Here is a 144,179-nt window from a genome sequence, read left to right as displayed (position 1 = left end):
CAATTTCAGCATTCTCATCCTCTATTTCAAGGTCCCAAGGAAAATCTGAGTCATCATTGGTATGGGTACCTTCTTCAGGTTCATTATTCCACTCAAGGTAAGCCATAAAGAATGGCACCTCTAGATCGATTGGTTCTTCATGTGTGAGTAGAGGATGTACCTGTAGCACATTAGCATCAATCTACAAGAAGATGGGGTCTAGTGAATGGCAGTTGTCGATGGTTGCAAGTGTTTTTATCCAGTTATTTGCATTGCTTTGTGAATCGCTCGCTATGGCATGTTGTTGCAAGGGAGCTAATTTGCTTGAGATTGTCGTTGAAGATGTGTCATCCAATGCTCTAGGCACAATTGGTTTTATAGCTCCTATCCCCACATTCACCCTGACTACGGTGTCTCGACGATTTTGGATTATCAGTCTATCAGTTCCCTAGTCATGGAGGACTGATGCTTCCCGTAAACAAGGATGTCCCAGTAAGATTTGATAGGATTTTTTGGGGAGATCCAAGATTGTGAATTGAAGGAAAAAGTGGACTCCTGTGACCTTTGTGGACATGCCATTTACTATTCCCAAGGGTTTAGCCCGTGAATCATCAGCAAGGCGTATGTTGAAATTAGCCTTTTGCATTGGTGGGAGACCCCATTCTTCGTAGAGCTCCTTTGATAGGACATTTACACCTGCTCCACCATCCACTAAGGCTTGGACTTCATTATATGCCTTATGGATCAAAGGCACAGTAATGTTGCATATGTCATCTCTCTCACCCATCCGCATAGGGATATCTTCAATGTGGTTCATAGGTGGAGGGGGATTTGGGAGTTCAATCCATCCTTTGAAACTCTCCTAGAGAGTGGGACAATTCCATAGGAGGATTGCGATTGGAATTGACACAAGGCAACTCAGGATGCTAGAGAGTGCGGCTCCTTCAAGTTGACATGGCGATACATTATGTTGTGGAGTCTGTTGTTGGAACAGAGGCTCGAGTACAGTATTAATACTTTGTGGGGCCAAGTCATGGATTGGGTCTTGAGCTTGTTTCTCAACCTCAAATTGAGCTTGTTCCTTTTGTACCCATTGTTGAAGTTCCTAAAAACGAGCTTTCTCCACCTCTGCATTTGGATATGGAGCTTTTTTCATTTAAGGCTCAGGGGTTGATGTGGATGAGCTCGGCTGCACATTGCTTGGCGGATGTGGAGGCACTTGTGCTTTCTTTCAAAGACGTAGCTTTGGTTGCATTGGATTGTTAGGGTCCTTGGTGGCCTCTTTCTATTCGCGTGTAATTACATTCACAGGTTGTGATATTACACTTGTCGGCGAACCCTCCAGATCTCTCTTTTTATGTTGAGTCAAGGTACTCTACCTAGATAGTCCTCCAAAATGAATGGAATAAACTATTGTGTGTTTTGTAAACACCTCTGGTCACCATATGTAGGCCATGTGTATGTGTTTTGCTCCATGGTACCTCCTGCAGACATTGTGTGCATGTACATGTAGGGGAGATAACCATTGGAAGGTCTTATGTATCCCTTTTGTTTACTTCACACCCTTGGGAACCCTTGCTAGCGGGAGATCCTAGCCATAGATTTATCCTTGACCACCATGAGATGGCATGAGAAACTATGAGACTAGATGTATCCTTGACATAGCCTGAGGCATTCCCTTGAGGGGGGGTATGATGGGATATCTCAAGGTGTATGCCCCAGGCACACCTTGGTTTCTATGTGTGTGTGATAGAGGTACAGTCAGGTGCCCATAAGCATTGTTAGGTGGTGGTAGATGCCACATAGGATGATTGAGAGATTCTAGGAGGTGATTGAGGAGATGATTGTGGAGCTTGGTGGCTCATGTAAGAGGTGCCTACATATGGACCTCACCTTTCTTCATTCCATAAGCAAGCAAGCATTCTCATTTCATGTTCAGCTTCATGCTTTCCTTTCAGTGCTTCAACACTTGCAGCTATCATAGTATTTGGAGTTGTAGCTTGTGAAGTACTTGCCTTTTGCATTTGAAGGCGGGGTTTATTTTTTAGGGCTCTATTTGAACTGCTCTAGATCACCCTACTTCTTCTTCTATTGCCTTCACTTCAAGTGTACTTAATGGCTACTATTGTTCTGTTATCCCATCAACTTCATGCGTTACACCATCTAAACCATGAATGAGAGATGCATGTGCCTGTCCTGTCTCATCTGATGCATGTCGTGACTCAGCCAATGCAATTCATGTCTCATCTGTAAATCCCTTGTAAGCATCCATGTGTACAAGACCCTCATCCAATGTTACATGTTCTATCTCATCCACTCTATTTCCCCTCTCATTTGTATGACCATGAACCAAGTCTACATGGCGTGTCTCATCCCTTCCTTTCTCATGTGTGGATTCTTGCATCTTAGGTGTCTCATGTGTGGATCCTTGTACCTTAGGTCCCTAGAATGAAGTTAAACAGTGTTCTATGGCACCCTGAAAGTATTCAAGGATTATCTTTGAATGCATTTTTCTTGCTTCGTCAATGGGAAATTCCTCCCACACATGCTGGAGGATCTCCAATGCATGCACCAAATCAGGAAATCTAAGTGCGTTTGGAGGCAGCATCACAAAGTGCTTTGCATCTTTCTTTGAAAGAAGAAACATTCTATTGCTCATTCTTGACTTTGTGTAACTCATCATTATATTGTTGTCTTTTTCAATTTTAATTCCGAGCAAAGTGCCCCCTTGAATCAAATTGCTCTTTGAGAAAGATACATCCCATGCCTCCTCATCTTTCTCCAACTCTCTCTTTGTCATCACTAAAATGAGATTGCCTTTGCTTTAGTACCAAGAACCATGCTTTCTTAGTGGTGTCAGCAACGGTCTAGTTTGCAAAGTCCTTTGGGACGTAAACTTTTCCATTGTACTTCAATATCATACCGTTGACAAATGCTGTAGCCTCAAGATCCATCCTATATTAAAGCATAATACAAATTTTAGATACAAATAATATATTATTTTTGCATGAAAACTATAATTAATTTGATAAATAAAAAGTACAATGAGTCCCATTGATACACCTCAAGTTTTCATTCTCCCCAATGGTATAAGTGTCAATTTCATGCTTTGGGAATAGCCTAAAAGGCTTTACAAGGCTTCGATAAATGCATAAATGAGGGGGGGGAAAATAAGGATTTACAATGAACTCATGGATAGTGTGAAATGAAATAAAGTACAATCAGATATAAATCTAAAGTCTGTCTAATACAGGTGCAATTGCTCTGTCCACTCCCACAATTGGTACAACTGTAATTTGTTCTGTCCACTCCCACAACTGATACAATTGTAATCTGTCCTGTGCATTGATACAACTTCCAATCATCTCGAAAGTTTTAAAACTTTGATCGTTGCTTAAATGGTAGGGTTGTGAGTGTGAAACCGCATGTGAGCAAATGGACTGACTCTGATTAGGATCTAGTCATCCGAAAATTTTGAGCATCGCTTTGATTGGTTTTTTTGGAGTTCTCTCCTCTAAGGATAAAATAATCTATGCTAATATAGACTACACCAACCATCAAAGCGAATAAAAGCAAAAAATAATTTCTTTTCCATTGTTCTTTTTAATATGCTTAGGTTGTGAGTTTAAAAAACACAATTATAATTAGAAAAAAAATTAAAAATGAGACAATATTTTTATTTACAAAAACTAATTTACTTACAACTAATAAGAATTTAACATTCACATTAATAAGAACTCAAAATTTCAATAAATTTAAATTTGACTTTATGAAAAATAATAAAAACTACAATCTAAAATTAACTGCAAACCCCAAACTTTAAACCCTAACCCCTAAACCATAAACCCTAATCCTCATCTTCTAAACCCAAAACCCAAAACCCTAACTCCCAAATCCTAAACCATACAAACCCCCAAATCCTAAACCTAACCACCAAACCCTAAATCCTACACCCTAAACACTATCCCCTAAGTTAGGGTTAGGGATTAGGGTTTAGGGTTTAAGGGTTAGGGTTTATGGGTTAGGGCTTAGGAGTTAGGGTTTAGGGGTTATGGGTTAGGGGTTAGGGATTAGAGTTTAGGTTTTAAAGGGCCAAGATTAGGGTTTAAGGTTTAGGGATTAAGGGTTAGGATTTACAGATTAGGGTTTAGGAGTTAGGGTTTAGGGAGTAGGGGTTAGGGGTTAGGGATTAGGGGTTAGGGTTTACAGGTCAAGGTTTAGGAGTTAGGGTTTAGGGGTTAGGGGTTAGGGGTTCGAGGGCCAAGATTAGGGTTTAAGGTTCAGGGATTAGGGGTTAGGGTTTAGGGTTTAGGGTTTAGGGTTTATGGGTTTGGGTTTGGGTTTGGGTTTGGGTTTGGGTTTAGGAAATTGCTAATTACTGAATCCTAAATCCTTTGTTGAAAACACTAATTTCTAAATAAGACCTCCCATATTTCTAAATAATTAATAAAGTAGATTATTGAAAACAGAATAATGTTCTTTAAAATGGTTATTACAGCTTGCTTGCAAAGGAAGCTCACAAAGGAGATGGCTACAAATTTTATTCCAGGGATGGAGGTGATTCTATGTTGCAAAAGAGAAGTAGTTGCATTTGCTACAATCCAATAAAGTGATCCAAATTCTATATGTCACTTCAGAAGACTTGGCGAAGATAAGGTGGCAGTTATCGTATCAAAGATTCTTAGTGCACATGTTGAGCTAAAGCATAAGTGTGGGAATATGGAAATCCTTGGAGATGTTATGCCTTATAATACTTCCAACAAAGCATTTATTGCATGGGGGGACAAAGATGAGACTTATCCAACACATGTCATCATGAATACAAAGTGCATATCTTTGGATTTTAGAGTGGGAGATACTTTACAAATGATATCATTTGCAAATAAGAACATAGTAGGAGGTCAAGTCTTGGGATTTGAACAAGTGGAACACTGGACATTTGCACAAAAAAGTTACTAATGATGGTATGGATGATAACTCAATCTCATTGGATGGTCCCTACTATGAGGTAGGTAAGGATTTGATATGGAGCATGCAATTTTTAAAGATTGGAAAGACTCAGCATGTGGTTTTTATTGATAAACATAATGTATACTACAATATCAAAGAATTGAAAGAATATGCCAATGTACCAAGCTCTATTCCTTCAGAGATGGATAATTCTAATGCACTCAACTATAGCACTGACGTCTTATCAGGAGTCGATGAGTTCATTGGTACCGAGAAAGAAAAAGATTTCACAAGTGATGCCTTATCTAGAGTGGTGGATGAATTCATGCACATTGAGAACTTGGGCAAAGATGTCAAAAGTGATATCTTATCAAGAATGGATGACTTCATGGATACTGATAAAGTTCTTGGAGTCAAATGAAGTAACTATGGAATTATGGAAATCATGCACGACGATATAATGAGTGATGTTCTCTCAGGAGTAGAGGAGTTTCAAGAATATGGAGTTATGAAATCCATAGAAGGTGCATCAATGAGTGATGTTCTCTCAGGAATAGATGAGTTTGAAGATCATTCTGGGGACACTCTATCGCCACTATGACAGTTAATGCAAATGGTTCCACGATTGTATCAAAAGTAGGGATGAGATCAACAAAGGACTATTCGGTATTTGACTTTGACTGTGATAAGATCAGGATGCAACCTCCCATGAAACATCTAATGTAAATGGTTCTACAGATGTATCAAAGCAGGGATGAGACCAACAAAGAACTATTCAGTATTTGACTTTGATTGTCACAGTGATAAGATCAAGGATGCAACATCCCATGAAAACAAAGTGACAAATAAATCTTACAAGGAGAACTGCACAAATCCAAATAAGGATGTACAAAGGGCCCAAAAATGGACATACAAATGCATGAAATGAAAGTGAGTTTAGGCACATCTAGAAAAGCAACCAAAGAGAATAAGAGTAATGAATGAAGATGTTATGCTAAATGCAATGCGATCTACATGTTGTAAGCATAGATGTATGAGATCCATTAACTTACATAACATCAAGGGCTGTAGGGGACATGTCTGGCAAAGGAGAGGGAGAAAAAGAAATGAATACCTACTCACGAGACTCTCTTGCTTTCTTGTAAATGACAGAAAAAGGGAAAGTTCAGGACAATAGATACGGCCTCTTATAAATGGAAAAAGTATTTGCAATAATGCATACAGGATTATCACATGGCACATATTGGAATTTGGCTAATAAAGCAAAGTAAGGAGTAAACTTTAACATTCATGGAAACACAGGAAGGCCCAAAACAAGAGCCTCAATGGTTGCAACAACAACAATTTTGAAAGACTACATTCATGAAAATGCTTTACCTCAACCCCATCTATTTGAAATGCATTTTCCGATAGGTTTGACAAAAAAAGAAGTATTTAACTCTATTGGAGAAACATAGAGGCAAAGAGGGCATGCTCTGGCATCTTTTCATACTTTGTATACTCTTTGGAAAAAGAGCTTTTGACATGTTAAAATCCCAAAGAGGCAAAAAATGTCAAAGTGCAATGACTGTGATGACGTAAAGCGAGCACTTGAGAGTGCAACATCTCCAAAACAAAAAGAAGCATACAAAAAAGAGAGAGAATTTCATCATGGACTTGTTTGACATTCTAGAATAACATATGCATTTTGGAAGGAGCAAGCTATTTCTCATCCAAATGAGTACATGTGCGTTATTGTAGATGGTATGGATCAAAATACAACAACATTACCTTGATTCATAAACACTCCACCTAAGCTACAAGGAAAATACTTTTTGAAGACACATCTATGTGGAGTGTTAGTGCATGGATTTAAGTTTTTTGCAGACATATGGATTGATTCATTGCATCTACATGATAGCAATCAAGTTGTAACATCCATTATGAAGGTATCTCACAATGTACATGCAGAAAAAGGTCACCTACCAACAATTTGTGAGTACAAGTAGACAATTGCGGATGAGAGAATAAGAATGTACTCTTCTTTGCATTTTGCTCAATGCTAATTGCTCATTGAATCTTCAATGAGATTGAAGTTGGGCTTTTGTTGGTTGGGCACACACATGAGGATATTGATCAGGTATTTAGCACAGTCTCAAGAGAACTGAAACACAAGGACATGGAGATGATGGATGACTTGATAAGAAAATGTGGGAGGCAAGTTGGTGGCTACAAGGAAGGTACAGTATGCTCAATGGTTGAAAGGATGTATGATTGGAAGAGCTTTATTCTACCTTTCATCCAAAAAGGTGGTGATGTCCTGATAGGTCATGGCACTCCACACTATTTTTGCTTTTTCTTAAAGGATGAAAACCAATGATGCAGTGGCAACACTATTCTCTTGATACAAAATGGGAACCTAAAGAACCTTATTGTCTCTTAACTTCAATTCTAAGCAAAGAAATGCATGTGAGAATATGATTTTGGCCAAATGCTGGTAACAACTTGCGCCCAATATGTGGTCTCTTTGAAAATGAGTTTGAATCGCTACTCCCATGTCCATATTATGGACCTAAGAAGAGAGAGTTTATGCCACAAATAGACATAGATGTCCATTTTTTTGTTGTAGTTCGACCATCGGATGATGAACATGAGAACGTGAAATTTTGGGTTGCAAAAGTAGTGGGTATGAGCATGGATAACCAAGGGAGAGCTACAACATTTACATTGGCATGATATGAGCCATGGGGTAGGAAGGAGAACTAAGATAACAATGCATTGTATAGTAGTTGTTTGAAAAAGGAATGGGTCCCAAACCATGATGCAATTTCAAAGCTTTCCACAGAGACATTCATAGTATCTTGGAAATCAAGGATGAAGAAAACAAAGAAGCACATGGGGTATGATGTAGAAGAAAAAATAAAATTACCACAACCAATTATTTTGCACATTACAAAGCTCATAAAGATGCTCACCAATGAGGAAGTAGAAGGAGATAGCACAAATGAAGAATGCCCATGATAACACCATTCAAACATCGAGAAGATTGAAGGTGATGGTGGCCAGATGAGAGTGAATGAAGATGGCACCCAAGTGACAAGTGACGGTAGAAAGGACATTTGAACAAGCAAATGTTTGGATCACCCATTTCTACTTAACTCACTATGAAGGCAGAATTAAATTATTGAAAAGGCCATGGCATATCCTTTCATATTTGGATCGCTTTGTACTTAACTCACGGTAAAGGTAGAATTAAATTATTGAAAAGGCCATGGCACATCCTTTGTACAAAGACTCATCCAACGCCATATTTATTGTAAACTTATGATAATGTAAAATTGCAAGCATAGCTATTGCTATTTTTAAGAGTACAAAAGAGGCTTCCATGATGTCTCCTGTCTATATAAACCCTTTCATTTCTTGAATATTCAAGAGTGTTATAGTTTTCTGCATTGAAACTAAAAAGAGTCTTGCAGGTCTCTTGTGTATACCTTTTTTAAATTTTGTGAATCTTAAAGAGCATGGTTTTTCATGGATTTAAACTAATAAGTCAAGGGATTTTTTAATTTAAGAATACAATTCTCAAAAACAAGAAATACAAAAATTAGGCTTTAATAGTAGTTTTTGCATTATTAGTGCAACATTGTAGAGAAATGTTCTGAAATGTATTATGTGGAAATGACAGTGCTAGAAAGTAAACTTTTGATTCTCAAATGACATTTTCATAAAGTAAACTTTTCATTTGGGATGGATTTTAAGGATTAGTCTAAAAGTAGACATATGAGTCCAAAATTAATTAAATAAGTGTTCTTTTGAGAAATGGGGCATAGATTTTATTGGCCCTATAAGCCTAGCAACAAAGGGAACGGGAGCCAGATATGTCATCTTGGCTATCGATTATTTCACCAAATGGGTGGAGGCTGTGGGCTATAAAGAAAGCTAATATAAGGTCCACATCTAAATTTTTATATGGACAAGTAATCTCACGATTCGGATGTCCCTTTGAACTAGGTAGCGATCAAGGAACCCATTTCCTTAATGAAACAATAGCGATCGTGATTGGCGAATTCATGATCATACATAGGTAATCTTGCCATATTACAATAGAGCAAATGGCCTAGCTGAAAGCTTTTTAAAAATGTGTTGCATAATTACGACTTGTACAATTGAAGCCAATCATACCGACTAGTAGCACAAGCTCATCGCAGCACTGTGGGCCTACCAAAACATCATACAAAGTGACAACCACTGCACCCCCTTTACCTTATCCTTCTAGGTAGAGGTAGTTATGCCAATGGAGTACATAGTGCCCAGTCTAAGCATTGCAATTAAGGAGGGGCTCACCAAAAATGCTTTAGCTGAGTGCCTAACCAATCTTGAATGATTAGATGAGGCAAGATTGCACACAACATATTGCCTTCGATTGGAGAAGGCAAGGCACAAAATATGGTTCGAACGCAATCTCAAGGACAAGGACAGAGAAGAAGGGGACTTAGCACTCCTCTATAGCATCCACAACACCAAGCTCAAACTTAAATACAGGGGCATGGGTCCCTACCGTGTAGTGGAGATCACTCCACCAGGTGCACGTAGAATAGCCACCTTAGACAGGGTTGAGATGGTAGCAAATTGAAAAGATGTTAAGGCCCCCTCACTCTACAGACCCTCCAAGAAATACACCAAGAGAAAGAGCTTAAGATCGAGGTAGCCTGGATGAAACGCCAGGCCATCGAAGAGGCCAAGATATGTAATGCTAAAATCAAACAAAGGAAACAAATAGCTCTATTTAAGGCTACAATAGAACACCTAGGCCCGATTGATGAGTTAACGATAGATCTCGCTAGGTTGAGTATTTATTTGTAGGGTCCCAGTACAAGGGTGAAGGTGCTTGTGGATCTAGGAGCGAGTCATAATTTCATCTCCCATGAAGTATGGGAAGCGCTGAAGGTACTACTAAGCCTCAATGTTGCTTCAGTTTGGGTCATTAATGTCCAAATTTTAAATACATTGGGTTATGTGGATTTGAAACTAACTGTTGCCCACCATGTGGTAGATACTTGGTTTAATGTTCTTCCTACAGAAGTGTCAGACGAACAGATTTTTCTTGGGAGAACATGGTGCTACGCCATCAATTGCCAAATCAACTGGAGACCATGCACCTCCACTCTCACGTATGGTGGATGTACCTCAATGATTCTGCTCTATAAATAGGACACCACTTCCCCTACAATGCAACCACCTTTAGAGGGTAAGGCAGTTTTGAAGGAGGGTAATCCCAAAGCTAAGGAGACATCCCAATCCCCCATTCATTGTCCCAAGAAAGAGTCCCACCCCCACTCCGCTCAGTGCCATTACCCTAACCACAATGCAAGCAAACCGTCAATGCCAACTACTCTTCCACATCTTCTTCCCATGCCCACTCCCATCGGTAGGACCCAGATGTCTTGTGAACAATGGACATCTTCTATGCACAGCGCTATTACAAAGGAGGGCAACAATTCTAGATTCCCAAAACCATGAGAAGGTTTTGGACCCCTCCTCGCCCCATTCCCAAATGGACAACTCCCTCAAAGAGCAAAGTCCAATGTCATCGATCACCATGCCGACAAAGGCAATTGCCAATGCTCCAACTACAGAAGACTCACCCACCTTGCATCACAAGGAAGCACTTGGAGGCCAAGGCTGCTACCAAAGCAAACATTATATTTGGGTCACAAAACTTCCAAGCACACAGAATCCATGAGCTCATGACATTTGGATTCATGAGGTAGTAACACAAGAACTTGCGCCCACCCTTGATGCAGTTTCACAAGAGCCTATCCCTAATTCCAGAATGAAGAAGGCTGCTTAGAGCCAAGCAAGTACCATGATACCATGTGTAGTACGGCTCAAGGAAAAAGACAGCAAGGCCATCGAGGGAGAAACACAAGAATCAACCCCTAAAAGCTGGAAAGTTACACAACACCTCAATCAAAGCCTATGCGACAATCATCAAAAGTCACCATGCCAAGGGTAACACCTACAATGTCGGTTGGTCCTACTTCCACTACCAAGACAAAAGCCGTAGTACCACAAGAACCTGCCTCTGCAAGGGGTGTAGCCACACAAAAACTTGCGTGCTTTGTTCCCAAAAGTGACCATCAATGACAACACAGTAGTGCCAATCCATAACTGACAACTAAGCTCACGAGCAGGATCAACACATGCTCTACCTGGCTAATGACAAAGTATGCTATTGTTTCAAATTCAACTCCATGACAATCAACATAACAAAAACTGCATCAGGTGCCCAACCATCAAGTACAGGTCTAGGTAAGTCTATACGGTGGGCATCTCACGAATAGCACCAACAGCTCACAAGTCCTTGTCAATCATTACGCACCCACATAGTTAAGTTCGGCATTAAGTGAATACAAATAGTACATTTATGCACTAGGGCATGCTAACCTCACGAGTCTCCACTGTCCACATTGTTGGGTCTTGCTCTACCTGGCCTAATTGGCACCCCGATGCCTTAGCCAGGTATCCCTCTAGATCGGTGCCTTAGCCACCTATCCCACCAACCGATGCCATACTAGCAAGCCTTCGACCCAATGCTATAGCTATCCTTCCGAATTGATGCCAAAACTCGTTATGCCACCAGCCATTGCCATTCTCTGTTAAGCCGCCGAGTCATCACCATTCATTCTCTATCAAGCCATTGAGGAGTCGCCATTTGCCCATCCCATCAAGCTGGTGACATAGTGCTATCCCCTTGGTTGGTGGGATACTAAAAACTATAAAAGGACCCCCTATCCCACTGGATCATCGCTTTAGCAAAGACACCAAAACTCTATCAATTTTTTACCTAAATTTCTACAACTTCTTGCAATCATTCCAACTGCCAAATTGCCTTCAAAGTAGCCATGGAATGTCCTCTGATTCCTCCTCCTATACCAATTCATTCACTACTTGCCTACCTTTCTTCTTCTCGATGGATCCCAATAACAAATTCTATCATCTCTAGATAGAACTCGACCTACACCCCAATTATCCATTACCTGCTAATCTATTACCCAGTGGTCAGTCTAAGTCCCAGAGTACCAGCTCAGTATCCATCTAGATGCCTTTCAACATCCCTCCAGTCAAACTCCAAATTGAGGAAGAGAGAAGTAACCAATACACCCCTTAAGAGCCAACAATAGCAGGCTCCACCCCGTCTAGCACACACCAGCACCAGCCTAGGGCGACGAGTACAAACTCATCAGGACCCTCGTGCACTCTCTACTCAGCGAGGCCTCTGACTCTAGCAACTAAAGGACTGCACCATCCACTCTAGTTCATCTATGAGGGTCGGGACTATACACTTACCACAATGCAATGGCATACCAAGCTCTCAAAGACCAGGAGGTGTAAGCCTCATTGGTAACTACATGATTAAAGTCAGTAGCAAACCGACTGGCTTGCCAACTCAACATGAAATTGCTCGAAGAGTTCATCAACACATACAATACAAATATGCATGGGTGCATACTTAGAGACACGGCAAGAACCCCCCACACCCACCACCTCAATGTGGTTGTGGTGCGAGCTGTCTTTGGTTTACCAGTGGTCAAGGACCAATATATGCACCAAAAGAGGCTTAACGAGCCCCTCAACAAGATCTGCAATTACAACAGAAAGAAAAGCAAAGGTGGGATCAACTTCTCTGAGCTCACGATCCCTAGGTTGGAGAGATCCATACAGGTACTTTAACTGCTAACCCAAGTAAAGCATACAGACCACCACTAGGCTATAGCACCAAATATCCTTGCCAGCCTCACTAAACCTCAAATCACAAATTGGGTAGATTATTTCTATGCACAGATGAGGGAGGACTTATGAACCCATGGAGATGTCTTGGGCAACCTGATGCTCTATATGCCAATCATCTACCATATGCTAGGATAGCAGCCGCCAGCAAGATTTGGACTAGCCATCAAGGAAGCCATAGGGAAGATCCATGTAGAAGAAGAGTAAGTGGTGCCCGTTCCCAAGAGACTCAAGCTTTGGACTAGCCATCAAGGAAGCCACAAGGGAGATCCATGCAGAAGAAGAGCAAGTGGCGCTCGTTCCTAAGAGACTCAGGCTTAGCATGAGCACGACCTCATCAAGTTGAAGGCCAAGCAAGGGATCAATACGAAGACTGCCAAGTGCGGGAATTTTCGAATAGACAGAGACACCTCAAGGAATTCAACCATTGGTCAAAAGACAAGGAGAGGTTTGAACCCCATTGATGTAGAAATTTTCCCAGGGGCAGATGTAGTCCATATTGACCTTCACCTTGGGGCAAAATCAGTTCCTCCCACATGTTTACCCCCCAAGCTACAACCACTGCTCCCACCTATGCCCAGGAGCCATCTTCCTTTGCCACTGACACCTCTTCCTCTCTCATAGAGGCCCTATAGTTTTGTACTACACTGAAATACATCACACCTAGGCATGATGTCCGTAGAACAATTGTTGAGAGTGGACAATATGGAACTCCAGCTCCTTGATGCCATGGCCCAGCTCCCTTAGGTACTCCGTGAGAGTGCTCTCAACGGAAGTAAGAACAGAAGAGGGAGAGAGAGAAACAGAGAGCCACACAAGTTTTTGGTGGATGGAGAACACCCTAATCTTCTTTTTCATTCACTTATATATGTGTTTGAGCATTGTACATAACAGGGGTAAAGGCACAGTGACCTTTAAGCCCCACAACCTCCCACTTAAAGGACAATGTGCCTTTAAGGGAGAACAACCACGGAGCATACTATCCAATGCCCATCAATACATGACAATACTCAAACCACTGACTAGGTAGACTCTTCGTCATCATATCTGCAAGGTTATCAACTGTATGAACCTTGACAAGCTCTTTGCACTTGTCCTCAAGTACCTCCTTGATGAAATGGTACGTAACCTCAATGTGTTTGGTCTTTGCATGAAAGACCAGATTCCGTGCTAGCTGAATAGCACTCATGGAATCACTATGCAATGTCGGTACACCTGTATGAATCCCCAAATCTCCCACTAGCCGATCAAGCCATATAGCCTCCTTGCAACCCTCTGTGGCTACAACATACTCAGCCTCTGTGGTAGACAAAGCAATGCACTTCTGTGCATGAGACATCCACGACATTGCACCAACTGCAAAGGTGAACACATAACCAGAAGTGGATCTCCTACTATCCACATGCCCTGCATAGTCTAAATCTGTGTACCCAAATACACACGTGTCTCCTCTACCAAAGTAGATGCACATCTCCTTGGTACCCTTCATGTACCTCATGATGCACTTAGCTGCCTCCCAATGCCTCTTGCCTAGATTAGCCATATACCGGCTAACAACTCCCACTGCAAATGCAATGTCTGGTCTAGTAGCTATCATAGCATACATAAGACTCCGAACCACTGATGCATAAGGAACCTTGGCCATCATGGCCCTCTCCTCATCTAATTTGGGACTATCTATATGACTCAATTTCACATATGGAGGCAATTGAGTACTCACTGCCTTCCCCCCTTCCATATTGAAACACTACAATACTTTTGTAACATACTCCTTCTGTGAAAGCCAAAGGAGTTTCCTACTCTGATCACGCGTGATGTGCATACCAAGAATATGACCTACAAGTCCCAAATCCTTCATATCAAAGGCCTCATGCAACTTGGCCTTTAATGCATCTAGCTCATAAGTATTCTTGCTAGCCAATAGCATATTATCCACATATAGTGCCAGGATTATCAAGCTATTATCCTTAGCCCTTTTATGGTAGAGGCAGTGATCAATTTCACTCCTTCTAAAACCCTGGGACCGAATAAAAGCATCAAACTTCTGATACCATTCTCTATGCACTTGCTTAAGACCATAGAGACTCTTCTTTAGCTTGCAAACTAAATGCTCTTAGCCCTTTTCTTCAAAGCCTTCTGTCTGCACCATGTAAATTTCCTCATGCAGATCCCCATGCAAGAAAGCTGTCTTGACATCCATTTGCATAAGCTCCATATGCTCTGCTACCACTAGTCCAAGCATGCATCTAAGTGTGGTCATCTTCACAACTAGAGAGAATATCTCATCAAAGTCCACACCTTTCTCTTGCTTGAACCCTTTAGCGACCAAACGGGCCTTGTACCTAGGCACATCATCACATGTGACCATCTTGTAGACCCATTTACATGGCAATGCTTTCTTTCCATGTGGCAAAGAAACCAAGTCCCGAGTCTTATTCTTCATAAGTGAACTTATCTTTCATTGCATATTATACTCCCACTTGCATTGATCCTTGCGCATTATAGCCTCTTTGTAGCAAGAAGGCTCCCCGCAATCAGTAAGCATCACATAGTCTATCCCAGGAACGAACCTATCAAGGAGTCTAAATGCTCTAGATGATCTTCTCAAGGGCATTTCAGCTTGTTGTCCCAACTGCATATCAACCACATTTGGCTCATCATTTCCACCAATAGATGATTCATCATCTACCCTTGATTGTATACTTGTGGGAGTACTTGGTGGTACCATTTCTTGCACATTTGGTGCATGGACAGCTTGTTGTCTATCAAGATATGCAGGTGGATTCACATCCTAGAAAGTGATTCTCCTCATTTCCACATGCCTTATGCATCTTCTTCTCATTGAAGACTACATCATGGCTGCGTATGATCTTCTTTGCTTCTGGATCCTAGAGAGGATAGCCAATCTCTCCACTTTCACCATAACCCAGAAAGATGCATTTCCTAGACTTAGGATCTAGCTTCTTTTGAAGCTCTTTTGGCACATGTGAATATGCCTCACACCCAAATATATGCAAATGAGAGTAAGAGGGCTTCTTGCCACTCCATGCCTCTTCAGGAATACCACCACCCAAACTCTTACTAGGTGATCTATTGATCACATGCACTGCAGTCTTCATTGCCTCAACCCAAAAACCAACAGAAAGACTTGCATTGGAAAGCATGCATTGCAACCTATCTTGAATGGTACGGTTCATCTTTTCTGCAACTGGATTTTGCTTTGGAGTACGAGGGGATGTGAGCTCCCTCTTAATCCCAGAAATGCTGAAAGTCATGAGAGAGATACTCTCCACCATTGTCAATTCGTAGGCATTTAAGCATTCTACCTGACTGATTCTCAACCAAGGCCAACCATTTCTGAAATACTTGGAACGCATCACTCTTCTGAGCTATAGCATAAGCCCACACTTTCCTAGTTGCATCATCAATGAATGTCACATAGTATTCAGCCCCACCTAATGACCGTGTAGGCATGGGACCACATACATCTGAATGCACCAAATCAAGCTTTTCAAACTCTTTCTTTCCCCTTCTTTTATGGGCTGATTTATTCTACGTCCCATAGAGACAATGCTCACAAAATTCAAAATCAAAGATACTTAAATGCGGTACATAACCCAATCGGCATAAGATTTTCATCCCATTTTGGCTCATATGGCCCAATCAGTAATGCAATAAAGAAGTGCTTGGCTGCTCGGTTATTGCAACAACATGATCAAACACCCCTGATACATGTAAGGGATACAAAGTCCCACACTTGGCACACCTGGTCAAAAGCATAGAGCCCTTCTGAATTTTCCAATTCCCAAAACAAAAAATGGTCTGAAAACCAGCATCATCTAGCTGACCCGTTAAAATGAGACTCTTGGTCAGCTTAGGCACATGTCTCACATTTTTCAAAATAAATGCAGACCCATTTGCAAAAGAAAACTTTATGTCACCTACTCCCACTATGTCACATGCGGTCATTTTCAAGATGCACACAACCTGTCTTTCCACTGTCATAAGTGGAGAACCATTCCCTATGGGGAGTAACATGGAATGAAGCACCAGAATCCAAAATCCAATCCTAGGAATATGCATCATCTGAAGTGGTAAGCAACTCTACAGATAAACTAGACATGAAGAGAATGTCATTGTCACTATCATGTGTGACTGCATTGATCTCCTCGATCTTCACTTTTCCTTTGCCCTCCCTTGGACTCTCTTCCTTCTGATTTACACCCCAATTTGCATTCTTTTTCTTATCCTTTTGCTCTCTTTTCAGCTTGTAGCAATCCTTTTTCATATGGCCCTTCTTGCCACAGTGGTAACACTCAATGTTCCGTACCCCGGATTTGCTATGAGACTTCCCTCTTTGTTGGGACTTCCCCCTGAACTGTGATCTGCCCCTTTGCACATTTAAGGTTGCATCCTGCTTGTTGCCATCCATAGACTTCCATCTAATCTCCTCAGCCAACAAGCTACCCACAACATCATCAAACTTCAGTACTCCACCAGGTGCAGAGTTACTGACAACTGTACGAAAGGTATCCCATGAGGATGGCAATGAACATAAGAGAAATATTGCCTTAGTCTCCACATCAAAATTCATCTTCTGAGCCTGAAGCCTAGCTGAAAATAATATTGAATTCATTCAAGTGAGAAATAATGGAGACCCCTTCCTTCATTTGTAGCTCAAACAACCACTTCATGCGGTAAACTTTATTAGAGGCAGTTTGCTTCTCATAAGTGGCACACAATTTCTTCCACAAATCTTCTGTAGTCTGCTCATTTACTATTGTGAAATAAACTGAATTTGCAAGATGAAGTCTAATAGTAGACTTTGCTAATGCATCCAACTCATTCCAATCATCCTCAGACATATCTGCAGGCTTAGCTTCAATCCCTGCCAAGGGTTTAATCTACTTCTTTTGAATAAGCACATCCCTTAGCTGTTCTTTCCACAAAGAAAAGTTTGTCCCATCAAACTTTTTAATGCTGAAAAACTCCTTTTCAGACATGGAAGAGGATGCCATGATGCAAATGAAGCAAAATCCCAAATGCTAGTACCTGCAAGAGAGAATCACACTAAATACCGGGTGCACCCAAATGTGTATGCCACAATAGAGTGAAATATCACCAAAACTCAAAGCTCAAAGCATCAAAAGATGCAGCTGACTCATGTGCATGTACTATGCATCCATATCTGGCCCAAAAGAAAATGCCAACTGCAATGGCAATCCAAAATGCCAATAAGTGCCAAATGGCTCGAGCATAAACACTGTCCATGGGCATATGCATCAACAATATCTCATCCAAGAGAGCATAACACTATCAGTGCATCACTTGTAATGTGTCAAAGCTGTCCCTCAGCATAAAATAGCATCGATGCCTCAAAATATGGGCGCCATTGCATAATCACACTCAGCAAGACAATCTGCAAATATCTCTCTTCTGCTAAAACTCCAAAATCCCAACCGATGAGTGAGAAATGGGAGTCAACACTTATCCGCTGCCATGTGGCATAAATCTAAGGTTTCAAAACCTTAAAAGAAAAAATGCATAATAGAGAGATGAAATCCAATACACAGAGATCTATAACTCTGAAAATATTCCACTGAATCATGCAAGAACTGACAAGTAGGGGTTTTTAGGTGTCCGAAACACAATGGGACAGACGGTTTTAGAAACCATGATCTCAATCACTGGGTCTAACACACGAACTGAAAAATGTTTTTGGAAACAGAACTATTTGTAAACTCCACCGGAGTGTGAATGATGAGCAACATAGAAGTTTTAGGACCTCCTGAGTCCACCGAAACTGACAGATCTGCAAATGGTTGCTCCTAACTTGAGTTCCAACACCCGAGCAGAAAAACGTAGAAACTAACACAGTGAGTCAAAAATCCATTGAAATGATCCCAAATTCAAGAATAAAGGTGTTTCCAAGCTCCTAAAGTGAAATGGACACCAAAAGCAAGCAATAGTTGCCTCTACAAGTCAATACGGAGTCTATCATTGAACGGAATAGGGAAAAGCTTAAAAAACGAATTTTTCTTTGAAAACACTTAACAAGCTCTCAAAACCACTTCGCAAAACCAAAGTGACTTTCCAAAGGTTCCTTCAAGGTCTTTGCGCACTCAGATGCAAGTAAAATCACCCACAAAGCTTTCCACAAAGCTTCTCCTTCCTCCTATAGAGCTACTGAGCTTCCAAGCATTCACGCACGCTCAGCTAGATCACTTGGGCTCTGATACCAGTTGAAAGTGCTCTCAACTGAAGCAAGAACGGAAGAGGGAGAGCCAGAAATAGAGAGCCACATAAGTTTTTGGTGGGTGCAAAACACCCTAATCTTCTTTTTCATTCATTTATATATGTGTTTGAGTATTGTACATAACTAGGGTAAAGGCACAGTGACCTTTAACCCCCACACTTCATCCCATTTTATAGCAAAGGAAGGAGCACACCACCCAGCTGTCATCCTCTCTACTGTGGACCCAAGTCAAGGCCTGTGAGAGCCATACGCACATGATCACCACACAAGCCATCGGGAAAACCGCCCTGAAGAGAGCGGAAGAATACAAGGCTAAGGTCAAGGACTTGGAGTTGACCATCACGAAGCTCATGGATGACCTCTCCGCGAGCGATTCCCTGGTTCACACCATGATGGACCAGTTCGACAAAGCTGAACCAGCCTCTGAACAATGGAAGAGCAACTTGAGAAAGCCAAAGCAAAGTACAAAGGCACTAAGATGGTTGTGAATGACAAATCCAAATGCTCCAGGACCTCCTCTCATAGAAGCGAGATCTCACCATCAATTTACAAACGAGAATGAATAGCTTCGCACCTCTGGCCAACCAGAGGAGTCAACAATGGAATGCAGGGAGCATCAAGACTTCACCATGTACAGAGAGGTCTCCGTACAGCTCACCACTTACACCCTCTTCCCATGCACTCCTCCAAACCATCTAAATGCACTTCGACGCACTTCATGCAAAAACCCTCATTTTTCAAATTGACCTCCCCACCCCTCTCTCACCCAACACACTCCCTACCATCCTTCACTGGAATCCCAATCACTATCGCCAAATTATCACTATCGCCAAATTATGGCTATGTCTTTTGTCTTGATCTCTAGCCTGCTAGCCTATCTTTAGCTTGCGCCATTATGTCGTACTTTTTTCTTGATCTCCAACCTGCTAGCCTATCTTTAGCCTGCCCCTTCAACCTTCAGACTCTCATTTCTCATCCCATCATGCTATTAAACTTCCAGGTGTGGTGTAAAATAATCACTAAGTCCATTAATTTTCCACAGGACGATGAAGTGATGCAGCTAGCCAAGCCCAAAGAATTGCGCCCATGGGTATGTATTCCTGACTCAAAATTTGAGCTGACATCGACTAGATGTAGACCTATGGCCACGCTTTGGCACTTCAAGCTCAAATTCATTTAGCTGCCTATCACTCCACAACCTACCACCCCCTCAAATCACTGTTTTGTTTAACAAGGTGCTACAACTCTCCAAGACTCGCAAGAGTCCTTGGTTAATGATTTTGAAACAATTCATGTAGCATATACCAGAGTTGTAACCGAGGATGGTCAGCAAGCCATCTCAATTTTCAATGCGACTATCCCACCCATTGACATTCCTAATCCCAATTCCACCGACCCCACAAACCGTACAACCCCTCCTCAACCACTCGCCAATCCCGTCCCGCCCCCCTTCCCTGCATAAACCATCTTGAGTACTCCTCCCACACATCCAACACCATAACCCACAACACAAGACCTCCCACTCCATGCCCTCCAATGCTCCTATGGGCTTACCCGACCAAGATCTCAACATCTTGCATGTGGGGCCGTCTATTCTACTGGACAGACCCATGGACTTTTCCACTGCAAGATGGGCAGAGGAGGAACCCATGCCAATTCTTGATGATGATCTTCCCTCGACTCCTTCCTCATCCCCGCCAGAAGATGTACACTGGAGACTCATTCCAAGAGTTACCTGAGAGCGCTCTAATGCATCATTGGAAGGCTTACCTCAAAGGCTCCCACCTTCATTTGTATGAGATAATGGCAGTACGCTCCCTCACCACCTTCATCACCCGATTCTTCAACGATTGGAGGTAGGCCAACCCCAAGCGCACATCTGGCGGCCTCTCCTTAGCTCCAGACATGCCCGTCCCCATCAATCACATGGATGTAGGTCTCCAACCCCGCTAGCGCATCCGTTTTTTAAGAAGGGGCAATTTTGGCGCTATTACTGTAGCGCACGAGGTGCATCCATCCCCTCTACATGTCCATAGAATGATGGCGGCCCTAGGCCCAATTCAGAGAGCTGCAGAAGGAGGATCCCAATATTATATACGACTTTCCTAATTATAACTTCCCCAAGGAGATGACTCATGAAGGATTTTGCTTTTTCCTCCACTCATTCAATGACACCTATGCCTCGATACCCGACCCCATAGTGGTAGCCGTAGTACACTTTAGCTGCCTTATCGTCCTGTTGCTCCAAGATCTCCCTGCCCACAAATGTTTAATCAATGAAAAACTTCACAATCTCACCAATCAGATTGTCTTTGACCCTGACATTGTCCCCTCCCAGTTCCAAGACCTGTGCCTGTACCTTCACGTCCGCAATCTACATGGCCATCACGTTCAAACTTTCGAAGACATGCACACCACCACTATGCCATGCTCCAAACAGTTCTCTCCATTCAATTACCTATTTTGTTATGTTCATCCTCTCTGACATAGGATTTTCTTGTGGCGTTCTTGGAGTTGTCTTTGTACGGCCTGCATATGCTTGACACTTAGCTATTTAAAAATACATTGATTAAGGGTAATCTATACATAGTTGCCTCTAGGCCTCTATACTATGACATCATCCAATGACAAAGTATTTATACGAGTTGGCCTTTGAGATATCAAAATTGCCCTTGTTGAGACAGTGGGCTCGATCAACCATCACCAAAAAGGGCACCACATTAGCAAAGGGATAATCTTCATTCTAAACCTCAAATTTGCCTCATGTAGATTGTAGCTCAAAATCCCTCATGCCCACAAGATTTGTCAAGCAAATCTATTCTTGTAAAGTATTCTATTGAATGCTGACCATCCAGAAGTCTATTAAATCCAAAGAGCATCTATATCTCGCTCCTCAACGAAAGTCTGAAGAAGGTGATGAGCCAACCTCCAATGGTAGGAGAATTGAGTTTTGTCTCTCCTTTGAGACCTCAAGGTAACCCCCCTTCTTAGCACCTCACCTATTCCTACTTTGGTCCTCTTCTTTCCCCCTTTGGAGATTTCTTGCCGTATGATTCCAAAGATGCATCTAGTGGGACTATATAGGGAACAAGATTGGGAAAGAGGTAGGAATTTGCCCATTTAGACTTTTGTATTCTAACTTGAGAGCAGAGGGCTTGATTTTTTCAAAATCACAATTTATCTCAATGACTAAGATTTTCTTTGAAAGAGACTCAAATTTTGTGGACAGTGTGAACGAGATGAAAGAAGCTTCATCCTTATTGTCAGTGGAAAACCTAACTATGTGATAGCATTTGTATTTCTTCTCATTGAATTGAATCCCTAGCCACATAAAATAGAAGACTCTTATCCAAATACTCAAGGAACCATTTGTTATGAGGCTATTGGTGGATAGTATGTGCATGGAGATCTTCATCTAGGTATTGCTCTACTACCACGAGCCTTTATAAAGGTAATTTAGGGTTTATAAACCCTCTTTGTTAACAACTAGAGGTAACTTAGAGTCCGTAAGCCCCCTTTTTTGATGACCAAAGGCAAATAACTGTGACTTAGTTGTAGGCAATTAACTTTTGTTCTTCTCTTGTTTACAACCTTGTAGGAGTAGGTTCACAAAGAAAGCCACTAGGGGATCACTTTCAGCAGCACTCCCTTCTTGTGTACAATATTTAGCTTCAATGGTCTGCATAGAGGAAAGGAGACAAATTGGCAATTGATGCAAAATCCATTATAAATACTAAATAGAACTACAACTGCTCTAGAATATAAACTTTCTAAAGGCAAAGAGACTATTTTTGCAAACAAAAACCTAGTGAAAATGGGGGGGAAATGAAGATTCTATTAAAAATGATAAGAAATTAAAAGGAAAAATACCATCAACCATGGGTGAATTGATCTTGAGGATTAAATTAGAATGAAATTCCAAAAAATTACCATAGCATAATACAAATCCAATACTTGGGGTCAAAATATTTGGCAAACTCATGCAAAGTCGATCCCAAGGATCAAAAAATCATGTAATCTCACAAGAATCCTATCCTTGGGATTGAAATTTTGTAAGCCTGAAGAATGATCTCCAATCTCAAGGATCACATTAACATCAAATGTCATGTTAATCCGATCCCAAGCATCGGATTAGCATGAAGGATCATGGAATTTTTATTGGAATAAAATTTTAAAAATTATTTTAAAAAAAATGCTTTTCTGTGAACATATTTTATACAACAAAAAAATTAAGAATTTTATGGAAATAATTTACAAGATAACCAAAAAGTGTTAAAATGGAATCTTGATATTCTACTCCTTATTTGGATTTTTGGCCATCTTATCTTCAATTGTGGATTTGGAAAGTTGTCTAGTGTTGGGAGTAGGGAGATGTCAGCTCTAGAGAATGGTGAACAATGAGCGATTAGGGAAAAGCCTTGGGATCTCCTTGGGATTTATAGACTGAAATAACAAGTTCAATACTAAAATTTTTGAGTCTAGGATTTACATTTTCTTAAATAATATAATTATACTCTCTCGAATATGGACCTCAAAAGCCTATTTTTTCTCTTAGTTTAGTGCTTTTTGGATTTTATTTTTAGGACTGAGTGAGAATGTACATTTGCTATTCTATCCTTATCTTTATATAAACCATGGCTTCTAGTCATTATTGTGAGTGTATCAGTTCCTCTTTGTGTCTATTGTGATCTTTAAGACAGTCTCAGTCTCAACTTTCATCCTACAAGTGCATCTCCCTCCGTGTCATCACAAAATGTAAGCTTCATTACACCCTAAGAGCCTTCAGTCTCTTCATTAAAAACCTTAAAACTAGGTGTGGGGATGCGTTTATTACTTCATATGAACCTATTATCAAGCCAACATATCTTTTAGTGTCATCATATGAACTTGATTGCATGAGTTTCTGAGTTTCTAGGGTAGCTCTAACGTGCATTCTACTTCCACTCAGACTACAAATGGACCATGATCAGCATTGATTGTTTCAATCACACATGCACGTTCACCTTTAAGAGCTAATCATAGTGCATCTACTTCTTCCAAGAACCTAAGGAATTGAAGGTTGCACATTGATATAAGAATCACGAGTTATGGGAGGAGGAGGAGGAAATTCTTAATATCTAAGACTCAGCTTAGCAAAACATGCACTACCATGTGTTGTGTTCAAAATTGTTTAAGGAGAGTAGGGTTGAGAAAATTGAGAGCTGTGAGGACACATACTTTGGTTGGCATCATGAGGACTAAGATTATTGCTTGAATGCAACAATAACCCCTTTGAAGAATTATAGCAGGTAGAGTATCGTTTGGGGATTATGTAGATTTATAGATCAGCCTTTAAAACATTTATAGCTTGGGGAACACAAGGCTTGCATGCATGAAGAAGTGGACAAGGTGTTTTAGGAGTCCATATTCTATTGGGCCTATTGGATATATGGCCATATCATGGATGGAAAGCTTCCTTGCTATGAATGTAGAAGTGATGTCCACAATAGGAAAACTGCACTTGATAGATAACTACACAAGATTAAAGGTTTACACACTATACAAGAATGAGGTGTTAGAAGGCAATGAAAAATCTAGTAGCTATAGTCATTCTAGTATACTTATTTAATAATGCAAAGATACCCAAAAAAGTAAGAATTGGAGTATGTAGTATCTGTGTAAATCTCAAGAGTTGATGACAAAGGGCAACGATCTCAATTGAATGAAGTACCAATCTTTTTACATGTAGGCTGTTTCTCTCAAAGATTTTGTATATGTTGAATAATTTATGTGAGTTTTTACATGCAACTCATACCAATAGTGCTCATAGGCACCATAGAGAGCAACAAGCTCAAGAATGCTCAAAGTTGACGAAGCATAGAAGAAAGTGCTTGAAGAATCCCAACAAGCATCTTGAGATCTTTATGGATGGTATGTATCAAAAGAAGACCTATTTGCCACACTTTTGAGAGTTTGAGAAGTTGTGAAGAAAGAGACATCTATGCAAATGCATGTTGTAAGATGTCCATCATAAAATCTCCAAGTGAATGGACACGCGTATGCTTGTGGATAAGGGAATTGTTGTTGATAAGATCAAAGTTGGTGCTCTCATGATCAAATAGTCAAATGTTTAGTACATTCTCCAAGAATCTTTGAAGAATTGATGCCCAAGGTGTAGAAGGTGAGAAATGTTGTACCAAGAGATTGAATAATTTGAGCTTTCAACAACAACTTCTCAAAAAGAAAAAACCAATCAAAGAACATATCTGTATTGTAAGCAATGTGCCTCTTCTGTCTATTGAATGCTCATAGATGGCTTATAATTTTTGTCCTTTGTTCTAGTCCATGAAATTCATGCTTTGGTGTGCAAGAACCTTGATAGAGAGGAGAAGAAGCCACAAGATCAAGGCAGGGATGTTGACTATGAAAGGTGCATGTTTGAGAAGAGCAGTTGGATTGAGAAGGCAAATCGTACTCTAGAAGCTGAGATAGTGGAGTGCAGGGGAACACTTTCTTTGAAGACCAAGCCCTCATCCTTGATCGGTTTCTTTAAGAGAAACACTAGTATTTTGTGCAATCCTAGTGTTTCTGTAACAGAAACACTAGTGCTTTGTGTAATCCTTTTGCATGGCCAATGTCTTCTCCTCCATCAAACTAGCATGTACAACCTCAAAGTCATCCACTTGAGACAAAATCTTTAATCAATCTACTTGCACTAGAGATGTACAATCTTTAATCATTCTACTAGTGTTTCTTTAAGAGAAACACTAGTACTTTGTGCAATCCTTTTGTATGGCCAACATCTTCTCCTCCTTCAAGGGGGGATGAGCATTTTTTGAGCAAAATTTTCCAAGCGTTCGAGCAAAGGATCAAAAAAGCTTTGAACTATATAAAAATTTGGCAAAAATGGATCAGAAGAAAACATAGTTTCACTTAGAAATATGCAAAGTATTATAGAAATGCCTATTTTATACACAAATCTTTACATAAATCTTTGGGAATGGTGAGTCACATAATGGGATGGCTTTTGAAGAAACCCACATGTAGAGTAGACTTCTCCATGAAAATTCCCTTATGATCCTTGTTACAACTTTTACGTAATAGGGGGTGACATTGAAAAACCTCTCTCAACCTATCTTCATGAAAGGGTTTCTCCAAAGAAAAATCATTGAAGCAAGCCATCAAGGTAGTTTCGCCAACGAACCCCTTTGAAGTAGGCCTTCCTAGTAAAACCACTTTGGACAGCACTTTTAAAAGTTACATAACTTTCACATCTAATGTCCAAATATAGTCATTCAACCACTCAAATTGATCAAAAAATCCCATTTGAGCACATCCATGAAGTTATATTTTGGAAAATCTTGCATATATAGTATTAAATATTGTGTGTATTTTATGAGAGTGATATATAAGCCAAAGTTAATACTTATTTATAGTAACCTAAACTTCTTTATAAACATGTCCATAAATATCTTGCTATTTATGCTATAAAAACACTAGAAAGATATTGTCATATGATATAAATGTGTTTAATAAGTAATTATATATGTATAATATTATTACATTGAGAGTGATTATGAGGGATGTTTCTTAAAGGAATTATTTTTCAACCCTTTTTTTAAAGTAATAACAGAGGTACAAAGGCATGTCTATGAATAAGAAAATTGATGTTATGTAAAAATGAATGAGTTACTGTATATTTTTATGATAAAAGGATCTAGTTCTAGTGAAAATAAAGTGTAAAAAACATGTTTCCTAAAGAAATACAATTTTTGAAATCTCTTGAAAAACACGCTCGGATAAACCTACAAATAGGTTTTTGCTCGTAAAATTGACGCATCCTCCTTCAAGGTAGCATGTAAAACCTTTAATCAATCTCCTAGTGTTTCTTTAAAAGAAACACTAGTACTTTGTGCAAATCCTTTTGTATGCCCAATGTCTTCTCCTCCTTTGAGGTAGCATGTACAACTTTAAAGAAAACCACTTGAGACAAAATCGGTATTCAATCTACTGGTACAAGAGATGTACCTTGGTGCATGACAATCTTGCCAAAGATGAGAAGAGCTCACTAACATGTGCAAAGGTTTCATACCAGAACTTTGGATCCATGATTTCTACTCTTTCTCAAGAGGACCATCTCAAAGATCCATTCATACAAAATGGTAGAAATTCAAAAGTCTATGCAAGGGCACATGACTTTCATTGTTGTGCAATGGTTTAAGACTACACATGATAATCCATTGAAAGAACGATATGTTTTAGAGTTAGTTGTATGTCCAAAAAGGAAAAGTGCAAGAAGGGGCACCAAAAATGAGCCACAATTGGGTGTTCTTGATCTCGAAGAAGTAGTATGCTTTTCAACTTTCAAATGGTGAATGTGTAGGGAAGAAGACAATAGATATCCTCTTTGAGAAGTTACATCCTATGCCAGGCATCTTGTTTGATCCTCCTCTAGAAGGAGCATCTTCACACCAGCATTAGGCCTTCACTTGATCGTCATCGATTTATGATAATGACCTTGATCATGATGAAATTGTAGGTGTTGGTACAGAAGAGGATGCACTTGTAGAGCGAAAGAGTGCATGTATACTTTTTGGTTGTATATGTATAACAAAAGTTTATAATTTTTGGGATATCATTTTATCAAAAAATTGCACAACTTCTCAAGAAGTATTTACTTTTTATTTCCTCATTTGGTAGAAGAGGACATGCTATCACATTTGAGGATGATCATTTGGTACAACATGCATTGCATGAAAAAAAGTCTCAAAATGGCCCACAAAAACTCCTAAAAAAGAGGTAGAAAATATCCAAGGTTGAGGCTGAAAAATGCCATCTCAACCCTGTAGAGGACTCCAAGAAGAAGGGGGAGCCTGTCCATTCCCTAAGGAAAGTAACTCTCCTAGTAGAGGCCACTCGGGAGGACCCTTGCATGCTTCTCTCAGTTATAAGACCCCAAGAACCCACAAAATCATTTGGGTGTTAACTTTGTTAGCATGTACCCTTGTGAAGGTGATTGGAACACTCCAAAATGAGAGGACCCTCCTATTGCATTTCCATGTGCTTCACTCCTCCTTCCATTATGCTTAAGAAGCATTGATAGTCTCACCATTTAGGATACTTTCAAACATAACAAAATCTTTCTTTTAGCTCTCTCTTCAAAAGGGTAAGGCCAAACAAGTTGGTGCAACCATTCTGACCCTACAATTGATACCATAGAACTGAAGAAGGAAATTTGAAAGGAGAGGGGTGGGGCCTAAAGGAGAATGTTGTGTGTGGGAAGAAGAGGTACGAGCTTTTATCATGGAGGGGAGAATGCAGATCCACCCTAGTGTTGAATGGAAAATTTTGAAAATTAAGCTTTAAATTAAAAAAAAGAAGGTTTTAAAACCTACAAATTTCAAGGTTATATTTCATGAAAATTTCCACTTGAAGGTTTTTGTATGTGGTAACAGATTCCTACTTAGTAGGCGTGTCCTTGGAATCTATCTTTTGCTTGATCTTTTTTCGCTGCATGTAGCACGGGCCAAGATTGGTCGGCCAACTTTAGTAGGCGTCTCCTTGGAATCTATCTTTTGCTTGATATTTTTGTGCTGCATGTAGCATGGGCCAAGATTGGTTGGCCAGCTTTGGCAGGGTGGAACCGACCAAACTTAATATATACAACATTTTCATATATTTAAAAAGAATTCTTAATGTGATTCCACCTTCAAAGTAACTTCCAAATTGCGTAATGCGAGGCCTAAATACAAGTTGGATTGCATAAAGCACGGAAATGGAAGGGTGACGGACGCAAAATGCAGTAAAATCTCTTGTCTCTCAGTAGTGACGAGATCTCACTCACATCATCATCATTCCTTACAATTGTAATCTAGAACGACCTCTCCCGTTCGACGCTCGCACTTTGGTCGGCCTCGGCTTGCTTCTCTGTTAAGAAATGATGGTTTGACTTGATCGACGCCGGCAGCGCACAAGCAGCAGCAGCAGCTTCTTCTCTTCACCCCCTCCCAGCCATCCTCCATATCCTCCTCGCTTCCACTCTTTTATCTCCCCTCCTTGCCTCACCCAATTCTCGTTTCCCCTCATAATTCACATCGCCTGCCTCAGCCTCAGCTGTTTTCCTTGAGGTGCCCTTCTTTGCAGACTTCAGTGCCTCGTAGACCTCCCTCGCCGCGCAATCCACGACACATTCTTTGCTCTCTTCCTCTCAGCATAGATCTTCTGACGAAGCGAATGAAGTGGTCCCGTGGAGCTCCTTTTGTGTCCAGAGCTGTGCTGTTTAGATCGGCGACTCGATTGCTGCTACTGAAATTAGCTCTAGCATGGGGAATATGCGCGCCGGTTTTGTGGACTAGCGTTCGAGGGCAAGGTAGGCATCCGGATGCTTTATTCATGAATGATAAAAGCGGCTGCAATGTCGCCATGTTACTCACGTCAATAGGAACTGTAGTGTCAATATACAGTGTAGAGCTAACATGAAAAATGTAGCGTTGTTTGCTTTTGGCTAAAGGCAAGCTTGCTCCTCACATGAAATCAATATGCATCGATTTTGTTGAAAAAGCTATCGCTCTTGCTTCTTCTAGCTATTGTGGGACGCTTTAGGTGTTTTTCAAACAGCTTCCTATCAGTTCACTTGCACCAAGTTGTGATACAATTGGCTATACATGACAGGTTTGGCAGGACGTGTCCATACTTAATCAGTATTCCTGTTTGCAGATGACGGTTTTGTGAGCATCGATAGCGGGGCCTCTGCAGCTTATACGTCAGCTAATAATATTTCTTGGGTTCCAGACGGCACTTATATCTCGACAGGCAAAAATGCCACTATTGTCCCAAACGGTACCATCGCACGACCGTACATTACACTTCGATACTTTCCATCAGACAACCAAACTAAGCACTGCTACACATTAAACACCACAGCCGACATGTCCTATCTTGTACGAGCTAGTTTCTTGTATGGAGATTATGTGCCATCCACGAGCAAGAGGTTGCCAAGCTTTGAGTTACTATTTGATGCTACGCACTGGGCAACTGTTTCTATCTCTAATAGCTATGAGCTTGTTACCCATGAGATGATTGTTGCTGCCACAGGTAGCTCATTCAGTGTATGTGTTGCCCGAACTAACCTTTCTAGTGCTGATCCATTTATCTCATCATTGGAGCTCCGGCCACTTTCTGCAGATCAGAACATGTATTCACCTGTTCATCAAAATTTCTTGATGAAAACCAATTCAAGGATTAATTTCGGCCAAAATGACAGCACTCCCGTAAGGTAAATTTTCACAACATTGGACTCTTGCAGTTTCCAGAATGTTTTGAACGCTTGTGCATGACAAGGTGAAGCTCAGTATGCGCTTGACGTAGCCGCTTAAGTTACGAGGACGAATTTGTTTTTATAAGCCTACGGTGTTTACTGGGCCTTTTATAGTGGTGAACTTTTATGTACACAGTAAGTGCTTGCTTTTGAAAGGGCTGAGAAGTCTTAATGGGTGTTGAACTGAAGGTGAATCAATCTTACTGCCATGATATATTTTTGCAACCAAGTTTAGACAATCTATGGTCATAATCCTTTGTTATGCAATTTGTACATGAAGCAGCAACTACTTTTTTAACGTATGTGTAGAGAAATTGCTTTTGATCTGTCGAGCAGATCGGAATACCTGTGTGATTATACCCTCTTTGCTAGTTTCTTCCATTGTTCAGTAGCTGATTCATGCTAATTCGTAAAAAGCATTGATGTATAACTTGAGAAACGGCCCTTCATCACTTGCCTCACTCTCTTAAGCAACTTGAGCCTGTGTAGATCAACACACTTCGTCTGAATCACAGCTTCAGAACTGTTGCCATGTGGTCACTGGTGGAAAGAATCATAGAAGGTGTGAAGGGGAAAAACATAAAATGTTGTCCACTGATTGGAATTGAGGACATTATCTGTGCAAGAAATGACTTTGTGGTTACAGTAAGCTTCACAGCCCCCTGCAAATATATTTTAACCTGCATACATTGGGTGGCTCTCTGCTTTGCTCTGCAGGGAATTAGTAATGTCTATAGTTCTGGAGTCCTGCAGACATTGGGCACGTTGACAGAAGTCCATACACTTACAAGCTGGCTCTGATCTGATCAGTATGTCGAACCAAAATTTGGCAGGGGACCTTTCTGCAGGAGATAGAACAGCATATAAATAGGGTATTGCGTGCATGGAGGAATCTAAAGAGAGCCTTAAAGGTTTTGATGCATGCAATACCAGAGACCAACGATGCTGCAACAGTTAGGAAAAGCAGAAACACGAGTAAGGTTTAATGGGCTTCCTATTCTACTCCTCTTCAGATCAGCTGACTGCTTCTCAGAAGCCTTCCTACTGAATCTTCAGATCCTATTGCTTTGTTGCAGCTAGCCTTTCTGTGTGCTAGGGACAGCCAAGGTTGGTTGTTTTGCTGGTCTCTATTCTACCTTGACTCCCCTGGAAGGGTACCAGAGCTGCCAGGTTAGACTTGGCTGATTTGTTTCCTGCTAGGACTCCCTTGAAGGGTATCAGAGCTGCCAGGTTACAACTATCAGGCAGAATTGGTAGAAAGGATGCCATGGGATATTGCATTGGATTGGGATGCCTTTCTGAGTCTGATCCTGCTGCATAACAGGACGGAAGTGCCTGTGAAAGGATTATCCAGTTGGCTGATTTTGGATTGATGCACGGCAGTGCTTTTCTTGTATTTGGATGCCTTCTAAAGAAATGCTAAGTTAAGGGTCAATCTGGTGGCTGGTGCAGGATGAGGGCAGTCTAGCTCTTGGGTGTTGTGTTCTAAATTGTTTTGGTTTGCTGTGGGAATATCTAAATGGCTGAAAATTAAGTATTTGCTGGTTAATAATTGTTCAGCGCCCTTTGGTGTTCATGAAGGCCAGTTTCAATTAGGATGTGGAGGGCATCTAATAACTAGACACCTTGTAGAGGAAGGATGATGAGGCCAAGGGGGCAAAAAATACGTGTGTTCAACTTGCCACAGATAGCTGTGTAAAGGAGCTGGAAGAGGTGGGCAGAAAATAGGACATGGGAGGGGGAGTATAATAAGTGCTGATTTGGCCGAGATGTAGGGAAGAGGGAAGTACTATCAACAATAGTTAATGCCTTAAATGGAACAAAGTTCTTTGTATGCGTAAATAGCAGAAGGAAAGGACAGAGGGAAAAACAGAAATATCTGATGGGAAAGGAGCTCCCAACACCAGTACAAAAAAAAAAGGGAGTATGAGAGGGGCTCTGATGAAAATGATATTGAGATACAAGGCTAACCCTAGCCAACATAGTTACCAGAAACGGGAACGCCGAAACTGAAACGGCGTTTCTTTAAATAATGCCGTTTTGTAATCTCTTATATATATATGTATTTTTTGTAATCTCTTTTATATATGGCGTTTCTTTAAATAATGCCGTTTTGTAATCTCTTTTTTATATATATATATATATATATAAAAGAGATCACAAAACGGCATATATATAAAAGAGATTACAAAAAAAGAGATTACAAAATGGCGTTTCTTTAAATAATGCCGTTTTGTAATCTCTTTTATATATATATAAAAGAGATTACAAAACGGCATTATTTAAAGAAACGCCGTTTCAGTTTTAAATAATGCCGTTTTGTAATGTATAATCTCATATATATATATATATTGGTGTGGCCCTCTTTTGATTAAACTGTTTTTGCCTTCTTTTGATTAAAACGTTTTTAACCGATTCGTCGCCTCCGGTCATCGTTTCCGCCGCCTCCCGTGTTGTTGCTCTCCATCTTGCTGCTTTCGAGCCTCTCCATCACCTGCAGCCTGCTCTCTAGTCGCAGGCGTGACAGAGACCCCGACCCGATGACCGCAGCACGACACACGAGACATCGAGGGGACACACAGATCACTCTGGGGGACCTCTCGTCATTGTTTAGACTCGAGATACATCCCACAGGAGTCACGGTGGCTCTAGTCTTGCGTTGAGCCTCGTCCAGGAGACCGAGACGCATGACACCCCTTGATGGACGCCAACGTCCCATCACCGGCTATGCACAAGCCAGGGCGACATGACATACGGAGGTTTCCGCTCCGCTCTAGTCTTTTTTCTTTTCATTGTCACACTCAGATGTATTTGATTATGTATGATCAGACTTAGGATTCAGCACGGGTGATGATGCTCGTTTAGTAGCTCCATCCTTACTGTGATTTGTATCAGGTTTTCTTTCAGTCTCATAGATCCATCGGTCTTCCGAAGACTCTAATAAAATTTCTTTCCTTCTTTCTTTCTCCTCTCCATCCCTCCATCCTGCAGGCTGGTAGCTGCTCTCTGTCATATGACAAGAGAAATCACTAATCTGTGATTCGTAGACATTAAAACATTATTATTATGTTATACGCCAATGGTGTAACATGTATTTGTATTTATGATGGACACCGACCGATTTGTTATGGCGGTGGATCATCTGAGTAGATAGGACTAGTCGAGCTGGAGCCACTGCTTCAGACGGCATGGAATTTGGACAATGTGATACTTATTCTATTAATAAAAATGTGCACACACATGTCTAGGTCCTAGGGGCAATAGGAAGGGAAGGGTGCATTAAGGTGCATTGAATGGTAGATGCATGGGTCATAGGATAAGGGTAGGTGTAAATGGGAAGATGGAACTTGAGTGATCTCAAGGGACATTAATGAAAGGGTATCACCCTTTCATTGTGAATCTCACGTTGCATTCTCTCTGCCACATTGCATTCATCTGTCATATCTCTTCCACCTTGCATGTAGATCGAAAAAGAAACAAGTACTCTCACGAGGGCGCTCTTTCCCATTGGAGGGCCAATCAGCATTCAAATTCTGCATGCATTGCACACATTTGCATTCTCGAAAAGTGTGGTTTTTCACATTTGGTATCAGAGCGGTGACGATCCACGAGCGGGACGAGAAGAGGGCGATAGTTGCGGACGACGGAAGTCTCAAGAGAAGTTGCGGAAGAGGATCACGACCGACCGATCTCCGAGGTTCTGAGATAAGGGATTTTTCTGAAAATTTCTGGTCTTGAACGGTGAACGGGGTGTCCTCACGAGGTGAATCCCCCCCCCAATCATGTGTTTGTACCCTTAAAAGCCTTAAACCGTGAGGAAAAGGGATCCTCCGTTCTCCCGAACGGAAAGTCGGATCGGAATAAGATTTTAAGGGGGTGATCCACCCATCAAGTACCCCCTATAACGGTATCTAGAGCTCCAACCCGCTCAAAACAAGTAGCCCAAACGGAGCGTACCAGTTTACAGCAGAAATACAAGAAGAAAAGCTTGAAAGAGAAGGGAAAGGAGGTCATTTTAAGTGTCTTCTCAACACAAACGAAGCGGGAGTCGGATAAGTACCACCAACTCTACAACACTTGACTTTTGCTGTAAAATAAACCTCTTTTTTATTGAAATTACAGCAAGACATTTTCTCTCTTGTATTACAAAAAGGAAAGAATGGAAGGGGAAGGGACATATAACAATGAACTTATTCCTTTTCCTCCATTACCCCAAGGAGAGAGAGAAAGAACACCTTCACCCCCTCTTGAAGAGGATGGATTAGGTGAGAGTTAAACACATCTTGAGTATGATAACCCACAAATAGATTTATAGCAGTCTCTCCTTCAAGAACCTCTTGATAGGGAGTTCTCCTTTCGTAATGAAAGAAGAAATGAGACCAGCGAAGAACAAGTTGATGAGTTCACGCCTTCAACTCAAAGCCCAGTACACATGGATTATAATCCAAGTGCAAGAGGAAGAGAGGAGACTTCTGTTGATAAGCTGATTTTCCAGCCTAGCAATATGATTGAGTAGTCCATTATGACAAGATTAGGGACTAAGAGGACTTTAAACTTCGGGGATGAAGAGTTAAGTACTCCTTCTAAGAGGTCCAAATTCCAACCGCGAGAGAGAATTGAGTTCCCCAAATATGATGGGGCAAGGGAGGCTGACAAAATTCTCAATTGAATTCGTCATTTTGAGCTATACTTTGCCCATCAAGACAAGACCGAGCAAGAGAAGCTTGCTCTTGCCACATTGCATCTGCAGAAGGATGCTCTAATGTGGTGGTCCTTGTCACAAACAGGAAAAGAGCCTATTCATGAATGGGCTAAGTTCGTGGAGCAACTGAAAGCCAATGCCACCGAGGCATGAAGAGAACCTAACCTTCCGTTGGGAGAGGTTTAGGCAGTTCGATAATGAGAGTAATGTAGATTTTACAGCCAGATTTTGGAAACTCTCTCTAGAGTTACCCAAAAAGAGTGAGGAAGATAGGAGAAAGAAGTATTTAGCAGCCTTAAGTCCAAAAGTAAGGTACGAGGTTGAAATGTTTAACCCCACCACGCTTAAGGACCTCACTAAGTTGGCTGAAATAGCCGAGAGGAAATTGAATCTGCGTAAACCCTTCAACAAAGGAAATGAGAAAGCTATTGTACAAAATGTTAACAGCCAATCACGTCGTGGATGGATACCATTTCCTTCCATGACTGATGATGAGAAGAAAAAGCTAATTAAGAAGGGAAAATGTTTCGGATGTAAGAAACATAAGCCAGGGCATCCATGGCATAAATGTCCTACTCTATTAGCCAAAATTGTCAAAACCAATTCTGTAAAAGGGAAAGGCAAAGCATCCAAGCAGGAGGGTGAGGCTTCTACCTCCTCATCCCAAGACTCTACGATGAACATAGAACCAAGAGTAAATGCTATCCATTCAGCCAACACTGGTGTATGGATGTGTGAACTGAATAGAGAGTAGGCATATTCATTGTAGAGTATGGATAGAGAATAAATATTTTTCTCGTCCGTGTAGAGCGTCTGATAAGATAAATAGGGCTGAAATAGAAGAGTTGGAAAAAGAGATTGAAGGTCTATAGTTTCTATAGACTAAGTAGCTCTCCATTGCAAAATCATCCATAGCCAAGGTCTACCTAGTTCAATGAAAACATTTGGGTGAGAGAATCGTTTTAATACTGACCAATTTGTTGAGAATGTGTTTACGCTTATTGAGCAGGTTACTGTAAAGAGATTTCAGTAGCTAAGTATTCATAAGAGGATTCTGAGCATGAAGAGATACTGAAGAGGCACTGCAGTGGTACTTTTGCATTTTGAATATTCAGCATCAAGAGGAACCAGAACTTGAAGATGAGATTTAAGTTCAGATTCAGAAGAGATCATGTACTACCAGGAGAAGATTATTTGCAGATTATGAAGAGGAGATGCAAATGCAGAAGTAAAAGAGAAGCGTATGCAAGAGAAAAAGACGAGAGGATCCAGAAGAGGACTTCTGCCCATTCAAGCGCCCATTCAAGCAGGAGGGAGTGTCATGACAAGAGAAATCACTAATCTGTGATTAGTAGACATTAAAACATTATTATTATGTTATACGCCAATGGTGTAACATGTATTTGTATTTATGATGGACACCGACCGATTTGTTATGGCGGTGGATCATTTGAGTAGATAGGACTGGTCGAGCTGGAGCCACTGCTTCAGACGGCATCGAATTTGAACATGTGATACTTATTCTATTAATAAAAATGTGCACACGTGTCTAGGTCCTAGGTGCAATAGGAAGGGAAGGGTGCATTAAGGTGCATTGAATGGTAGACGCATGGGTCATAGGATAAGGGTAGGTGTAAATGGGAAGATGGAACTTGAGTGATCTCAAGGGACATTAATGAAAGGGTATCACCCTTTCATTGTGAATCTCACGTTGCATTCTCTCTGCCACATTGCATTCATCTGTCATATCTCTTCCACCTTGCATGTAGGTCGAAAAAGAAACAAGTACTCTCATGAGGGCGCTCTTCCCCATTGGAGGGCCAATCTCAGCATTCAAATTCTGCATGCATTGCACACATTTGCATTCTCGAAAAGTGTGGTTTTTCACACTCTCCATCCCTCCACTACCTCTCCTCTCTTACCTCTCCATCCTCCTTCTACCTCTCATCCTTCTCTGACTCCTACCTCACCATCCTCTTCTCCCCGTCCTCCTTCTACCTCTCCATCCTTTCTCGCCTCTCTTCCTCCCTCTCAAACTTCAGATTGTTGTAACTTCAAACTTGCTAGAAGGTAGAACTTAGAACTTAGTTCATGACACATGTTGATTGTTGACTTGTCATTCGTGGATAATAGATGATACTAGATAGATCAATCATCATAGGAATTTAGAATCATAGAAGCATGCATGATGCTTCAAGTATAGATAATTGTATTATGTATAATTTGCACTCTATTGATAATTGTATTATGTATAAAAAATATTTTTTAATACATAAATTCTACCATATTGCCGTTTCTTCCGTTTCCGTTTCGGCAAGGGCCGGAAACTTCGTTTTCTCGGTTTTTCCCATTTCCGTTTCCGCTGGCAACTATGCTAGCCAAATTGTGCCATGTCATAGCTTGATTGATGATCATGAAATATATCTCAGTCTTTATGGGTCAACCCTCCATGTTCAAGGTGTCATCCTCAAAGTTGCACTCCATGCGCTCTGGAGGAGTGTCTATTGTATTTTCAGGTTAAAGCAAATTCTCCCCTATATTGAGGGAGGGGCCCCTTAGTGGGTGCAAGGACCCAATCGGTTGTTGACTCCATTTCTCTATTCCTTATCTCTCCCCCCTCTTTGTGCTGAATACGCAAAGAAATTAATTTTAAAGAATGTCTTGTTGCGATTTACAAGATCATTAACCGTTGCATGTTACATTGAGTTACTCTTTGATTGTACTTTGTCTCATAGACCCGTGAGGCCTCCCAAAGACGTAAATATATATTTCTTTCTTTCTCAGCTCTAACAGATTTATCTCTAGGAAAGGCATTCTTGTGCATTTTCCCCTATCACAGACATGTCTAGGAGGAGTCACCAAATAGATATCGTGTACCATCCCATGTCTCTGCAACAACCACAAACTGTTGTAGGTCACACGGCCAAGCTTGCATGCCATAAATCTACATTTTTACAGTCACACATGCATTAGATGTATTGCTGTCATGTTCGTCCAGCTGGTACAAACCTTTTTTAAAAGTACGTATAGTGACTATCTGATAGTCCTTTTCTCTATTCTAGATAATGCACTTATCATTTTAAAAAATGACAGCCAAGCCTCTTTTCCCAAAAGAGGACATCTTTTTAATCCCTGGCACATAGAGGACATCTAGAAGGCATAAATCAGTCCCATCAATCGATGACAGAAAAATACTCCCAACTCCTTTCATGGGATATCAACCATTGTTGGCACAAGACACTCTTTTGCCACTAGGAGCAGGTTGCAAATCTCAAATAAAATACTTCATGGAAGTAATGTGTGGGAATAGAAGTGCAACAGCAAGAGAGGTACGGAGTCGACGAACTGAAAGTGTATTGCAGCAACAACACAACTAAATTGAAAGTACAAGCGTATGAAGGCTAACCCTAAACCCTCGTCTGGTCAACTCATGTTATAAGAGTTGACTTTGTTCAAAAAGAAATAATAATGACTAGAACTAACTAGTACTAGCTTACAAGGCCATACCAGATGGCTAAACCTAACACCTCCCTCCCCTCTCCCTGGGCCCCTGTCCCTCTCAGAACCCAGCCTAGGCCTCATTGAGTTCTTCCTTCCTAGGTCCTAGTCCAGTATCTTCTGCAGACTTGACTCTTCTCTTTCGGCTTCCAAGTTGCAAGCCCCACCGAGGCTAGCCACTCCCATGAGAGTTTTGGCACTTCGAGCCCTAGATACCAGAGAAGTACCCTCTTTCCTGGGAGAAGGCTAGAGTGAATATGTTCAATGGAGATGTAGATGATGACAAGGCAACTCACTTTTGAAGCGATGGGAGCCATGTTGGGTCCAGGGACCAAGAGGATGCTAGAGTGAAGATGTTTCATGGAGATGCAAATGATGACAAGGCCTTGGTTGCTTTGAGCAAAGGTAAGGCGAAAGATAAGGGAAGGCACAGAACGGATCAAGAAAAAGAAAGATAACAACGATTCTTCAAATGAGGACAAAGTGGAAGCAACAACAAAAAGAAAAAAGTGCTTCTATTATGCTAAGTTTGGACCCTATTCATGACAAAACCATGTGGGAGGCCAAAATTTACCCTTCTATATAAGCTTACATTAGTATCAGGGCTTGAAATTTTTTGTTTCTTGTGATTGTGAGTAGTAGCCAAAGGTAGCAGCCTCTTCACTCGATCCACTAGGAGCTAGATTGTACGATGTTGACGGGCAAGGAGAACTCCTCAATTTCCCATAGGAGGATGTGCTTGTCACATGGAGGCATTTTGTACCTCATCTAATATGTAGTGATGATGCAGATATTTTCTCATCAACCAAGTCATCTAGCACAAGAGAACCTTGGTGATCCCTTACCACAATGAGTGTAGAAACAAAGAGGCCAAAAAGAAGAAAAAGACTGTTTTGACAAGGAGGTTAAGGAAGGAAGAAAGTGCCTTACTTGAGAAGCCAAAGAAGCCTAGGATTGGGCGTTGCTTTGATCTCTCATATAGAGCATAGCTGCAGAGGCATTTGCACCAGTTTGGCCATTGCCAAAAGCTTCTTTCTCAAGGAAGCTCGTTTTTCATATGTACAACAAAAATGACGATCCCTTAGTCTCTATTTCTTGGCTTAAGTAGTGGGATAGCTATTGTCCGATTGTGCAAACAAATGACGTCGAGAAGTGCATTCTAGCTTCCATGCGCCTCTTAAGAGAAGTAGTCACCTGGTGGCCCAAGTGGCACACTAAACACTATGATTCCCATCTAGAGTGGCCTAGATATGGTTGGGAGATGTCATCAGCTACATCTATGCTATATGTTTGCCACCTCGGTCCTCAGCATGTGAACTGACTGAAGAGTCATTTATATCCTAGGGACCAAATGAGTTAACCATCACTATGCGAATTGATTCATATAAGCACAATTTTGTTATAGAGGGACTTGGAGACAAAGTCAATAGGTTCTCCATGGCCTACAATCACACATCCAATGGTAGGTCCAAAGATTTAGGTGAAAGGACTACAGTTTGGCATACAAGCTCATTGAAATGTTTTGGCTCATGGGCAAGGGTCAAGGAAGCAAGGATGCTCTCAGCAAATAGTACCAAGTTTCCACTTTTTTGGGGGTAAGCAGGTCCATTAGAAACATTAAAAACTTTGGAACAGGCCATGCTACCCCCTACCTAGCCGAACCTGCATGGCTGACATGGGGTTGACTTTTGGCCCAACTAGAACAGTCACCCTCACCCTGCCATGTGGCATCCCACTATTTGCTAGCCTACACATGGCAGTCCATTCACTTGTTCTTCAGATTTGTGTCCTCAGATCATGCAACTTCTTTGGCATTTTGCATGGCACATGGCTGGATCACCCAGGTTTCTATCGGATCTAATTGTGACATGCCCTTGGATTCACCTCATAGGGGGCCCTACAAATCAAGCAACTAAGAACTGAACTAGAAACCACAGGTGGAGATATCCAGCAAGTACATGATTGTGATTTTCAATGGGGTCTTTAGAAACCCAGTATAGCTGCTTATGCTTGGGCACTGATGATGACATAAGTGTTGCTTTGCTTGCTAAGTATGTCTTCCTTTTGTTTTTCATAAAAGTTTTTGTTTACCTCTTTTTTCTTCTCTTTTATTTTCTTTGTAGATTTTTGATCTTTAGAACAACAAAAATTCTATATTTGTATGATTGGACTTATTCTAGTCTTACAAAGGTATATTTTCATTGGAAAGTTGAGCCTCGTGTGCAACTACTTTGAGTCCTTCTGTGTGTGTGAGGTACTGATGCAAGGAGGATAAATGGCCTTTGGTTCCATCATGTTTAACCAAATGTGATGAGGTATTATTTAACCTAGTAGGGATGGGATTTTTTTGGATGGATTTCATTATTTTTAAAGCAAGGTCTGACATGGAAAATGGTTTTCAACTTTCAATCGAAGGATTGTCAAATGACTCCTTTTGTATAGGAGGCAAGAAAAGTCACAAGCCATTACTCCATTCTGTCTACCATCAGTGGACGAAGAGGATACAAGTGGGTAGGCAAAACGAAGCATGCCATGTGGTGGATTTTTTGCAGCTGTCAATTTTATGATAGGTACAATCAACAACATACTGGATTTCGAGGTATTCAGGAATCAAAACACTAGGATTATTTACACAGGGGTAAGATCACCCTAAGCAGTTCGAACACTATGCCTTAGTCTAGGTGTACACTATCTTGACCCATAAATCAGCAGGAGAGCAGGGCCTGACTAATGTGAATATATTCATTCAATGCTATTTATTATCGATTTGTATCTTCCTGGAATCCTTGAAAGAATGCATTCAGTTTTTTCTAAATTGCACTTGTATGATTAACTGCAGGTATCCTGATGATGATTATGACCGCATATGGGATTCAGATCTTGAGGTCATCAACAATGTCTCTCAGTACAATTCAAATTATACAAAAATAAATGTAACAAGCTCTTTCAGTGTAGATAAACCGCCATCAACAGTCATGCAAACTGCAAGGACCACTGCTCTTCATAAAAATATGACATTCAACATTAAAATGACAAAATTTGGCCCAGGACTGTACTATCTTGCACTTTACTTGGCTGAAATTTCAAACACCACCTCACAGAGGATCGTTGACATTTACACGGATCAAATCTTGACATTTGGGGGTGTCAACGTGTCTCATCCCTTTGGGCCCTTCAGCACTCTAGAGATTTATAATAAAGATGCATTACTAAGTGGCACATCATACAGTCTTCATTTGGCATCAAATGTAAGCTCGAAATTGGGTCCCATCATAAATGCAGCAGAGTCTTACTTTTTACAAAAGGCTGACATACAAACGGATGACCAAGATGGTGAGTTCTTACCCTGGCAGACAAAAATTCTACTTTAAAATATTCTGGTATAGTTGTATTTCTGGTTTGAGCAAGTTGATATCTTCCTTTGCTTCGATGGAAAGATTTGCTACAGTCTCTCCCAAAGGTACTTCATTTTCTGACAGGGCTTCTAGATAGGTCGTCATTCCATCAAGTTGAGTACTCATTTACTCATCCATTGTCTTCTTTAAGGCCCGCACTCTTTTCTTTCCCCTCTTGTTTTGAATGTGGCCGAGGAACCTGCTCTCTTCAATACATCAAGAAAATTAGGCAAAGGAAAGGAAATCAGTTACTAGTCTGCAGATGGGCAAGTGTTTCTCAGAGCTGCATTAATAATTATGCATTGTGTGCTTTGGAAAGGAAAACTCAGTTGAGGAAAATAAAACTAAATGTTTTCTGTATACTGACGTATAGCAATTGTAGTTACCAAGAACTTGCAACATCTGGAAATGCCCAAATTTTTTTGGGTATTTTACTTATAGCCTTAAGGCAGGCCATATTGTTTTCTTTTGGAAATCACTCTCCGACAAGATGCTGCTGTCACATATGCAAAGAGAAGAAGCTTTTTCAATGCAGGATAATACAAGGTTGGTAATGGTTATTGTATCTGGTACCACCACCATAAAATTCAAAAGCTACACCTACCTGTCTAAAGAGGGATAAGTGTAGCACGATCTGGTCGCCAGCATAAGATCCAACAGCTACACGTGCTCGTCTGAAAGAAATTTTGCTCTTAATAATGTCACCATGTCCTATAACTGCAGTAAAAGTTGGCATGCAATCTTCTGACCCTCTTAATCCCCAGTAAGTGCTTGCTGAAACCAACAATGTCTATTTCATCACTGTTAGCCATCACACCTGCAACGGAATAATATACCTTCAGCAATATTATTACCATAAATGACAACTGGCATGCAGAACACACCACCTATGTTAGAGAGGTCTCAGTTATTTCCATCACAAATGTGGGTGGCCATACTGCTTTTTTCTGCTAAAATATGTCTCACCCTTGTTTTTTTTTTTTGCGCAAAAAGTAGTGCTAGTTATATTGCTCGAAAATGAGAGTACAAGAGGGCCTAAAGGCCAGCGGGCTGCAATCACAAAATGGATACAGCCCGAGGAACCAAAATACTAATTACAAGCCTCTCAGAGCATAATCATCTGAGGGTGGACAAACAGCCACGGTGGGGGGGAGTAATGCCACTGAAGACTCTGAGCAGAGTGCTGGAAGAACAGCTCTCGGTGGTCCCAGTCGCGAAGGAAGCGCCGTCTCTTCTCCTTCCCTGCCTGGGACTCCCCCTGAATCTGATCCCACTGACCCTTGAGCGTGTGAATGATCGTGCTCCAAATGTTTGCTAGGGTCTGGGTAGCAGAAGAAGCCTGATCTCCTAAGGTCTACGCGCATCTGGAAGTCCAGATATGCCAGCCTGCAATGCTCCCTATGATCTCCCAAACTGGGTGCTGAGTCATCGCTCCTGCATCTGTCTTTGTCAAATGCCAAGGGAAGCTGTCCATGTATGCCCAGGTGGCCTGCGTGATGAAGAAAACTGGATCCTGCCTAGCAAACGGCTCCCCAAGTGACCGGTCCTAGCTCGGGTGCAGCCCTCGCTAAGATCCCCATGACTCCCTTCCAAACTGTCTGAGCATGCGAGCAGCTCCAAAGGCAGTGCTTCAGGGACGACTCCTCCTGAAAACACATCTGGCAGTGCCCCTCCTGCCCCATCTGCCTCAGCCAGCTGCCAACTGGTAGCCCCTTGTGGGCCACCATCCAAAGAAAGTAAGAGATCTTCCTCGGCCGCCAGCTTGCCCAAAGAGTCTTCTAGAATGTGCGAAGAAAGACCAGAGATATCCCTTGGGCATACCAACTATGTGCCTGTGTGGGTAGCCCGCACTGGAGAGCCCCAAGAGCACGCCTACCAGTACGCGCACTGTAAGAGAAGAAGGGGATAGGGTTCTCTGAGGTCTCCAATGGTGGCTAGCGCCACTCCCCTGGGTCCCACTCCACCTCTGTCAAGGAACGGCCCTCCCAGATCCAGAGTCTCCAGTCCTGGTCCTGCATAATCAGGGGGTCTATATGCCACGTTTTCCCTTGCAGCCCTATGATGCGAAGGCGCTGCCAGGGAAGCTGGGGGTCGATCACGGCCTCTCTGCTCTGGAGACGGCTACCATCGGCGACGGAGAAGAAGTGGATCGAGGAGTCCGAGAAAAGGTGTGCAACCACCAAAGGAATGCCACGGGGTGTGAACTGCCCTAGCCACCTCTCATCTCCCGAGAAGAGATGTCTGGTGATCATGGGAATCCTCCAACCTGCAGGAATGGCAGCATCGATCTCCGCTCGCCGAGCGTGGATCCCACGTGCCGTACCTACTGCTACTGCCAGCTCGCCTGGGCTCAGCTGGCTGTAGATGTCCCTCCAAACCCGGAGCGAGCGCGCGGGCCCACGCGCCCAAGGGATATGGGATCTCTCTCCGAGCTGGCGACCTATATCATCTGTCACCTGGCTGCTCCAGATCAGGGGCTGTCTAGACGTCTATCTCCTCTCGGCAGCTAGGGGGAACCTGGGAGAGGCTGTGTCGCAACTTCCTCCAGACCGAGACGAGGCTATGGAGGAAGGGGGAACGGGGCTGAGTCAGTGGGGCAGAAGTGAAGATCCACCGGATAGATGGCTACCAATCACCCCCTCTCTGGGGGGTACACGCGCTGAGACCATGCTGAAGCAAGAGCTTTCACATCTGCCCTCCTGGGGTCAGACCGCGGATGACTAACTTGCCAAGTAATGCCTGACTCTACAGTTCTGGATCTATGATGCCAAGGCCGCCCTCTGTTTGGGGGAGAATGACCGTCTGCCAGGCGACCCGGGCTCTGGTGGTGCCGGAACCATCTGAGCCAGACCAAAGGAAGTTCCGCACCAGTCTCCTCAGCTGGGCTACACACGATCTCGAGAAACACCAGCAAGAGGCCATGTACCAAGCGGTGGCAAGAAGGACCTGGTTGACCACAAGGGCCCTGCCTGCCAAGGATAGCCGAGCCGTGCTCCAGAAGGCTAGCTTCCGTCGTATGGAGGCTAGGACCGGTAAGAACTGCTGAGCCGGCGTGATGTCCAGGCCTACCTGGAATCCCAGGTAACATGTCGTCTGTCCTCTAGGGATCCAGCGAAACCCCAGGAAAATACCCACTGTGAGCTGGCTCCCGGATCCGTAAGAAAACCAACTGACTTATGCCAGTTGATTTTCGCCCCAGCGGCTAGGCAAAAAACCTCTAAGGACAGTCTCACTCACTCCAGTGACTCGATATCATCTTGCACATATAGGGCGTGTTGTCTGCATACTCGGAGTCCAGAAGTTCTGCATCGTCTCGAATAGGGAGGCGCATCCCTCGAAGACCAGTGGTACGGGCTCGTAGGAAGTGAGTCATGGCCTCCGCAAAAAATAGGAAGAGGTAGGGCGCAAGCGGGCAGCCCTGACGCACCGAGCGCTCGAGGGTGAATCTCTCCCCCATCCTGCCGCTGATGATAACCCGGCTGGAGGCCGACTTGTAGAGGCTAGCAATACCTCTGATCCACTCGTCCGGGAAACGGAACCGAGAGAGTGTACCTTCCAAGAAGGACCAGTCTACCCTGTCGTACGCCTTCTCAAAGTCAAGGAGTATGGCAAGGTGCTGGCCACTGTGCTGGGCCCACTCCGTCACCTCTGAGAAAGTGAAAATGTTGTCCAAAATGCTGCGATCTTGGACAAAACCAGTCTGGGTGTCATGGATCAAGTCATGTAGCATGCGGCTACTGATCATCTTGGCGAGGATTTTGTAGGCAGTCGGGAGGAGGGTGATAGGGCGCCACTGTCTGATCTCCTGACGGTCCCCCCCTTTGGGGCTGAGGCAAATCAAGCCTGTTGCAAGGCTCTCTGGCATCTGTCCGCTGGAGAAGATATGCTGGAAGGCTGCGAGCAAGGGCTGGTGGACCTGCTCCCAGAAGGTGGTGAAGAAAGCTCTAGAGAGCCCATCCTCACCTGGGCATTTCTGCCCATCAATAGCGCTCACCGCATCCTGCATCTCTGCCACGGTGAAAGGGGCGAGAAGGGAATCACTCATGCTACGTTGCACGAGCAACGGTGTATACCTCCACACCTCCTCCCTGCAACGGCGGCCACGAGGGTCTGGGGGCTCCTGCTGGAACAGGGATCTGTAGAAATCTGTCGCCAAGTCCCGGACCTCGTCTAGATCTGTCCTGACACTACCATCCTGCGCTCTAAGAGATCGGAGCTGTTCCCCTGCTGACCTCTGGCCATGAGTCTTGAAGAACTCTCTGCACATCCTGTCGCCTTTCCTAGCCCAGAAGGACTTGGAAGCATGAAACGAGAACTTTGAGCGTCGCTGGGTGATCTCCTCTAGCATGGCTCGGGCTCTAACCTCTTGAGCTCCTCAGAGCCTGGAGAAGACTGCTGCATCCGCTGTATCGAGGCGAGATCTCGTTTGAGACCCCTCTCCTTCGCCCACCACTGCTGCCTGACCTGAATCGCCTCCTGCTGACAGATGAGACTAGACTCAGCAAGCGCCTGAGCTACCTGTGCTGCCATATCCCCCATGGGGTCCCAATCCTGCTCCCACAGGTCCACTATCCTGCTGCGAACCGCTGCTCTGGAGTAGATGGAGTCTGGGATCCGGCATGAGCGTGGAGGTGAGGAGTGAGAGGCTGAGTCCAGGACTAGGATGACTGGGGCATGGTCAGAGAGTGTCGTCCCTGGAACCACTCCTGACTCTCCACCTCTGCCAAGTGCCCAATCGCTGACATAGAAACGGTCCAACCGCTCCAGAAGTCTGCCTCCCTCCCTCCTGTAACCCCAAGAGAAGTCCAGACTCCCTGTCCATCTGCAAAAGGAAGGCTCCCTCTAGCTGTCCCGACCTCCCACAGCGAACAAGAAGGAGTCCCAATCTGCTTGCTCCGCCTGAGCTATACCGAGGAACTCTGGGCCCCGTCCCTGCTGATCCTCTAAGGTCTCAAGGTTATTGAAGTCCCCTCCTACAATCCAAGAATCCACCTCTGGAAATAAGTCTGTCAAAGAGCTCCAAAAAGCGGCTCTCTGTCTGAGGTCGGTTGGGGCATAGATATTGAGGATGCCGATGCGGGATCCCTCAATATTCAAGCCCACCCAAAGCGCTCGTCTTGGGATCAGGGTGCCAAAACCACACACATGTTGAACTAGAGAAGCGTCGATTGAGGTACAGACACCCCCGCTCCTCCCCTGCTCGCCAATCGAAGGTTCCCAGTAGGTGTGGGAGCGTCCTGTGAGGACCTTCCCACAATTACTGGTCTGAGAAGCCGAAAGCTTGTGTTCCTGCAATAGGAGCACATCTACCCTTCCCACCAAGGCTGGTTGGAGCTCTTGTCTGAGCACCATCTTCCTGGGGCCGCATGTTCCTGATGAGTGGAACCCGTTGACGTTCCAAGAGATAATGCGTATACTCATGAAGAGGGGAGATGGGCCACAAAACAGCTGTCTGCTTGTGGTCGATGTCGAGGTGGTCGGAGGATGTCCAGTGTGCAGACGAAGGCGCTTCTGTGAGGGTTTCGAAGGAGAGGCCGGATCATCGGACCCATCCTCTAAAACCTTCAACAGAGGGGAGAGGCCCTTCGTCCCATGGTGGTAAGCTCTCTCTAACCAACTGGACGCCTCTGCCAGGGAAATACTGTAGAAGCCCGCTACCTCTGAGGTCCTCCACGGGCGGAGCCCTTCCGCGTAGACGCACTCCAGAGGCGGCCGAATAATGACCAAAACGCGGAATCGTTTGGCGTTGTGGCGCCATCTCAGACGAACATCACCCTCCTTCCACTGCTGCTGAAGAAGCTCCGCTGCTCTGCTACCGATCCAGTCTTGCACCTGCTCCTGGGACTGATCTCGAATCGTCTCCCAAACATTTTCATTCGGCCATTGCTCATTCCCGTCAGTGGTGATAGTGAAGGAATAGCTAGGACCATCGTGGGGGGCAAGGACGGACACCTTACCCTCCGCCCCCTTTCGGAGGAAGAAGATGCTGATGTCTAGGCATGCAGGGAAGGAGCCAATACCCGCTGCATCCAAATAATCCCAAGGTCTTACTCGGTAAAACTCTAAAGGTAGAGCTCTAGGAGCAGCCCTTGGGTGTGGGGACGAGGATGAGGAGTCTGAACCAGAGAGAGGGGTGCTGGCTGTCGAACAAGCTGGAGTGGTGCTGGCCATCTCCGGGGAAGGGCCTCTCCCCTCCGCCGGGCCAGGAGGGATAGGCGCGGGGGAGGTCTGTGCTGGCTTCGGGGCCGCAGGTGGCGCAGGCGGAGAGGGGGGTTCCCTCGAGATCATGCTCGAGGGAGAGAGGGGAGCAAAAACCACCGGTGCTGGGGGGGATCCTGGAGGGGGGGGGAGGTAGGGGGACCGAGGAGGAGGGGGGAGGGGAGGGAGGGCGGGGTGAAGGATGAGGGGGAGGCTGGCTGATGTTCTCCTTCCCTTTCTCCTTCCCCTTACCGGGCTGCTGCTGATTGGTGACGACAGGGGGGCTCTTGCTGTAGATGGGGAGGCTTTTTTGGTCCTGCTTTGTTTCCTTTCCGTTTTCTTTTGACCTCAGTCCAGCCTTCCCCTTCAGGAGGGGGTGTCAATGCCTGGCGGGGGGGATCCTGAGTTGCCTGGATGGGGGCCTTCTGAGGTTCTGTCCTCGTGAAGCGAGGGCAGGAGCGCGCCTGGTGCCCTAAGCCGTGGCATCTCAGACACTGATCTGGGCGACCAATGACCATAATGCGCTGCGTCACCACACCTGTGTCCGTCTCAATCTCGAACTCCGAGGGGATACTTTGCGGATCTAGGACTGCCACTTTGACACGTGGCACCCCTTGGGCTGCTGCTGCATCAACGAAGGTGTCCTGCATGATCCAGCCAAAGTGCGCCCCCAGGTCCTTGATGATCGGGCGAAGCTCGGTTGCGAGGCTTGGGAAAATGAGGGTAACTGGATGGCGAGGAATGTGGAAGCGGGCATCGAAGTCCGCTACACTGAAACCCCTATACCATGGGACCATAAGGATGATCTTCCCACCCACAGAAGTAGGGGATCGTCTGACCATATCGCTCGCAGCCTGTGCTGAGGAGAGCTTGAGCCAGAAGATACCACGTCCCATGAGTGCAACCTCCTCAATGTGGCTGTCCTCAAGGTAGAGGGTGGACTGCAACCAGTCCCTGATGTCTGCTCGTGAAGGGGCGTAGCCAATGACTCTCCCATAAACGGATGTCTGGGAGAAGTCCGTGGCGGCCTGCTTCACCAAGGAGACCTGATGCTCTGTCAGTGTTACGCGGTAGGCTGATGGAAGGGGGGGGTCCGTCTGGGCCACCGGTTCCGGGCTCTTGGCCGCCATACCGCACCGACAAACTGCGAACGCTCCAAAGGTGGGGAAGTGAGAAGGAAACGGCAGAGACGAAGGAGGGGGGGAGTGGTACGGAGGCGGGGGAGGAAAGAGGGAGGGATGGAGAGGTACGGGGAAGCGGGGGGGCAGAGGTGGTGGAGAGGGAGCGGGTGGCGGAGGGGGAAGGAAGGAGGAGAGAGAGGGGGGGGGCAGCGCAGCGCAGGGCGGGGAAGAGGAGGAGGGAAAGGGAGGGGGTGTGGCAGCGCAGCACGAGAGGGGGCGGGGAGGAGAGGCGAGGAAGGAGGGGGGGGCAGCGTTGCGCCGCAGCGGGGGGGGGAGGAGGGGGCGGGGGGGGTGGTAGCGCAACGCGAGGGGGGGGGGAGGCGGGAAGAGGACGGAGAGCGGAGAGGGGAGGAGCGGAGCGGGGGGGGACGGCAGGTGGAGAGGGAAGAGAGGGGGACGGAGGGGCGCGGCGGGAGGCGACGGCGAAGGAGGAGGGGGAGGGGAGAGGGGGCCGCGCAGCGCGAGGGGGGGGTAGACGGGAGCGGGGGAGGGGGGGGGCGTTCGCAGTATGTCTCACCCTTGTTGTTCACTCTGTTGGGGTTGTTATGGTCATCTCTGTTAGGAGTATAGGGTCAATGCCCCACCAATAACCTGCAAGTGAGGAGAGCTCAGGGGCTTGAGACCTCCATAGCATTGTGGTAGAGGGACCACTAGGGGGATGGGCTGAGGCTTGTCAAAGTGCAGCGGAATATACGAACAGAGATAGAGAGCAGATCTGCGAATAGAGAGAGACAGCAAACTGCGACTAGAGAGAGAATAGACTGCACATGAGGATACAGGAAAATCTCTGCATGTGCTATTGAGAAAACCTCCAAAGAATAATCACAAACCCAGGCCATTGGTGGACTGCAAACTGAGGCAGGACTGCACCTCCAACTGACAGAAGTAGGCTCTACACTGCACGACAGGCTCACCAGGAACTGCTGGAGACTGTGCAAGAAACTGCCCAACAACTATACAAAGACCAAACTAGCCCTATATATAGGGGCAGGGGGGCTGCTGATGTGGCCGACCATTTCTGCTGACTTGGCTGACCCAACTGACCTGGTCTGGTTGGTTAACCAGACCTGTTTTGGTCAGTTAACCAGACCTAGTCCGACACTCGTCCAGAGGTTGACCCGGCCCTGGCTAGGGTCCCAAACCAGCCCATAAGTGGCCTATAACTGGCCACAAAATGTGGCCGCTAACCAGGCCTGTACCAGCCTGAACCAGGCCCCATGACTTAGCGTCATAACCATGGCAATGTGTCTTAGCTAGATCTTCTCCTAACTTACAGAATATGCTGAGAAAGAATGAAAATGCTACACCTTTCTCTAGGTGAGCACACCCATAGAAGCCCTCTCTCCCTAAATGACAGCCAGGAGATGACTAACTCTAACAAGGCTGCTATGTGGGCAGCAAGATGGCTATTACATGGACAGCAGACACAGATCCCTGCTTAGTGTTGATTTGGGGCAGCCGAAAGGGTCACCAAAGTCTACCTTAATGGACTGGCTGTGGGGATGGAAAGAGCCCATCCATGAGTCCAAGTGGATGGCACAAAACTGCTGCAGTGCATGCTAAGGAAAGCACTAGTAGAAAGGCTGTGAGACAGAGAAGAGAAAGTCTGTACATCAAGTGCAGAAGTAAGACGGTACAGCAGCAGGTACCGACAGGAAAGTAGGCAATTGGAAGTGGAGGATCTATGGAGTAGACTGGTCGGCCATTTTCTGTCTCACACAGGACCTTATATAGGTCATGGATCCAGAGTAGCAGGTCGTCTGACCTGGCTGCTCACAAATGGGGTCAGTTGACCCTAGTCTGAAGATTATAGACATGCCAGTTGGCTGGTCTGTAGGACCAGTTGGCTAGTTTGGCCAGGGATTTTTACCTATAATGGGAGCTCCATCCATTTTTTGGGACCTCAGCCTGCAGATCATTCAGCAGCATTGAAGAGTAGTGGGAGTTCCCCTAGAGATCACCATCATATGGAGAGTACCGAGTAGGACTACATAGGTGCAGGCCTACACCCATAGGAGCACAAGGATTGCATGAAAGCGAGCTTTGTCTGCAGTACACATCAGAGCATACTTTTGCAAGAGTGCTCAGCTTGAGCAGCTACTGAAGCCAACATGGAACATGGCAGAAGAGGAGCTACCTGCATAGGGTGCCGCAAATAGAGCCTTATTTTGGCACCTTACCTCAAGGATTGTTTCTAGAGGTGTTGGTACATGTTGGCAAGTTTTTGTATGTTGGCTTTACATCTAAGTTCTCTTCCAGATCTGAGTTGCCCTCTTTACATTTTATGTAGGCACATGTATTTGAGTTGTGTCCTTTAAGTATCTTGTGATCTTGGGGTGAATCATCCACTGTGTATAAGAGTTGGTGTTTAGCAAGCAACTTCCCCCAAGGAGGGCATGGGTTGGTGCACCAGCAGCAAAAGAGAGGCTGCGATAAGGGCAGATCTGAGAGAGAGAAAGATTGGATAGTGGCTGCCATATGGACGGCATGGAAGTTTGTCTTATGGGCAGCACCCATGGTCTGGATTCAGGGTTGCCTATGTAGCTTTGTACAGCCAGCCATGGAAGGCCACATGGGCCTGGGACAAGATAGCATCAATTGCATCAGTAGCTTGGAGCAGAGCACCATGCAAAAGGCTAGGACACATGGACTTCCAAGGTAGTATACTGTATAGGCCTTGGTAGTGTTGGCAAAAGCAACAGCAGCATCATGTGGCAGTGCAGAAAGCTGTTGGAGATGTACTCTAGCAGGTCGGGCCGACAGGCGTCTGCCACGCAGCAGTTTGGAGCAGGTGTTGGTCGACAGTTTGGTGCAAACCTGGTCAGGCCAATCTGCAGACTGGTTGGCCATCTGGGTCGGCTATTTTTGAGGCATCCAACTCCTATATAAAAGGCCCTAGACTAGGGCTCTCATATTCAAAGAGCCTCATAATTGGATGCCTTGCAGAGCAACAGGGAGGTCATGAGTCATCTAGAGGTGTCTCAGCATTGGCTGCATGCAAAGCGTCAGGGAGGCCGAAGGATTCAACAGTCTAGTCTGCAGATCACCTTCCAGGGTGAAGAGTAGTGCATTGCAGAGGATCATTTAGGGTGTGCCTTGTGCCTCATCCAGTGGGTGCAGGAGTAGCATGGAGGTCAAGGAACAGAACACAACAGTACCTCACCTTTGGCTGTCCAGCAAAGCAGCAAGGAGGTTTGTAAGGAGAGCATCTACTCAGTCCACTTAAGCTCTTGGAGAGCAGGCAGGCTGACAGAGTTAAAAGAAGAATTTTGTGGTACCAAGTGTCCACATCTAGGAAGTACCTTATCTGCTAGATGGTAGCACTCTGTGCACTCCTTTGTACAAGGTTTTAACCAACAAATTTACTCTTTCTACTCTCATGTGCATGGTTCATTAACTGTCTGCATGTATTTGTACTCACTTGTGTAGACAATAATGAAAAAGAGTGAAATATAAGTTAGCACTGTGTGATTTCTGCACAACGTTTTAACAATCTTCATTGTGGGAGTGTTGGCTACAACAAGCAACCTCCATCTTTGTTTTCTAACATGGTATCAGAGCCCTGAGGAAGACTCGCGAGTGCGGGAAGCTTGAAGGTGAGAACCTTTGGAAGGAGACCTCAGTTTAGGCTTGGAGAAGTCATCTCCTGTGTGTAAAAGACATGTACCCTTGCAAGGAGGGTGATCAAGATCCAGAAAGGTGTACCTCGGATTACATGTTTTAAAAGTTACTTACTCCTCCTAAGCCTTTCACATCCTAACCATGGCCAGTAGACTACCCATCCCAAGCTTTGGGGAGTCAGGAAAGCTCAATGGTACAAATTACCCTCTCTGGAAACCGAATATCCGGAGCCAACATGTGGTGAAGGTAATTTGGGAGATTACGACAAGAGTGGAGCTAAATCCCTAGGACATCAAGAATGCCGCCAAGGTAGTGGTGACACAAACAAATCCTGATGTTGTCAGCGATTGAGTATTGCGTGATTCAGAGGCCTTAGCCATAATCATTGGTAGTATTGCTTGTAGAGTAGCATAGGCAAGAAGGCAACAACAGAAACGAAACCAACAGTACAGAGTCCAACTGAACATGCATGTATTGTAGTACAAACTGAAATGAATGTACAGGTTATTATAATAACCCTAGGACTAGGGTCCTAGAAGTCATACGCAAGTGGACTAAATATCCCACAATCACTAGAACTAGCCTACAGGGCCATAACAGGGGAACTAAATCTAACAAATGCCCCTCCATGGTATGGGTGAAGTGCTTTGGACACGTCTCAGAGATCCTTGGAACTATTGCCATGGTTGCACATGTTCATCCAAAAGGATCTAACAACCTATGGAAGTATAAGGATGACAGTATCATGTAACAAATGGAACCAGTGTAAAGCTTGCTGAAGCTCTTCAAACTTGGGTTGTGGAAGGGCTTTGGTGAAGATATCTGCTAAATTGTCGCGCATTGGAACACAAGACAAGTGAATATCCCCTGCTGATAGTCTCTCTCTGACATAATGATAATGAATCTCAATGTGCTTAGTGCTTAATGAAACACTGGATTGCCTGCCATGGCTAAAGCATGGAGACTATTAGTGTAGATAGTGGTGGGAGATGTCTCAGCAACATGAAGATCTACAAGCAGTTTCTGGAGCCAAATACATTCCACCATAGCTGTAAAAGTTGCCTTGTACTCAGCTTCACAGCTATAGGTAGCAAATGTAGGTTTCTTGTGCTGAACCAAGAAATACTTGCTCCAAGCATAAAACAGCTGCCACTTTGTGACACTCTAGTGTCATAACATCTTGCCCAGTCATTGTCTGTAAATGCATCGAGAGTAAGTGAAGAGTTGTGATGATAAATAAGGCCCAAGCCTTGGGTTCCTTTCAAGTATTGAAGACACGTTTCACTGCCTGGCAATGCTGTGTACTGGGATTACGCATGAATCTGCTCAACTGGGAAATAGCATACTGACTATCTGGCCGTGTGTGTACACAAATATATCAGCATCCTGAAGATCTGGCCGTGTGTGACACGCTGCTGATAGAGAGTAGCATCAAAGGGCTCAGTAACATCATCCAAGAAGAAACGGAACCAGATTCCATGGGTATAGAAACTGGTTTACAATCCTCACATTGAAATTGGTGTAGGAGCTATCCCATGTGTATGGACAGACTCATCAGAATACCCCCTCAACATGAGCAAACTGAATTCCAAGACAGTAGCAAACCTGGCCCAAATCTGTCATTGTGAATTTTCTGCTGCCAATAATCATTAAAGGCTGCAATATGCTGAGTAGAAGGTCTAATCAAAAGCATATCATCAACATAAGAATTAAAATCAGCAAGTTTGCATCACACTTGCACACATAAAGAGCTCTTTGCAGGACTGTTCTGAAAGCTAAGTCTGAGACGATGAGCATGTATCTTGGCATACCAAGGCTGGAGTGCTTGCTTCAAACCATAACGTGCTTTGTGTAAGAGGCATACCTTATTTTTAGATCCTTCTAGGAGGCTGCATGATATACGCCTCCTTATGCAGTCTCGATGAAGGAAAGTGGTTTTGATATCCAGTTGATGCACTTGCCAATGATGATGGGCTGCAATAGCGGTGGCGCACATGATGGTAGTAATGCATGAAGTGGGTGCACAACCTCCACTAAGTGTCCTTGCATGTGACGGGAAGTTTGAGTTTTGCAACATAATTTTGTTGTGGTGTATGGCGCAACACATTGATGTATTATACCACGAGATGCTAAAAAATCAGCAACCTCTCGAGACATTTACTTTCCCCCTGTTAGTGCGGAGGGTGGCCAGCTGGTTTCCACTTTCATTCTCAGCCATAGCAAGAATGCAAAGACATTTGACTTGGATTTCAATGCATAAACCTAAGTATGATGAGTGAAGTCATCCACAAAAGTGACAAGTATGAATATCCACCAATAGATGCTATCCGCATTGACCACACACATCGCTGTGGACTAAATGCAACTTGCAGGCTGCATCAATACTGCCATCTTTAGAGAATGAAAACTGATGCATTTTCTGAAGTAAGCACACTAACAAGCATGTTTGGATAATGCATGCATCTTGGGGACATCAACAACCATGTTTTGTGAATGCAACCTGACCAAATTGCCATAGTTTAGATGCCCAAAATGCTCATGCCAAAAATGAGTGTCTGCAATAATAGAATCCTCTACTGCAAGTGCTTCTATGCTTTCTATGCTTGTCTCTCTTTCATAGGCATCAATTCTGTAAAATTTCCAGTGATGACGATGGTGTTGTCATTTCTGAAAATCATAAATGGAAAAACATAACCGTCAATATAACTCTTTATCCGGATGTTGCAATGGCTGAAATGAATATAAGATTTTTTTAAGTTCTTGGAACATATAAAACATCCTGAAAGAGACTAGATCACCAGATGTTTAAGTAAGCTCGACTTGGCCAATACCTTTTAATGCCGTTATGTCTATACATATGACCTGTTTCATGCTACTCTAGTTCGATTCTCTTGAGTGTCATCCTCTCCCTCATGAAAATGATTGGTTTCCACCCTTCAGGCCTACCTGATGCTAGGTCAATGAGGAGCGTAGGACCATCCAAGCATGATGAATCTACTTTGTCATAAGCCTTGTCACAGCTGCAAAATAGAGCTTCATAATATTATTTTCAGTCTATTTGTGTAGTGTACGGCCTTACAAAGGGGAGGATGTGAGCAATCGACCATCTCATAAGCCTTTGACAGTTATTAAAAAGGCTCATTCGTATTCTGCTGAGTGACTTCTGTGTAATGTGCACTGCTTGAAGAATAAAGCAGTTGTGTAGACCCTGAAGTAATAGATGACCATGAAGACATCAAGCATCCGTGGCTTAAGGTAGATCCTTTTCATACGATAGTATCCAGTTTTTTTTTTTCCCCAATTCTTATCACAATAGCTCAGTTTTTGGAAGTAAAGCAGTACTGCATTTACTTGCACATGTGTTGCCCTCTCTACCCAAGGTCTCATGATGAGACTTGCACTTCTGGAACAAAATATATCTTTAAAGAATATGATTTGTGTGTAGTCTGTGGATAAGCTTGTGGTCCTAGTTGTGTGGGTAACTCACATGTATTACAAGAAAGAGTAACATTTCTACCTTTAGTAAAGTCATTATTAGTAATTCTAGTATTGCTGAGTAGCTAAATACCGATAAAAAGTTTGATAAATGAAGTAATGGCCATGTTTCTTGCCTTTTTTCCATGCTTACAGTGCGGGCTCTTGCGGATATTCTAAAGGTTCTCAATCTCCCTCATTTGGGTGGTGATCCCTGTTTACCTGTGTCTTACAAATGGTCGTTGGTTAGTTGCAGCAATTCCACCCCGCCTAGAGTTACAGCTTTGTAAGTATATGCTAGTATTGAATTGTATTTTGACTTCGTCAATAGATTGTAATGAATTGTTGCACAGTGACACGGTGTTGGATGGTGCAATGTCAGGAACTTGTCACACATGGGTCTGAGTAGCACAATACCTACTTCCATTGCAAATCTTACGGAGCTAACTACCTTGTGAGTATCTGTAGTCTGCTTAATGTCTAGCTTTAAGTCCATTGCTGCAAACATGATTTCGTATCCTGATCTACATACACTATGAACAGAAAATGATTGTACTTAATGGGATATAGAGCCCAAGAGGCTTTTAACTCAATTCATGCATCTGCTTAAACAAACAGCAAGATGTGCTGCTGCCAATGCATCTTGATCCTTATGGTGTTCTACGGATCACATTGCGGCTGTTCAATCTAAGAGACTGCGATGTAGCACATAAAACTTTGGCAAGTTGAGCAATAAGGATCTGCAGGTGTGCACATATGCTCATTAAATTGAATGTTAAGTTCAGCTATACAACGAAACTACAGATAGAGAGGTTGCAACAAGGTCTTCCATCGAGCAGTTGTAATACCTGAAGTGAGGACCTACAATGATCAGAGGAATGAATATTGTTGACTGATACTGCATTCTCTTTCATGTTAGCCTCCCATACAGACCCTCATGCATCCCTCAGAGACATGAGAGCACCTTCACACATTCTTTTCTGGTTAACTTGTAATAATCAAGTAAGCTATCTTTTATGCATGACCCTCTCCTAATGTGTGCTCTCTCTCCTGCTCACTAACTCCAACTACAAGATGATGCACTCAATACACAAAGGGATGTTATGGATGTGGGTGAGAGAATCTGAGGTAGAGAAATGTAGTGGACCTCCGAAGAGGAATATATAACTAAAAGGTATGAATGTCCTAAGGGCTGAATACAATTGTATGGAGTGGCTGAAACCCTCATTGCAAAATTGTAGAGAAACTAGGCTACCTAGAGGAGGTGAATCCTCACTAGATCCCTATAGAGGCTGAGGCACCCTGCTGGTCTGCTGCGGGGTGGCCTAACTGCTACTGAACTGAGGCTGTGATGCCCAACTGTGGGATGGAGAATGAAGGCCAAGGGGGCTGCCTTTTATAGGCCCCCCTTGGGCCTAAATTTGAGCGACCAACAGCTTCTTGTCAGCAACCAGGCTACTCTCTATTAACCAACCTGTTGCTGGATGGCCAATCTGCTGACGTGGCACGCAACACTGCCATGTGGCACTTACTGCTGTCATCATTGAGGTGGTGTTTTGCTGACGTGGCACCTGCCCTGTACAGACTGCTGAGGTGGCACTGTACGGAAGGGATGAGCTGGCCGTTGCTTGCATGGCAGTCCACGTGGCAACGAGCTGATGTGATTCCCTACTTGGCAGTCCACGTGGCTGCTGTGTGCTGATTGGGCAGCCCACTTGGCAGTCCTGCATGCCATGGGCTGTGGATACCCGTGACATCCCCTTCTGCTGAAACTTGAACCAGTACATGAAAGTGGCCTCCCATTGAGCTGATGGAGGTGACTGGCTGTGGTATACTTGGCTGATAAATCCTAATCTGGATACTTAGCTCATGAATCCAGGAATGGTTGCTAAGTTCATGAACCTGATCTGCAGGTATTGCATTCCTAGATCTGGTGCTAACTTCTGGTAAGGATATGTGCTGTGGGTTAATACACCAGGATGATGCTTCTTGTGGTTTTCCTAGGTGCATATATGTGATAGGAACGGAGGAAGACTGGTTTTGAGAGAGGCGTCCTGGTCTTATTGTAACCTGTTGCCTGCTGTAAGACTTTATCCTGCTGTAATACTGTGTCTTGCAGGTGCCGGTCTCGAACCCCTTGAATGACTGATATCAAAGGTCGAGGCGGAACAACCTTAATCCAATAGATGAACTTGGACCCATGACTTCTTACTGTTGACCTGCTTGGATCCTTGACCCTTGTGCATGAGCTCAAATTGTGAGCAAGCTGGTAGTCGTCTCGTCACAACGCTTGTATGCTTGATTGTGTCTACTAAGCTAACAAGAGAAATTGCCAATTGTTTTCGAAGCAATAACATGGATATAGTGCATCTATTTGTTCTTGTTTCATCTGGCAGCTCTGGATTCTTGATTTAGTCCTATTGCTTTCTTCCAAATTAAATAGCCATGGTCTTTCACTTAGGAGAGCGACATACCTGTTACAACTTTCATACGACTTCCATTCTTGAAATCACATGATGCTACTATTACTTCAAATATCATTCATTCTATAAGAATATGAATCTTTTATGTCCTCATGCCCTAAGATTAAGTCATCTCAAGTCATGGCTGTTCATCTTCCTATCCAAAGACTGCTTCTACCAATTCATTGACAGTGGGTAGTGAAAAGAAATAACCATAAATTTCTCACCTTGCATCCATATTGTACTGAAAGGGAGGGAGCTTGTCCATCTGAATCCCGTGTCTAGCAAACCATGTGGATATACGTGCATACCATGTGTCTGTCCCACTCTCAGCTAGTCGTCTGGATGACTCTAGGGCTAACTTTGGTAGTCTCCAGTGGGGTAAGTCCCAGACTCTATGAATGAATGTCACTATCTAGAAGACTCTGTCTATACTATCTCATGCGAGACTGAGGGCTTGCTCCAAATCATCCTAGACCCCATAGTCACCTGTAGCTGCTCAAATCTCCTCCACTCTGCTATTTGTAGATCACATCCCCAGAAGGGTGCTGCATACATGGTAGTTGTGTTCACTCCATGCTTTCCTTTCAGTTCACCAACATGGTATCAGAGCCCTTTGATCCTCCTTGAGCCCATTTGTGCCACATCATCTTCTTCTTCTCCATCTTCATCTTCACCATTTCTTCCCTTTCTTCCCAAATCTTGCTAGAGCTTGTTCTCCCTCGTTTCTCCGCGATTCTCCAAGCCCTTCCTGCTGGAGATACCTCTCGAATGGGCGAACCTTCACCTTCCTGCTCGAGATACCTCTCGAATGGGCGAACCTTCACCTGCAAGGAATTGAAGAAAAGACGTCGCTGCTGGTCGCCATTCCCCAAATAGCGCATTTTTTCGTCATTTTTCTGTTGCAGAATACTCCCTGCCTGCGAGTCCTCTTAGGAGTAGATGGGCGACCTCAAGACGAACATTTTGAGTCACTTTGCAGCCCATTTGGTTCAGTAACGAAGGAGAAAACGTCAAAACACAGGTTCAGCCTGCAGCAACTCCCCCGGGCAAAACAGCGCGCCATTTCGCCCAACCTCTGTGCTGGATCTTCTCCTCAGTGAGAGCTTTCTTTTGCTCCAGAAAGCCCCTTGAGTGCTTCACTCTGTTGCTCCAATTTCGGCCTCCAGCCTCGAACTGCTCAATTTGGGGATAATTGTGATTTCTCTTTCCGCTTGCAACTATCTCCAGAGGTTTCATGATAGAAAGTTCAGAAATTATATCAGTTATCTTTTTCTTTAGGATGTTTGATCATTGGATGTGATCTAGAGCACATTTGAGTTGCATCTTTGGAGCACCTTCCTGCAGTTTGACAGTTTTACAAGCATATGCATAAAAAAATTGTGGTCAAAGGTCAGCATTTCTTCAAAGATTTGACTGTCAAAGCTGCATTTATTATTGCTTGACTGTATCAGATCAGTTTAACAGAGATCTACCGTTTCATGCTACCATATTGAATATGGATAAGTTCAATGGTAAAGGCTTTCACACATGGCAGATGAAGGTTACGTTTGCATTGATGAGGGAAAACCTCTGGGGGCTTGTCAAACCGGCTTCAACTTCTTCTTCAACAGCCTCCAATGCTGGAGAATCCTCAGCTCCGACACGCCCAGCAAGAGATCCTGCTAGAGAGGAGAAAGCCTATGGCATCATTGCTCTTGCCTTAGGAGATGACTATATTCATCACATCTCTGACTTAGAGTCTCCTTCAGAAGCTTTGCAGAAGCTTGACATTATTTTTGGTGCTAGCTCTCACATCTCAAAATTGTCACTTAAGATTGCTTTCTTTGAATTGAAGATGGTTAGTAGCACTCCTTTGGCTACCCATGTCAATTACATGCGGAGTCTCATGACTCAACTTGCTTCTATCAACTCTCCAATCACTACAAATGATGCAATGGCAGTGTTGCTCAAGAGTATGCCTGAAGATTATGATCATGTTGTTACCACTTTGAAAAATCTTCCTAATCCTAATCTTGAAGGTCTTATTTCTGCTCTTCAAGAAGAAGAAAGGCACATGGAACTCCGGAGAGGCAATGATACAGCCTATGCCATAAAAATGCAAAAGGGCAAGTTTTCACCTTGCAAACATTGTGGGAAGATTAATCACCTCTCAAAAGACTGCTTCAAGATCAATCCATGCAAACACTGTGGCAAAAACAATCACCATGAAAAGTTTTGTAGAGCAAAAAAGGAAGCAACTACAAAGTCAGAAACTGCCAATCTACTTTCAGTTGATGTGCCTCCACAAGATGAGGCATCCTATGAAGATTATGCTTTTTGAATCATCTCCATATATGCTCCAGATCTCTCTTTTTATGTTGAGTCAAGGTACTCAGCCTGGATAGTCCTCCAAAATGAATGAAATAAACTATTGTGTGTTTTGTAAACACCTCTGGTCACCATATGATGTAGGCCATGTGTATGTGTTTTGCTCCATGGTACCTCTTGCAGACATTGTGTGCATGTACATGCAGGGGAGATAACCATTGGAAGGTCTTTTGTATCCCTTTTGTTTACTTCACACCCTTGGGAACCCCTTGCTAGCATGAGAACCTAGCCATAGATTTATCCTTGACCACCATGAGATGGCATGAGAAACTATGAGACTTGCCACCATCTGTGATCGGCTAGTATGTCAATTCCCAAATATTTAAAGGTATCGACATATTCAATGGGCTGCCCCTCAAAGCTGATAATCGGGGGATGTTCAGGTCGGGTGGTGCATACTGCCATCATTTTGGTTTTGCCAGTGTTAACTTGTAGCCCACTTTCCGTGCAAAAGACGTGTAGGTTGACATAATAGGGGGAACCTTTGAGATAAATCCTGCTACTGTCAAGAATGATAGCCCTCTTCCTGGCATCCATCACAGTGCATACAATGGCTCTCTTGTTGGGCATGCCCTCTTACATCCTCCCAACCCGATGGGCTCCATAGACTGCCACATCTGGGATCGCGAAGTGTTGAGCAAAGAAACCCACCACCTCCTTTGCCAAGGTGAGGGGGCTTTCCTTTTCCACTTCTGGGAGTCCATGAATCACTAGATTTCGGGCACGCTTTTCTCTTTCCTTTTGCTCCTACATGTCCTCCTTTGATGGGGTGTTACTGCGTGTTTGAGGTTGGGCTTTAGGCTCACTCGCAGGTTCCGTAGGGGGAACCTGGAGGCAATCTCTACCCATTGCTTGGGCTCTTTCACTTTGGCTTTCTCCTTAGTCTTTCCCTTGTTTTGCATCAGATTTTGCAACTGTTCTAGTTGCTGGGCACCCTCTTGTAATTGCTTGCATCCTGCTTCCATAGCACTTTCTAGGACATGCACTTTGCTTTGGAGTTGAGTAACTGTTTTTTTCAGTTAAAAATTCTCAGCTTGAAGCTCTCGGAACATGTCCATGAGCATATCAATTCTCTTACTGTTTTTTGTGACATGCTTTCGGGAGTGGTGTGACCAAGTCATTCTTCTTGTTCAATCTGAAGGGAGTCTTGAAAGGAGTTCCCACGTGTCTTAGCAGAAAAGAGAGAGAGAGAGAGAGAGAGAGAGGGAGAGAGGGATTATTAAAGTCTTCTAAAGACCGATGAGTCTATGAGATTGATAGAAAACTTGATACAATGAGCAAAAAGGGTGGAGCTACTAAACGAGCATGCTAAGCCATGCTAGAAAACTGTGTAGGACATAGTCAAACCTGCTATCCGTGACTAGGGGGGCAATATGCTCTTGCTGAACTGCAATGCTTCGTCTGTTATAGGTCATAAACTTGACAGATTTACCATATTGTCCATTATAGGTCATATTCATGATCACACTCTGAGATGAGTCTGATAAGACTACCCGCCCCTATCTCTGTGATCTGATGAGACGCTCTCTATGTCAAAACGCCTCATGGATGAAGGTGCCGAGGCACCTCTGGTCTGGGTATGAGAGAAGTCTAGAAAGCCGAAGCTATCTCTAAAGAGGTAGTGGTATTGTCCACGGATCTCGTAGAAGATTGGGCAACGCAAAGCAAGGTGCTCCTCTGACTCGATCTCATGTCGGTCACATAGTGTGCAGATACGACTCTCCCTAGGTATTCCCTCCGCTCGTCCACTCTCGATACGGAGTCAATGTGATGAAACACAGAAGTGCCCAATGGCAATCCTAAGCGAGTGTGGTAGGTGAATCCTGGCGGCTCAATGAGATCCTCCTTGGATACACGCAAGTAGTGATCCCTATATACGCTGAGCTTCACAGGGATCTCTCTCACGTGCCAACCAGGTCTTGAATGTGTGTAGCTTGAAAAGATCCTCTCGGATGATCAGGTTGAACTCATTGATGAAGGTAGCAAGGCATTGATGATGTGAGTAAGAGAGGAACCTGGAAAATTATCTCCAGATAGACAATGAGGGATAATGACCTCGAATCTCATAGTACTTAGGGCACTTGAAAGTGAAATTCTCCTTCGGCTCGATCTCATGGCAATCACACAGGGTGGGGATGCTTCTCTCCTGAGGTATGCCCTCAGCTCCATCCCTCAATATGTAGTTGGTGTGATGAGACACAGACCTGTCTGTTCGATATGCTCAAAAAATGTGAGAGGTGGATCTGGGTATATCCCGGTGGATCAATGAAGCCCTCCTTTGAAATCCATAAACAGTGATCCTTGAGAAGCTGAGCTTCATTGGAAGCTCGGTGGGTGCTGAACATGTCCTAAATGTGTGTAGTTGTAGGTTGACCTTTTGATACATGAGTAAGGCTGACGGAGCCTCAATACTATACTAGAACGAGGGTAATCTATCCATGTGGAGACCCAAACTGTCAAACCACCTACATGTATGCACATACCTGATCACCCTCGTTGCTAAGGTCATGGAGGTAGAAAGGGCAGCCATGGTAGTCTAAGTCATCTCGAGGTGCAAGAGCCATAGTTCTTGACTGAGTAGAGGTATGTGATGACCTGAAATGCTGCATCAAGCTGCAGTGGAGATGCACCAAACTCCGCCAAGACAATCTAATGTGGGACCGATGGTTTGTTGCGTATCATTGATAGAAAGAGACGCTTTACTTGAGCCCAATCTGCCTTTCATGAATCATGCCCCCAACAAGGGCTGCCATACCTACCCATTGGGTAGGCCAAAGAATAAAAAGGAAGAGACTTGGTTTGGGGATCGTGGAAGTGGGGGTGGAAGCATTGCTAGTTGAGCAAGTGCAGCATATCCTCCGCTCAATTGGGTCTGCATCACCGGTCGCATCGTGAAAACTGGGCCAAAGAAGAGAATGCCCAAGTACATGTATGATGAAACGAACTCCACTGGTAACCAATCTAGCATGAACTGTTTTATGTGCATAGCTGCTAGAGATGTGTTGAAGATCATAACCTTGGTTTTGCCAAAGTTGACCTTCAAGTCGTGTGAGTCACAAAAGGTGTGCATTACATCCAAATGTCTCTAAAGGCCGTTCATTGAGGACAAGAGCAAGATCACGTCATCTGTATATTAGAGGATTTGAGAGTCTATTAACATCCACGGGAGACTAAAAAGTCTATGGCTCAATAGAAAAACTAGGTCCAAAAGAATGTGGATCCTCTCGAGGCATGCAACAATCCCTCCACAAAGAGTGCCATGTTGTACGTGAACTCTGAGTCTAGCTGGTCTTGTTCTTGATGTCACCATAATGCACTGTACTTTTTGTACTACAAAAGAACATGATTAAAACAATGAGGATGCATTTTGTAGTGATTTTGACCATAAATACCCAAATTAAGCAGAAAGGTAAGAAACTTACATGTGGTGTACATCCGACCGCAAGCTCCTGCTCTCAATTGGTTACGTCCTCTCCATCATCTTCGGCTTCATGAAGAGCTTGTAGCCAATCATGTGACATGTGTCTCGGGGGAAGAGCAAGGCCTAGTGGATATGTCACCCTTTGTCTGTGCATGACTCTAAATCTTACCCTCTCATTTATTCTTTTTGCCATTCTCACCTTCAGCACTACTTTTGCCATTTTGTAGACCTTTTTTGTAACATTGTAACATGATCTTGTACACCTCTTTTGTAACATTTACTCATGATTCCAATGAAAAAAAAACATTGTGGGGCAGGATGGGACTGAAACAAGCCCCATCCTGCCCCACAAATTTGTTTTTTGCTTCTGTTAAAACGTCGGTACATACCGACACCCATACCAACACTGCAATGTCGGTATATACCGACGGTAATACTGGCACCCATACCGACAATAGATTGGCAGTGACATACCTATGCTAGAGACTAGACCCTTTGATCAACTTGTTATTGAGAACAAAGAGCCTTCTTTGTTAAAATATTTCTACAAGGCCTACTATTATCTCTGCACCTTACAGGCACACAAGTCTTGAAGAACAGCATATATTGATCTACATTTGCAAGTTCTCCATTTTTGTCTTTGAAGCAATAACAGCATAGTTAGAATGGAGAGTCACTACTACTGCAGAGAATAAACGTGCAAAACAATGCTGCTTCTAAAGCCTCTTGTGACCCTCTTGAATTCTGAGAAGGCCTATGACAAGGTGGACTGGGATTTTTTTGAAGAGCATCACAAGCAGAGTTTATTTCCACAATTTGTTGAATCATAGGCATTAATAGCCTGGTATTTGGGTAGTGTGAGCCAGCTCCTCATTGGGGGACACACAAATGATCCCTTCATCCCCTTCCACTTGATTTGCCATGGCTGCCCCTTGGCAGCTTTCTTTCTTTCTTCGTCGTTGCAGGGCTTTTGGGTATCACAAGCGTCTAGTCCAATAGGGATTCGGCTTGTCTATTATAGGGGTCTAGGCCAGCTTGGGGCATCTGGAGAAGTCTTGACTTACGCTAAAGTCCCCTTGTTGATGCACCCTTAATTAAGCGCAAGAAATATTCAAGACAACGAAGGTGGACATGAAGGCAGAGGGTGGAGAGCGGGCTTTACAATTCATGAGCTGTGATTGCACATCGTAGTATATTGGGCCTCTGTTTTCTTCTTCTTTTTTGTGGTTTCCACACTCTTACAATCTGTTGGGAAATTTTTTGATGGATACTCTTACTGATTTATGACCTTGCAGGAATTTAAATGACAATGAGTTGTATGGAGATATCCCTTCATGGCTTATGAACCTTTCACATCTGGTAGAATTGTAAGTTATTTGATTTCTATTCAATGTGCTTTTTAATTTTAGAATTGTAGAGGTATCCATTCATTTTTACTTGTTTTTACTTTTGAAAATCAGAAGATTCTCGATACTTAGTATTGTTTCAAATCATGCACAATTTTTTGAATGATTTAAAGGTATACATGCTCAACTTGATGTAGAAACATTGTGGTTTGAAAGGAATCATGATTCTTTAAAGAAGTGAGTTTTCCATGTCCATATGTGGTAATACTTTTTCTTCTTCTTTGTTGCAGAGATTTGCAAAACAACAATCTCAGTGGAGAAGTTCCAAGTGGGTTTAGGAGTAGCACGCATATCAGGTTATCAAAGGCACTTCACCATTTGGCAATGCTGTTTGTAGTTAATGCATTGGGAAGACCGAAGCTACTGTATCCCTGCTCCATTTTACAAAATAATGAATCAGGAATCAAATGAGATAAATAGAATAATTTCCTGTTATAAGTTCTGGTTCAAGGACCTCGAGAAGTGTGTGTATTCATGAAGCTGAATCAGAAAAATGCTAGGCAAATGCGTAGACACCCCTAGCGGAAACGTTATTCAAATGTGTTGACAAAAGACACGGCATGGGTCTATTGCGGCTGTTTTCAGCATCTTCTGCTCTTCCTTCCTGCCATCAGGTTGCCTCTCTTCCCTTGCCTCTCCACCCCATTGTGGCTCACACATCCCGACTTTGCCTTGCCTCCGTGCCATTGGAGAGTTTGGGCATTTGCAGCCTTGGATGGCTGTTTTGAACAGTCAGCTGGGTCCCCTTAGTAGCTTCTCCATTTTGGCCCATTTGCGCTGTATCGACTCGTAAACAACCTGAGAAAAAGCTGCATAATGCTTTAAGAATCAGCCAGTAGGAATTTTTCATCTTGCCAAAAGCAATAAAAGACATGTGACAGCTGACTTTGGGTCCCCGACAGCTTGTAAGTCTCTAAAAGAGCAGAAAAGCCGTGATTACCCATGAGTAAAGGTAAAGCTTTCTAGAATCCAAAAGAACCCCAAATCACTCAAAACAATGCCAAATAAGATCCTCTTCGATGCAATTGAATGAGTCACAAACCAAAATAGAAAGAAATTACTCGCCAAGAAGCCTAACAGCTGCAAAGCGAAGATACTGCAAAGAGTTGCAAATTTTTTTTGAAATAGAAGTTGGGAACAATGAGTGAAATCCACTGCAAGAAGCTGAAACCGAGGCTAAGCAGAAAGCTCAAGATAATTGTGAAGGGTTGTGGATAAGGTGGAGAGGAGGAGGAGAGGAGAGGATCTCTCAAGATATCTTATTGTACACTACTCAGTGTTATGAATAAAAATTTACTTATATATGCCCCTTGAGGTGATGAGGGTAGTTTTTGTCCCTCTATATATGCACACCATAATCTATTGACAAACACACATTAAGTACATGATGATGAGATTGTTGTCCTCAAGAGGCCTACATAACCTCTAGCATAGAATTGTTTTCATCTGTCTCTCCTTGCAAGTCAATTCCTTCCTTTGCCTTTGCTGTTATCTTTGTGTTTGCTTGTAGAAATGCTTTCATCCATATCTGGTTTCTTTTTCTAGCTTTCAAAGCCCAATGTCATGACTTCCCACAATATAAGAAACTCAGCCCTTTAGTTAGCTTGACTTCTTTACTTTTCTAGCCTGTTGCCCTTTTCCAACCAATGCCTTGTCTTCAGATCCTCTTCAAGGCAATCACTTGTTTGCTTTCTGTTCTCTTCTCCAATGAACTTCTCAAAAGATGGGATTTCTCCTCTGTTGCCAGCGCACTACATAGAACTGAAAGGTAATAAATTGCTCCACATACCTCAAAGTGGCAATCTCTCTTGCTGAGATTAAGTGCAAAACACCGCATGAATGCAAAGTCCCAATTTTGGCAGTGAACTTGTTCGAAAGCTCACCACATTTTGTAGTTTCATGCTTCCCTCTGTATGTGGAGTTTACTATCTGGCACACATTTTGAGGCAAGTATAATCAGCATGTCGCCTGAAAATCTGCCCAAAGTTCAACAGAGCACTGGAAAACCTGCCATTTCTGAACTGTCCCAGGATAAAGTTGCTGTAAATTTCAGCAAAACTTGCTTCATTTGCAACCCATATGCTGAACTCACTCAAATGCAAGTTTTGACTTTTCCAGGCTGTTAAAAGTGCAAAATTTGTACAATTTTCTGCAAATGTACTCCAAAGTTCAACATACGTGAAATGGCTGTAGAATTGTTGCTCAAGGATGCTTTACATTGCATTCAACATTCATATGTGTGAGATTTCATTACTTTTTGAAGCTAAAAGTTGGCAAACAATAGGTTTAAATCTATTTGCAGCTTCAAAATTCATACATGTGTGAAAATCACTTGTTTCAGGCTGTCCCTTTCTATTGCAAGCATTTGCCTTAGCTTTGCACTTGTGGCAAAAAATGTGAGGGAATGCAGAACTTGGATAGAGACCTACGAAAATCTTGATGGATTTAGAAGATGGATTGTAGAATATTGCTTGCAGACGATTCAGTTGATCTCCCGGAGGTTGAAACTTACCATGGTCATGAGAAGCAAAGAAGGGAGAAAACTGGTGGCTTTAATTGATAGTACTCTCAGAATTAGAGAAGGACAGCTTACACATGAGTGTGTGAGAAAAGCACACAAGACAATGCAAGATCAACTTTTGTAGTCAGAAAGTAGGGTCTTTACAAACCTAAATGCATGGCAGTCCCGTGTAGTATGCCGTTGTATACACAGGCTACTATAGTTGAGCTTAATTGATTTCGGAATGTAAAATTGACTACTGGTTGGTCCAAAAGTACTATCAATAGTAATCCAAAACAATGCATTAAACTCTAACAAGATTCTTGTTTTTTGGATGTCTTGGGCCACATGCTAGTGTGAAACGTGATATTCCCTCTAATGTTTGTGCCAAAGCAAAATGCCACCTCACACCGCACTCCCAGTTCACACACGTGAACAAAAATTAGAGGAAATATTTTTGTGATATGTTCACTAAAGTCTGTGGTGGGTGTAAATTGAAATGAAAAGTTCTTGGAGTTCTAAAAAGTCAGTCACTAACATATTACTTTACATTGGTGAATACTAGTTCTTCTCGCTTTGCAAACAATTGTGTTATAAAGGATAAACATGCTGATTCTTATTTTCTCTTTTTCTTTAGCTATTCTGGGAATCCACTTCTTTGCAAACCATGGGGAGAAAGTGCTTGTGGGTCCACACCCGTTCCTGCCCTAAGTCCTTCATCTGCCAAAAACGACAAGGATCTTACAATTGGATTGGTTTCGGCTGGGACAATATTTTTTGCAATCTGTGTTTTGGGCATAGCCATTCACAAATGCAAGCGGCATGGGAAAGGGAAGTTTCTTATGGTGAATTCTGGACACTGGCCCCCTGTTCCTCCTTTTACTGGTACTTGATTGTCTAGGCCTTAATCTATAATCTATAAGGCCCTCTTCAAATGCTAACATAGTGTTTCAGCCAAAAGCCAAAGGTTATCTCTGATATTTTTGAATGCCTGATAGAAGCTAGATGAAGTTATTTGAATTGTAGCATGTCAGCTTGTGGACAAAAATCATGCAAAGAAACATAGTAAATCTAGAATCCATGTGAGTGCCCATTTCATTTTCCTCTTTTTAAATCAGAGTTGTGATGAATATTCTTTATGGTTTGAAGTCTAGCTTTTCTATTTCTTCTTGATTTGGGAATATTATCATGCACTGAAATGGTTTTTTGTCCTTTACAACACACACACATACACACACACACACACACACACTCCAGATTTCACACAAAAGGTAGAACAGAGAAAGGGGAAAAGGAGAAGAATCTGGCACTTGATGGGGTGTGAATAAGGTACACCTCCTACCTCGGGTTATCCCATGTATATTTTATTACAATGACGCCTAGCTTCAATTATAATAATGATGCAGACCCTTGGACATAACCAGAGGTAATCTAGAAGACCTAGGACAAGATTATGAAGTCCAAAATATTAACAATGCTCTCCTTGATGAATGGAAGAAGGGAGAACTCAATCATAAAAAGCTGTAGGAAACTGTGGAAAGTAACCAATTGGCAGCCAGCCCCTGATAAAAATCAGAGGAAGAGTGACCCAAAACTTAACAATCTCAGCAAAAGATCTCTCAAATTATTAAATTGACACCAATCCGTCTCTCAATCTCTGAAACCCATAAAATAATTAGTATCTTTAACCTAAACATGGTTAGAATCTTCAGAACAGAGAGTCCTGAGTGCCCAGTAGCGAACCCAGGTAAAGAACAACTCAAAATCCGGCCGTCATAGATAGATCCCAAACAGCGAGAAAAGCTTGCCAAAAGAAGCGTGAGGAAATCTCAGTCTCAATCTTTGCCGAAGGATGCCTAAGAAGGTCCGTGTTTCGGGGCAGTGTCAAAAATTTGAGATATAGATACGTCGGAGCTAAACACCTATGACAAATAGCTGGAGCAATACGTCTGCATGATAAAAGCTGTCCAGATGGAACAACCCCCAACAAAACACGCCATAGAAAGACCTGTTGTCGTAGAGGGACCTTTTCAATCTTTTTCTCCACTCTGTCTGGTGCCGAGGGTGGAGACAACAAAACTTTATATAAAGATAAGACTGTTATATCAGACAGCTTCAAAGGACGAATGGACGAGTGTACTGGAAGAAGAGTCCAATCCTAAATCCTGTCTTGAAGTTCTAAAGGCGGTACTGGCTGAAATGGCTGAAGCGTCCGAGTAATGATCTGCCATACAGGACAATAGTGCATTCCTAAACCATATTTTCCAGCAACCAAAGGGAAGGATAAATTAGTGCCATCATCATGAATCACACACACACACACACTTTTTTTTTAAGTGAAATCTTTATATTTTTGTGTGGGAAACCTCACAAGAGGTAAAAACCCACCAATAAGTACAAGGAAAAAGTATTTTCAAGTAAAACCTCAGAGCAAAAAGTCATGAGGTAGCCAAGTAAAAAGTGACATATCAAGCTGGAGGAGGATCACACACAACATCCTCTAGCTTCAAATTGTTGCTCTATAAAAATTGATGCAGTGATGAAACCACACCATCAATAAAAACAAGCTGTTTTTTGCCCTTGTGATTCTTCTTGATATAGGCTAGTACCCGAAATTTTTGAATCAGAGGGTCAAAAACCTGTTGTGACATGGGATGAAAAGATTCCAGTAAAAAAGGTACTTCTGCATCCCGGACAGAAGAAGACTCTGGCACAGGCATCAAAGGCAGAGAAGCTAAATCAACATCTGTATCTTCCGATGAAAAAGCTGCATTTGATAAAGCAGGGTTTAGCATTTGAGCTTCATTCTGAAGATCAATCTAAGTAAGAGCAGGGGCAGCATCCTGAGAGAGAGCATGCATATCATCCTGTAAAATGCCCTCTGCAAGGGGTACATCCATATCCTGAGTAGAAGGAAACTGATGGTGCTCAACAAGGGTGCAATCCTGAGGTTCCTCAGCAAGAGGAAGATTTGCCTGTGATTTATCAACCTTCCTCCAGTAGTGTTTCGGAGCAGTAGAAGGCTTCACCAAAGAAGCCATAGCAGAAACCGGAGGAGAAGGGAGAGTAACCTTGACAGCTGAAGAAGGAGCAGGAGGAATGGGCTTGGATGTAGAAGGGCAATCACGTGCAAAATGACCAACCTGTCGGCACTGATAACATGCAGTGGGAAAAGATGCAAAATGGAGCATGATGCGCATCGGATGGGCAAATCCCAAATCAAGATCCAGAGTAGATGGCACGGGCTGCGTCATATCCCACAAAATGAAAAGACGAACATCACGGGAGGCTTGCAAGAACTCCTGTCTCGGAACATGAAGAGGCCTTCCCAAAAAAGCTGCAAGAGTTGGAAGATGCTGAAGAAGAGGCACAGGCAACGCTTTGAGAGTAATCCAAACCGGACAGTGAGTCAAAAGGGTAGCAGAAGGATCGAAAAGTGGATCCCAGGGCATGACATAAGCGAAGAAACCAGCCCCAGGAACACCAGCATGACTGACAAGGCGCTCTACCACCTCAGTCAAAGAGCAGTGGGCATAGTAAAATCCTTTGCCCAGAAAGACAAAGGAAGAAATACAATCCAGACCCACTGCAACATTAGCCCAATGACGAAGCTGAGCTGAAGATAAAACCCTACCCGTAAAATAGAGGCAGACTCCAAATTGCTGAGCCTGTCGAAGACCAGAGACCAAAAGGGCAGAATTCAAGGAACAAACAAGCGGGAAACTCGATGAAGGAACTTCTGTGACAGAGGCAGAGCACAATTGGTGAAGAAGATGCAGTTGGAGGGAAGAAGAAGGGCCATCGGAAACATCCAGCTTTGCCGATTTGATCAAAGGTGAGGCAGACAAACCACCATGCTTCCGCTGAAGAAAAACACGAGTAGGAGGAGCAGAGGCAGAGAAAACAAAAGAAGCAGGTATCGGAGCAGCAGGAAAGGAGGAGGAAGATGAGACTGGAGCAAAAGCCACCGAGGGCTGCAACACAGATACGGAGGAAGGCTGTGCAGATGACCGTACAGGCTGTACGATCGACCATACAACCTGTACGGATGGCCGTCGGCACGAAAGGCTGTACGGGGATGTGCAGGGAGCTGTACGGGGAGTTGTACGGGGGGCTGTATGGGGGGAACAGGGTGCACGGAACTTGTACGGAAGGTCGTATAGCTGACAACAGCGTACGGAAGGCAAGGTAGGCAGCAGGGACGTCGAGGGTGACTGTACGGACGGAAACGGGGAGGAAGACGGGGCTGGCAGGGCAGAGGAGGTCTCCATCTCCACACACTCACTACACACACTTTTTTTTTAGTAATATCTAGTGCTGTATTTATATGCTCATAAATTTACAAGATGGGAAGTCTCCAAAATGGAGAGTATCCCAAAGATTAGAAACATAAAAAGAAAAGCTCTATGCAAGAAGCATCTATATCACCCTCATGGCAGGCATCATATAAGGATTGCCGCAATGAGGCTCGGAAAGATTCATATGACTTGTGAATCTGCCGACCCAAGTATGCCAAATTATGCTCACTCCAGATTGTCCAAAGAGCCCAATATCTCACCCAAGAGAGAAATAGTGAGTATTGAGACTAAGACCTCATAAATCTGCCAAATAAGAAAAAATGTTTCCCAAATCTGTGACTCGGAAAACGGAGCCGAAGATAATCTGAAATTCTCCTGAGGAGGTTCCTAGAACACGGACAGTGCCAAAGCAAATGAGGGACAGTCTCTGAAGGAGCCTGACATCTTAAACATGTGGATGGTGCAATGCGACGTTTGGCAAGTGTGACTCCCACTGACAATGTGCCTGTCATGCATCTCCAAAGAAAGAGTCTTTGTTTCAAAGGCATTTTACACTTCCATAATATCCGGAGATTCTTCCGCCACCATGAGAGGGGCTTCCTGATATGCCACGGAGTATTAGCATATTGCTGAATCCATGGAGCAGGTTGAAGAAGCCTGTAGGCTTAGATGGAGGTCAAGACAGGCAGAGGAACAGGATGAGAGCATGTAGCAGAAGGTTGCAATTGCCAATCCAATAGCCTGTCTGTGTCAGCGAGAGGGGGAACAGGTAGAAAAGGATGTAACAAATCAGCAATTTTCTTCCATATCGACCTATGGTGCATTCCCAATGCATAGGAAGCAGTGGCCTGAGTAAAAGATAAGACATAGCCTTGATTATCTACCACATCATGTATCTAATTCCTAATTTCATGAGATTGTATGCCCGAAAAGGTTCCTGTAAAGCGAGTGGAATGTCAAAGATGGCACTCCAATGAATACTTTGTTTTCTCATTGAGTTTGTGCCCGAGCAATTAGCAGGAGCCCATTTGACCTTAGAAAGTACTTGTTTCCAGTCAAGTATCAGAGCAGTAGAGAAAGGACAAACAAGTATCTTCCCTACAAATCTCCCAATGACAACCTCCCAATGATCAGTAGTCCAATGACCATAAGCAGAAGTCCTCCACGAAAGGCTGTACGGGGATGTGCAGGGAGCTGTACAGGGAGTTGTACGGGGGGGAACAGGGTGCACGGAACTTGTACGGAAGGTCGTATAGCTGACGGTAGCGTACGGAAGGCAAGGTAGGCAGCAGGGACGTCGAGGGTGACTGTACGAACGGAAACGGGGAGGAAGACGAGGCTGGCAGGGCAGAGGAGGTCTCCATCTCCACACACTCACTACACACACTTTTTTTTTAGTAATATCCAGTGCTGTATTTATATGCTCATAAATTTACAAGATGGGAAGTCTCCAAAATGGAGAGTATCCCAAAGATCAGAAACTTAAAAAGAAAAGCTCTATGCAAGAAGCATCTATATCACCCTCATGGCAGGCATCATATAAGGATTGCCGCAATGAGGCTCGGAAAGATTCATATGACTTGTGAATATGCCGACTTGAGTATGCCAAATTATGCTCACTCCAGATTGTCCAAAGAGCCCAATATCTCACCCAAGAGAGAAATAGTGAGTATTGAGACTAAGACCTCATAAATCTGCCAAATAAGAAAAAATGTTTCCCAAATCCGTGACTCGAAAAACGGAGCCGAAGATAATCTGAAATTCTCCCGAGGAGGTTTCTAGAACACGGACAATGCCAAAGCCAATGAGGGACAGTCTCTGAAGGAGGCTGACATCTTAAACATGTGGATGGTGCAATGCGACGTTTGGCAAGCGTGACTCCCACTGACAATGTGCCTGTCATGCATCTCCAAAGAAAAAGTCTTTGTTTCAAAGGCATTTTACACTTCCATAATATCCGGAGATTCTTCCGCCACCATGAGAGGGGCTTCCTGATATGCCACGGAGTATTAGCATATTGCTGAATCCATGGAGCAGGCTGAAGAAGCCTGTAGGCTTAGATGGAGGTCAAGACAGGCAGAGGAACAGGATGAGAGCATGTAGCAGAAGGTTGCAATTGCCAATCCAATAGCCTGTCTGTGTCAGCCAGAGGGGGAACAGGTAGAAAAGGATGTAACAAATCAGCAATTTTCTTCCATATCGACCTATGGTGCATTCCCAATGCATAGGAAGCAGTGGCCTGAGGAAAAGATAAGACATAGCCCTGATTATCTACCACATCATGTATCTAATTCCCAATTTCATGAGATTGTATGCCTGAAAAGGTTCCTGTAAAGCGAGTGGAATGTCAAAGATGGCACTCCAATGAATACTTTGTTTTCTCATTGAGTTTGTGCCCGAGCAATTAGCAGGAGCCCATTTGACCTTAGAAAGTACTTGTTTCCAGTCAAGTATCAGAGCAGTAGAGAAAGGACAAACAAGTATCTTCCCTACAAATCTCCCAATGACAACCTCCCAATGATCAGTAGTCCAATGACCATAAGCAGAAGTCCTCCACGAAAGGCTGTACGGGGATGTGCAGGGAGCCTCACTACACATACTTTTTTTTTAGTAATATCCAGTGCTGTATTTATATGCTCATAAATTTACAAGATGGGAAGTCTCCAAAATGGAGAGTATCGCAAAGATTAGAAACATAAAAAGAAAAGCTCTATGCAAGAAGCATCTATATCACCCTCATGGCAGGCATCATATAAGGATTGCCGCAATGAGGCTCGGAAAGATTTATATGACTTGTGAATCTGCCGACCCAAGTATGCCAAATTATGCTCACTCCAGATTGTCCAAAGAGCCCAATATCTCACCCAAGAGAGAAATAGTGAGTATTGAGACTAAGACCTCATAAATTTGCCAAATAAGAGAAAATGTTTCCCAAATCTGTGACTCGGAAAACGGAGCCGAAGATAATCTGAAATTCTCCCGAGGAGGTTCCTAGAACACGGACAGTGCCAAAGCAAATGAGGGACAGTCTCTGAAGGAGCCTGACATCTTAAACATGTGGATGGTGCAATGCGACGTTTGGCAAGTGTGACTCCCACTGACAATGTGCCTGTCATGCATCTCCAAAGAAAAAGTCTTTGTTTCAAAGGCATTTTACACTTCCATAATATCCGGAGATTCTTCCGCCACCATGAGAGGGGCTTCCTGATATGCCACGGAGTATTAGCATATTGCTGAATCCATGGAGCAGGCTGAAGAAGCCTGTAGGCTTAGATGGAGGTCAAGACAGGCAGAGGAACAGGATGAGAGCATGTAGCAGAAGGTTGCAATTGCCAATCCAATAGCCTGTCTGTGTCAGCCAGAGGGGGAACAGGTAGAAAAGGATGTAACAAATCAGCAATTTTCTTCCATATTGACCTATGGTGCATTCCCAATGCATAGGAAGAAGTGGCCTGAGGAAAAGATAAGACATAGCCCTGATTATCTACCACATCATGTATGTATCTAATTCCCAATTTCATGAGATTGTATGCCCGAATAGGTTCCTGTAAAGCGAGTGGAATGTCAAAGATGGCACTCCAATGAATACTTTCTTTCCTCGTTGAGTTTGTCCCCGGGCAATTATGAGGAGCCCATTTGACCTTAGAAAGTACTTGTTTCCAATCAAGTATCAGAGCAGTAGAGAAAGGACAGCCAGGTATCTTCTCTACAAATCTCCCAATGACAACCTCCCAATGATCAGTAGTCCAATGGCCATAAGCAGAAGTCCTCATGTTGACACACATGGATGCTATCATACAAGTCCATGGCTGTTGTTGGTGGAAAAAAGTATGGAGCATAGTCGACTTCCTTGCAAGTACATGATATCTTATATTGAGGATGTTAAGTCCACCATGCATCCTAGGAGAGCACACCATTTCCATCTTCATCAGTCTCAATGCTTTCACAGCAGTTTTTGTCCTCCATAACATCTCCATAGCTTGAGACATAAAGGCTGAAATATCTCTGGAGGACCAATGCAGCAAAGGCAAAAAGAACTGGACATAGGACATTACAATGGACTGTACTATTCTGAGCCTGACATGAAGTGGCCAAGTAGAAATTTTCTAGTATTCCAGTTTATGTTGAAGTCTTTGGAAGATCCATTTTAACTGCTGCTTCCTGGTGATATGCCATCCTATAGGATATCCCAAATGCCTGACTACATCTTTGGAATGCACCACCTGACCTGGCCAGAGAATAGAATGCGAGTCACATTGTTTCAGGGGAAGAAATTTAGATTTGTCAAAATTGACATGCAATCCCGCTGCCAATCCATACAATGACAGAGTGGTCATAAGCATGTGAACTTCCCTGGGAGAATTCTGTGGCATAAAGAAGGAATCATCAGCATATGCTTGTGCCAAAAAAGATGCAGCCCTAGGGATTTTAAGACCAGTCATCTGTCCTGTTTTTGTAAGATGATCAAGATACATTAAGAGGGGATGGGTCGCAATGGCATAGAAGAGAGCACTAAGAGGGCAGCCCTGTCTAACTGATCTACCAAATGTCCATGACCGAGATAGATGACCCCCAAGAATGCATTGAGAAGTAGAGCCAGAATAAAGCCAATAAACTGCATTTGCTATCTTTGGACCGAAGCCCAACTTTGTCATGATTTGAGAGAGAAAATCCCATTGAACAGTGTCAAATGCCTTAGTAATATCTACCTGCAATATGAGCACATCTTGATGCGAGTACTTAGCATATTCAATTGCAGTCAATGCATTGGAGATATTGTCATGGATTTGTCTTCGCAGCACAAACCTATACTGATGAGGATGAAGGCCCGCATTTAGTATCCCGTGAAGCCTATACACAATCATTTTGGCAATGAGTTTGTAAACTACAGGCATCAAAGTAATAGGCCTCCAATCTGACATATGGTCACACCGATGTTTTTTGGGCACAAGTTTGACTATGCCATGCTTCCAAGAGTGCGGTAACTGATTTTCTTGCCAGGGGACTTGTATTTGCTGAGGTGGAACAATGCATTATCAAGTTCTGTATCAGTAAAAGGTCTCTCCAAGGTAAGAGCATCATCCATTTCCACTATTTCAGAAACATATTGGAGGAATTCAGTCCTCGCATCAGTCATTTGATTTGATGGGGAACCAGGAGCAGAGAACAATTTCTGGAAATAATTTTGGCATTTATCTTGGAGATCAGAGAAAGAGTGCGTCCAAGAGCCATCTAGCTTCCTTACCCTTAGACATGAGTTTTTCTTTGGAGTAGCATGCAGGCCCTGGAAAAAGGCTTTTGATGAGCAGCCCTTATCCATGAGGGGCTTCATTCTTGCTCTAATCTGCCATTTGTGCAATTTCCTCTGATCATTAGCAGTCAAATTAATCCGAGCATGTGAAAGGGAATCATTTCCTGATTCAGAGAGAGGCCTTAATGTGAAAATTCAGTCAATTGTTTTGCTGTCCTTTTTGCCCATTTAACCTCATTCCTCCATTTAGTCATATGCCAGTTTCCATACTCCCTAATGACATTCTGTATACGAGAGACAAAGCTGTCCCAAGCATAATCCATGTCCACCTGGGCATGCAAAGGCAAGGGATGAATTGCAAGTCTGATCATTTGCTGGAAATAGTGATGTCAGAAATAAGCTTGATTAACATGCAATAATCTACTGGAAAGGGGTGGCAAATCATCCAGTGGCATACCAAGGTGCATATTCATCCATAATGGGGCATGATCTGACAAGCCCAATGAGAAATCTATGAGGAGATGAGGGCTAAAATCTACATATTGTTATGGGTAAAACAAATACCATCGGTTAAGCCTTGCCCAGTATGTAGTAAGTGCATTATGATGAAAAGTATATCCAGGTATATCCAGGCACTGACCCTTGGAGAAGCAGCCATAAATCTTCAGCCTGCACAGAAAGAAGCATGCTATCCCATTTCTGCCTTTCCAATGATAGCATATGAGATCTTGAAGTGGTGTTATCTCTTGGTAGAGGGGAATTATTAAAATCTCCACAGAGGAATGCATTAGATCTCCATGGATATTTTGCTTAAAGAATCCCATAAAGAAGCCCTCATGGCAGAGGTCTGGGAGGCATAGGCTGATGCAAACTCAAGAATATCACCATTGACATTACATTGTATGACCATCCATCTGCCACTGCTGTCATTGAAGTCTAACTGAGGCTCCAGCTCATGTCTAACCATTATGCATACACCTGAGTAGGTAGTGGTACCACCATAGTATATGTCATAACCGCCAAAATAATCGTGATGACCAACCTTAGAGTGTTGATTATGCTCTTGCAAACAAACAATATCTGGCTGCATTTTATGTACATAATTCCATAAAAGCCTACACTTTGAGACATTGCAGAGGCTCTGTACATTGTATGTAAAGCACTTAAGTGTTTGATGCATGAAAAAGGTATATACAGTAAGGTATAAGTATAGAACAAGATGTCAGAGAGGCAAAGCCTGTGCCTGCATGGGCTGCGTTCCCTCATGATCCATGAAAGAAATAGCATTCTCCCCTTCTTCAGAATCACGTATGGGGATGCCCTTCTTCAAAATCCCCACCCAATTTTGAAGGACAGGAGCTGAAGTAGAAGCCTGTCCTGGTGAGGGAGAAGAAGCATCCCATTGATGAGATTGAAAGGGGCGTTGCTTCAATACAACCACCTTCTTAGGCTGTTGAAAACCATCCCGATCAGTTCCCGCAGATTCCTTCATCTTCTCTTTTTCTTTATCTTTTCCTTTTCCAGCAAGTGATTGCACCTGATTAATTGGTTTGGCATTCTTTGCTCCATTTCTATTTGCTGTCTTAGCTTGCAAATTCTCATTCTTTTCCCGTGTCTGGGGCGGCAAGGCATTGGGAGGGGGCTGATGCAGAACCATTGGGCATTTAGAGGCTAGATGTCCAAACTTGTGGTAGGCAAAACAAGCTCCTGCAAACACACCCCATTTCAATTCAAAATACTTTTTTCTCAATTGCACTCCCTCAACTTCCACTGCAATAGGAGGGGTAGGTGTATCAGTGTTCCAGAGAATGCAGAACCTGTTATGGGTTCCCATAGGGCGTGGAGGACAAATGACCTGTCCCGAAGAAGCAGCCAGGCCAAGCAATTCTTTATGCATATAGTCCGGGAAGTTAACAACCTCAACCCATACAGGACAGTGATGTCGTATAAGACTTTGATAATCCTTGTTTGGGGATCAAGGCATAGCATGTACCATCCGCTTCCCGTAAAAGAGGGGAGAAAGCTCAAGTAGCCTCTGCTTGCACAAAGCATATGATAAATGCACCTCATAAAAGCCTCTAGATGCAAAATACACTCCCTCTACAAAGCATCCTCCAAGGATGGACTTAATCCACTGTGCAACATCACTGGCTGCTGGGATTCTTCCTGGAAAGAAAATTATTACCGCGGTTTGAGATAACTTTTTGAGAGGATTCACGAGGGATGGCAATTTCAATTTGTATGTGACCTCTGGAACTGGTTTGCCCCATTCCTGTCGTGACTGCTGAAAGTCATCCTTAAGTGTATCAAACACGTATTGAGCTTCCATAGTAAGTTCATCATCTTGTGTTGCAGGCTGTGAAGGGCGGCGCTTAGCATCTGCAGGTCTTTCTTTTCGAGCATATGTACAAACATCCGAACCTGAAGCCATGATTGAAATACGACAAGGCAAGAGGGAATGTACGGAGAAGTATAGAATCTAACAAGCAAGACACAGGACTGTACGGAAAAGTACAGGAGCACGACTCAAGATTGTACGGGCAAGGTACTGGATTGTATGGGCAAGACTGGACTGTACGGATATACGGAGGAGACTGTACGGAAAAAACTGAATTGTACGGAGATGCTGACGGGGCACAGAGAGACTGTACTGTACAGAAATGGACAGGGCTGTACGGACGGGTCTTCAGGAAAAAGTACGGCAATGGCGATGCAGACAGGTACGGGACTGCCCAGAGCTGCGCGGGGGTGAGCCAGACCTCACCTAGTTGTTCGTACGGTCGTACGAAAAACGTACGACGATCGTACAGGTGTACGGACAGGAAGGGAGGCTGTACGGGATCCTTAGCGAGGCTGAACAGCAGAGGCCGCACTCTCTCACGCTCTCTCACACACACACACACTCGACACACACACCACTACATTCCACACACACTTTTTTGGGTAAAATCCAGTGTATTTATATTCTCATAAATTTACAAGATGGGAAGTCTCCCACACACTAACATTAGACTCCAAAAGAGAGCCCAATGGAAGAACTCAAAAACAGGTAGAGAACACTTCAAGGCTAGTAGCATCCAAGTCCCTTGCAGCAAGACTGTCATGTAAGGATTGCTTGAGGGACATTCTGAAGAAAATATATGCCTGAGGAAACTGTTGACCCATCCTAGAATGCAGTCTCTGTGTCCAAATGGTCCATAGTACCCAAAAGCGAGTCCAATGAAAGAAAAGGAGGAATGGAGACATCTGAGATGAGAGGCATCCAAACATCTAGAAGAGTTTCCCAAATCTGATAGAGGGGAACCGAAGCCGCAGCAAATGAGAAACATGAGTGATCAATATGCGAGAGTGTGGGCAAGACCATAATAGGTGAGGAATTGTCTCGCAGTGATGAGAGCAACGGGGGTAGGAAGGGGAAGCAATGCGGAGTGATGCCAATTTCACCCCAATAGAAAAGGCTCCCACTATACATCTCCAAAAGAAAAGCCTCTGTTTCAATGGCAATTTGGCTTTCCAGATTTTCATGAGTCGTGATTGCCACCAAGATAAAGGCCTATCCAAATTCCAAAGAGTGTTGGCATGCTTGTCAATCCATGGCGGTGGAAGAAGAAATCTATAGACCTTCGAGGAGGTCAGATTGTGCATTGAGAGCGTATGGGTAGCAGGAGGTAAGGAAGTCAAATTCCAGTCCATTAATCTGTCCTGTGCAAACAGTCCTGTGCAAACAGTGGAGGAACCGGAACAAATGGCTGCAACATAGTTGAAAGTATTCTCCAAATGGACCTATGATGCAGACCCAAGGAGAATGTCCTGCAAGCTTGTGGAAATGAAAGCATACAACCTTGTTGATCCACAACATCACCAACAAATCTTATGCCCAATTTCATGAGATTGTATGCTTTAATAGGTGCCTGTAAAGCGAGAGGCAATTCAAACACCTTGCTCCAATGGATGCTTTCCAAGCGAAAAGAATTACCATGATGAGAGGAAGCACCTGTCCATTTTGCATATGAGATCATTCTCTTCCAATCATGAATAAAAGCAGTAGAAACAGGGCAACCAGGAATTTTCCCCTGAAAGGTAGTCATAACTGCTTCCCAGTGATCTACATTCCACACACATACACACACACACACACACACAGAGTAGCGAAGCCCTGATAAGAATTAGGAAGGTCACTCAATGTCATGGACACAACTTGAGGATCTAGCACAATCTTATCAACGTTTATGAGCTAATCCCTATAGTTCTTGACTTTTGTGAAATAGGCATCGATGCTGTCCCCTTCTTCCATCTTGACATTGTTCAACTGCTTGTGAGAATTTGATAAAGATTGGCCATGTATCACATGCAGCCTTTGCTCTCTTGCAGGGCATAATGAACCGCTTCACAAAAAAGGCAATGAAGGCATATGCCTGTGTATCTCTTTGATCCCGTTGGATCTGATCTTGCGTGCGAGGCACTACGGCATTAGTGGTAGATGATACAAAAGTGGCGATAGCTGTATCCAGCCAAAGAAGATGGTGTGGTGGCAATGGCTGCCTAAGAGGTAGGCCTGAGCTCTGTTCCTGTAACAATACCACAAATTTTTTTGGCAACCAAGAAGTGGCACACCCATCAGATAATTAGTGCCATCAAGCTTATCCTTAGCTGAAAGCATTCCAAGCGAATCATTGCTTTCCATTGCAAAATCCCTAAATAAAGAAATTTGCTATGGCTAATGTAAATGTCAAGGCCTCAAGGTTGTCACTCCAAATGAGCTTGTTGCCCCCAAAATCTGATTGCAAATCTACAAACGTCAGGCAAATAATGATAGAAAAGTATATGCAAATGTGTTGTTGAAATTGCTGCTCAATGCACAAATGTCTGCCTCCAAAAGACTAGCCTGCAAAAGCTGGTTGTAAAAGTCTATCCTGGAAAATTGTGTCGAGCCATTAATTTAAGGGAAAAATTTGCTAGAATATGCTTGTAGGTGCTTGAAAAGGAGAATCCCTAGGGCACAAGGGCCAATGCACGACTGGGAGCAAAAGCCCCAAACCTTGACAGTCCTAGCAATCCCAGTGTCAACCCTGTTTACAAATGCAGGCTCCAAATAGCAAATGGGAGTTTGAAAAAAACATTTGATGCTGAAGTCAACTGATAGTAGAACTAGTAATGTGCAGAAATTTAGCAAAGAATCTGTATTGTATGGACAAAAGAGATCACACTATATGGACGGCTTGCATCAAAATTTGTGAATCTGTGAAGTCTGATAGATTGTACAGATGTCTATTTTGTACAGTTTTACGGGCAGGCTAAAAAATTTTATTTGCAAGTTAGAATAGTCCTGGAGCCTATCGTGCGATTCTCTGAGCATTAGATTGAATGACAAAATGGAAGCAGTAACCTCAAAACAGACTCATGGGAGCTGTGCCTATGATGCCTGGAATAGGTCACGTGGTTGAAAGACCCTGCAAGTCGGTGCAATGAAGAAGCAAAGACCGATGGAACTCCAGTAAGGCCGACTGTATGTCTCTTTGGTGGCGCACACTAAGCTGTAGGTCATAGGAGTGCTAGACTGGAGATCGTGGTTACAATGGCGATTGAAGTGGCACAATGCTAGGTGAATAGCACGGGGCTGAGCTGGAGTAGTTTGGGATGGAGAAGATGTATTTGCAAGTCGTGGTCTGTAGATAGTTGCTGAAGCTGGTCGCAGACAATGACAGACTGTTGAAGGGAATTGAGGGGTACCAGAAGTAAGTGTGCACACAGGATAGGACGCAGGCTGCTCTGATACCACTGTTGGATGGAGTGGAATGGAAAGAAACGTGGAATGCAGTGGAGCTGAGAAGGAATGGAATGTACTTGCAAAAATGGGTAATGAGAAAGTACAAGTGAGCGGCCATATAGGCCCAACAAGTAAAATAAATTTTGTATTAAGAAAGATTTACATTCATAGACGTCCCAGAGTGGGACAGCTACTACTCATAACAAAATACTGACAACTAAAAGCAGTAAAGCTGCTCCAGTAAAGAATAGCTAGCACAAAAGAAAAAACACTCAAAAGACACACACACACACACATACACAAAATACACAGACATAAACATAAACATAAACACAAACACAAACACAAACACAAACACAAACACAAACATATACATATACATATACATATACATATACATATACATATACATATGCATGCACATGCGTGTGCGTGTGCACTTGCGTTTGTATAGTTGTTTCTATAAGGCGCATGATAGATGGAAGGTGGAAAGAATGCTGGCCATTTTAGGTGTTTGAGATTGTAAATTGTTTTTTAAAGGGAGTTGGTTCCCTCCACCTAATAATCCTAGTGTGCTTGGGTTGTTATGGGGAAGTTTTACTTTGTCAGGTATTTTCTGGTAGTTGTGGGGCAGTTTTACTTTGTCAGTTATTTTCTTGTAGGTAGGGTCTGCCTACCATTCTTGACAATTGGAGCACCCCATGCTGGTTTAAATCTAACATGTAAATTGTTATTGAAATACAGAAATGTCGAGGAGTGCAGATCCTATGATTGGTCTCCAGAAGGAAGGCGAAATTGATGTGCACAACTACTCCTTTGCAGAGATGAGAACCATCACAAACGATTTTGAGAAGAACCTTGCTGCAGGAAACTTCGGAGGTGTATTCTATGGAAGGCTGCCTTGTGGACAGGAAGTTGTTGTCAAGTTGTTGGAGACTAAATTTCAGCAATCACCGACCGAGTTTCTGAATAAGGTATGCTTGTAAGCTCGTTTGAGAGAAGCTGGTGATCTGTGCAAGAGCATGTGTATGGCTACACAGATGAAAATTTGAGAGAAAAGCGTGTACTTGTGTCCATTGTTTTGTAATTGGTAGACCTCAAAGAAGATACTATGTTTAGAAAAAGAGTATTAGGAATGCCTAATGGATCATCAAAGTCCAATGAGAGCACCTATGTGGCATAGTAGCTAAATACCAAGACCTACATAGACCAAGCTGGCTATTCATTTGTGTGATTTTTTACAGAACCCTTCTCAAACAAAGTGAGGATCAACCCTCTAGATCACAATTGCTTTTCTGTGCAGCCCACAAACTTTCCTTGGTTCTCAAACTTTTTGTTTGACTTAGCTAACTTTTTCTGTAGGTCTTTATATCAACAAACCTTGTTTTTTTTTTTTTTTTTTGGTTGCAAAAAGAGACTTCTATTAAGTATTAAAGAAAACCGTTGGAGCAAGCTCCATACGGGATACACCATGCAATGCATGAAAAGCTCAAGAGCCAAAAAGAAAGGATTGGGGCTGATAGTGCCATCTCAATCCGGTAGAAACCTCCGAGAAAAAGGGAGAACCCCTCCAAACTCGAAGAAATACAGTCGTTCTAGAAGAGGCTGCTTGTGAAGGGCCCTGCATGCTAGCCCATATGGCTATCAAAGTGTTGTGAACCGTGTCAGTCCAAATACCCGTGAACACCTGTGATGGGTGTATCTGGGTGCCATCCAAGGCCTCTGTACATCTGGCTCTCCAAATGTGCCAAGATGAAATGCTAGCCAAAATCTCCCAAGAGGTGTCTACTGAAGCATGAGAAGCTCTGAAGGGAGTAAGTGGTACATCCTGAAGAGAGCAGGGCTCTATCACCTGCCGGCGGAACGAGAGTGCCCAAGAAGAAGGCTCACCCTCATAAAACACCTGGGGCCCAGTAAGGGATAACCATGCGACCGAGCCCCAAGCCATGAAGAAAGGGGAAGTATGAAAAATGCTGAGTATCCGAGCAACCCCTTTTCAAACAGTTCTCGCCTGACTGCAATCCCAAAGGCAATGTTGCACTGACTCCTCTGTAGAATGACAGCGAGGGCAAGTGGGATCAGCCCCAAATCGTGATCTCCAGAGGTTCACTGCAATCCCTCCGTGAATAGAAAGCCAAAAGAAAAGAGTGATCTTTCTATTTCTGAGGGTTTTCATAGCCTCCTCCAGAAATTCCTACGCAAATCTGCAGTGATGAAGAAGCTGTCCCAATGGGGGGCTTTGGAGGGAATCCAACCCCTACTGTTCAGCTGAAATCTCCTGGCATTACCAATCGTGAAATGAAAAAAGGGAATCCCCCTCTCTTGGTGCCCGCAAACCTTGGTTTTGTTTTACTTATTACATTTGTTTGCGCCTTTGGTAGGTCCTTACAGGCCTATGAGACAAGGTAGAATCAAGAGAAGTGACTCATACAAGCTATTGTGGGCTGAGGCAAAGGGCTCCCTAAGGCCCTTGCTGAGTGCTATACTAGGAAACTTAAAATTGGTACTCCAGGCACAAAAGAACGTGAGAAACTCAGAAATCCTGAGATGATAAGAGATGGAATCAGGTGCAATCTATGATATTGGTGCCATGGTAGCTCTTTGGTGGGATGCGAAGATATCACGTATCTCCCTTTGTGGGTTGTCTACGTTGCGGCGAGGGGCATGGGCTCAGTGATCTCTATATCCGGTGAGCCATATCAAGAGTGACACCTCCACTCTGGTGATCCCCTTTGAGTAAGGCTGAGATGGGCTTGACCTTCATTGTGCGTGCTTTGGTCCTCTGCTTCATGCGTGGTCTCTATGTCTCTGGCTCTGCACTTTTGTGTCGTCTCTTCCGGCTAACCTACTGTTCGCTTGTCCTCCAATGCAATCTGTCCTGGGGCTCACTTAAATGCGTTGAAATCTGACATGTCATTGTTCTCGATATATCTCTGTCTCCTGTGCACTATCACCCCCTATTGTCTGACCTGTCTTAGTAGGGTCTCTCTGTATTGTCGCATGTCAATTAGATAACTTGGTCTCTCTATGTGAGATCTATTTGATCTGTCTTAGTAGGGTCTCTCTGTGTCGTCGCATGCCAATCAGATTGAGACCAGCACAAACCTAGTCATGAACTTGGATCAGCCGAGAGAGCAGCTCAAAACTGCATCCCTTGTGAATAATAGACTGGACAAGTACATAGGAAATGCTCCTCTGTCTCCACCTTCTCCAATGTGAATGGTTTGCAAATGTGTTGCCATCAGGTGATACTCGTAGAAAGTGGTTGTGAGAGAACTTGATCTTGGTGAGAAACCCTTGGTCTTCACCCCAAGTCCGTGACGTATAGAGTTGGAGTGAGTAGATCCAACTGTATGATATGGTTAATCTCATCTCATGGGGTTGGGGGAGACAGAGCATCCAAGCTGTACTGGAAGGGGGGAGTCAGTCCATCTAAATACCCTGACTGGCAAACCATCTGGATATATGTGCATACAAGGCTGTGCTAACCCCTCTTTGCTTGTCATTTGGATGACTCTAGTGCCAACCTCGGTAGTCTCTAGCTAGGAAAAGCCCAAACCCTGTGAAGCTATGTCACCATTTGAAAGATGGCATCAATCTGAAGTGGTGTCATGGCAAAATTTGCCTATACAATCTGAGGGCTTACATCAAATCCTCGTGGACCTCATAATCACATGTAGCCTCTCAAATCTCCGCCAATTAGTGGCCGCGAGATCGCTCCCCTTGTGATGACCATCTGGGGAGAGCTGGTAGAGAGGTCAAGCCTAAGAGAGGGTTGGCGATGAGAGAGAGAGAGAGAGAGAGAGAGAGAGAGAGGGATTCTTAGAAGTCTTCGAAAGACTAAAGGGTCTATGAGACTGAAAGAAACGTGATCCAATGAGCTGAAAGGGTTAATTGGGGCATCATTGCCCATGATGAATACAACATATTGAAATCATCTCAGCTCTTATACATGTGAGAATCTAATTTGTGGCTAGGGTAGAAGCTCAAGGGGGCCCCGATAATGCATGAGGTTGTGATGACATGAAATTTGTGATTTAGTGTTGACATTGGTCTATGTGTGTGACCCGTTGTGGTCTCCTAGCGGTATGTCTGACAAGAGCCAATGTGACCCTCATCGGCCGTGCCCTCGATCTAATGGACGTGGAGGGAAGATCCTCCAAGTGTGATCCATGCATCAACTTGCTGTCAAGTTTGTCATGTCACTGGCTGTGGATCTCAGCCTCGCCGACCTACTTGTGATCTACTGGTCCTTATGATCTGGCTGGAAAAACTCCGTGATCAGTCTCTAGGTGGAGTCTAGCTGTGTGACTTGACCCCGCCTCTGTATCTAGAGCAAGTGCTCTGTGTGTCTGACGATCTCATGGATGAAGGCGACAAGCCATCTCTGATTTGGGGAAGAGAGGAAGCTGGATAGGGCTCCGAAACCATCTCTAAATAGACATTGATAACGACCTTGAATCTCATATTACAAAGGGCACCTCAAAGCAAAATGATCCTCTGACTCGATTTCATGGCAATCAAACAGGATGCAGATGCGGCTCTCCCGAGGTATGCCCTCAGCCCATCCACTCTCAATGTAGAGTCCATGCAATGCAACACGGAACTAGAAAATGAGCTTCACTGGAAGTTCACTGGGTGCCAACCAGGTCCTGAATATGTGTAGCTGTGCAAGGTCTTGAATGTGTGTGGTGTGCAAGGTCCTCTCAAATGACCCGGTTGACGTTGTGATACGTGAACGGGATTGAAGGAGCCTTAATGCTATATTGGAAAGGGGGTAATTGATCCATCTGGATCCCAAAGCTCTCGGACCACCTGCATGTATGTGCATACCAACATCTTTGATCACCCTAAGCCTGAAGTCAGGGAGGAAGATAGAGCTAGCCACGGTAGTTTACGTTGTCCTGAGGGGCAAGACAAATAGTCCCTGACTCGGTAAAGGTATGTGATGACCTGAAATGCTGCGTCAAGTTGCAGTGGAGACACACTGAACTCAGCCAGAAGAATCTAATGTGGGACCAATGGTTTGCTGTGGATCATTTGTCTACCCCAGTCCAATTTGCCTCTGATAAAACAAGACCTCAACAAGGGCTACCATACATATCCGTTGGACAGACCAAGGAATCAAAAAGGAAGGAGGGAGGGAGAGAGAGAGAGAGAGAGAGAGAGTTTCAATCTGAGATTTAATATATTTGGCTCTGAGAGAGAGAGAGAGAGAGAGAGAGAGAGAGAGAGAGAGAGAGAGAGAGTTTATTAAAGTCTTCGGAAGACCGATGGGTCTATGAGACTGTGAAAAACTTGGTACAAACGAGCTGTGGTGGTGGAGCTACTAAACGAGCATCTACACCAATGCAAAATGCAAAGAATGCAGAATGGTGGTAAGTACAACATAGTCATGTTGGTGGTCGACTATATATCAATCTCATCATCATCATCATCGTCAGGACATCAGGGTGGATGAGGCAATGGGGGCATGAAATCGGCGATAGAGTGCTGTCGGCCACTCACAGGTGCCGCCCTGGCACGTCTCCTGGTCGTAGCTCTACATCTAACCAGGGCTATCGTGACTCTTGTCGGTCGGGCTCCGACTGTAAACAGGGAGGGGATGTCCCCTAGTGTGATCTGTGTGTCGACCCTCTGTCTGAGCTATTGGGTCACTAGCTCCGAGTCACGGTCATGTTGAGGCCTCGTCTCGTGAGGGTCCATGTGATCTGGTTGAAAAAACTTCGTGATAGAGATAGTATCCTCTCACGGTGTCTGAGTACCTCATGAATGAAACCTGTCAAACGTCGTTGGTCTGGGTAGGAGAGGAATCAGGCCAGAATCCCATAGCTATCTCTGAAGAGGCAATAGAAATGCCCTTGGATCTCATAGTAAACAGGACACGTGAAGATGAAGTGCTCCTCTGTCTCAACCTCTTGCATGTCACATAATGTGCATATGCGCCTCTTCCTAGGTAGTCGCTCTGCTCTGCCGCTCTCGATACGAAGTCTATGTGAAGAGACCCGGAATTGTCCAATAGAGATCCTCAGTGAGTGGGATAAGTAGATCTGTGTGTATCCTGGGGGGTCAATGAAACCCTCCTCTGTGATATGTAAGCAGTGATCTCTGTAGAAGCTAAGCTTCACTGGGAGTTCATTGGGTCCCAACCAGGTCCGAAATGTGTGTAGCTATAAGAGATCCTCACAGATAACCTGGTTGACCTCGTGTGATAGGAGGGGAGAAAACAGAGCATCCATGTTGTACTGGAAGGGAGGTAGTCTATCCATGTGGAGCCCCAGTCGCTCAAACCATCTCTCTGTGCGTGCATACCAGCACCTCTAGTCCCCTCCTGCTGCAAGTGCCATAGAAGAGGACAGTGCTAGCCATGGTAGCCTGCTATGCCTAGAGGTGTAATCCCCATACTCCTTGACTCGGTACAGATACATGATGACCTGAAGTGCAGTATCTAGCTATAATGGGGGTGACTCAAACTCAGCCTGAATGATCTGGTGAGGAACGTATGGCTTACCACGAATCATCCGTGATAACATGAGAACCTGTAGTCGCTCCATCCGGGCCCACTTTGTATCCGACAAGTCTGGCCCCCAACATGGGCTACCGTACATCCCCGTTGGACGGACCAAGGAGTCAAAGAGCAACCCCTTGGTCCGTGGATCCTGAACGTGTGAGCGGAACCATTGTCTCTCTAGTCTAGCCAATGAAGCATATCCTCTACCCAAGTGTGCCTGCATCGCGGATCTCATAGTGAAGATGGGTCCGGAAAAGACAACCCCAAGATTAGTGTATGATGAAACTATCTCAACAGGTCACCCATCAAATGTGAGCTGCTCATGGCGCATGACGGCTCGAGATGTATTGAAGATCATAACCTTGGTTTTACCTAGGTTGACCTTCAAATTTTGAGACTCACAAAAGGACTGGAGTGCGTCAAGGTGTCTTTGGAGCCCCTCTGATGAGGAAGACAAGAGAGCCACATCATCTGCGTAAAGCAATATCCGGATCAGTGTGCCCGCAAGAGAGCAACCTACCCCCCGTGTCTACATCACCGTCGAGAGAGAGAGAGAGAGAGAGAGAGAGGGTTTCAATCTGAGATTTAATATATTTGGCCCTTGCTTTTTGGTCGCAGGTCACTTGCCTTTCTAATGCTCATCACAAGAACATATTGAGACTGACTGGTTATTGTGCCGAGTACTACAGGCAAACATTAGTATATGAATATATGCCTAGAGGGAGCCTGTATCAACACTTATATGGTAAGATGAACAATTAAGAGAGAAGCTGCAGTAAGACAACAATCTTCCTCCTACCATCCAAAGGGATGTTTGGGGTGATGGTTTAGGGCTGTCATTATTCTGAGAGCTACTTTAACATCTTGGCAGCATGATATTATTTAATTTTCTGGTTCTTTTCATGTTGTATTTCCTGGGCCCTAGGCTTGGCTCTGTTCTGTCAAATTGAGATATTATGGTCCTCTTATGAATTGCAGATAGAATTTCAATGTTGCGTGTATGATAGTCCGAGGGTAAATTGAAAATTTCCGTATGTATGATATTAATTCACGACTGTATGCAGCCGCAGATCATGCATCCCTTGACTGGAAAACCCGGTTGAACATTTTACAACAAGTAGCACAGGGTAGTTCATCCACGATTTTTCAATTGCTTTGAAAGTTGTGATGGTTTTTCTGAATTATTTTAGGATGAAGATGGACTTAAGAATCTTGCATGTTGCTTTTTGTCAGGACTGGAACACCTCCACTGTGCATGTTCTCCTAGCATTGTACATGGCAATGTGAAAAGCGCAAATGTGCTTCTGAGTGATACAATGACTGCAAAAGTCTCAGATTTTGGGCTTTGTGGATTACTACCTGATGATGTTGGGATTGACGTTGATGCGACATCTGGCTATCTTGATCCAGAGTAAGTCTGGTCAAAGAGATCTAAGTCTGAACGTATTGATTGCTCTTTTAATCAAGTGTTGCAAGTAGCCCTAATTTTTTTTTTCGTGCTCTTGGTAGATACTTCATGTTAAATAATTTGACAGAAAAAAGTGACATTTATAGTTTTGGAATACTACTGCTGGAGGTTGTGTCTGGACGTGCCCCATTTGACACAAGCCTTCCAAAAGAGCAATGGACCATTGTCGATTGGGTAAGTCTGTGCTGACATCTATGACCAGTTGAAAGGCAAATATCTCTGACTATACTGTAACGTTGAATGCATATTGCATTTTTTCTGTTCAGGTTCAGAATACACTGCAAAAGGGCAACTACGAACTTATAGCTGATCCTTTCTTACATGGTATTTATAACATTGATGCCTTGTCAAAAGTTATTCAGGTAGCACTGCAAAGCCTAGAGGTTAACGTGAATGAGAGACCTAGTATAAGTGAGATTGTATTGGAGCTGAAAGAGGCAAACAAAATGGAGATCGGTCACCATGTTGCCTTTGCTGAGTCAACCCCTGGTGACTCTTCCAGTACTGATGATTCTTCTTTGCCTTTAGCATTGCCAATTGATTCTTGTGGAAATGATAGTAATTGATGATGAAAGTTTCACATTTGCAGAGCTTGATTGGCATACGATATGTGAAAAAACCCCATGACTAGTTTCATCTTTTTTTGATAACATGTTTGTGAAATGAGGTCAGAGATCATGCCATAACATTCTATATTCAGATAGAATCCTGGGATGCGATCATCTTGTAATGCTTAGATGAAAATCTGCATGCTATTTACTGAAGTGTGCATGGTGTGTTGTGGACCTTGAAACTCTTTATTGTAATTCAGCTGAATTTTTGCTGGGTAAAAGTGAACATAAAAAGCCATCCTTTGTCTAAAAGTTTCAAGGGCAGGTACTATTAAACATTATAGAGTTAGGGCTGCCAATTTTGTTTAGGGCAGTACCTCAGAGATGTACATTCTGTACCTATGTATGATTTCTTACTAAACTGGCTACTTTGACACGTTAATTTTGACGTGTAAATTTTAAGGAACTTGTGGAGCGAATAAAATTCTTAACTAGCTTGACTGGCATGTCATTGAAAGTTGCCCATCAGTTATCTTTTCTGAGCTGTCTTGCCTTGATAGACTCATTTGGAGAAACTTAAAGTGACATACTCATCTTCACAGGCAGTGGAGTATGGACTACTTTTGTATAGCCTTCTCTTTTAGTGCTAGTCTTTGTTACAGCTGTCATTCACCTCCAGAGTGCTGACAGGACTGGCACAAAGACCACTGTATAAATAAATGCTCAACTTTGTCTGTGTGTGGATGTATGTGTGAGTATCTACATACTATGGTCTATAGCAGCGGTGCAGCAATGATGATGTCAAATATCAATGTTGTAGTAGCTAGTCCCTGCTATTGTGTGATGGAGTTTACAGTTTCCAAACTTGTATTTGTTTTCTTTTTGGAGGATGAGTTTTGGCATGTTCCTAAATTAATCTAGAAAAAGTAAATCTCATACATGCACAATGACATCAAGGTTTATTTCTGTCAACCCTCCTTGCACACGAGGTTAATTCTGCACTTTAAAATCTGGTTTAAGAAAATTTTGGTACTTTTCTCTTTGCTCATGTTTCTTCAATTGTCACGTGAATATGCAAAAATTGCACCGAAATAAAGTTCCAAGATGGAAAAATCAAGGCAAAGCTTATAATATGTTTTTACTTCTTGTAGTTAGCTCCATTCCATTAGATTCTACGACTGCGCATTCGAATGTCTATGCTCTTTAATGTCCTTGTTAGAATATGCTAAAAGTGATCCTAGATATAGAAGCTTAACTATATTGACTTCCACAGAAGCTAACCTCAAAGCAATGGCTTCTAATGGCTCCTCGGACCACAAAAATTCATAGCCAGCAACTTGCTATGAATTCTCAACCCTAATCAACTACAAAAGAATCGTAATTTTATGTAGAAACTTCCTAGCGGGTTTAGACATGGGGAGGAAGAGATAGGGAGGGAGAAAGGCAGAGGATGGGCGGAGAAAATTCCCTGGGGGCTGAGATATGAGGAGGGAGAGATAAGGAGGGAGAGAGGCACAGGATGGGCTGACTGAGCAAGGAGGGAGGGGGGGCAGAGACGGAAGAGAGGGGAGGACAGCAAGAGAGGGAGAGGGGGAGGCAGAGAGGGGAGGACAGCAAGAAGGGGAGAGAGGGGGAGGCAAAGCAGGGTGAGAGGGGAGCGAGTGAAAGCGAGCTGAGAGGAAGAGAGGGATAGAAGGCCACATCAAAAAGGTGGTTCTTCCACCCTATATAGTGAGCAGCCCTTTAAATGCCCCTAACACGTGTCCCTTCTAGAGCTGTTCTAGAAATTTCTCTCAAAGCGTCTTTTATTGCACTCACTCACAACGAATACAACAATTTTATTTTTGGAACGTTAGGGGCCCCTATTATATCTAAGGTGTAAGTTTGCTTCTATTAGCCCTATAAGATGTATTGCTTTCTCTTTCTGATCTTCATATCACAATTTTTTTGGTACGTTCATATGCCATCTCATTTTTATATTTCCTTGACAACACCTGTACATAAACACATTTTTGACAAAATTGGTCAAGATCCTCTCACGCTTAATGGTTTTCCATTGTGTTTTCGTACTCTCTTACTCCGTGATCTTATTCATGATACGTTGGCAGGGTTTGTTCATGGTAGAAGAATTTTTTATAATATATTTTATCCCTTTGGAAAGCTTCAAAGTGGGCCATGAAGAGCGGTCAAAAGCTTGCAATTCTACTCGACTTTGAAAAAGCCTATGACAGGGTAGATTAGGACTTCTTGGAGGGCACCCTTCATCACTTTGGTTTTTCAGATGCAGGGATTAGAGGGATCTCAGTCTTATATAGATCAGCCCACGGCCAAGTGCTCATTGTGTGTGTGTGTGTGTATGTGCACACTGTGCGTGCACGTAGGCATTGCACACACGCATGCGTGTGTGTGTGTGTGTGTGTGTGACCAAATAATAACCTGTGTGCCTGCATGTGGAGAGAGGAAATAATATCTTTTGATTAGAGACCCATAAGATCTATGGGACAAAGGATGATATTGTATTAAAGATTACAAGTTGAATCTCTGCATTTCGGTATCATTAGCACATTGTTCCTAAGGTTGTACTGCTAATCAATTTGGTGAGTATATCCCTTTGACTTTGTTTCCCTCCCCACCTCTCCCTTGCCCCTTCCTCTTGCTCCTGCTCAAGATTTGTAGCAATTTCTTCCCATCATATTGTTTCTTTGCATTTTTCACATTTAGTTGCTCTTCCTATCTCCCACCTAGCCACCTAATCTCCCTCCCATTCCTTTGTTAGATCCTAAGAACGGGGCCATGTGCCATCCATACACAGACATAAACAATGTAGTCCCCCCCCCCCCCCCCCCCCCCAGTCATAGAGCTTAGAGAATTCAAAAGTTCAAGGGGTGGGCATGGCTGTACACTCGCCACACATATACAAGCCATCAAATATTCTAATTGTATAAGGGACAAAAATCCCCCCCCCCCCAAGTTATGTATTTTCTAATACTGTAAACAAATACCTGTTACACCCTCTGTGTGTGTGTGTGATGACATATTTGAGGAGATATTTTATTCTGTACAACAAAACACAATTTGTAGCACTGGGAAATTACCGACCCCCCAAATCATGTTCTTTTGTACACATCATTGTATTTCTTATTCTAGGGAGTGGATGACTCACAAGAAAAGAAATCATGAGAGAGACTGAGAGATCCCTCCCCTCCCCCACGCCCCCCCCACCCTCTCTCTCTCTCTCTCTCGTCCTATCCCCTAAAAAATCTTCATTACCTATGAGGGTTGGTGTCTCTCCCATATAACACTCCATATGTAAAAACCCAAATTGCAGCGTGGATAACTCATCAACATAATGCACAACTACCACGATCAACGTTTGACCATTGTGAGATATGTTAGCCACCATCAATCTCTACCCACTCACAAGTACATTGAATCGTTGCCACCACAAAATGTCACCATTGAAAAATCAATGTCCACATAGTTAGATATGGATAAGGCCACCACTCCCACACCAATCCACTTGCCATCAGCATTCTGCTCAGAGATAGTACATGTTTCAACAAAGCGAAAGCGTGTAATAGTGGAAATAGCTCACAATATAACACCCAAATATGTCCTAGTATGGCGTTTCTACCACATGGGCAAGTGTAGGAAGTTGGAGCTGCACTTATACCATCTCAAAGCCTTAGCAAGGGCCACATATTAGCTATGCACATTGAGAAACATTATGCTACTCTACACACCCCCTAGCCTTGCAAGGCACTTAAAGCATCCAAAGGTCCCTAGATGGATTTCCCGAGACCTTCACACTCACCTTATATATACAAGCCATAAAAATTTCCAATAGTTTATGGAGCTAAAGTCCCCGTTATGCCACACGTCTTGTTATTTTTCCATTACCCATGAGGATGGGGGTCTATCCTCAATATCACTTATGCCATGCATCCCTCTCTAACTCACTTAATGAACCTTGGTATTTATATTTGCCTTCCAAGAGAGAATCATTGGTTACTCCAAGACATCCTCTTTCACATGACTTTTAGTACTTGGGTTGGGATCATGGAGTGCATGATGGATTCACTTGCTTCCCACACCCAAAAGGTATCAATCATCATGTTGCATGCAACTTAGTGATGTGGTAGAGCATGGATCTATTTCTTACTTTCCCTTTGTAGCTTCTAGAGACAACATGTGGACAATAGGTCCCCTTGCTTCGATGATGCTTCATTAGGCCCATGTCAATGATTGTCTTGGTATAGTTGACAAGACACTCCTGTGTCATGAAATGGTGGGTTCACACTTTCAGTAGAGCTATGATGGACTCCTTCAATCCCAAGTGGGGTTGGCTCTAGTTACTCTAAGTGTGGATGTGTTCTCATGGCTTCATAGACCATAGTGCTGGCTAGCCTCTTATGGTGGTAACTGACTATGTCGGACGAGGATAGCCAAAATCCTCTCTATAAAAGATCTGGTCATACTTGTAGCATCAAGATCTAGGAGAGAGAGAGACTAAAACTAGAGACGAAAATATTAAAAGCCTTCTCTCTTTGAGGTATCTTCACAAGTACCTTCACAAGTGAAGGGATCCAAAGGTACCTTCACAAGACCCAAAGGTACCTTAACAAGTGAAGGGACCCAAAGGTACCTTCACAAATTACTGTCACCAATGAAGGGACCCTCATGTATAAATATATCTCTATGGAATGAAGCTCCCACTCTTGAGTGGCTTTGTGTTCAGTACGACTTTGGTGTTTTTGCGCAAATCATCTCCAAATGTCCATGTTTTCTCACATTATTGTGTTCTAGTTCTCACTCTTGCACTCCTCCCTCCTCCCCCCTACTCCTCTTTCCTCCTCCCTCCTCCTCCTCCTCCTCCTCCTCCCTTCTTCCTCCCTTCCTCCTCCTTAACCCTAGTACCTCCTTCTAAACCCTTAACCCCGTGAATCATTGATAGAGACTAGCGCTCCACTCCTCAACACTCCTCAACACTGCAACCCTCTCTCAACCATGGACTCCTTGTAAACCCTAGAACCCTTAGCTTCCTCAACCCTATCCCTCTTCTAAACCCTAAAAACCATTTTCTAAACCCTTGAACTCCCATGGAGGTGAAAACCTCCACCAATCCATGTGATCAACTCTTCTTCCTCACCTAGTGCATTCTAGAACCGCTTTCCACGCTTTAGCGTGCACCTCTCATCGAAATATGAGCCGAGGACCCATGCTACACTTGGGAACACCTATGCTACAATGAGCGATGACACGATTGTAGGTGACCAACACCCTTGGACCTTGGGAATGAGAGAAAAAGTGACAACATTTTGGTGCCGTTGTTGCCTGGGAGGTTAGATCCTGAACCGAAAGCAGAGCACATGTTTGCATGTGTGAAAAAGAACCCCCTTTGAAAAACAATTCAAGACACATCCTAAAGGAGTGAAAACTTCCAATTGGTGCAAAAGGATGAGATTTACATCCTAAACAAGGTTGACTTACTTCAAAGCAAAGGAGTGAAAAAAATGCTTCCAATTGGTGCAAAAGGATGAGATTCACATAAGCACATGAATACACTAATCACACAAAATTAACCCTTAAACCCCTGACATCCTATAAAAGCAACAACACCCCCCTCACTTCTTTATCCTCACTTTTCCAAGCCACTTTCTCCATCTCCAAATTTTGTCAAGTCTCCATATTTTCCGTTTGCCTCCATTTTCCATCCTCCACCTTTTGTCCACCACTAGGACCACCACTTTTTCCATTAATCTCCCCCCTCCACCACCCCTTTTTTCGTCCCACCCCCCCCACCATCACTTTTCCGTCAATCGCCCCCCTCCACCACTCAAGGTACACCCCCTTCCTTTCTCCACCCCACATCCCCTTCCCCTTTCACTCTCACTACACCCTCTTCCCCTCTCCATCCCACCATCTCTCTACTTCTCTCTACACCCCCTTCTCCCTCCACCACCCATCTCCTTTCCTCCCAGCATCTCTCTACTGCTCTCTACATCCCCATACTCCTCCCCCCCCTTCCCTCCAACCCTCCCCCCACCCTCCTCCTCTCCCCCCCCCCCTCCCATCCTTCCACCCCCTTGCCCCCTTGCCCTCGCCCTCCCCCTCCCCTTCACCCCCCGCCACCACCTGCACCCCCCCCCTTGCCCCCCTCTTCCCCCTCCCCCCCCCCTCTTCTCCCACCCTCCACCCACCCACCCCCCCTTCTACCCCCCCCCCTCTCTCTCTCTCTCTCTCTCTCTCTCTCTCTCTCTCTCTTCCCCCCTCACCTCTCTCTTCCCCCCCTTCTCTCTCTCTCTCTCTCTCTCTCTCTCTCTCTCTCTCCCCCCCCCCCACCCCCCGCCCCACCTCACCTCTCTCACCCCCCTTCTCAAGCCCCTCTCACGCCCCCCCTAAGCCATGCATAGGCCGCCTACGTGGTCACCCATCATAGTGCCGGTGCCAACGCCTAGCTCTTGCTAGTGGCAACGCTTGCCCACGACGGCCTGCCCTAATGCGGTAGTTGCCTTGTATCGGTGGTGGCGCCTGCCACCACAGTCGGTGCCTGTGCCTACAACGCCCCTCAATGCTTACCCTGGCACAGGCAACGGCACCAGCAAGGGCTCCCTGACACATTAATGAGGTGCTCTGCATAACCTGACCACCTAGTGATAGCTCCTGCCATTTGGTAGCGTTCGCCTCACCCGATGGTGATGCTCGCCCACGTGATTCTACATCACTCAGTGCTAGCGCTACACGCATGGCCTTCCACCACCACCTCCCCTCTGTAACCACCTCCACTACCACACCTCTTACCCCCCCTGGCACTCCTCCCTCCCCCCATCACTAGCCCCTCCCTCCCTCCCTCCCTAGGACTTCCCCTCTCCCACCCAGCTGAGGGTCGCGGCGGTGCCCCTCGCCCCCCTTGCCCCTAAAAAAAAAACCCTAGCCATAACTCTAACCCTAGGCTAGACTAGGTTAATTGTAGTTAGCTTAACTTGACTATAGCTAAGTTAGGATAACCTCGCTTAGGTTAGTTAAACTAGGTAGGTCGGTTAAATTAAGCAAACTGGCTAGTTAGGTTAGTGGACTAACTAGTAGTTAGACAAACTAGCTTAGTTAGGTTAACTACACTTGAGTTAGCTAGGCTCCCTTAGTTATATTTTAAGTCTATTCACACTTGGCCCTAAACACTAAAGGGCCCCTAATTCACCCTAACTTTAAAGATCTGTAACAGTCATTTTGAGCCCAAATTGAACATGGTTTGAATCCAGATTTTACACATGGAAATACCACACTATGAGGAATTTTTCTAGCCTAATACAAACCCTTTTGGCATCCCTAGCACTCGTTAATTTTTGCCTCCATGTGAGCTACTTTTCTCACTGATTCGCTCATATGTTCACCCGTTACCTCCGATTGACGATCCGTTTGCATCCGCACATTTTGCACTCAAGGGACGATAGGATGATAGGATGATACCTACTACACTAATGCATCTCTAACACCCTAACACACAAACATCAACATTTGGATTTGAGAAGGAAGTACCTAATCGACCTCTCAACAATTATGCATGCAACTGCGCTCCGCCGTCCAATGTCTCCGACCACCCTCCACCCCGAATTTTCCCCTTAACTAGCGAAGCCTCTGACTGGTATCTCAATCTCTTAGTGGCAGAATGAGCCACATGGGACCAAATTCAAGAGGAGGTTCCAAACGGAAAGACTTCAAGATGATCCTGCTCTCCAATTGAGCAAGCTCAGAAAGGTTGCAGGGGGAAGATGTACGCATGTACCTACCCAAAATGAAGCGCCTAATTGCAAAGTGTGACCCACGTCTAGATGATAAGTACTTGACAACCTGGTTCATTGTCGGACTAAGGAAGAAGGTCCAAAAGGACATGAAAAAGATAAGCAGCTATGAAACATCATGCGGCTCCAATTGGGATAGAGGATGGAATGATGGTGCCCACACTTTATGGCCGACCACACGTCCAATGAGTGGCCAATCCTAAGGAACAAACTCAACCCATCAGAGGTGGCTCAACCCCCAAGGTTATGGTGTGCCATTTGCAATGTTGTAGGCCATGATGTAAACACCTACTTCTACAATATGAGGGTAGCACACCGAACAGTACCACGAGCTGCCAATCCCAGTATATAGGCAGCTGGGACTAGCACCCAATGCACAAGTGCCACAGCTCTCAACCCCATCTCGGTGAGGACACAATTGCCTCAACTATTACGAAATCCCAAAACTCCATAGTATCCTTGAGCCACCAATCTTGCTCCAGTCATCCAGTGCAACAACTACAACTTGAAGAACTGGAACCACAATACGAGTATGAACATGAGTACCCAATGTACTACATGGAAGGCACATAAGAACTCATTCTTGTATATGCAAATCAAGTAGGACCAACCATATATCAAACACCTATCAAGTGTTTCGATTGTGGGGAAAACCACCGCATAGTGGAATGCCCACACAAGAGTAACCCCATTATATCTCAACCTGTGTGTAGATTTTGTGGAGTTCAGCATGCATGCATGGACTGCCCAGTTAGAGCAAAGCCCAATAAAGTAAAACATGTTGTACTCCTGGGGATGATTAGTGTGGAAAATAATAGTGTTGCTACAAAAGTGTGGTATCACATCCAATTTTGGTCGTAACAAAGCAACAAAAAGAAGCGGCACAAAAAAAACTCCTTTCCACTCAAAAAGCAAAGAGACCTCTAACAAAACAAGCCTCGCTAATCCCATAACTCAATGAGGCCATGCCCAACACATCTACGGATAGTGCCACCCAAGAAGCAAAGGAATCCTACCCTGATGCTGAAACTGAGAAAGCTCGTTATCAAGCCTTGAAGCAATGGGTACAACAAGAGCAAGAGAAATTTGAGGTAGACAAGATGGCAGCAGTACCTCATCACCCACCAGCGATGACACAGTGATTGATCCCAACACCTTCCAAAGGGTAATGGAACAACATCCAATACATCCCTAATTGGATGGTACCGCACTAGCTAGCTTGATAAGCTGCCCTGTAACTCACGATGCCAATTGGAACCTTACTGAGAAATTTCCCTACAATGCGGGAGAGTTTCAAGGGATGGATAGAATCTTCACAATGCTTCCCCCCACCTGAAGAAGAAGATAAGATTATTTCAATAAATTTTGGTGCTAGGGATGACATAAAAAATGTAATCATCCCATTGGAGCATAAAGCCTTTGGTCAATACCTTGCAATAGTGGATGGCGGAGCCTGTGTAAAGAATTTAGAAAGAGATCTTTATGAAGAATGGGGCCTGCCTCTAATGCAGAAGGCTACACTCAACATCCGCCTAGCCGACCACACTAAAATGAAGCCAATGGGCATCGTTGACAATGTGCTAACAAAAATTGTTGGAGTCACGTTCACTCTCTAGTTTACCATCTTGAATCTTCCCAAGGGATCTACACCATACCAAATATTATTGGGAAAACATGGCTTCACAAAGCTTCAATACTGGGGCACTGATCAAATCACAATCCAAGAGAGAGAAACTGCTATCAAGATCAATACCCACTATTCCTAGAAATATTGAGGACACTTCTTCCACTATATCCACTAGTCATGCATCCCCTTTACCTACAAATTTATTGAAACCCATAGAAGGGGATACACAAAGTGACATTAACAATTGGATATAGGCATTGGCCACAATTGATAACTGTAAAAGAACACATCCAATGTTACTAGGTGTGGATGCACAAATGATCCAACTAGAAGCACCAATCTGGGATGAAGAATCAAAAGAGGTGAAAGTGCCATTCTTCATGCTAAGTATCAAATGGGACAGTGATCCTGAAGAGGCCATAATTTAATGTTATGGTGCAGACTTTGACTAGGACCTAGAAACAGAAGCCAATAATGCCACATTGGAAGGTTATAATGACTTGGCAATCCTATAGGCACTCATGGTTGTAGAATACCCCAAGATAGTAGACCCTCCAGCACTAGCCACTAGCAAGAAGTCAAGGGAAAAGAAGGAGGGTGTGCAACATCAAAAGGCCAAGTTAGAGCACTTTAATGAATTTGAAATAATGCAGACCAGAGTGGCAGAATTATATTTGAAAAAGCCCACAAAAGTACCCAAGTCCCCAAATTTTCAATGGGATCCTAAAGGACTTAAAAGTGCATATATGGTGGCGAAAGAACGGCTCCTTGGGAATGAGACTCCTATTGAAAATCCATCACTAGTCTCACAAAGAAAAAAACTTTGCAAGTTCAAATCCAATGTGAGAATGAAGAGTGAAATGGTAAATACTCACAAAAAAGAAGAGCAATTAAACACAACTGAATTGGACCAAACATCTTACACAACATCCAGTGCAGCTAGAAGCCAAGTAAGCACCTTAAAGTGCCATGATGGCCTAAGGGAATTTTATGATTACTTCAAAAACTACACTAGGGGAAGAAGCAACAATAGCAATGCCCAGGCCAGTTAAGGAGTTAAAGCTCACATCAATAGAGAATATTGAGGATACCACAATGTATAAAGAATCAGCCAAGATAAGAAAATTGAATCTTGCCTTGGATGGAGAAGAAAAAAAGCCTGTATGCATCGGGCGAATAGCTCACTCTAAAAGAAAATAATCAAAAGCATTGTTGATGGAATATAGAGTTTGCATAGCTTAGTCCTACAAGGAAATGAAAGGGATTTCCCTTGACGTTGCAGAACATACCATACCGATTAGGGAAGGATCCAAACCTAAGGTATGTACAGGACAAATCCCAAGTATGGAACCCATGCACACTGATTGCATAATCAAACATAACGTGAGGACAGGTAATCAAATCAATCTGGGGGAATGTTATCTCTATGGCACCAAGGGCAATCCATGCATGTGTGGAGTAGTGGCAAAGATTTACTTATAATATCTTGAGCTTGGAATACAACTTTGAGAAATCTAGTGGGAGGAGGAGGGGGGAGGAGGAGGAGGAGGAGGAGGAGGAGGAGGAGGAGGAGAAGGAGGAGGAGGAGGATGGGTTGCAAGGTTGGAGGAGAGGGGAGGAGGAGTTGCAAGGTTAGGAAATGCTTTTGGACGTGGAGTGCAAGGAAGCATAGACACTTGGAGACAATTGCTTGGAATACCAAAGTAGAACTCAACACAATTCCCCAAAGATTGTGGGCTTCATTCCATTATGGGGTATTTATACAAGTTGGAGGGCTTCTCTCTCTGCACGTAGGAACTATAAGACATTCTCTCTCTACATGTAGAACTTGCATATAGAAGTTGTATGTAGGAGTTGCATGTAGAACTCGCATGTTGCATGTAGGAGTTGCATGTAGAACTCGCATGTAGAACATGCATGTAGGAATCGCATGTAGGACTTGCATGTAGAACTTGCATGTAGGAGTTCCTTGTAGAACTCGCATGTAGGACTTGCATGTTGAACTCGCATGTAGGAGTTGCATGTAGAACTCGCATGTAGGAGTTGCATGTAGAACTCGCATGTAGGAGTTGCATGTAGAAGTTGCATGTAGGAGTTAGATGTAGAACTCGCATGTTGAATGTAGGAATCGTATGTAGAAGTTGCATGTAGGAGTTGCATGTAGAACATGCCTGTAGAATCTATACAAAGGACGAATGGCATGAATCTATAGGAAAATATACCCCATTCTATAGCAAATGCTATTTTTGATTGGTCAGCAGGAGCAATTTGTACTTGGTTATAGCCATTGAAGCCATCCAAGAAGCTATATATCTTGGATCCTGCCACCTTTTCCAACACTGTTTCTATTAAGGTAGGGGATAGTGATCCTTGATTGTGGCGGCATTCATATTCTTTAAGTTAATGCATATTCTTAGCTTCTTGTTGCATTTAGGCATGATGACGATGGGTGAAACCCAATCAGTGTGCTCTATCTCATATATGAATCCGACATCTAAGAGTTTTCTAGTTCGTCATAGACCATGGTGCCATATTTTGGATTTGTTCAATAAGGTCCACATACCTTAGGGTGGGCACCTTCCCTTATAGGTATTGTGTGTATTGCCACTTCTGGTGAACTTACTTTCATTTCCTTGTATGACCATATGCCAGGAAGTCTCGGTATTCCATTAGGAGTGCTTTGAGTTTTGCTTCATCTTCCTATGTAAGTTGTTTCCCAATGAATACCAATTTTTCTTCCTCCCCTTCAAGGGCGAGGGTTATTGTTTGAGTTTTTTCCGGTCCCTTATAGATTGGAGTCCAATGCTATCGGTTTCTTAAACTTCATATTTTCTTAGTGGTCTTGGCATTGCTACGGGGACACTACCACTTGTGTAGTTCTTGAAGTACTCCAGAACTTCTTGAAGATCATCCTCTAATGGCGTTGAAGTAGCCTGACATGTGCTATGGGTACTAGGTGGCATAGTATCATTACCCAATCTTTTAGGCTCTTGGGGACATTCTTTTTATGAAGTCTCTTGATCGAGCTTCATCCGCACATGTGGCTACTACTTTTGAAACTTCTTATGTTGGGAATTGTTGGGTAGCTTTTCCACAGTTGGCAAAGTATTCCCAAGTAAGGGTTCATTTGATGTACATACTCCTTCAAGTCCATTAGGGGACCATTCAAGACGAGGTGGCTCAGATTTTGAGGGAGCTAGCTTGGTAAGATATAATTTGAAGATCCTAGTTTGGACTCGTTCGAACTCATTGAAGTGTTTCACCTTGGCTTTGTGGCAATATCCTCCTTTAGCTTTCTTGTGGGATCTTTTGCTTTTATTCAACTTTAGAGTTTCAAATTTGGGAAACTCGATCGCCATTAGGGCATGTAGAATGGCTAAGTAATTGTCAAAGACTTGATCTTCAAATTGAGCATTCTTAGCCTCAGTTTCAAGATCCCAAGGAAAATATGAGTCCTTATTGGAATGGATAGTTTCTTTAGGTTCCCTGTTCCACACCATAAATAATGGCACCTCTAGATTGATTGGTTCTCCATGTGTGAGGGGAGGATCTACTTGTAAGACCTTAGCATCAATCTGTGAGAAGATGGGATCTAGTGAATGGTAGTTATCAATGGTTGCCAATGCTTGGATCCAATTATTGACATTGCTTTGTGTATCACCCGCTATGGCATGTTGTTGCAGGGGGGCTGATTTGCTTGAGATCATCATTGAAGAAGTTTCATCCAATGCTCTAGGCACGATTGGTTTTATTGCTATTGTCCCCACATTGACTCTTACTGCAGTGTCACGATTTTGGATTGTCAGTCTATCAGTTCCCCAATCATGGAGGACTGATGCTTCATGCAACCAAGGATGTCCCAACAAGATTTGATAGGATTTCTTGGGGAGATCCAAAATTGTGAGAAAGGAAAAGCGGACTCCTGCGACTTTTGTTGAAACGCCATTCACTATTCCTCCCAAGGGCTTTGCCCGTGAATCATCGGCAAGGTGACAAAATATGAAGAGGGGAGAGGAGAAGAGTGGAGATGAGGAGAGAGGGCACAGCTAGAGAGCACACCACAAATGACTAACTGTACACTAGATTTAGTTGAAAAAATAGAATATATAAAAACCCATTTAGGGTTAGGATTAGGGGATATAACTCTTTCCTTTATAGCACTCTATAAGGTTAGTGCTATGCACATATGATCACGTGATGGTGCTATGCACACATGATCACATGATGTTGAGCGTGAACTCTCAACACCTTCCCTCAAGACCAACATCATGAAGTAGGCCTTCCCTCAAGATGATGATTCTGGGGAATCGAAGAAGGACTGAGCATTACATTCCATCACACCCCTTTAATGTGAATGTCCTTCCTCTACATCAAACCAAGAGCTAGTCGGTGTTTCTTGAATAGCTCTTTACCGAGTGGTTTGGTAAAGATGTCTGCAACATTTTCTTTACTATCACAATGCTGCAGTGCGATGTCACCAAGTAACACTCTTTCTCTGATGAAGTGCTCTCTGACATCAATGTGCTTTGTCTTGTAGTGATATACTGGATTCTTGGCCAATGCTTGAGCTGATTGATTATCACAGTTTAGTGTTGTTGGCTTTGACTCATCAAAGTAATCTGTTTTTGACAATAGTCTTCTGAGCCATATAGCCTCACATGCACCTGTGGTGAGTGCTCTATATTCTGCTTCAGTTGAAGATAAAGAAACAATTGGATGTTTGTTTGACAACCATGATATAGCACCTTGACCAAGGAAAAATGCATATCCCTGTGTCGATCTCCTAGTCTCATGATCTTCGACATAGTCACTGTCATAGTATCCATGCAACTGTGGATGACTTCCTCTGTATTCTATCCCAAACTGTCTTGTACCTCTGATGTATCTCAAGACTCTTTTGGCTGCATTCCAATGAGACTGTTTTAGATTTGCCATAAACTGTGCTAGTGAGCTTACTGCATAACAAATATTTGGCCAAGTGATAGTCAGATATATAAGAGATTCGATGAGCTGCCTATAGTACCTGTCATTGATTGTAGGATTTTTTGAATCTTTAATAAGTTTCAAACTCTGTTTCATGGGAGTGGTTGCAATCTTGCAATCTGCCATATGAAACTTTTTTAGGAGACTGTCAACATACTTGAGCTAACTCATGAACTCAATTCCAAGACAATAGTGCATAAGTCCAAGATCTTTCATGTCGAACTCTGTAGATAAGTCTTGTTTTAGTTTTCTGATGAAGCTATCCTTGCTTCCTATCACAATTAGATCATCTACGTACAAAAGTGCAATAGTAATGTCTTCCCCTTGAACTTTGTAGTAGAGAGTATGATCTGGATTGGACTTTTCTTGAGATGGCAAACCTTATTCTCCTTTCCTGGTTCAACATAATATGCGAGTTGTTGCATGTAGACTTCCTCGTCTAGATAACCCCATTGAAAAATGCATTCTTGACATCGAGTTGGTACACATTCCATCTGCTGAGTGTCGCTAGTGATATCAAGAACCGTATGGAATCCATCTTTGCTACTAGAGCATAAGTCTCATCATAGTCTTGACCATATTGCTATGCAAATCCTCTAGCAACTAATCTAGCTTTGTATCTTTGAATACTGCCATCTGGATTGTACTTCACTTTGTATACCCATTTGTTTGCTATGGCCTTCTTTCCTGGTGGAAGGTCGCATAATTCCCAAGTATTATTCTTATACAAAGCATCCATTTCTTCATTCATAGCAGTTTGCCATTCTGGCTTTGTCTACTGCATCTTTGAAGTACAGTGGCTCTTCTGTAGCCATGATGGTGGTCATAAGAGCATAGTTGGTGGTTTCCACCTAAATTGCTTTGCCTTTCTGAGCATATGTCAATCTGGCTAGAGGTATGCTTTCCTTAGTAGACCATCAGAGCTACTGTGGCTTTGCTTGGGGTGTTGCTGGCAATTCTTGCTCTTCTTCATCAACTTGTTCTATAGATGACTGTGAAGTCAATGCTTCCATCTCCCGTGTAGGTGAGGTTTTCCATTCAGATTCCTCATCAAAGATTACATCTCTAGAGATAATGACTTTGCGGTTGATGGGATCATACAATTTGTATGCTTTGCTTTCTTCACTGTAGCCAACCATGATGCATTTGCATGACTTTGCATCCAATTTTTCTGCGATGATCATCATGTATGTGGGCATATGCTATGCAACCAAATATGTGGAGATGCCCAATGTGTGGCTTGTTTCCAGTGAATGCTTCATAAGGAGTCATTCCCTTTATCGGTTCGGTAGGAAGCCGATTAAGGAAGTAGTTCGCTGTAGCTATTACTTTTGCCCAATACTGATTCGAAAGATGCTTCTCACTAAGCATTGCTCTAGCACTGTCTGCTAAATTCCCATTCTGCCTTTCAGCTCTTGCATTCTGCTGAGGAGTATTTGCACATGTGAATTGTCTTCAAATGCCGTGATTTTTGCAAAAGTTCATGAATGCTGAAGACATGTATTCACCTCCTCTATTCGATCTCATGACCTTGATCTTTCTCCCTGTTTGGTTTTCTACCAGGGGTTTGAATTCTTGAAATCTAGAAAACACTTCAAATTTCTCTTTCAAAAAGTAGACCCAACAATATCTGCTAAAGTCGTCGATGAAAGTCAAGTAGTAAAGTGAATCGTTGATGCTGCGGGTCTGGGCATAACCCCATACATCTGTATGAATCAAATCAAGAATACCTCGTGCACGAGAGGTACTTCTGCCAAAGTTGGTTTGCTTTTGTTTGTCGAAGCAGCATGCTACGCAAACTTTTCCAAGAAATTGTAGCTTCGGAATCCCAATTACCATATTTTGATTCCTGAGATCTAACAAGTACTTGAAGTTGACATGACCATATCTCTTGTGCCATTTTGCAGATAGTGGCATCTGTTGTGGTTTAGATGACATGGCATGCTTATTTGGTACTATAGCTAGCATTCTGTATAAGTGTGCTTCCTTGACACCTTTTGCTACTAGCTGACATCTTTTGGATTTGTCTCTAATAGTGCATTCATTAAAGTCAAAGATGTCTCTGTAGTTGTGTTCCATCATTTGACCTATTGACAAAAGTTCTTGCTGAGCTTCGGAACATAGAGCGCATCTTTGACTAATCCTTTTGTACCAGTGAAATTGTTCATACGGATAACACCTGTCCCTTGAACTGGATTTGGTGTATTGTCTACTGTGTAGATGACATTCTTCTGTCCTTCTAATGGCTTCATTTCTGTGAACCATTCTTGATGATTTGTCATCTAAGGTGATGCACTGCTGTCGATATACCAAGGATCCTATTCCACTTGGTCGACTTGATAGCTCTAATCCTCTTTGGGATTGAAATCAGTGTCTAGGTACTGTATCAGTCTGATGCATTTTCTCATTTGCAAGAAACATACTTCCATGTTCATTTGCAAAATGACTGTGACTAGAATGTCCACCACGATGATTTCCTCTGCCTTGGAAATTCCCTCGATTGCTACTGGATTGACTGCCTTGGTCATACTACTTCTTGTGGCAATCTCTTTCATAGTGTCCAAACTTGTGACAGTAGTTGCACTGGATGTTTGACACGTTGGTGGATGCATTCCCTCGTCCTTGAAATCTTCCTTGGTTGGAATGATTTCCTCTTTGCTGATTCTGATGCTGCCTCTGCCTCTGCCTCTGCTTCTGTCTGAAGCTGTGAATGCCTAATCATTAGAATGACCTTTTTGTGCTTGAATTGCCTGAGTCCTGAGTTCTTCGCCAAGTAGAACTAACTGAAGTTCTTCCAGTGTCGGAATTTGCCGTTGAGTAGTAATACTCTAGACTAGATTCTTGTATCCCTTTCCTAGTCCATTCAAAATGACTTGAACCATTTCTGTGGGGTTCATAGTCTCTCCTATTGCTGCAAGTTGATTGTTGTAGTCTTTTATGCGGAGTACATAAGCATGACCGGTTTCACTACTGTTGCGAAAACTTTGGTTGATTTGGTTTCTCAGTGTGAGAATCCTAGATGTGTTCTTGGACTCGTAGAGAGCTACAAACATATCCCATGCTTCTTTTGATGTCTTGACTGTGTTGAGTTGTCCTAGCATGACATCTTGCACATTCTGCTTGATCGGATGATACGTGTACTTGTCTTTCTTATCCCATTTTGCCTGAGCTCGGCAATGGTAGGATCTCCTATTGGTGTGGAAATTGTTTGTTTAGCTGTAGATCCTATTGCTGGTGCTGTGACAATAGATGGAGTGGAGCTACTTGTGGTTGGACCATCCAATGGTCTAGGTGTAGACCGATCCACATACTCCCATTTGTCCTGAAGTACAAGAATGGTCTCCATTCAATATTTCCATGTACTGTAATTGGAGTTGTCTAATTTAGTAGATGCCTCCAGATTGAGGTTGCTAATCGTAGACATGGTGCAAGAAATGTACTCAAAAGTGTCGTGAAAATGTCTGTATAAACCAACTGCAAATACACTGACTATGCCAAGTGAAATCTCTGACCGTCGGTGAAAATAGAACTGCAATATATAAAATCTGATCTGTATTACAAGGCTTGTGGCAATGATGCCGGGAATAGCCAAGAGACTTTACAAGGCTGAAATGATGTGCATGATGTTGTGAGATAGCTGAATAGGCTTTACAATGGTGGCATGTGTGTGTGAAATCAAGAGCTATTTGCCCATTGAATCAATCTGCAATGCCTTTGTACACTCTGAAGTCTGCTCATTGAACTGATGAACGTAAAATTTCAGGTAATGTAATGATGTGAAATCGTATGAGCATATGGACTGACTCCGAGTAGGTACTAGTTGGGAATTTTGGGCATGGCTTAGATTGGCAACTTGGGGAAATTCAAAGCATCCCCTCTATGGCAATCTAGTCTACTCTGATCTAGATCTATACCAACCGTCAATCGATGAAAGAACAGCAAATAATTCATTTTCTTTGTTCTTTTTAAGTGTTGGGTTAGATGCGTCAATGTAGAGGCAAATGTGCGTGAAAGAAGTGGTTTTGTTGGGCGAGGCTCAAATGTGAGTGTAACTTGAGCTGAAATGTGCGCATGATGTGACAAGCGTATAGAGCACAAAAAATTGAGCGACTTTTCTTTTTGGTGCACCTCAAATTCTTCCTGGATCAAGAGATACAACTTGATCTAGGTGGAGGGGCAAAAGGAGTGCAAATGGTGCTCAATGATGATGTGTCACTGTGGGTCACATGCAGTGATGATGTGGCATTATGCCTAGCAAGAGGTGTGCTAGTGGAGACCTATGCTGAGGTGGCCGGAGTGGTCACATGTAGTGACTGTGGAGCATTGTGTGTGCCTGCAGAGGTCAGTGCTGACTGGACAGCTGAGGTGACAAAATATGAAAAAAAATAGAATATATACAAACCCTTTTAGGGTTAGGGTTAGGGTCGAAGAAGGATTGAACATTACATTCCATCACACCCCTTTAATGGGAATGTCCTTCCTCTGTGTCAAACCAAGAGCTAGTCGGTGTTTCTCGAATAGCTCTTTACCGAGTGGTTTGGTAAAGATGTCTGCAACATTTTCTTTGCTATCACAATGCTGTAGTGTGATGTCACCAAGTAACACTCTTTCTCTGATGAAGTGCTCTTTGACATCAATGTGCTTTGTCCTGGAGTGATATAATAGATTTTTGGCCAATGCTTGAGCCGATTGATTATCACAGTATGTTGCTGGCTTTGACTCATCAAAGTAATCTATTTCTGACAATAGTCTTCTGAGCCATATAGCCTCACATGCACCTGTAGTGAGTGCTCTATATTCTGCTTCAGTCAAAGACAAAGAAACAATTGGTTGTTTGTTTGACAACCATGATATAGCACCTTGACCAAGGAAAAATGCATATCCCTGTGTTGATCTCCTGGTCTCATGATCTCTGCCATAGTCACTGTCACAGTATCCATGCAACCGTGGATGACTTCCTCTATATTCTATCCCAAACTATCTTGTACCTTTGATGTATCTCAAGACTCTTTTGGTTGCATTCCAATGAGACTGTTTTAGATTTGCCATAAACTGTGCTAGTGAGCTTACTGCATAACAAATATCTGGCTGTGTGATTGTCAGATATATAAGAGATCCGATGAGTTGCCTGTAGTATCTGTCATTGACTGAAGGCTTTTCTGAATCTTTAGTAAGTTTCAAACTCTGTTCCATGGGAGTGGCTGCAATCTTGCAATCTGCCATATGAAACTTCTTCAGGAGACTGTCAACATACTTGAGCTGACTCATGAATGTGCTATCTGAATCTCTCCAGAACTCAATTCCAAGACAATAGTGCATAAGTCCAAGATCTTTCATGTAGTCTTGTTTCAATTTTCTAATGAAGCTATCCTTGCTTCCTGTCACAATCAGATCATCTACGTACAAAAAAGCAATAGTAATGTCTTCCCCTTGAACTTTGTAGTAGAGAGTATGATCTGCATTGGACTTCATGTATCCTAGATTAGCAAAATACTTGTCGATTCTATTGTACCAACTTCTGGGTGCTTGCTTTAAGCCGTAGAGACTTTTCTTGAGATGGCAAACCTTATTCTCCTTTCTTGGTTCAACATACCTGCTGGTTGTTGCATGTAGACTTCCTCGTCTAGATAACCATTGAGAAATGCATTCTTGACATCGAGCTGATACACATTCCATTTGCTGAGTGTCGCTAGTGATATTAAGAACCATATGGAATCCATCTTTGCTACTGGAGCATAAGTCTCATCATAATCCTAACCATATTGTTGTGTAAATCCTTTTGCAACTAATCTGGCTTTATATCTTTGAATACTTCCATCTGGATTGTACTTCACTTTGTATACCCATTTGTTGGCTATGGCCTTCTTTCCTGGTGGAAGGTCGCATAATTCCCAAGTATTATTCTTATACAAAGCATCCATTTCTTCATTCATAGCAGTTTGCCATTCTGGCTTGTCTACTACATCTTCGAAGTACACTGGCTCTTCTGTAGCCATGATGGTAGTCATAAGAGCATAGTTGGTGGTTTCCACCTAAATTGCTTTGCCTTTCTGAGCATATGTCAATCTGGCTGGTGGTCTGCTTTCCCTAGTAGATCATTAGAGCTGCTGTGGCTCTGCTTGGGGTGTTGCTGGCAATTCTTGCTCTTCTTCATCAACTTGTTCTATAGATGACTGTGAAGTCAATGCTTCCATCTCCCGTGTAGGTGAGATTTTCCATTCAGATTCCTCATCAAAGATTACATCTCTAGAGATAATGACTTTGCGGTTGATGGGATCATACAATTTGTATGCTTTGCTTTCTTCACTGTAGCCAACCATGATGCATTTGCGTGACTTTGCATCCAATTTTTCTGCGATGATCATCATGTATGTGGGCATATGCTATGCAACCAAATATGTGGAGATGCCCAATGTGTGGCTTGTTTCCAGTGAATGCTTCATAAGGAGTCATTCCCTTTATCGGTTCGGTAGGAAGCCGATTAAGGAAGTAGTTCGCTGTAGCTATTACTTTTGCCCAATACTGATTCGGAAGATGCTTCTCACTAAGCATTGCTCTAGCACTGTCTGCTAAATTCCCATTCTTCCTTTCAGCTATTGCATTCTACTGAGGAGTATCTGCACATGTGAATTGTCTTCGAATGCCGTGATTTTTGCAAAAGTTCATGAATGCTGAAGACATGTATTCACCTCCTCTGTCTGATCTCATGACCTTGATCTTTCTACCTGTTTGGTTTTCTACCATGGCTTTGAATTCTTGAAATCTAGAAAACACTTTAGATTTCTCTTTCAGAAAGTAGACCCAACAATATCTGCTATAGTCGTCGATGAAGGTCAAGTAGTAAAGTGAACCATTGATGCTGCGGGTCTGGGCATAACCCCATACATCTGTATGAATCAAATCAAGAATACCTCGTGCACGAGAGGTACTTCTGACAAAGTTGGTTCGCTTTTGTTTGCCAAAGCAGCATGCTTCACAAACCTTTCCAAGAAACTGTAGCTTCGGAATCCCAATTGCTATATTCTGATTCCTGAGATCTAACAAGTACTTGAAATTGACATGACCATATCTCTTGTGCCATTTTGCAGATAGTGCCATCTGTTGCATTTGAGCTAACATGGCATGCTTATCTAGTACTGTAGCTAGCATTCTGTATAAGCGTCCTTCCTTGACACCTTTTGCTACTAGCTGACATTTTTTGGATTTGTCTCTGATAGTGCATTCATCACCGTCGAAGATGACTTTGTAGTTGTGTTCCATCATTTGACCTATTGACAAAAGGTTCTTGCTGAGCTTCGAAACATAGAGCACATCTTTGACTAATCCTTTTGTACCAGTGAAATTGTTCATAGGGAAAACACCTGTCCCTTGAACTAGATTCGGTGTATTGCTGTGTAGATGACATTCTTCTGTCGTTCTAATGGTTTCATCTCTGTGAACCATTGCTGATGATTTGTCATATGAGATGATGCACCACTGTCGATGTACCAAGGATCTTGTTCCACTTGGTCGACTTGATAACTGAAATCCTCTTTGGGATTGAAATCACTATCTGAGTACACTGTGTCAGTTCGATGATTTCCTCTTCCTCGGGAATTCCCTTGCTGGATTGACCGCCTTGGTCGTACTGCTTCTTGCGGCAATCTCTTTCATAGTGTCCAAACTTGTGACAGTAGTTGCACTGAATGCTTGACGCATTGGGGGATGCATTCCCTCGTCCTTGGAATCTTCCTCGATTGGAATGATTTCCTCTTTGCTGATTCTGATGTTGCTGAGAATGATGCTGATTCTGATTGTGATTTTGTTGATGATGACCACTTTTTTGGTATGATCTACCTTTGCCTTTGCCTTTGCCTCTGCTTCTGTCTGAAGCTCTGAATGCCTAATCATTAGAATGACCTTTACATGCTTGAATGGCTTGAGTCCTGAGTTCTTCACCAAGTAGGACTATGACTGAAGTTTTTCCAGTGTCAGAATTCGCCGTTGGATGGCAATACTCTGGACTAGATTCTCATATCCCTCTCCTAGTCCATTCAAGATTACTTGAACCATTTCTGTGGGGTTCATAGTCTCTTTTGCTGCTGCAAGTTGATTGTTGTAGTCTTTAATGTGGAGTACATAAGCATGACCGGTTTCATTGCTGTTGCGAAAAATCTGGTTGATCTGGTTTCTCAAGGTGAGAATCCTGGATGTGTTCTTGGACTCATAGAGAGCTGCGAACATATCCCATGCTTCTTTTTATGTCTTGACTATGTTGAGTTGTCCTAGCATGACATCTTGCACATTTTGCTTGATCAGGTGATAGGCATTTTTGTCTTTCTTATCCCATTCTGCTTGAGCTCGAGCAATGGCAGGATCTGCTATTGGTGTGGAAACTATTTGTATAGATGTAGATCCCGATGTAGATTTCGTTGCTGGTGCTATGACAACAGATGGAGTAGAGCTATTGGTGGTTGGATTGTCCAATGGTCTAGGTGTAGACCCATCGACATACTCCCATTTGTCCTGAAGCACAAGAATGGTCTCCATTCGGTATTTCCATGTACTGTAATTGGAGTTGTCTAACTTAGTAGATGCCTCCAGATTGAGGTTGCTAGTCGACATGGTACAAGAAATGTACTCAAAAGTGTCGTGAAGATCTCTGTATGAATCAACTGCAAATACACTGAATATGCCAAGTGAAATCTCTGAACCATCGGTGAAGATAGAACTGCAATATATAAGATCTGATCTGTATTACAAGGCTTGTGGCAATGATGCCGGGAATAGCCAAGAGGCTTTACAAGGCTGAAATGATGTGCATGATGCCGTGAGATAGCTGAATAGGCTTTACAATGGTGGCATGTGTGTGTGAAATCAAACCGTTTGAAAGCACCTCTTGAATCTAGTTTGCAATAGGTCCCATGTGGCTCTATCTTCCACTAGGAGGTCTAGGTACCATTCTAAGGCTTCATTGGTTAATGCCATGGGGAACCATGCGACCTTAGTTTCATTGGATTGATCTCCACCATGCGGCATTAAAATGCTAGAGGAATCAGGTTGGATCACCCCTAACATTGTATTTGGGAAGTTCGAGTTTGCCTAGGGGCACCTGCCTTGATTGTTATTGTTGTTGTGGCCAAAATCATTACAAGGGTTAAAGAAAAATTTCCCATTTGCTTCAAGTTCAACGTCACCATCATCGCGACGGAGTGTCATGGAGGAGTCAAAGGTATTTGCTAAATTTCAGGGGGGGAATTCAGGGTAGAGGGTTGTTGGAGGCATTGGTCGGAGCATAGTTGCATGCAGATTTAGCGAGAGGTGGAACGAGTGCCTCAGTCGCAAGTGCCAAGGCCGGAGTCGATTTTGTCTTATTGTTGTACTCTTCTTGATCTTATAAGTCACATCATCCATATCTGAAGTACGCTTCACAAAATTAACAAGTTCTCTTGATTCACTGTATCAAAGCAGCAATCCCCAATCAATGATGCCAACTTGTGAACTATGATCCTTGGTAAAATCTAGCATGACATTGAAAGGGTGTAGATCACAATGTATAATGCCTTCTTGGTATACAGCTCCTGCTAATGCATCAACCAATGCATGTATGATATCTGGGGTAGCTTCCACAAATGCCTTTAATCTCGTAAGCTCTACATCACTTAGTATTGGATCTGGTTCTCTCCTAATGACTCCATTGCCTTTCAAGCATAACACTTGCTTTCTGAAAGTCCCTTTCTCAAAGGGTAGCTCCATCATCATGTCTCCAATACTCCCTCCATTGAAGTATGGAAAAATGTTGATCCAAGGTAAGCTTCTAGTAAATCCCTGGATGTAATATTTGCATTCCATACTCTTTGTCAAATGACTTTAAGGTGTGAGATATGTTCCCTTTGTAGCGCTTTGCCGCATAAGTAATACTTCGAGGAAAGAAATAGATGCCATTAAAAGTGACGTTAAAGCATACTCCAAATGAGCCAGCACCAAGATTCTCACCCTCCTCTATAGCCTCATGGGGGATACCTAACACAATCGAACAATCACCATTCCTAAATGAATGTGCTTTGTGAGAAGCATCCCCGTGACTACCCTCAATAGCTAACCATGCCTCAGAATTTGGATCACATGAATGTTTTGATTGCTCATCTCGCACTCTTTTCAAAATAGTGAAATGTGAATCTATGTCTTTCGCCCTCTTGCTTCTACCCTTCTCCTCTTTCCACTTCAAATCCCAAAAACCTAAATTTTCCATGTCAATATTAGGAGGCAAGTCATCTCATAAGTCTTTTGCACATTTCTTCATATTTCCTATGATGCTATTGATCATGTGACGTACTCCACCTTCATTCATTTCACTCTTGGGCAGCGTCTCTCCCAGTGTGTTGGCTATGACCTCATTGTAGAAACACTCTGTCTGTATTGCATTGCTAGTTATGTCTGTTATTTGTTCCTTGCTCATCTTACTTATCCCTATACAAAGATGCCACCTAATGACTTTGAGCCAATTTTTCCTTTGCTCTGCTTGCATCTTTCATAAAAGGATTTCTGGCAAAACATGCATGAAAAAACCAAGTATTGAGAGAGAATCTAAAATATATTCATATTTTAAATAATCAATGAACACAGTTAATTACAATAAAGAACACAATGAACTCCATTCTTATGAAATTTGCATCATGCTTACATGGACCTACCATTTGAGTGTGTGAAGAAGTGTGTGTTAGACATTAGATTATCAACATTGGAAGAGTATTTCAAATAATATCCAATAAATGATGACCCACAACTGATTAAAGATAAGATTCAACTTGGAATCCTTGTACATAAGTAGCTTTCAAAGACCCCATAAATAGGCATGAATCAAAGACACAAATATCATCGGCTCTAGCATTGTTACCTCGGATGTAGGAGCATGAATCGGGGAGACATTGAGCATTCATTCCATGCATTTGGAGGTGGCTCTTGCATGCAAAATGATTTCTAATAATGGACGTCTGTTCCTATAGCTTAGAGTGATAATTGATGCTATCCGGTGAGTGAAGGACCTCATCATATTTTCTCTCAAAATGTCCCCATCAAAACATTTATTTTTATTTATTCTCCTTGGAACCACACAACCGTCAGACATGGCCACATAATCCATCATTTTTTCCTCCCATCCATCAATTTCTTCCATCAAGTGGTCGCTCTCCACATATTTGTATATTTATTGGGAAGTTTACAACCTCTACACACTAGCGTTTATGCAATGGTCCCCTACATTCTACACAAAACATTTCCAAAGAGGACAATGATGCGAGTATAGGTAAAAGAGGAATAGCGAAGAGTGAAATGGAAGCAAGGCAAGTAATGAATCAAGGGAGATGAAATCCTCTAGAAAGAAGGAAGGAATGCATGGTTTCACTAGCATGATAGGGGTCTAAAGTTGAAGTTGACAATGCCCCTAAATAGTGCAAAGCAAGGCATTCTTTTTCATGTGGAAGAAACTGTATACCTTTGAGTTATGATTGCTTGCTAGCGATAAGAATCCTTACAATTTGCTCACAATTTGGGCCTTCACAATTAATGTCAGGTCAAGGCCAAATACGACACTACGTTGATATCTAATAGTCATGTAATATCGAGAATAAAAAAGTTATGATATTGACATATTATATGAAAAGACGACACTACATCAAACGTACGTAAAGAAGAAAACCCCCCAAAAAAATTTTATCAAAACTGATCAATAACAATGTTGAGAGGGAAAATGTGCCAAAGGGTAGGTTATTCAGCAGAGAAAGCAAAGCTATCATATCTTTACCTCAATTATAGTTTTGATTTTGGATTGGTAACCAAGCACAAAGCTAACAGAGAGTCTCCTCGGTGACCTACACAAATCCATGGACAATTAATCAAAATCCTCTCAGTAGAAGGCAAGCTATAAAACTGCACTCAATTTCTCTTTCAATAGACATAGAACTTTTAATACAAGTTCTAAATTTAAATAAAATATGGGAGCTATCTTGCAAGTTTAGCTGTATCAAGCATGAGAGTCTTCACCATGGCTCCGTTTCCTGCAACAAAAATTGTTTCGGGTAACACTCCGCAACATGCAATTACGGCCGGAACAGCATGAATATAAGGCTATCCTAAAGGTAAGCAAAGCACGTCCAATAGGCTCTCTATTCCTACAAAAATCATTCAGAAATCTCAAAGTCCCTTGCAACTTTGTTAAATCATGGCACAAAGGCCTCAAGATTAGCACAGATTTAGAAGTTTCTCACACAAAACCTGCTTGCTAAGTTCAAATTCCCCTCTTTCATCACTGTGGGATCTCCATTAGAGCTAGTGGGCTGGAGCAAAAGTCAGTCTAGCTCCCCTCTTGCTGCCACCCATTTCCCTACCCTATCGCCTTTATCTCTACTACTGCAGGCCTACTCGAGAGACCAAACGGGATTGCTAAATGGTAGGGATGTGTTTTAACTACATTTATGGGAGTCGTGCTCTTGTCAATTTCCTTTGATGTAGTATTGGCGACTGACCCTTTTTGTAGATCTTACCCGCAAGCCTCCGCTTTTTGCTGGTGGGCTGGAGCAAAAGCTTGCAAGCCTCTGCTTTGCTATTTTGCTGGTGGGCTGGAGCAAAATTTCCTTAATAGACTCATTTGGAGAAACTTAAAATAACATACTCATCTTCACACGCAGTGGAGTATGGACTACTTTTGTATAGCCTTCTCTTTTAGTGCTAGTCTTTGTTACAGCTGTCATTCACCTCCAGAGTGCTGACAGGACTGGCACAAAGACCATTGTATAAATAAATGCTCAACTTTGTCTGTGTGTGGATGTATGTGTGAGTATCTACATACTATGGTCTATAGCAGCGGTGCAGCAATGATGATGTCAAATGTCAATGTTGTAGTAGCTAGTCCCTGCTATTGTGTGATGGAGTTTACAGTTTCCAAACTTGTATTTGTTTTCTTTTTGGAGGATGAGTTTTGGCATGTTCCTAAATTAATCTAGAAAAAGTAAATCTCATACATGCACAATGACATCAAGGTTTATTTCTGTCAACCCTCCTTGCACACGAGGTTAATTCTGCACTTTAAAATCTGGTTTAAGAAAATTTTGGTACTTTTCTCTTTGCTCATGTTTCTTCAATTGTCACGTGAATATGCAAAAATTGCACCGAAATAAAGTTCCAAGATGGAAAAATCAAGGCAAAGCTTATAATATGTTTTTACTTCTAATATTCAGAAGCTAAAAAATATGCAGCATAAAGGCATTGTTGTTGGCCTACCAAAGTTTAAGTATAATGCTTTGGAGCATGTATGTCCTGCATGCCAATTTGGGAAGCAATCCAGGTTGCCATTTACTAGGCATATATGGGAAAGTAATAGACCCTTGCAGTTGATTCACACCAATGTTTGGGGTCCAGCTTAGACTCGATGGGAGGTTCATCATATTATGTCACATTTATTGATGATTTCAGCCGGTATACATGGCTGTATTTTTTGAAACATAAGGATGAGGTCCTGCCTCTGCCTTCAAGCATTTCAAGCAACATGTTGAAAAGGAGTTTGGATCATATATCACATGCTTGAGATCAGATAATGGAGGTGAATATCTATCAAATGAATTTGATGACTTCTTGGCCTATCATGGGATTAGACACAGGAGCTTACATGCCCATATACACCACAGCAGAATGGACTGGCTGAACGTAAGAATGGGGTGACTGGTTCGTGTGGTAGAGCCATGTTGAATGAAAAGAACTTACCTAATTATTATTGGGCAAAAGCACTTGCAACTATAGTGTATGTGCTGAATCGCACTCCTACTGCTGGCATTCATATGCTCGCCCCATATGAGAAATTGTATCGACAGAAGCCTGATGTCAGTCATTTAAAAGTGTTTGGCAGCTTGGCATATGTGCATATACGGGATGAGAAGAGGAGAAAATTAGATCTGAAGGCTGAAAAATGTGTGTTTATAGGCTATGCTCAAGACCGAAAAGGCTATAAGTGTTACAATCCCTCTACTAGGAAGACTTTGATCAGTCGTGATGTTATTTTTAACGAGATGGGATCTTGGTATGGCAAACCTGATATAGTGGTTCCACATCAAGCCTTGGATGCTCAGTTGAATGATAAAAATCAGCCACATACTACTTCTATGTCAAGACCTACAACCAGTGGTGATTCCACTGTGAGTCCTTGGTCAAGCAGGTTGCATTCTTCCACCACTGACACCTCTATGTCAATGAGGGGGAGAGATAAAGGGAAGAACAAGGTGAATGGGATTGTTTCAGTGCCTGAGATTGAGGTTGATATGCCCCCTAGACCATCTAATTCAAGTTATGATTCTTTTGGTAACGACAGTTTGGATAATGAATTGGGCATTCCTTCTATTTCCACACCAAATGTGAAAAGTAGCAGGTATGTGAGACAGGAGAAGCTAAAAAGTCAATGTCTGGAAAGTCTATGAGAAGATCTCAAAGGGTAAGATACCCTGTTGACAGGTTGACATACACTGGGTTTGTGGCAAAACATTGTGCATACATGGCAAAAGTTGTGGGACATACAGAGCCATCTAGATTCAATGATGCTATGCATGATGAGCAATGGCGGATAGCCATGGATGAAGAAATGGATGCCCTTGCCTTAAATCAGAGACTTGGGATTTGGTTGAGCTTCCTTCAGGAAAGACACCTCGAAGACTTTAATAAACTTTCTTTCTTTCTTTCTTTTCTCACACACGCACACACAAACCTTATTATTATCTTTGAAAGACCCTAAGGGTCTTTCGGGTACAAGCAGAGAGGCTAAGTGCTCCTTGGATGTAAATGGGTATACAAAGTGAAATGCAAGTCTGATGGATCAATAGAAAGATATAAGGCAAGGCTGGTCGCAAAGGGTTATGCACAGAAGTATGGTTTGGATTATGAGGAAACCTTTAGCCTAGTTGCAAAGATGGCTACTATGAGGACGGTAATTGCTTTAGCTGCTGCAAAAGGATCGAAATTACAGCAAATGGATGTTAAGAATGCCTTTCTCAATGGTGATTTGCAGGAAGAGGTATACATGTCACAGCCAGAAGGATATGTCCATCCTAATTTTCCGCAACATGTTTGCAGATTGAAGAAATCCTTGTATGGGCTAAAGCAAGCTCCACAAGCCTGGAATGAGAGGATCAGTCAGTACTTGCAAAGTCTTGGTTTTATGGTTGGCAGGGCTGATCACTCATTATTTGTGAAGAAGACAGATACCAGTTATGTTGTGATTGCTATATATGTTGATGATTTGATTCTGACTGGTAGACTTGATGATGATGGGATTGCTAGAATTAAGAGCATGCTGAAAATGGAGTTTGACATGAAGGATTTGGGAGATTTGAAGTTTTTTCTTGGCATAGAGGTGTTGAGAACACCTGATGGCATTTGGCTTATGCAGAGGCAATATGCCTTGAATATGTTGGAGAGGTTTGGCATGAAGGAATGCAAACCTATGGATACACCTTTAGAGCAAAACTTGAAGATTATGGTTGATTCTGGAGCTGAGATTGAGGATATTACCATGTACAGGCAGATGGTTGGCAACTTGATATATTTGGCTATCACTAGGCCTGATTTGGCATATGTTGTGGGACTCATTAATCAATTTATGCAGAAGCCACAAAAGCCTCACTTGGATGCAGTGAGGAGGATTATGCGGTATGTCAAGGCTACATATGAACATGGGCTCTTTTATGCATATGGGAAGGAAATAGAGCTGGCTGGATACGCAGATGCAGATTGGGCAGGATGTGCATATGACAGGAGATACACTAGTGGCTATGCATTCAGCCTTGGAAGTGCTATGGTTAGCTGGAGTAGCAAAAAGCAACCCAAAGTGGCATTGTCTAGTACAGAAGCTGAATATAGAGGTGCGGCATTGGCTGCATGTGAGATTGCTTGACTTTAGAAGTTATTGCAGGATTTGGGATTGCATGTGGATAAGCCAGTCAAACTTTACTGTGATAACATGAGTAGTGTCCAGTTGGCAAGTAATCCCATATATCATGCTAGAACAAAGCATATCGAGGTACACTACCATTTCATCAAAGAGATGGTGTTGATGAGGCAAGTTGACCTCATTCATGTTCGGAGTGAAGATTCAGGTTGCAGATATCTTTACCAAGTCCTTGGGTAAAGATAAGTTCACATGCTTTTGAGAGCTTATTGGTGTCTTACTCCCTACTTGAGCTTGAGGGGGAGTGTTGGAAGACAAGCTCGGGTATGCTATCCCACAGATATGTAGCTCACTTTGCTGGTGGGAACCTGAGCAGGCTGGAAGTGACATTCACTCTGAAGAAAATGCTCTTGAACTTCTTCAAATAAGAATCCCAAAAGTGGATTTTCCTTGGTACCAGAAGAAATCAAGTCAATCTTTGAAGATTCCATCAATCCACCTAGTAATTCATATCTAAACTATTGATAAAAGCTAGGTTGTGTAAGTCCCCTATAAATTTTAATTTTAGAATTCTTCAAGAATACCGAATCATGTTGCTTTAATACGCCTTCTTTTTCAATGTATTTTTCAAAATTTTCAAAGAGCATACATGATTGGTGCATGCAAGGTATTCATTTCTTGAATTACAATTTGAATATGGCTATTAACATTTGGGTAATATGAATACAACTATTGATATTTAGGTAATATGTTAGTTTCTTATCCATCCAAACACTATTTTTTACATCGAAGGCTTTACGACTCTACTACACTCTAATGTACATGATGTGCTTGATAAGAAGGGCTCATCTTGGATTATATAACTCTTTGGGGATGGAAGCATCTCACGCTTCCTCATCCACACTATGAGTGGTTATAATAATTATATCATATAACATATTGAAATATTTTTTATTGCTTGTTCATCTTTCCTTTCCATAGATATATTTACTTCAATCTAACAATCTTCTCTTTTGATGCAAATCAAGTTGGATGTGAGGTCAAATGATGACAATGCCTTTATTTGTATGGATGTACATGCCACATCTCCAAGACAAAAATGGGATTGTGAAATATAGGTAGCGATGAATGAATGCATGCCAAGGACTGTGAAATAAATAATGGTGTCCTACCCATTATGGCAGATATCTAGGTCTTGAGACACCCTTACTAGAGCTCAAATCTGCGCTGTATAAAACAAAGTGATGGTTTCTCTGAATAAAATCCCACCATGATCAACTTCTCATGTTATCTCAAAGTGAGATTGTTTCTAGATTTTCTAAAAATTGAGGTTGCAATATTGAAAACTCCTCAAGCGTTGTATTGAAGAATCAATTACAGCACACAATGATTCCATTTTATTTAATAAACCTATAATTAGTTAAAGACATTATGTGCACTTTCTCAATGTTGGATTGTATCAAGATCTTGTGTGTAGTAGTTTAGGATGAAGAAAGTCAGTTTTCACAGTTAAGACAAGAGAATCTCACTTAACTATAGAAGAGTAAGTTGGTCAGGTAGACTTTATGCAAGAAAATATCATATCCTACTACGGTGCCAGTGCAAACTTATTGCTCTCGAGGGTGTTTGTAGGATGAAATCCATGTCATTTCTCTAAGTCTGGAGGATGAAATTCACGCCATAGCGAGAACTTATATTTTTCTTACATAAAACCTCATCCCATAATTTGTTAACATTTTGAGAACTATCAAAACATCTAATCATCCCTAATAGGACCTAAGTACACTTCAATACCTATGTGGTCTCGCATGGTGTATTTTTTGTGGAACACCATCATGATGCCTACAGGTTTACTATCAATATAGTGTGCTAACAAGAGACCTTGACCAACAGACCTACCTCTAAGAAGAGAATTTAAACATTATATTGCAAGACTAGTTGAAACACAAACTAAAACTTAAACAGGGGATGTGCAGTTGTTGTTGACCTCCACATCAGCATCTTTTTCTACACCTTTACCTATCCTTGTAAAAGAATCTGGCTCATATGAGGGCCCCCCAAAGATCCTCTCACTTGCTAACATGTTAAAACAAGGAGATAGACACACTCTCACAACTGAATTCTAGGTTATATGAAGAGACTAAAGGCTCCTGAGGGCTGATGAAACTTGTAGTTTGGGATGACATAAAGGAAGATGCACTTCCTAGACCATACGTTGAGACTAAGATTGAAATCTTGAAGATAATAGTCACAATAAGGAATTGCCCATATAGAAGCCTAGAATGAAGCTTCATTTCTAGCATGGTAAATCTAGCAGTAAGCCAAACGTATGGGGTTTTGCATCTTTCAAAGTTGCTAGTGTCATAACAAGAAATTATTCCATGTCCTACTCTTCTGAATACTGATCCTAGAAATTTGTGATCTTTAACACTAGTGGCAACACCAAAACTTGACAAAGTCCCCCTTTCTCACTTAAATATAGTCTCGATGTCATGGAGGAACATGTTCTCATCTCCATCGATAATGAGTGGGGCCAATGTCCAAAATTTCCATTTCTGAATTGAAAACATGTTTTCAAAGTTGGATGGTGGATATATCCTATTTGAGGGCCTTGTTTTAACATGGATCTCATTGGGAATTTTCTAGAGCAATTGTATTACTTACATTCCCTACCTCCTCTTATGCTCTTGGTCAAGTTGCTCTTCCAAGTAGAGGCCAAACTCTCGAAAGAATGGCCAGAGGAGTGTGTGAGGATGAGGGCTCTTCTTCTCATTGGCCTTCCTAGAAGGCAAATGATGGTTATGTCCTGGGAGAGGAACCTAGTGACTATGTGCCCTATGATTTGCAGACCTATAAGGACATTGATATCAAATTTTATAAAACATCTAAACAATCAAGGTGCTTCACAAACCTAGGCTCTTTAATGTGCAAGAAGGTAAGGTGATCAAAGGGAAGCTGTCGCTTTGTAGATTCATCAAACTGATATGGAAAGTCATTAATAAAATCTTGCTTGTACCTAGTAAGATTATGGAAGTTTAATGCACAACCAATTGATGTTGAAGAGGGTGAACCATCTAGATGAAAAACAAAATGAAAAAACTTAAAGAAGATACAAGGTAGAGGTAATTAGAAACAATGTTGTTAGTCGTCCATGATGGTATAAATACATTTATAGCACGAATAGCTAGTTAGGGTCCTTTATGTTCACAGTGACCTATAACACTAAGCCAATGGGAATAGTTAGATTATCAACACTAAGACCAAGAGAACGCATATACATACCATTTGGATTGAGTTCCTAGGATTTCCATGATTTCCAAGTTGCTTAGCCTTGTCATACTTATAGTGAGCATAATAATATGTCATATTTAGAACTTATAATCTACATCTTCCAAATATTAAAACCTTTGGTGCATTTTTAGAAAGAGTTGTTCCTTTTAAAAGGGATAAGGGTATAATTTGAGGAACTAGTTGGTACCTAAAACACTTTGGTGTATTATCCTAAAGAGTTACACCTTTGGAGAGTGACAAGGGCACTAATTTGAGGATATCTTAGTGAAAATGGTGGCCAACAAGGTTACGGAGAAACAAACATGTCATATTATTGCCTTGATTCATCTCAAGCAAGTAACATGAGAATTACACTTTGTGTATTCAAAGCACCCATTATTTAATATAGAGGAAACCCTCTATTGTGTGTTCAAGAGGAATAGAAACATGGATACTGAGGTATGGGTTTGGTATATTCACATCAAAGATGTAAAAATTTGTTGCAAGTGGATAAGTGTCATTCTCATGTTGAACTTTATATGAGAAAGGATACGTGGATAAGTGTGATTCTCAAGTGGGAACTTTGAATGAGAAAGGGTAGTAGACATACTCCTTCTAGGTTTGTTTAAATCATACTCACATAGGTTTTATATTTGCACAAAAAGGAGATTTAGGCAATGCATAATCAATAAAAGGCTTAAATTTCACGTTGAAATGAAAGTCGAGCGACCTACTCTTAAAATTCACGTTGAAAGCCAAGCGACCTACTCTATTTTTATCAATCATGAATGAGAAGACACAATTAATGTCCTCTTTCTAAAGTAAACCATAATATTTATATCAAATCTTGAGATCTCAAATAAAATAAAAGCTATGATCACATGGGTTGAGCCCTTTTTCTAAAGTAAATCACAATATTTATATCAAAGCTTGAGATCTCAAATAAAATAAAAGCTATGTTATGGGTTGAGCCTATGTTAGCATGTGAATCTAAATGGTGTTGAAAATCAATAAGACTCACTACACACCACCCATAAGTGGGTTGCAAGTGCATGTATGGGATCGCATTATAATATAACGTCGGTTGATTAACTAGCTATAAACTCTTAATTTTTATTAAAATACACTTGAAAATAAATGAGTACGGAACACTCTATGTAGCATCCCTAGGTAATCCCAAGCATACTGCACGTGCATTGTTAATATTAGGGCTGACCACTCCTCCGTTTTTGCTTAATATATTTGGTTGTTTTACTTTTAAAAATTAAAAAACAAAAATTTGGTATTTTGGATTCTATGTAACCTAAATCATGCACGAATTGAAGGCTCTAAACCATTAGGCTTAAAGGATTGGTGTGCATCCCCTTCCCCAAGTCAAAACAAAGTAATGTAAATTTCCAAACCAAAAAACTCTTAGCCATGTCTTAAAAGGCTTATCATATATAGAACTTCATTATTCTTTCCAAAATCTTACAAGGTCATCCACGACCTTTTAAGATTTTGGATAGAGGCAGATTACATGAGGCTCTTTTTATTTTAATATATGGGAGTTCGTTAGAGGAGTTACTTTGATGGAATGTTTGGGAAGTAAGAAATGGATTTATTACATGGAAGGCTCACTTAGGAAGGGCATTTTTCACTATCATGTGGATTTGGGAATCCTTTTTTTTTTTTTAAATGACGCACCCATGAGGGGCACCCCACCTTGTGCCTACGCAGCAAGTTGTTGGGGATCGAATGAGGGTTGCCACCTTGGTAGGAAGGTAGCCTTAGGGTTGGGTCTTTGGGGAAAGTCCCGACATCTTTTCCATGGGAAGTGTCCAAACCTGAGATTTGATCGACGCTAGTAAACAACTGTGACCTGAGACCTCCTAGATTTTACATTATAGTGACAGAATTTACTAGAAATTCTAAACTTTGAAAGAGGTGGTTGAGCAGGCATGCGCACGTGTGTATGACCACCAAAGTTCAAACTTCAAACGTGGCAAGCACAGGGTCAAATGTCAAGAACGGGTTTACGTAAAATTGAAACAGGAAGTGGCAGGAGCTCAGAGAACATGTGATCGGGAAAAGGTGGACCCGGAACTTGGAAGTCGGGGAAGAAGAGGCCTCTAAAAGAAGGGCGAAGAGCATCGATAAAGCAAGAGTGAGAGATTCTTATGAGCTGTAGAAGAAGAAGAAGCAGCACAACGTGCACCACCAAAGAAGAAGAGGAAGAGGAAGAAGAAGCACAGCAGAGCAGAAGCAGCAGCAGCAAAGAGGAAGAAGTAGTAAAGAGGAAGCAGTAACAGCAGTAGACGAAAAGCCATTGCAGAATGTCTTCTGCCACTGCTCACTTCTCCTTCTCCTCCTCCCCCCATGGCTTCCTTCCCCTTCGCTTCAACCCCCCTCAGCTTCGCCCCCTCCCCCTCCTCCCTCCCCCCTCCGCCCTCGCTCGCCCTCCCCCTCCCCCTTCTCCCCTCTCCCTCCCCCTCCTTGACATCCCTGGCTCCTACGGCCCCCCCCTCCTCGGTAACCTCCTCGATCGCCTCAACTACTTCTGGTTCTTCGGTCGTGACCAGTTCTTCTCCCGCTTGATCCACCTCCACAATAGCACCGTCGTCCGTGTCAACATGCCCCCCGGCCCTCCCTTCTTCCCCGACTCCCGAACCATCATGCTCCTCGACCAGAAGAGCATCCGCGTCCTCTTCGACACCAGCAAAGTTGAAAAGAAGGACGTGTTTGCTGGTACGTACATGCCCAGCACCGATTTCACTGGCGGCTTTCGCGTTCTGCCTTACCTCGATCCCTCGGAGCCAAACCACGCCCCTCTCAAGAACTTTTGTTTCGAAATCTTGAGATCTAATGGCGCAAAATGGCTGCCGGAATTCCACACGGCCTTCGAGGAGGCCGCGTCGACGTGGGAAGAAGAACTAGCAAACAAGGGAAGCGCAGAGTTTGCCAACGTTTGCCAGCAATTCACCCTGAACTTTTTGCTCAGAACGATCTTGGATAGAGATCCTGCAATTCCGGGGGAAGCGAGCCTGGGCAAGGAAGGCCCATCGCTGATACAAGCCTGGCTGCTTCCACAGTTGTCTCCTCAAACGAGCTTTGGACTGCCCAAGCCTGTCGAGGAGGTTCTCCTACACACTTTCCCCTTGCCCTTCGCCCTCGTCTCCCCGCTATACGCCAGATTGTACAAGTTCTTCCGGGTCCACGGCGAGCAGGTGCTAGATATGGCGGACGAGAAGTTTGGGCTGGACCGGGAGGAAGCGTGCCATAATCTCATATTTTTCGTGTGCTTCAATACATGGGGAGGGCTTCAACTCTTTCTGCCGTCCATCATTACGCGGATCGCATCAGCCGGTCTCAGTTTACAGCGGGAGCTAGCGGCAGAGGTGAGGGGAGCCGTGGAAGCGCACGGGGGTCTGAGCATGAGATCGCTGGAGAGCATGGAGCTTCTGCACGCGACGGTATACGAGGTGCTGAGGATGGATCCACCGGTGCCGTTCCAGTACGGGCGAGCCAAGGAAGACATGATCGTGGAGTCGCACGATGCAGCATACAAGGTGAGGAAGGGAGAGCTGTTGGGGGGGTACCAGAAGGTGGCGATGAGGGATCCCAGAGTGTTTTCAGCGCCGGACAGCTTTCAACCGAAGAGGTTCATGGGGGAGGAAGGGAAGGCATTGCTGCAGAGCCTAACGTGGTCGAACGGGCCAGAGACGGAGGAACCAACGCTAAGAAACAAGCAATGCGCAGGGAAAGACTTCGTGAATCTGGTGGCGAGGCTGCTACTGGCAGAAATGTTTCTGAGGTATGATTTCTTCAGGCTGGGGCATGTGGAGCATCAGGGTGCGCGAGCTGCCTTCGCCTTCTCCACCTTGAAGAAGAGGAGGTCAGCTCCTGCTGCTGCTCGGGAAGCATCGTCGCCATAGCTCATCATCGCTGAGAGCTGCACCAGTTTACTGCTGCTGCTCATCATCGCTTAGAGCTGCACGAGTATTGCCTCTCCCTTCTCCCTCTTAAGCTCTCTGCTGAAGCACTGCATCTTCCGTCCCTCGCATCACCATAGCTTCTGCTTCTCTCCAGAACTTGCACCACCCCCACCTCACGGCTGTCCATTTTCCCTTCGTGGAAGTTCGTGCTCTTCCTTGTCAAATGCTCTGTTTCCGAAGAGCGCTTCTTCCCAACGATCCTTCTCGCAGGTCCTACAATTCCTGATTCAGTGCAAAAATGGAGATGATGGAGATACGCAAAATGTAGCTTTATATAGTGGATGTGAAGTCAATAATTTTGTTAGCACGGCTTTCAAACGCTGTAAGTTAACCCTTTTCTTTGCCGAATAAAAAAGTTGGGAAAATTCAAAATAGAAAAACAAGATGAATTTCATTCATGTGGCCTGCTCTAAGGGAAAGGGGGAGAATTGCAAGGAGAGAGAGAGGGGGGGGAGGGGGAGAAAAGAAGAAGAGAGAAAAAAAAAGGTGAATGATTATAAATCATTCATAAGGCCTGCCTTAGATTCAAAATAGCGACGAAGACGTGTAGTGTGGAAAAGAGGGCGGAGATGATGAATTGGAAGCTCATGAGAGTGAGTGAGAGAGAGAGAGAGAGAGAGAGGGGGGGGAGGGAGGGAGGCGGGCCTAAGATTTGTAGAGGAAAAAATAGCATGTGGAGAGCAAACAATACCAAGTGGATAGTAAAATCATTAGAGATTTTTTGGAAATTGAAAATGGCTATTTTTGCTTTGTTGTGAATCTCCTTCACTTAAAAAGTGGAGGATTTAAAGGGATGATGAAGAAGAAGAAGAGGAGAGAGAGAGAGAGAGAGAGAGAGAGAGAGAGAGAAAGGTGGAGAATTTCATGGGATACTCACATGCTCCTCCAATCAATGCATTGCAAAAAAAAAAGTGAACATAAAAATAAGTAAATACTTGATCTTTCTCTTTGGAGGCCAAACGATTACTAAGGCCTACCCATTAGGCGTAGGTCAAGAAAGTAGCCTCCTCAAGAGAGGCAGGCAAAATACATAAGTCTTGGCCCTAGCTAGGTCTAAGTAATGGTGCTTTGTCTTAGAAGCTTATGGAACCATCATTTTCTCCCCCTTTCTCTCTCTCTCTCCTTCTTGTGTCCCCCCCCCCCCCCCCCTCTCTCTCTCTCTCTCTCTCTCTCACTCTCACTCTCACTCTCACTCAGCTTGAAGTTAAAGTTTCATTTATGGCCCCATCATTTTCTCCCCCGTTCTCTCTCTCTCTTCTTCTTTGCTTCTTCTTCTTCAATTTGCTCGAGCACCTCTGGAATGTATTCAACTTGTTTACACATCAGATTTCTGGAATATTTCTAACATAGTGCATGGGTTCAAGAGTCTCCTCTCAAGAATAGGCTTGCACATTTTAGCAACTACATCCTTAAACAACGAGCTAGGCCCATAGTATTTTCTATAAACCACTGGGTTCCTACACTTCTCGATTTGTCCAATTACCATAGCCTTTACCGGTTGCCATAAATCATATAATGCATCGTTTAATCGGGCCTTATCACCAAGGATGGCCATCTTCCAAGTTGGTTGAATAGAGAAAACAATTCTTTAGCCACTCACAAACCTTCCACCAAATGTCTTTAATAGTTGCATATTGCCATAGCAAATGGAAATGAGTTTCTTTACTGACTTGCAAAAAGCGCACATAGGGGATACCTTAGGACTCCATTTATTTAGGCGATTCCTCACCGGAAGTTTACATAAACCAATCTCCGCAACAGCAAATTGAGCTTTCATGATGGGGTGGCCTTCCATGTCATCAAAAGGAGAATGTATTCTCAACAAATCCCGTGCCATAACAGCAATCCATCTGGATCCCTCATCATTGAAATCCTTTAAGGTGTCATTTATACAACGGTTTCCCTATTGCATGGCAAAAGCCTTCAAAACCATTAGACTCTCTAAAAACTATGCTAGTCGGCCATTCTTGACCAATTCAGCCTAACAAATCCTATATTATCTCCTCCCTTTGAGAAAGTTGGAACTCACCTAAGGTAACATTAATGTCCTCCCAATCACAAATACTTGGATCCCAGATATCACGAAACGTCTTAATCCCTTTTGCAAATAGTCTCCTTACCATTCTAGGAGGGTTGTGCAGTAGACAAGGGTCACTAGCATATGCATAAGTAGCAAACCACAGTGATCTCCCAAGCGATGCATTACCATGGAAAGCCCCCACTCCTTGCCAATTGCACTAATTAATGTTACCCTTTCATATACAAATTAACTTTGACAATAATCAGAATGTGGGATCTTAACGGGCAGGTCAAAAAAGTTGATTAATATCGAGTGGCCCATCAATGCACTTCCAGTGTCAGGCAATACTTGCTCCACGATTGATTGCATTCCTATTTGATCATCCACTTTAGGCATAAATTTCCTTTCATGTGTTTCTATTCGAGTCCACCTTTGCTCTTAGGTGCCACCATAATCTCCCACGAGAAGGCATGCCACTGGTCGCCCCATATGAAGACTCTGACAAAATATGAAGAGGGAAGAGGAGAACAGGAGAAGAGTGGAGATCAAGAGAGAGGGCACAGCTAGAGAGCACACCACAAATGAGACTAACTATACACTAGATTTAGTTGAAAATGTAGAATATATGCAAACCCTTTTAGGGTTAGGTTTAGGGTTAGGGCATCTAACCCTTTCCTTTATAGCACTCTATTGGGTTAGTGCTATGCACATATGATCACATGATATTGAGCACGGTCTCTCAACACCTTCCTCAAGATCAACATCATGAAGTAAGCCTTTTCTCAAGATGATGATTTTGGGGAATCGAAAAAGGACTGAGCATTACATTCCATCAATGTCCTTCCTATGAGTTAAATCAAGAGCTTGTCGGTGCTTCTCGAAAAGCTCTTTACCAAGTGGTTTGGTAAACATGTATGCAACAATCTCTTTGCTATCACAATGCTATAGTGTGATGTCACCAAGTAACACTCTTTCTCTAATGAAGTGCTCTCTGACATCAATGTGCTTCGTCCTTGGAGTGATATACTAGATTCTTGGCCATGATTGATTATCACAGTATATTGTTGTTGGCTTTGATTCATCAAAGTAATATGTTTCTGACAATAGTCTTCTGAGCCATATAGCCTTACATACACTTGTAGTGAGAGCCTATATTCTGCATTTGTTGAAGACAAAGAAACAATGTTTGACAACCATGATATAGGACCTTGACCAAGGAACAATTCATTTCCCTATATTGATCTCCTGGTCTCATGATCTCCGGCACAGTCACTGTCATAGTATCCATGCAACCTTGGATGACTTCCTCTATATTCTATCCCAAATTGTCTTGTACCACTGATGTATCTCAAGACTCTTTTGGCTGCATTCCAATGTGACTGTTTCAGATTTGCCATAAATTGTGCTAGTGAGCTTACTGCATAACAAATATGTGGCTGTATGATAGTCAAATATATAAGAGATTCGATGAGCTTCCTGTAGTACCTGTCATTGACTGTAGGCTTTTTTGAATCTTTTGTAAGTTTCAAACTTTATTCCATGGGAGTGGCTGCAATCTTGCAATTTGCCATATGAAACTTCTTCAGGAGACTATCAACATATTTCAACTGACTCATGAAGGTGTTGTCTGAATCTCTCCAGAACTCAATACCAAGACAATAGTGCATAAGTCCAAGATCTTTCATGTCGAACTCTGCAGATAAGTCTTGTTTCAATTTCTTGTTGAAGCTATCCTTGCTTCTGGTCACAATCAAATCATCTATGTACAAAAGTGCAATAGTGATGTCTTCTCCTTGAACTTGGTAGTAGAGAATATGGTCTGCATTGGATTTCATGTCTCCCTAATCAACAAAATGCTTGTTGATTCTGTTATACCAACTTCGGGGTGCTTGCTTTAAACCGTAGAGACTTTTCTTAAGATGGCAAGCCTAATTCTCCTTTCTTGGTTCAACATAGCTTGCTGGTTGTTGCATGTAGACTTCCTCATCTAGGTAACCATTGAGAAAAGCATTCTTGACATCGAGCTGGTACACATTCCATCTTATGAGTGTTGCTAGTGATATCAAGAACCGTATGGAATCCATCTTTCCTACTGGAGCATAAGTCTCATCATAATCCTGACCATATTGTTGTGCAAATCCTTTTGCAACTAGTCTGGCTTTGTATCTTTCAATGCTTCCATCTGGATTGTACTTCACTTTGTATACCCATGTGTTTGCTATGGCCTTCTTTCTTGGTGGAAGGTTGCATAATTTCCAAGTATTATTCTTGTACAAAGCTTCCATTTCTTCATTCATAGAAGTTTGCCATTTTGGCAAGTTGTCAACTGCGTCTTCAAAGTACACTGGCTCTTCTATAGCCATGACAGTAGTCATAAGAGCATAGTTGGTGGTTTCAACCTGAATTGCTTTGCCTTTCTGAGCATAGGTCAATCTGGCTGGTGGTCTGCTTTCCCTACTAGACGGTCTGAGTTCTTGTGGTTCTTATTGTGGTGCTTTTGGCAATTCTTGCACTTCTTCATCAACCTTTTCTATAGATGACTGAGTAATCGGCACATCTATCTCATGTGTGTTTGAGGTTTTTCATTCTAATTTCTCATCGAAGATTACATCTATGGAGATAATGACCTTGCGGTTGATGGGATCATACAACTTGTATGCTTTGCTTTTTTCACTGTAGCCAACCATGATGCATTTATGTGACTTCGCATCCAATTTCCTCCGATGGTCATCATGAATATGAGCATATGCTATGCAACCAAATATGCGGAGATGCCCAATGTGTGGCTTGTGTCTAGTGAATGCTTCATAAGGTGTCATACCCTGTATCAGTTCGGTCAGAAGCCGATCAAGCAAGTAGTTTGTAGTGGCTATTGCTTCTGCCCAATGCAATTTCGTAAGATGCTTCTCACTAAGCATTGCTCTAGCACTGTCTGCTAAAGTACCATTCTTCCTTTTAGCTCTTGAAATCTGATGAGGAGTATCTACACATGTGAATTGTCTTCGAATGCCGTGACTTTTAAAAAAGTCCATGAATGCTGAAGACATGTATTCACCTCCTCTATCTGATCTCATGACTTTGATCTTCTACCTGTCTGGTTTTCTACCATGGGTTTGAATTCTTGAAATCTAGAAAGACCTTAGATTTCTCTTTCGAAAAGTAGACCCAACAATATCTGCTGTAGTTGTCGATGAAAATCAAACCATTGATGTTGGTCTAGGCATAACCCCATACATCTGTATGTATCAAACCAAGAATACCTCGTGCTCGAGAGGTGCTTCTATTGAAATTGGCTTGCTTTTGTTTACCGAAGCAGCATGCTTCGCAAACATTTCCAAGAAACTAAAGTTTTGAAATTCCAATTGCCATATTCTAATTTATGAGCTCTATCAAGCTTTTAAAATTGACATGTCCATATCTCTTGTGCCATTTTGCGGATAGTGGCATCTGTTGCGATTGAGCTGACATGGCATGCAAATCTGGTACTGTAGCTAAAATTATGAACAAGCATCCTTCTTTGACTGCTTGTAGCTGATATCCTCTGGATTTGTCTCTAATAGTGCATTCATCTCTGATGACTCGGTAGTTGTGTTCTATCATTTGACCTACTGACAAGATGTTCTTGCTGAGAATCAAAACATAGAGTACAACTTTCACCAATCCTTTCACACCAGTGAAATTGTTCATAGGGACAATACCTTTCCCTTGAACTAGATTCGGTGTGTTATCTGCCATGTAGATGACATTCTTATGACCTTCTAATGGTTTCATCTCTGTAAACCATTCCTAATGCTTTGTCATGTGAGATGATGCATCATTGCTGATGTACCAAGGATTTTGATCTGCTTAGTCGACTTGATAATTGAAATCCTCTTTTGAATTGCAATCAGTGTCTAGATACATTGTATCAGTCTTCTGCATTTCCTTGCTTGCAAGAAATATGTTCTCAAGTTCATTTGCATAATGACTGTGACTAGAATGTCCACCACGATGATTCCCTCTTCCTCGGAAATTCCCTCTATTGCTGTTGGACTGACTGCTTTGGTCATATTGAATCTTGCAGCAATCTCTTTCATAGTGTCCAAACTTATGATAATAGTTGCACTGAATGTTTGACACGTTGGTGGATGCATTACCTCGTCCTTGGAATCTTCCTCGATTGTAATGATTTTCTCTTTTTGCTGATTCTAATGTTGCTGAGGATGATGCTGATGCTGACCTTAATGCGAACTTTGTTGCTGATGTTGACCACTTTGCTGGAATGATCTGCCTCTGCCTTTGCTTCTATTTGAAGCGACGAATGCTTGATCATTGGAATGACCTTTGCATGCATGAATGGCTTGATTCCTGAGTCCTTTACCAAGTAAAACTGATTGAAGTTCTTCCAGTGTCAGAATTTGTCATTGGATGGCAATTCTCTGTACTAGATTCTCGTATCCCTCTCCTAGTCCATTCAAGATGGCTTGAACCATTTTTGCGGGATTCATCGTCTCTCCTACTACTATAAGTTGATTGTTGTAATCCTTGATCGTGAGTACGTAAGCATGACCGGTTTCACTATTGCGAAAACTCTGGTTTATCTAGTCTCTCCATGTGACAATCCTGAAAGTGTTCTTGGACTCGTAGAGAGCTGCGAACATATCCCATGCTTCTTTTGATGTCTTGACTATGTTGAGTTGTCCTAGCATAACATCTTGCATGTTCTACTTGATCAGATGATATGCAAAGTTGTTTTTCTTATCCCATTCTGCCTGTACTCAGGCAATGTAGGATCTACTATTGATGCGGAAATTGTTGGTGTAGCTAGAGATCCCACTGCTGCTGCTGGTTCTATGACAACAGGTGGAGTAGAGCTACTGCTAGCTAGATCATCTAGTGGTCTAGGTGTAGACCATCGACATACTCACATTTGTCATGAAGTACAAGAATGGTCTCATGATGAAATTGTAATGCTTCGATTAGGCACAATCTAGTCCAAGTAGCTATCTTCTGATCACTAGCCAACCTATGAGCTCTTGTTCTGCCAAATAACTTAGCTACCTCCATTATTCTATTGATGCAAGAATTTCATCTGCAAATCGAATAGCATTACTTCCTTGCAGCATCGTCCCACTCCTTTGAAATAGTCTCATCAAAATCTTTTTTACCAAGAAAAGAGACATTGAATTTGAAAGGAATCAGGCCTTTAGAAGTCTCCTTAATCACTACTAAAGAAAACTTGACTACTATCGAAAAATGATAAGAGGAATAAACATCTATCATCACTGATGGCTTCAACCACCAACTTTATTTAGTGAAATAGATATGATCTAACCGGGTTTCCCTCCATGTTTCGTCCACATGATGGTTGTGCTAAGTAAATCTTCTCAGTCCATTTATCGACTAAAAATAGACCCAATCGACCATCGCTCGGCAATTTGTTCCAAGTGATAAGCTCATGTCCCGCGATCTCAAGGTCTTCATGAGACCTGTCAATCACATCGTCAATGTTGTTCGAATCACCTAGGCACACAATGTGTTTGCCTCCTAGCTTTGATTTGAGTCTTCTTGATAGTGCAGGTTGCTGGGAAGTGTATGGGGCATAGATAAAAACAACAGAGAACTGTTTCATCTGAAATCTCGAGTCTACAATGAGAAACTCACCTAAGTCATCACACCAGGAATTACATATAGTGAGGTTATGCTTAACCAGGAATACAGTTCCACATTTACCAGATTGTGGGCAGTTAGAAATCAAATGGTAACCATCCACCTTTCACCCAACCGAATTATCATTCCTAGTCTTTCGTTCTTGCGAAGCAATTAATGCCATTTACTGCCAACGATTTCCATTTGGCGCACACACCCCTCATGTTCCATGACATGGTTGTTAACTACCACCTATCACTGCTTCTATCACTCATCTGAATCCATGAGCTCCTAATCCTTAGCTTCCGCAAGTGATGCAAATATATTAATAAACTATTTCCCTTTTATTTGATTTTGCTTTGACTATTCTGAGTGACTCCCTCTTTGTGCTATCTGAGCTTCTTTGCATGCCTGCCAAGTCATCATGCATTATGTGCTTCTCTACCTCACTTCGGCTACCTTCATCATATAGTCAGTCAAATTTGCTCCCATGGTTCGAAAATGCTATCTTGTAAAATAGCATTTATCTACATGTGGTCTCATTGTAAGTTGTGAACTCTTGATTCTTTAAACATGAGCTTCATTTTAAAGTTTGTCGTGGCCATTTGACTGTTTAGGTTGGAGATTAGTGTGTTTATGTGAAAGTTTCACAGTTGGGATGGTGGTGGTGAGAGTGTCAATGCTTCTTGTAGTTCAAGGAGATCTATATCGATATTTTCTTTTGGAGAGCGATATATCACGATGATAAATACAAATTTTCTTATATAGGGATTGACATGTGCTCCAATGAACTCATTTTCATTTCTTTTGTCACTTGGTAGTGTGGACTGCTAATGTTTTGTTGTAGAGGATGGCGGTGACTAAGGATTTATTTGTTGTTAGTGTTTGTATCGTGATTGGTCAATGTAACATGACGTATCATGGGCACATGTATGAAGATTGAATACCTCTAGAAACCTTCTAGTAACTACAACCACCCATCCATATGGGTAGAAGCTACAGCTCTGCAAAGTGCATAGGCTCCCATTGTACACTTCGTCATGAAAGTCATTTGCAAGCATGTTTGTCCTTCAAAGCTCCAATTATACCAAGCTTAGCAAATAATGGGTGAAGTCATCACAATAGTATGCAACAAATCAAATACTATTTATTTATATATGTGTGTGTGTGTGTGCGCGCGCGCATGTGTATGTATGTATGTATCAATAACTCCTTTTACGATGCTTTTTTCTATGCATATTACTTAGTTTTTGGGCCAAGAATCATTTCGTCACTATTACAGCCAAAAAGTCATAACACCCATATTTTCATCAATATAAGCATCAATATTAGCGTTATCTGCTGGTTTAGTGTTGCTATTTCAGTTGAAAAGGCCTCTGGAAAAACGCACAACATAAAAAAAACTAGCGACAATCATCCTTGGTAAACCTTCCAGAATTCAAATCAAATAGAAATGTTTCCACATTGCAACACATATTAGATCAATGTTGTTCTCCATTTCTTAATCAATTAAAGCGTCATTGGAATCTTCATTGTAGATTGATGCTCATCCTCTTGATCATCCGTGGCCAAGTCTTGCACATCTTCAGCATGTAGATCGAGGTCTCCCAAATCAAGTTATGAGAAACCCTTTGAGGAGATCAAACTATCTTCACTTTCCAAAACTTTTGCAGAAGTGCTACTGGAAGTGCTACCTTCCAACACATCTATTTCTTTCTCTTCCATTTCATTCTCTATTTCCACATCTTGAAATACATGTTGGTTTCTAGGTGCAACTTGAATCACAAACCACCACCGGTTGTCCACTCGATCGGGTTGAAAGACTACCTAAAACAAAAATCCATGATATGTTCGCACAATCTTTGATGAAGTTGAGCAACAAATGATATCCATACAAGAAATGCTTAATTGCTCGTAGTGTGTGGGTAGCACAAATGTGTCAATAAAGTCATGCCATATTTTTGTTGAGTCAATGGCAAAAAATCCACTTGGATCCTTCCTGAGCACCTCTACAAATGAGTTTGAACCATTTCACATCAAATATAAATACTTGGAATTTTCTAAAGCTCACTTGCAAAATATCATGTATGGTTCCAACATAATCCATTTTTCTTGCGATGAGATTTGTATCCCTTGCATTAGCTCTACTCTCTTGTGAAAAATTGTCCATGATTCCTCAATCAAATGTGTTCTGCCTGGCATCAATTTTCTCTACTCTCGATAATTAGTACCATACGCCCACATTGCATTGAACAAAAGGTACTACAAAGGTAATGGATTCTCATTAGCTTATATAAAAAGGCTGTAGAAAAATGTAAATAAAAGCAAAATGATTACATATCTTTAGATCACAGCCTCGTGCAAATTCCTCCTTGTCTACTATCACAATCTCCCCTCTTTGATTAGAAGCTTCAAGAGCGTCTTCCAACCAATCAATGGTGCATTTAGTTGGCATGTTTGATAACTCCAAGGGATACTTCTTAGCTCTATTAGCCCTTCACCAAGCTTTTCTATCCTACTCTCTTTTAGCTCTTTCTTCTTCATATTTTTTGAGCCATTTCTCCATTTCGTCACAATTGTAAAGAAAACATGGGTTCACTTTGTGTTGCAAGGCAATACTCATTTTCTTTTGCTTTCCCTTCCCTTGTTTGATCTCTCCTACAACACATGAGTCATTGCTATCATCCCAAAGTCAAATCATGTCTGGCATGAGTTGCAAAAGAAACTCTGTAATGTAAAACATTGACTCTTTGCACCAGCCATCCTTCTGCCATGCTTCCCTCTGGTCTTTCTTTTTATCTTACATACCCTTTCAACACCTTCATAAACCATCCCAAGAAAAACATCCATCGGCTATGCAAAGTGCTTGCATATGCCCCTTCATCCACTAAGTGCATGAGCAAATGCAATTGGATGTCCATAATACTCGTTGGAAATTATTTTTCAATCAAACATATAGATTCGATTGTGAGAAGTCTCATTTGTGGAATGGACAATTTCTTGATCTCTTTTGATGATATCCATCTGCATTTACATGTCTGCATTTACATGTCGGTAAGTAATGGAACTTACTTTTGCAATGAGAACAAAAATTTGGCATGAATTTGTATAGCCTCTAACATACCTTATGAATACACTGAGCTTGTTGATAGCCTCTAATGCATCTTTAGTACTACATCCCCGCAAAGAAATTGGAAGTACATACTATAGAAACAATGCTATGTTAATCAAATTCAAACAAGAGGTAAAAAATGGATCGAAGAGAAGTGGAAGCAATAATACCTGAATCATTCTGTGCCAATCATGCAACTTTAGACCAATTAGTTTTCAAGAGGAAGTAAAGGCACCCTTTAAGTTATGCATGTATCTGGTTGGGGTTTTCATACCCACAATAATGCTCTTCACCTAGGTCTCCTCTGCTTTTGTCAAAACCCAGGGTGCTTTTGGCAAAAGCACCTTGTCAGTGCGGTTTTCTCTTGGACAAAAGGCTCTTTTAGTTTTCATCACTTTCAAGTCGGCTCGTGCCTATTAGATATGCTTAATGCCCCACCCTCCTAGTAACCACCAGTGGTCCAAGGTGCTCAAGTTGTAAGGCCCCCATATAAGGAGAAGCCATGTGTGAGCCCGGGACATTGGATGGTGGATCCTGACTTGCATGTCAAATGAGGTCTATCAATGAGACCATTGATGGTAGAAAGGTGATCTATGTGAGTCTAGTCTATGGGCTAGGCAGGGTAGGTAAGCTGGTAGCACAACGACGCACATTGTCTTAATTCTGTGGGAGCCCCTTGCTCTCGCTTGGGTCTGGGGTGTCCCAGGGGGGCCAACGGCCCCCCTGGTGGGGGTTCGGGGGCAAAAGCCCCCGAGGAGAAGGTATAGGAAATATTCCCTAAATATTCCATGGATGACTAGTCGGTTCCATCGACTAGGTTGACTGGTCGGCTCCACTAACTAGGTTGACTAGTTGGCTCCACCGACTATGTTGATCCGACTACCGCCCTCATAGCTATAAAGAGGCGACCTTTCCATTTTTGCCCCTGAGGCGAAGGTATAGGAAATATTCTCTAAATATTCCATGGATGACTAGTCGATTCCATCGACTAGGTTGACTGGTCGGCTCCACCGACTAGACCTTTAGTATTTGGCTAGCAACAACTGTACATATTAAGAAACCACATGAGCATTGGGCTTGTCACTCAGGTGTCTATGTTGAGATATCAAGCTCTACCCTCGATATATCTCCTGGATGACTATCATTTATGTCACCGCCTATGTTAGTTGTACTCGTGGTGTAGTTAGACTACCATGTATGTTTTTGGTTTGGGTTCACATATGAACCACGTATTCTAGGGTTTGACATATAGGGTATTTCCCTCTTCTATTGTATTGTTGTTGTTGTGTGCAAAAGTGAAGAAAGGCTTCACCCTCCAACCTTGTGTCCTCTCTCTTTTGTGTGTTGTGAAGAAAGCTGAACTTGAGTCTCCTATCTCTCTCCCTTATTCTTTACAGTCTAGTCTTTTGATTTTACTATAACTTTTAATTTTGCACAGCTATAAATGAAAAAATATTAAAATATTACATTCAACACCAACAAAACAATAGATGTGGGAGAGTAGTCTCCAAACCAAGCCTCTACAATAGAAACACCGGAAGGTGCTGAGCTAGGAGATCAAAAAAGAAACCCCATGATGGCCAAAACCATTGGATAAGCTTGGAGTGTCACAATTTTGCATTTCTTTTCTCTTGAATACTATATTTAACACTTATTTGGTGTTAATTTAGTATTCAAGAGAAAAGAAATACCAAAATCAAGGAACACTAAGATGATCCAATGGTTTTAGCAATCATAGTGCTAGACATTGCACTTCATTTTCATAGCCGAGGCTGATTGTCATGAAATGATGAACACTTTGAGATAACAGGACACCCAATCCATGCCTTTGATGGTACATAGTTCCTTATGTTGAGAGTTGTGGTACCATGAGCACATGTAGAGCAAAGGTATGAGTAAAGGGCAAGCTGCCAGATGGCATGGAGGAGATATCCCACATGTGAGCAAGCATATGCATGTAAATACCCTCACCTATAAAAGGGAGGTTCATTTGAAGTAATATCAATCAAGCACTTTGCACTATCTCAAGATTCTCTTTATGAGTCCAAGCTAATCTATCTTGGAACCTAATTGACTTGAGGTACATGTCATGAGCACTCTCTTCATCATGTCTCCACATAGGTTCCATCCACCTTAGAGTGCTCCATAGATCCTGAGGCACGCATGTTTTGTCATGGTATCAGAGCATAGGTTTAGCTCTCCTAGTTTAGCTCATGAGTAGTTCACTAGGATTGCTCCCATTCCTATATTAGTTTTAAAATGTAAGATTAGTTTTAGATCTCGAGAGTTCTTCATTTAGAGAGTTGAATTCATTGTGAGCTTGAGTGTTTCTTGCTGAGAGAGGAATTTCCGTCCATTCATTCCATCCATGAGAGAGAGGTGTATCCATTGAGATAAGAAGTTGTGAGGTTCTTCAGAGAGATCCCTTCTGAGATAGAGATCTACTCTCCTCCTAAGAGGAGAGATAGGCATCAAAGCCGACTAAGCAACACAAAGCACATGTGAAGGGCAGCAATGATCCAACCGATCTCCAAAGCTTCAAGGACCTTGACTATCTCACAGTGACTCCATGGACTGCTCCAACGACTGTTCTCCTCATCTTAGCCTTCAAGCAACCGTGGCTCCTGAGGCATAGCCCAAACTCCCTCCAGCCTGCTCACGGACGAGACAAGCAATTCATAGATCGAGTGAGCCGCCATCTACAGGACGAGTAGGGCAACGCCTTTAACTTGCTGCTCCAAAAGACTCCCACGACCTTCATCATCTTCCTTATCAATTGCCACAGTGTCAAGGTGCCTCCATCGAAGGCTCTACAGCACAGTCAATGAACTGCAGCCATCACCAACAACTAGCTGTCTGAGTTGCGAGCTTCTCTCGGGAGTCGAGCTCCAAAGCCATCATCGATGAAGGCTCTTTCACATCTTTAGCACCATCCAAGAGCCCTCAGGTCCCTATGTCTCAAACGACTGGACTACAAGGCGCACTCGTATCCATGATAGCCACAGCCACGGGCTGCTATGCTCTCACAGTGCATCTCAATAACACTTCCATGCACAAGGCAGCCAATGACCCACTCAGCATCAATGCATGACAAGCACAACTGACTATTGCTTCTACGACAACAGCCAGCTCTGCCTCACGTCCAAGTTTGTCATGGCCCCAGCAACTCTAAGCCTCATAGGCGGCCGAACTGTAGTGACTCCAAGCGTCTTGTCAAGCCTCTCCATCGAGCCAGTCTCTAAACCTACAACCTTCAACCAAACAGAGCCTCTCCTTCACAAGCGATGCCTCTACAAACTACTGACAAATCTCAGCGACTCCAGCGAAGCCAATAGCTCCATCAAGCTCCCAAGCACCCAGCTTCAATGACCATATGCAACATGGCACCTACGCCAACACTCTGCATGCAAAGCCAAAGCAAAAGCCATCAACTGCCTGTGCATCCTCGACCTTCCAGCAACGAACACCAGCGCTTCCAATCCTCATCGTCGCTTCTAAGACCGTGACGTGAAATCTCTAGAAGAAATCGTGCGC

At 42.9% G+C, this 144,179-nt stretch overlaps 2 protein-coding genes across 3 annotated transcripts; both read left to right on the top strand.

Moving 5' to 3' along the window:
• The first annotated feature begins 28,816 nt into the window (after nucleotides 1-28,816).
• On the top strand, nucleotides 28,817-93,000 carry LOC147900585 (putative LRR receptor-like serine/threonine-protein kinase At1g51820). 2 transcript variants are annotated; one of them, XM_087376995.1, is made up of 15 exons: nucleotides 28,817-29,303; nucleotides 29,651-30,209; nucleotides 41,291-41,784; nucleotides 56,477-56,606; nucleotides 56,703-56,774; nucleotides 65,869-65,940; nucleotides 66,210-66,275; nucleotides 69,117-69,364; nucleotides 84,540-84,769; nucleotides 90,925-91,051; nucleotides 91,371-91,433; nucleotides 91,540-91,717; nucleotides 91,816-91,948; nucleotides 92,041-92,263; nucleotides 92,364-93,000. In XM_087376995.1, exons 1-15 carry the CDS (start codon nucleotides 29,168-29,170, stop codon nucleotides 92,399-92,401), a joined length of 2,769 nt encoding a protein of 922 aa, XP_087233121.1. In that variant the 5' UTR covers nucleotides 28,817-29,167; the 3' UTR covers nucleotides 92,402-93,000. The 2 variants fall into 2 exon arrangements, with proteins under 2 accessions (XP_087233121.1, XP_087233120.1); XM_087376994.1 differs by having other exon boundaries at nucleotides 28,818-29,303; nucleotides 92,041-93,000.
• A 35,069-nt stretch (nucleotides 93,001-128,069) lies between these two features.
• Nucleotides 128,070-130,238, top strand: LOC147900584 (allene oxide synthase CYP74A2-like). The gene has a single exon (XM_087377386.1). It carries the CDS (start codon nucleotides 128,227-128,229, stop codon nucleotides 129,823-129,825), a length of 1,599 nt encoding a protein of 532 aa, XP_087233512.1. The 5' UTR covers nucleotides 128,070-128,226; the 3' UTR covers nucleotides 129,826-130,238.
• Nucleotides 130,239-144,179: the final 13,941 nt, after the last annotated feature.

The sequence above is a fragment of the Dipteris shenzhenensis genome, chromosome 7 (genome assembly GCF_047967505.1).
Source record: "Dipteris shenzhenensis isolate YYH24624 ecotype China chromosome 7, Dip_SZ_1.0, whole genome shotgun sequence".
NCBI classification, from domain to species: domain Eukaryota; kingdom Viridiplantae; phylum Streptophyta; class Polypodiopsida; order Gleicheniales; family Dipteridaceae; genus Dipteris; species Dipteris shenzhenensis.
This window is presented reverse-complemented; position numbering and strand designations above follow the sequence as displayed.

What these genes read in the sequence shown, in the direction of transcription:
- LOC147900585 (XM_087376994.1), top strand. Translation starts at nt 29,168, where the DNA reads ATGAAGTGGTCCCGTGGAGCTCCTTTTGTGTCCAGAGCTGTGCTGTTT. An exon ending in CCGCCTAGAGTTACAGCTTT is followed by an intron (nt 56,607 to 56,702) that starts GTAAGTATATGC and finishes GTGCAATGTCAG; the next exon opens with GAACTTGTCACACATGGGTC. An exon ending in AGGAGTAGCACGCATATCAG is followed by an intron (nt 66,276 to 69,116) that starts GTTATCAAAGGC and finishes CTTTTTCTTTAG; the next exon opens with CTATTCTGGGAATCCACTTC.
- LOC147900584 (XM_087377386.1), top strand. Translation starts at nt 128,227, where the DNA reads ATGTCTTCTGCCACTGCTCACTTCTCCTTCTCCTCCTCCCCCCATGGC.